Source organism: Dendrobates tinctorius, unplaced genomic scaffold, assembly GCF_039654945.1.
Source record: "Dendrobates tinctorius isolate UK_male_01 unplaced genomic scaffold, ASM3965494v1 ptg000174l, whole genome shotgun sequence".
NCBI classification, from domain to species: Eukaryota; Metazoa; Chordata; class Amphibia; order Anura; family Dendrobatidae; genus Dendrobates; species Dendrobates tinctorius.
Window position 1 is genome coordinate 857,878 of NW_027361841.1, and position 144,179 is coordinate 1,002,056.

At 43.8% G+C, this 144,179-nt stretch overlaps 1 protein-coding gene across 1 annotated transcript; it reads right to left on the reverse strand.

The window, feature by feature from the left end:
- Positions 1-6,402: 6,402 nt before the first annotated feature.
- CCDC3 (coiled-coil domain containing 3) lies at positions 6,403-120,129 on the reverse strand. The gene is made up of 3 exons (XM_073551256.1): positions 119,616-120,129; positions 111,694-111,859; positions 6,403-7,486 (listed from the first exon to the last, which is right to left on the reverse strand). Exons 1-3 carry the CDS (start codon positions 119,993-119,995, stop codon positions 7,211-7,213), a joined length of 822 nt encoding a protein of 273 aa, XP_073407357.1. The 5' UTR covers positions 119,996-120,129; the 3' UTR covers positions 6,403-7,210.
- Between the last annotated feature and the right edge of the window lie 24,050 nt (positions 120,130-144,179).

The following is a 144,179-nucleotide window of genomic DNA, read 5'->3' on the forward strand; positions in this document are numbered from 1 at the left end:
GTGAGTCAGGAGCAGAGAGGACTGAGGGCGGCGCTGGCCCTGATGCAGAGCGGCTTACTGGGCTGGGGGCGGGGCCTCTGGGGGTGGAGACTGTGAAATGATATTCACTGCTTCGCAGTGAATATTCATTTCTCTTTAGCAGCGGGGACAGGGGCTCCTGCCTCCTGACACCCGCTGCTACTCCGCTGGCAGGGGCCCCCATAGCAGCTGCATGGTGTGCGACACACCACTGGCTGGGGGCCCCTGGAGCAGCGGGGGCCCTAGGCAACTGCTGGCCCTGTATGCCTGCAGGTGCCAGGGCCCACCAGATGCCAGGGCCCACCGGAGAATCCTCCGGTTCCCCGGTGGGCCAGTCCGACGCTGGGTGTGGACACAGTTGCCAGATGCAATCTTTACTCTCTCCAAGATCAGCTCTGTAAAATTCCCTTTGAGCCACTAAAGCCTGATGACGTAAAACATCTATCTCTCAAGGTCTGTTTCCAGATAGCCATCGGCTAAAGTGGGTTATTGTAATACATGCCTTGGCTTTTGCTGACACCTATCTGAGGCCCTAAAGTATGTTCTAAGGTGAACAAGATGAGTATTTATTCCTGTGGTGCTCTTTTTTCAATATAAATTAGCTCTTTTTTGAATATAAATTAGCAGATTGACTTACTAGCATTTTACTCACATTATTCTTCTGATAACAAGATGAGATTTCACAGCAGAGCCTTAAAGATCAATACTGATCACATCATGGAAGTCGGATTAACTTTTCCATCTTTTGAAAAAATGAGGGTCAAAATTCAAAATGTGTCAAAGTTTCTTTATCCAGAGTGATAACTTAAAACTATACTCAATTGCTTTGAGCAAGCGGGTCTACAGGTACTACAGGCCATTAGAACTCATTCAACCAGAGTCATGTCTGTTTCATGGGCAGGGCAGAGCAGAATTGCATACCAGATGAGAAAATCTGCAAAATAGCTTCTAGAGGCTCCTCTCACATTTTGTGAAGCATATCAGAGGTTCTGGAAATCAGCCTTTAGAACAATGACCCACTATAAATGGTTACATACATACTGAATTCCATTTGTGAACTGCTGATGAAGGACGACAAGGAATGTGTAACTTCTTACTGAACTTCTTTTTCCTTTAGTCCAAAGGAGCAGCACCACTATCCCTACCGATAACTGGTTACCGATAATTTGGTTAGGAAGTCACTATCCATATAGCTTCTAATGGCAAAAAACAGTTAATCAAGGAGGCACTTGGTCCACAGTTCTTCTTATAGACGTGGCATCATCAGCAGACTTTGTCATGTTTTTCTGCTTAGTTCACATTAGGCTGCTCAGTAGTATGGCTATATAGGCTGACAATTCATTTGACTAATTGTTATCACCTGTTCTATCATTGCAAGAAGAATCACCCATTCATGATCCTGCTGTAAGACAACAAGGATAGAGAATTTACGGTAAGAAATTACAGAGTTGTCCTACAGTGGCTGCAGTGTAAACTCTGTAAGAGAGATTTTTCATTTGGAAATAATATTTTAAAGTTGATATAGCATTAGCTACTAACTATTATATGAAGCTGTGGTATTTCTATGTTTACACAAAACATTATTTAATTTACAGCACATTACCTTGATTTGTATTTTTTCATTTATTGTACACTCGCTCTGCCAAAGTAGACAAAAGGGCAATGTGTGGATCAACACCCCATATAATGTGCTAGCTAACGTTAATGACCATTCATTTAAAGCAATACTATTAAATGGTTGTTCCCAACTTGTCTTCAGTAGCGCACTGCTCGCTTACCATCCAGGTTACTGTTTGCTGGGCTGTGGCATACAGTTGTGGCCAAAAGTATTTTCTTCCTGAAAATTATTGCAAACACAAATTCTTTGTTATTATTATCTTCATTTAATTTGTCTTAAATGAAAAAACACAAAAAGAATTGTCCTAAAGCCAAATTGGATATAATTCCACACCAAACATAAAAAAGAAGGTGGACAAAAGTATTGGCACTGTTTGAAAAATCATGTGATGCTTCTCTAATTTGTGTAATTAACAGCACCTGTAACTTACCTGTGGCACCTAACAGGTGTTGGCAATAACTAAATCACACTTGCAGCCAGTTGACATGGATTAAAGTTGACTCAACCTCTGTCCTGTGTCCTTGTGTGTACCACATTGAGCATGGAGAAAAGAAAGAAGACCAAAGAACTGTCTGAGGACTTGAGAAACCAAATTGTGAGGAAGCATGAGCAATCTCAAGGCTACAAGTCCATCTCCAAAGACCTGAATGTTCCTGTGTCTACCGTGCACAGTGTCATCTAGAAGTTTAAAGTCCATGGCACTGTGGCTAACCTCCCTAAGAAAAATTGACAAGAGATTTCAACGCAAGATTGTGCGGCTGTTGGATAAAGAACCTCGACTAACATCCAAACAAGTTCAAGCTGCCCTGCAGTCCGAGGGTACAACAGTGTCAACCCGTACTATCCGTCGGCGTCTGAATGAAAAGAGACTGTATGGTAGGAGACCCAGGAAGACCCCACTTCTTACCCCGAGACATAAAAAAGCCAGGCTGGAGTTTGCCAAATCTTACCTGAAAAAGCCTAAAACGTTTTGGAAGAATGTTCTCTGGTCAGATAAGTCAAAAGTAGAGCTTTTTGGGCAAAGGCATCAACATAGAGCTTACAGGAGAAAAAAAGAGGCATTCAAAGAAAAGAACACGGTCCCTACAGTCAAACATGGCGGAGGTTCCCTGATGTTTTGGGGTTGCTTTGCTGCCTCTGGCACTGGACTGCTTGACCGTGTGCATGGCATTATGAAGTCTGAAGACTACCAACAAATTTTGCAGCATAATGTAGGGCCCAGTGTGAGAAAGCTGGGTCTCCCTCAGAGGTCATGGGTCTTCCAGCAGGACAATGACCCAAAACACACTTCAAAAAGCACTAGAAAATGGTTTGAGAGAAAGCACTGGAGACTTCTAAGGTGGCCAGCAATGAGTCCAGACTTGAATCCCATAGAACACCTGTGGAGAGATCTAAAAATGGCAGTTCGGAGAAGGCACCCTTCAAATATCAGGGACCTGGAGCAGTTTGCCAAAGAAGAATGGTCTAAAATTCCAGCAGAGCATTGTAAGAAACTCATTGATGGTTACCGGAAGCGGTTGGTCGCAGTTATTTTGGCTAAAGGTTGTGCAACCAAGTATTAGACTGAGGGTTCCAATACTTTTGTCTGGCCCATTTTTGGAGTTTTGTGTGAAATGATCAAGGTTTTGCTTTTTGCTTCATTCTCTTTTGTGTTTTTTCATTTAAGACAAATTAAATGAAGATAATAATACCAAAGAATTTGTGATTGCAATCATTTTCAGGAAGAAACTGAGTATTATCTGACAAAATTGCAGGGGTGTCAATACTTTTGGCCACAACTGTACTTCTGAATGATCAACAGTTCAATCCAGTGTTATTTTTAATCTGATGGGCCAAGTAGTGCGCTCTCCAGTACTGCAAGCAGAGGCAGCTTTACCTCTTGTCACGCTGGCGCCTTGGCTGGTTGGCACGAGCAAGGGGGTTGTGGCCCCACTGTGCCACAAACCAGACTACCCTGGAAGGGGTGTGACTAAGACAGCTACCTTGGTCTTCGCTGGAGCCTCTGATGGTGAGGTAAGGCTTGTGCAGCAGGCTGCCAAGTGCCACTCCAGGGTGGTGTCTGGCTGTGGCTGCTGATCCCACTGGGGGACAGGATACTTAGACAGGTGCGACTGATAAGCAGGCAGGTGAGCACAGCAGGCACGGCTTGTACCCAGGCAGGCATGGCTGAGACACAGGGCAGGCAGACATGGCTGAGACACAGGACAGGCAGGCACGGCTGAGACACAGGGCAGGCAGGCACAGCTGAGACACACCGGGCAGGTAGGCACGGCTCAGACACACCGGGCAGGCAGGCATGGCTGAGACACAGGGCAGGCAGGAGTGGTGTATGAAGGAACAGGTAGAGACCTGTTCACACAGGAGGTGGAGAACCGCAAGGCTGTAGAGAGGAGCTGTGGTTAACAGCAAGAGTCTCTGCAGCAGCAGAACCGCAAGGGTGCAGAGTACAGGGAGAGCCGCAAGAGTGCGGAGTACAGGCAGAGCAGCAAGAGTGTGGGGCACAAGCAGAGCCGCAAGAGTGCGGAGCAGGCAGAGCTGCAAGAGGGTTGAGCACAAGCCGGCAGCACCGCAAGAGTGCGGAGTGCAGGCAGTGCCACAAGAGTGCGGAGTACAGACAGAGCCGCAAGAGTACAGAGCACAGCCAGAGGTAGGACTAAATTCAGACAAGGTAATGGTATGAGACAAGGTACAGGGACAAAGACACAGGGAGCCAGATATACTGCCTCCTAGTCGGCAGAGAGGATACCTGCAAGGCAAGGCAAGGTAGCACAGGGATCAGGATATTCTGCCTCCTGGAGGGGGACAGAGAGGTACAAGGCAAGGTAAGAAACTACAGAACAGGGAGCAGGATATTCTGCCTCCTGGAGGGTGGGTGGAGGTACTAGGCAAGGTACAGAGACTAGGAATAAAGCCTCCAGAGAAGGCAAAACATAGGACAGGACCTGGCTTGCTCAGCAGCAAGACACTAACTGAGTTAAAGCTTTGCTCAGGCAGCTACCACCTGGTGGAGCTGCCCTAAATACTAGAGGCCTCTTGGTAATTAGCCAGGGACACATTAGACAGGTGCACCCTGATTCCATAAGAACCAGAGAGTTCTGGCACCGCCCCCCTATACACACAGCCAGGAAGAATGCAGAGAGCAGGAAGGAAGCAAGAGGCACACATGGAGCCAGCAGCAGACAGAACACACAGCAAGGCCTGGAGCAGTGAGTAAGTTGGTGTGTGGGGGATGGGAGGCCATGCAGTGATGCCGGCAGGGTTGTTACACCTCTGCAGTATGGATATAGAAGCTGGCCAGATCCAGCCAGCTTTAGAGCAGTGCTTACAAGTTCTATGCCAAAGAGTTTGTATATCCTGTGGAATTTGTCTAGGAGACTGGCCACTGATGATATACTGCAGAGATGGCTGACATCTTAAGCAACTACCAGTAAACAATAATAGTCTTGAGAATTTAGAGAATTTTTAATAAGCATATTGCTAATTTGCTTGTTTTTGCAAGAACTTTGCAAATGTATCAATTTATGAAGCTGACTTGTCATTTCATCTTATATTTTGCATTGGAAACTCAGCAAATGATTACACTGTCATATAGTAGCTGTAAAACAAATTGCTTTCCTATAGTTTATAGTTTGTGATGAAGGACAGTGCAGTCTAGCTGTGCTCTGGAACATGCCTAAAATAGAGCTTCTAATGTGACAGAAAATATCACAGACCCTCATTCATTGCAGTGCAGAGTTCCAACCTGTAAGCGTCCATGTGCGGGTGTGCTGCAGGATGTGACTGTGTATGGATGAGGAGAAATATACTGCAAGAGTGGGCTGAAAGGACCAATGAACTGCAAGATGTGGCTCTGTAAAGATGAAGATATACTGCAGGATGGGGCTGTATACAGGGGCTGAAAGAAGAGAAATACTGCAGGAGAGGCTGAAAAGAATGATGTACTGCAGCATGGGTCTCAGTATAGATGGGCTGAGAGGATAAACTGCAGGATGAGGCACTGTATAGGATTGTGATTCAATGAGTTGCATTTTCTGCTTGTTGCTGAGAGACCAGTGATGTGAAACTCCAAATGCCGCTCTATTGATGCATATAGAAAAGGATTATCTTATGCCATATGCATCAATAGAGCATTTGCAGTATCACAGCACTGATAAGTCAGCAATCGGCAACAAATACAGCTTTGCACTACTGATGAAGAGGACGGTAGGGGAGTTGACCTCTGCTAGAACCAAACATTGGATGTAAAATCACACAGGTATCTATACTGATGTAGATGGCAGAAGATAAAGTCGACCAGGAAGGGTACTGCACAGTAGCAGAGGGTGTACAGAGGCATGAAGTGAATTCTACACTTAGATTAGAAAGATGATCTCTCAGAGAGAGGCTAGCCAGGTGAACGCATGAGAGGGGTCTGCAACACTGTGGGGAAGCAAGTGCTGCTAAGAAATGTCGTTTTAGCAGGTGAGAATAGGACCTCCCAATCTGATATGTGCACAGGCAGATAGAAATGGAAAAATAAGTAAAGTTACGAGAAAGAATCAATGTCTTGGACTTAGTCTGAATATTAACAATAAGTTTGCGTTTACTGTGCGTTTTAAAAAAATAATGTGATTCTGGGAATAACCCTTTTACAAAAATAAGATACTGTAATCTATTATTTCCCATCTAAGTATAATTCCAGCTGTTGCAAATGTCACTGAAATAATAAAGCTTTTTGATAGGTGCAAGGCAGTAACTGTACTTTTGAAATGAAATTTAGTGGGTAATATATTTTCTACAATATCATAAAATATGTTTATTGGTACACAATACACAAATGACCATTTTTTCTAACATGTAATGACTTTAAATGACTGTGAAGCACTAGAAACATGTTCTGCAGGTTAACAATATACAAAAGTAACTGTTTAAGCATGATAGACTGGAGCTGCCCAGCAACTCTCACAAAGGCTGATGTTTATTATAAAATCAGGGCATTCTTTACAATCTAGAAGCTACATTATATTAATGTACTTTACATAAAAATGGCAGGGGGCATAGGAGGGGTGATCAATGTTCACATTCAAGCAGATCTGTGTACTACTTGTCACTCAGTACAACTCAACTGAAAATATGGACACATGTTTCTATATCTCCATATATTGAACAAAACACTCAGAGACGCCATAGCAGTGATTGGTGGGAGTCCAAACAATGTGGTCCACAACGAGCTAATACATAACATTCTATCATGCGGACAGTTAAAAAAGGTTTTCAGCTAGAAAGCCCATTCAAGTGCTGACATCACTGATCAATTACTGACATCAGGTATCCGTATTCTGCCTTATTCTTCATGAGGCATATCAGGAGCTTGTACTGTTGTTGCTCTCTAATCCATCAGAGCACTATTCATACATAATCCCCTAGGTGTCCAGTAATCAGGAATATGGGAATGCAGCCAAATGCCTGGAAATAATCTAATGTAAATTATGCCCAAAAAGGTTACAGAATGTTCCAGGCACAAATTCTATTTACAAGATAAATCTGGCCTAAGGTTCAAGTCCTAAAAATATTTTGTAGCCTCCATAATGGGGTTCATACTTTCAGATACATTGAGTGGGAATTCTTTTGCTTCAACGAATTTACATGCGTATTTTGTCCTGTAATTGTTGATAGTTGTGCGTTCAGTTTTCGATTCATCATTTCCATATTCTTGCTATTCTTTTTTGCCTGCCGTAAAGACTTCTTGACTTTTTTCACGCGATCTTTTAACTGTTTGTTGCGAGCCTCAAGTGATGCTACTTTCTGCTGAAGTTTCTTCACCCTGTCCTCTTCTTCAAACAATGCACTCTGAATAGATGAGCACATAAGCTATGGACAAAAAAAAAAAAGATGGACAATTATTATATAACTGGTCAATGCGTTGAAGGCATTATGCCCATTAGGACACATTCAGTATTTGATCAGTATTTTACCTCAGTATTTGTAAGCCAAAACCAGGAGTGGGTGATAAATGCAGAAGTGGTGACATGTTTCTATTATACTTTTCCTCTGATTGTCCCACTCCTGGTTTTGGCTTACTGTACATATATAGATATAAAATACTGACCAAATTCTGAACGTGTGACCATGGCCTTATGGAAACACTCAGAGTGTCGCTATACGGCTCTACAATACGAGAGTGTATCAACAACATATATCCACTTCTATAACAAATTTTTCAATGGGAAACATTTGTATGAATTTATAAAGACAGAAAATATCACAACAATCTCTGTACGAATTACAAAAACATGAAAGTCCAGTAGGCCCCATATATTCCCATTAATCCCATATGACTCAATGGGAGTAGAGAGTAGTAATACGTTCATGAGCTCTACGCATCAAAACAAAATGATCAAAAGATCTACAAGTCAAGAGAAAAAAGTAAAATGTTAATTTGTGCTTGTGCAACAGAAGCTAAATATTCCACAGTCGCACTAAATACCTGAGCAATAATCGAAAGTTATGTTTGCTATTTCAGGAAGAATTCCCTGTCTGCCATTTATGGTGGCTTTTTCTAGCAGCAGCACGCAACAATGTAAACTTAATGGTTACCCAGGAGGGGGTATAATGACTTAAAGATTTAAAGACCAAGATATTTTTAAATTACGGTAAGCACAAATTTCTTACGGAAGACTAAATTAAGCCTCTTTATTAAGGGTTCAATGAACTCCCCATCTAAGGAATGACCGTAAAATGTATGTCTCTTCCACTGATTTTTGACCAAATATGGGTCTCAGTTCATCCTGTTGGCAGAGAATAGCAGCCACAAAAATTAGAAGGCAAAAATGTAAAAAAAAAAAAAAGCTAACAGTATTAAATGTTAGCAATAAACATGTTCTGCAATGAGAAAAATAATTATACCCTTTGAACAGATTCTTTTTATTCTTTTGGATATTAGCATATCTGTGCTGTTATTGTTATAGTGATGGAATCCAGTAGGATTACCCAGATCTTTCTAAGAATCTCAAGAGCAGCTTTAGTATGGTTCTGTAAAAATCATTTCACAGGGTTATAAGACAACTATTTTAAGATATTTGAAGGGTATTTTAAACAATGTACTAAATTAAAATAAGATTTTACTGAAAAGTATCTGTTTCATCGCCAAAATGGCTTCTGAATATTCATAAGGGTGTTCTTCCTCTTTTAGGATAAATGCATGATGACTTTACCCTTTACCCTTCCATGAAACTGTATAAAGCATGCAAACTTTTTTGTACATTTTAAAAGGGGGAAACCTTGTAGACTCATTTCCACCTATTTAAAATGTTTAGAAATATCATTTTAATGAGAACACCATACCATGTAATAAGTGAATGTGGACCAACAACGTGGGCCTCAGTAATTACTCTTTTGAATTACAGCACTGGCATTCTGAGATTGAAATCAAGGGGAATATCTGCATGGAGTTTGTATGTTCTTAACACATTTGCATGTATTTCCCCTGCTGAAAGTCCTGTAAGACCTTTTTAAGACTATAAGACCTTTTCCAAAATTGCAAAAGCAAAGAAATGATCCGAAGCATAAGTTGGTATTCGCCTAACATGTAAGAGCATATTCAACCATGGACATTTCACACACAAAACCCAAGGAAAAAAACTAAATGAGCACATAAACCTTACCTTGGGTCAGCTAGCCTCAATATTAATAGGGGCAGAGCATGACAGGGTCTGACTGTTCAACCACCTGTCCATGTCGTGGTGGAATGACTTTTAAACTTTTTTATCTACAGTATATAGCTTCCCATGCACAGGTGGCAGAACAGTCGGGACCTCTGTCCTGCTCTACCCTTATTCACATTGAGGTCAGCTGACACAAGGTAAGGATTTAATACTACAGACAGGACCATCCCAACTGGATAAACCTTGTCATGGGGGGATGAATTTTATGCGTGATCAAAATAGTGTTCACCAAGTACCCTATGTTATTTACATGTGCTATTACTATTTAGATATTTACTTACTATAGGACATGAATCCCCAACCTGGGACTTGGGAACCACATGTGGCTCGTTGATCGATGATGTGAGACTTTGTGGCTGGCTGCCAGCTTGGTGCATTAGCATCAGGTGACTTTTATGAGTGGCCCCACACAGAAGAGCAGATCTGGATGTGCATACACTGGCAGGGGTGATAGCGTGAGAGAAATAAATATTGTAAGCTGGAGAAAGGATAATATTGATAGTCAAACTAGGTACTTGAAGCTGGGAACAATAGTAAGGTTAGTTTGTGTCTGATACGGTAATATCAAATGGGCTTAAATTGGGAAACCTTGGATGAAACTATATTGTCTATAGGCTAGGGGGCACAAGATCTCAGTTTGCTTTCTGTGGGGGAACTTTGGCTATCATTAGTGTTGAGCATTCCGATACCGCAAGTATCGGGTATCGGCCGATACTTGCTGTATCGGAATTCCGATACCGACTTCCGATATTTTTTCAATATCGGAAGTCGGCATCGGAATCGGAAGTTCAAAGTTGATTGACAGCCGAAATGACGTCATCATGATGCGCGGTGTGTGCGCATCATGATGCGCCGTCATTTCGGGCCTTCCGGGGGTCTCTGCCGGCCTGCCGGGGGGCTGTGTGGACTGCCCGGGGTCTGTACCGGCCTGCCGGGGGGCTGTGCCGGCCTGCCGGTGGTCTGTGCACCCTGTGGGGGTCTGTATGTGTTAAATGTTAAAAAAAAAAAAAATACTACATACATACTACATACATACTACATGCATGCTACATACATACTACATGCTACATACATACTACATATATACTACATGCATGCTACATACATACTACATGCTACATACATACTACATATATACTACATGCATGCTACATACATACTGCATGCTACATACATACTACATACATACCACATATATACTACATACATACTACATGCATGTTACATACATACTACATACATACTACATACATAATACATGCATGCTACATACATAACACATATATACTACATGCATGCTACATACATACTACATGCTACATACATACCACATACATACTACATACATACTACATACATACTACATGCATGCTACATTCCCACACAGCAATGGCATAAAGTGAGACTAGGGACTTTTTTTTTTTTTAAGTGGCGGAGGAATACAGTGCGGAAGGATACCTACCTTCCGTCATTGGATTCCTGCAGCCCGTAGAGAACGGCAGCATCAGCTGATGCTGCAGTTCTCTACCCAAGATCGTCGTGGGACACACTCGTGGACTGCTTCGGATCGTGGGTGAGTATTTTTGTGGTTTGTTATGTTAATATTTATTCCGTAGACGACAATGGCTTCGGGGAACAATGTGACAAGTATTGGTAAGTATGTTACTCTATGTTATATGTACTGTATGTCTATGTATGTATTGTATGAATGTATTGTATGTAGTATGTATGTAGTATATATGTGGTATGTATGTAGCATGTAGTATGTATGTAGTATGTATGTAGCATGCATGTAGCATGCAGTATGTATGTAGCATGCATGTAGTATATATGTAGTATGTATGTGGTATGTATGTAGCATGTAGTATGTATGTAGCATGCATGTAGTATATATGTAGTATGTATGTAGCATGTAGTATGTATGTAGCATGCATGTAGTATATATGTAGTATGTATGTGGTATGTATGTAGCATGTAGTATGTATGCAGCATGCATGTAGTATGTATGTAGTATGTATGTAGCATGCATGTAGTATATATGTAGTATGTATGTAGCATGTAGTATGTATGTAGCATGCATGTAGTATATATGTAGTATGTATGTAGCATGTAGTATGTATGTAGCATGCATGTAGTATGTATGTAGTATGTATGTAGTATGTATGTGGTATGTATGTAGCATGTAGCATGCATGTAGTATGTATGTAGTATATATGTGGTATGTATGTAGCATGTAGTATGTATGTAGCATGCAGTATGTATGTAGCATGCATGTAGTATATATATAGTATGTATGTAGCATATATGTAGTATGTATGTAGCATGTAGTATGTATGTAGCATGCAGTATGTATGTAGCATGCATGTAGTATATATGTAGCATATATGTAGTATGTATGTAGCATGTAGTATATATGTAGTATGCATATTGCATGCATGTAGTATATATGTAGTATGTATGTTGCATGTAGTATATATGTAGTATGCATGTTGCATGCATGTAGTATATATGTAGTATGTATGTTGCATGTAGTATATATGTAGTATGAATGTAGCATGTATGTAGTATGTAGTATGAATGTAGCATGTATGTAGCATGTAATTTTTTTTTTTTATTTTTTTTTTTACATTCAACACATTAGCCGGATGATGGGACTACTACTGTCCCATCATTGGCTAATGTGTCAATCACTGTCATGGTAGCAGGCATCGCCCGATGGGACTTGTAGTCCCATCGGACGATGCCTGCACAGACCCCCGAAGCCTGCACAGACCACCGGCAGGCCGGCACAGCCCCCCGGCAGGCCGGCACAGCCCACCGGAGCCTGCACAGACCACCGGCAGGCCGGCACAGCCCACCGGAGCCTGCAGAGACCACCGGCAGGCCGGCACAGCCCCCCGGCAGGCCGGCACAGCCCCCCGGAGCCTGCACAGCCCCCCCGGCAGGCCGGCACAGCCCCCCGGCAGGCCGGCACAGACCACCGGAGCCTGCACAGACCCCCTGGCAGGCCGGCACAGCCCCCCGAAAGGCCCGTACAGACCCCAGAGAGGCTGTACAAGGCAAAAACAGGGTTTTTCTTATTCCGATACCGGAAGTCCCATAGACTTGAATGGGACTTCCGGTATCGGAATCGGCGATACCGATACTTTTTTTTAAGATCGGCCGATCCATTCCGATCCGATACTTTGAAGTATCGGACGGTATCGCTCAACTCTAGCTATCATCCCTCTGGATATGATGGATTCTGCGTGTCACTACTCTGGTAGTGAGGAGGCATTGGATGTGGCTTGTGACCATCTCTCAGAGTTGAATGTGGTTCTCCAAGTAAAAAGGGTTAGGGACTGCTGCTATAGCGTCTTTGCTCATTTTGTTTTTTTCTTTTGCAAAATTGGTTCCAGTATATGTTTGAGAAGGGGACAATATCTGCTATGAGCAACGGCATTTTTTTTACAACATTGAATATTATGTGCTTGCTATATAAGCAACTGGAAGCAAATGTATTATAAAAAAAATGCTATCACTAAGGCCTGTTTCACACTTGCTTTTTTTTGCAGCGCGTTTTTCCCGCAAAAAAACGCATTGAAAAACGCATACAAAAGCATACAACTGCTGCGGTTTTTTCAAGCATTTTTATGAGCATGCATGAAAAAAACGCAGCGTTTTTAAGCGTTTGTATGCGTTTTTAGTGCGTTTTTACCGCGTTTGCGTTTTTTTCCAACATTAGGTGGCCACTCACACTAACCCAAACCATGACTTTACTAACCCTGACCCTAACCCTAACCCTGACCCTAACCCTAACCCTTAACCAAACCATACTTAACCCTAACCCTGACCCTAACCCTGACCCTAACCCTTAACCAAACCATACTTAACCCTAACCCTGACCCTAACCCTAACCCTAACCCTGACCCTAACCCTAACCCTAACCCTTAACCAAACCATACTTAACCCTAACCCTGACCCTAACCCTAACCCTAACCCTGACCCTAACCCTAACCCTGACCCTAACCCTAACCCTTAACCAAACCATACTTAACCCTAACCCTGACCCTAACCCTAACCCTGACCCTAACCCTAACCCTAACCCTTAACCAAACCATACTTAACCCTAACCCTGACCCTAACCCTAACCCTAACCCTGACCCTAACCCTAACCCTAACCCTTAACCAAACCATACTTAACCCTAACCCTGACCCTAACCCTGACCCTAACCCTAACCCTGACCCCAACCCTAACCCTAACCCTGACCCTAACCCTTAACCAAACCATACTTAACCCTAACCCTAACCCTGACCCTAACCCTAACCCTGACCCTTAACCAAACCATACTTAACCCTAACCCTGACCCTAACCCTGACCCTAACCCTAACCCTGACCCTAACCCTTAACCAAACCATACTTAACCCTAACCCTAACCCTAACCCTGACCCTAACCCTAACCCTGACCCTAACCCTTAACCAAACCATACTTAACCCTAACCCTGACCCTAACCCTGACCCTAACCCTAACCCTAACCCTGACCCTAACCCTTAACCAAACCATACTTAACCCTAACCCTGACCCTAACCCTAACCCTAACCCTGACCCTAACCCTAACCCTAAACCCCCTTAACTAACCCTAACTTTACCCAAACCCCTAAATTCCATTGTCTAAACTAATGGTAAAAAAAAAAACGCATGTGCAAAAAAACGCATACATAAGCATGCCAATGCGCACATATGCTCACCATAGACTTATAATGGGTGTCTTGCTGTAAAAAAACGCATTGCGCGCGCATGCGTTTTTTTGAGGCAAATCGGACGCACAAAAAATGCAACAAGTTGCATTTTGTGCGTCCGAGCGCATACCGCAAAAAAACGCATGCGCGGTAAAACGCGTACAAACGCATGTGTATGCGCACATAAGCGCATCCCATGCAAAGTATAGGGAAAAAAAACGCATGCGCTATTTAGCGCTAAATTACCGCGAAAAAAAACGCAAATGTGAAACCAGCCTTACAAACATTCCCAGACTATCCTTAGTTTAAATGAAAAAAATGATTGGTCTCGGTAGATAGGAAGTGTGATGAACCCACACCTTGCCACCCCGCACGACGTCACTATTATGTCAGCCGTATCACGTAATGCGGTCTCCCCATTTTTACCAACGCGACATTTTGCACCACCTGGGGCCACGAGAGGTCAGCTTGGTGCAATTTTACACAGAAACCCCCTGTCCACACAGGCCCAGGGAGGTATGGGGAGTGAGAATGTGGCCCACGGAGTCACTGACGTGGCACCACATTCGCTCACAACCCTGACAGGCTGAGAGGCCCCTTTCTCTAGCACCAGTAAAACAGAGAGCTGCCAGCCCAGCAGGGCTGCCACCAGTTCCTTATCAGACTTGTTCACTGTGTGCACGGCCCATGTGTTTGTACCTTATTAGATATAAGCCCGGTCCTTTAACAAGATTATTTTGGGCCAGAAATCAGCCCAGGTAGCATGGAAAGTTAAACTGAGAAACGGACATGTTGATTTGTGGATCAAGATAAAGAGCAGCCCAATGTTAACTTATATATTTAATTGCCTTACAATAGACAATACACTAAATACATAATGGTTGTACATATACAATGGCCAGATATACAAATTCAACAGTGGTAGGACAAAAGATATAAGCAGATTGATCATGTTCAACCATGTGGGCGCTGGGCCACAGTGGGCATGGGCTACTAGCTGGCTTCTAGGTTCTTCAAAGCACGCTACTCAATGTGACCCCCTTTCGAAATGGACGGCATGTATAACAGAGTGAGAGACCACATGGCCTTACACTAGCCTTTATCCCCTTTGTATCATTCCCCTCCTACCCTCTGGGCTGAACCCAAATTCCCTCCCCTTGACTCTAGCAGCTAATAACTCCAACACCTAAGATGAGTCATAACTCTTTAAGGAACAGTCCTAGGGAGTTGGTTTTGGCGCCGGGCCCCTGCTACACACGAGACCAAACACATCTTTGCTATCTAGTTCCTACTGGCCATTCTATGTACCTCCCCTACCTGGGATGTTAGAATGGATAGAAACCTTGGGAGGCCTTCAGTCTGTTCCAGAGATCTTGAAAATGTACACAATGTACGACTAGGAAGTACAGCATCTCCATAATGTTTCAGCATGACTCTATATTGCAAGCAAGCTTTTGTCCTGCTCTGAGCTGGCTGGTATAAGGGCTGAGATCTGTCACTCACTGCCTTTGGAGGCTTGACATCCCCCCTGCTGAGCTAGGTGCCAGCTTTCTCCTTGAGGCTTTAAGAATTTTGGACTTCCTGCTGAGTCCCTGCTACACAAAGAAAAGAGGATTTTATTATCCCAGGCCAAATATGATACAAATGATGGACATGAAATTGCATCTCCAATATTCTTCACAGGAAGTAATAGAGAACCTGTCATCTGATGCTGCTCAGACTATGAGTAGCATGAATCAGAGTCTGGACTGCATTAATGAAGTCATAATTGTATTACTCTAAAAATGGGTAGGAAGTATTAAAAGGGAACGTGTCATGTGATTCATTTTGCTCGAACAGTGGTGTTACGGTACGGATGTAGCACTGCTGGAATCCAGTGTCCCGAGCTGCATGAGCAAGGAACAGCAAGCAATAATAGAAGTCCTTGGAGATAGCAAAGGAGTTGTAGGAAACGATACGGAGATAAGTGAGAACAGTCTGGGTAAGACAGTTCAGGAGCTGGAGACTGGTTCTAGACGAACAGCTAGTCACAATACTCAAGCAATGAGTGACAGATCCAATAAGAAGGCCCAAACAGGAAACAAGATGGATTCCAAAGGTTCAGCAACTGTCATCTTAGTAAAGGGCAATTGCAGAACACAACAGCAGCCTCCAGTGGTAAGGATGGGAATTGCAGCACAGTTATCAAGGTGAAAAATAGCAGACACTAATAATAATAATAATAATAATAATAATAAATTTTATTTTTATAGCGCCAACATATTCCGCAGCACTTTACATTTCAGAGGGGATTTGTACAGACAATAGACATTACAGCATAACAATAATCACATACAGTAGATTATAACACTATATTATAACACTAATGGTTCAAACAGCAGGACAACAGGAATCTGTACACATTGGTAGCATGAATTAGAGTTTGGCTTTGTTATTGCAGCCATGTATGCATTACTGTAAAATGCTGTGGCGTTTTAAAGAAAATATATTTTTATATCAGCCAGGGATTATGCATCTAGGATTACTAGTTTGAGGCAAATTACATCACCTTTGGGTCGTGATAATCCAGACTGGGGTCTCAAAGTTCTGGGTGTCAATAACAGGGGGGAATTTACCAATCTGGCATTTTATTCGCCATTTTATTTGAATCAAAACACCAAATTTATTAGGAGGTAAACACTGCTTAAAGAGGTTGTCCGGCCTTAGAGCACACGTCTGCAGACACTCCAGTTCCTATACTGTGAGGATTCTTTGGTGACGGGAGCAGTTGGTCATGCTATATGCATAATTCTGGCCATATATCGACTAGATGTAACTGGCCTCGCTCAGTACACTTGCATTGATTAAAGCCATGCACATGTAATCAGACTGTAAGGATTCACAAAACTGCAATTACATAGTGACTGCAGATCTGTACCCTAAGGCCAGACAACTCATTTAATAAATTTGGCTCATCATATAAACGAACACACACAGTAATATAAAAATAACGCCACGAGCTATGACAAAATTACAATAAAGTCACATAGTTGTGTTTTGCAATACACCTATCAACTATTTCACATATTAAAGGTAATACTTAAAGTGACTGTCAGCACAGAATGACTGTTCAACCAGGTTGGATTTTTAAAGGTATGGTTTACTTCTTGTTGCCTAGTTACCGACCACTGCTGCAGTCTATCAGAGATGGCCGGTTTCCTGGGCAAGGAGCTTATGCTTGCAAATGCTTTGCTTTAGAATTTGCAAAACCTGCTCCAGCTTTACTGCTTGCATCACAAGAAAGCATACAGTTTGGCCAGCAGTACAACCATGCTGTTAGTCTTAACTGTCAATCTTTGTGCACTGACCCATGACAAGGCAGGGGAGTGATGTGCTCCTGAATTAATCATTTCAGTTCAGTAAGATGCTGCCGCTGACTTCAGTTACAGTCCAATGTAAAATCTAATAAATAAACAGATCAGAATATGAAAATATATTATAGTCTATATACAATATGAAAAGACCAAAACTATACTGTGAAAAACTGTTCAATTGAAAAAAAAATGAATATTCACAATTAAATTACAACTTTTAAAATCATGAATGAGCACACATTCCACTTCCACTCAACTTTCTAAGAGATTAACTAGAATCATATTTTTTTTTGTTAATAAATCAAAAGTACATATGCACACATGGGCGTCAAATTCTTCACAATGGAGCACAGGGTTCATGAATTTTGCGCAAAATCAGTGGTCTTTATATTTGTCTTAAACTGGGTTTTTGTAACTTTTTGTAAAGTATAAATCTTTTAAAATGTTGCATGTTAGTCTCCTACTGTGATAAAATAAAGAACCTCAATTCAGGCAGGGACTGTAGTAAGACGCTCCCCTCCACCTCCCCCAAAAAATAGGCGACATTAGGAAAAAGTCACATTTAATGTGTCAAAAACATCTGGATATGCAAAGTTGTCAAGGAAAAATAAATAGAGTTTAAAAAGAAAGGCAACTTAAAAACGCTAAAGCCAACAATAAAGAGCAAATTACAGAAAACTGGAGAAATGGCAATGATGAGTCAGTGCCATGACGTTATGCAATATACTGTATTTTATTAGTCAGACTCCCACAATCAACGATATTATCCTTTTTGAAGTCATCAGCAAGTTACTTTTGAATTACTTTGTGTAAGGAGGTGAAGGACATATAGCTAAATGTACAGTGCAGCTTAAATAAACGATCACTGCTATATAGTGACCAGAGAGTATAAAAACGGGGACAAGCAGGAACTAGAAAATGTGTGTGTGTGTGTTGCAGGTAGGAAACAGAAGCAAGAGGCACAAGGTCATGTGACAAGCTGGGTCGCAGTTAGAACATCTAAAATGCCCTGAGGCCAGGACAGATGATGTGATATCGCCTAGATCTGTGCCAGGTCAGACGTGCATTCATAGCTGTACTGGCTTACAGCCACATTCAAGTGTTATAGCAGAGTAGCAACTCACTCGGGATAATAGGTAAAGCTAAAAAAACTGCAACTGTCCATTCCAGTTACTGTGCAGACTAGAGATCTTGACCTCACAGTCCCTAGTGGTTCCTGCGTGAGCTGAGATAGCCCTAACCACATACTAGAAGAAGGCAGCTCAGACCTATACTGCCCGAATGGCTGACAAGCACTACACGTTCCTCCTAAAGAACCAGAGGGCTGAGCAAAGTGTGAAGTACCTACAAAAGGGAAAGTGTGCTGAAAAAGGAAAGAGATCACAGAGTTAGTAAAATAAGCAACGAAATACAAAATAAAGTATAAAGTATGTACTGTTAGATAATATTCAGCCTACTTCCTGATAAGAAACAGAAGATAGGTGCAGAGTACAGAACATAAATAGCAAAATAAATAAACCCTAGCCTGGAATTTCATTGACTGCCTTTAGGCCTCTTTTACACTTACCATGTATTTGCCGCCCGTTTTTTTTGTGTGGCCCCAATAGATTTCTATGGGGCCGCAAAAACAGGCTGCACTAATTCCACTTTTTTAATAGTATTGGAAATCTGAAAAACGTCGATCTGCAAGTTTTTTGCGGTCCGTTATTGTGGCAGACCATGAAAATTGCGGGGATACGGCCCACAAAAAAGGCCCCGCAATAACAGGACGCAAAAAACCCGGTAAGTGTAAAAGAAGCCTTAAACTACAGCAGAATGACTGAACTTCCAAAAGAGACTAATACCATCAGGAGAATGCCAGCAGGCGGAAAGATATAAATAAAAAGCTGCACTCAAAAGGTGATAGGGCAGACAAATGAAAACACTTGTGTAATGCTAAACAGACTGCTGCCAGAATAACAGAACCTAAAAACCTGGAAAGGACCCGGGTTGCACACTCTAGGAGATGGAGGCAGCCAGAGCGACACGTTGGTGAATTGACTCATCAGTGTACTACGCCAATAGACTTGCAACCTAATGGAGAAATAGAGCTGACTTTGGCTGAGGCCTGTTGCAGTAACTACCACAACAGACTTAGTGTTTAGGTAACGCAGGGAACAACTATCACACTGACTTTGACATACTGTGGACTAAGATACTAGTAAAAATATTGTTTGGCATATTAGTTAGTTAACTTTGTGAGTCAAAACTGTTGTGAAACAAAGATACTGTTTACATACCTAGAATAATTACTCCCAGTACTGTGAACTAGTTTAACACTTCTTGTAAAATCACTAAACCTTTAGTCATGTTATTAATGTTTACCTAAAGTTTTTGTAATAAATGAATAAATAATCCATTGGTTCACGTTACCACCAAGTCATCATCTTATGTTCCGTTGCATCCGCATACCTGTTTACAGCTGCTACATAAACTGAGAAAATTGTATTGGTGAACCTTCTCTTATTTTCCTAAAATTTTTATACTGCAAATAGATGGCTAATGCCTGGATACTAACATGTCTTTTCAATTATCTAGAAAGGCAGAATGACCTCCAGTCTGTTTTACTGCTGAAGTCTTCAAGTGGTTTAGTGGCTTCTGCCAGAAACTGCATGCAGAGGAAGGTCAAGAGGAAGCTTCTGGTGAGGTTTAGTTATTCTATCAAGGGGTAGCGAAGGCTCGCCTAAATGTCATACTGTTAAGAAACTCTCATGTGCACTGTTCCAAAAACAACAAAAGCGCAATGCAATACTTCAAATTGCATACAACACTAATCACATTAAAAATTCAATGGAAAAATAGCTATAAATACACGATTTATAAAATATTTATTTCTGCCATGTTAGGCTCCTTAAGCCAACACATAAACAATTTTATTAGTTCTTTGTGCAAGCTAAAAAACTAAAATATAATGGCTGTATGACTATATGCAGTTTATTGATGTTCAATTATACTATAGGCTGCATGTAAACTGTGGAAAGAGAAGTGAAATACTAAGCCAGTAGTTTAGTGGTCTGCAGGGTCGCCAACAGTCCATAAATTCCAAGACGGTCCGTAAAAAATAGGGCCTGATTTTGCCCTAACCATAAAAAAAGTTACAGAGCTGTCCACAAAAAAATAAAAAGTCAAGTTGGCAACCCTGGTGGTCTGGAAGGAAGTAAACCATGTGCAAATATTAGACGCAGAAGACGAGTATTTATTGCTACTAGTACCAAGGTAAGCTGGAGAGATTTATCAGGGAGCCAGATATACTGCAATATAGGAATGATCTAACTTCATGTGTTAATCAGAAAAGTGGACCGTTGGCACTAACATGGTATTTTCAGTCACACAGATAATCTTTTAATGTAACTTTACGTTTTGACATTGTGGGTTTTTTCCACTTTCCTGGGTGTGGTACGGTTCACTGTCTGGATAGGCAACCTACCGGCAAAACATTAAAAGTCTAAATATTTTAAAGAAACTAAAAAAAAAAAAAATCATAAAAGCACATGTTTTCTATGTCATACAGTTAAGTCTTATGCATGAAGAACCCACAATTGTTTCCCCCAGTGTAAAATGGTGGTTACAATCGTTATAACAAACTGCATAAATCAACAGAACAAGTGAATACACAAAATCAATAACATATCTGACAACCCAGAAGGAGGCAGCGCTTCCTGGGAACGTTTGGCTCAGCCTGATTTCCTGTAAGTCAGTGATAAAAGTAAGGGTTTGTGCATACCAAGTTTTATAGGCGCCGGTGTAGCTTTTGCTATAGGAAGACGCTTCAGATCTCACACTTTCTTTTAAAGCAATGTCAAGTGACTTTTTCTTTGCTAACTGTATATCAAGTAGTGAGCAGCTTCCAAACAGAAGCATCTAGAAAAAAACTGCACATATGCACAGCAAGTCATTCTTTTTAACGTTTATCGAGTGCTTTTTCAGGCGGGCTCCAGCTGGAAACCGCCTGAAAAAGATGTTGTTTGCACATACCCTAAACTGGTCATGTTTCTATATGTATGTATGAATGTTATATGCATCTGACACTGCGAAAAGGAAGGAGAAGCAATGGGGGAGGTATAAGATTGTCTCAAAGACGACAGAATAGCCTGGAGAGAAAACATGCCTTTAGATAAACTATTCGGGAGGAGGAAAATGTCAAAATATTTGCCGCACTTCATCGAATACACTAGAATATATAGACATCAAGGAGGGATTACAATTGTTTTTCACTTGTAACTGAATTCTGTCACCTAATTGTAAGCATGAACCTACTGCCATGTTGGACTTCAAAGCTTAATGAAATATTAAAATAGTATAGCCTACACGTGGTGAAACTAAAATCCAGATTCTAAACGCCATGCTTCTCTTATCTGCCTCCTGTTTGCAAGAATTCATCAGATGTTTGCAGCATCCAGTCACCTCCCCACAACTGAGGAATGAGAAGGGAGCATTTCTACAAGAAATCAGTGCAGAATTTCTGACACGTTGTACAAGCTGAAACACCAATAAGAATGTGCGCTCTACCAGTCCCCACATTCCTATCTGCCCACAAAATGCCACTGAATTGCACTTTAACCCTAAGATAAGCTGCATAAGACATCTATGGATTCAGGGTACTGTACTAGGAAAATAAAGCTATGTAGATATGTACAAAAAACTATATGGTGCATTACTTTCATTGAAACCTACTACATTGTGCCGGGACATTGCTCTGAAGACTATGATGGTGTTAGAAAAAAATATAGTATTAATGAATAAATCACATGTGCAAGTACATGAAATATTTGCCTCTAAATATTGGTATGTAAATGTACTTAAGTAACTATTGTGGGATAAAACCTAAAAAAACATGATGGCATTGTGACACCCACAACAATGAAATATGCAGACAGACAGCTGAGAGGAGTGTGCCTCATTGACAAGCAGGCATTTTTACAGGCCAGCTGCATGTCTCTTCTAGCCTGGCTGCTCCTTGCCGTCATGTATCCATCAATTTCACAGACATTGTTCAAACTGAAGAAGGAAGTGTTCCTCAAAGAAAGTAGTGTACTAACAACCTGGGATACACTTTATTACATTTAAAGGACCCTATCCTGGTTCCAAACTGAAACATGGGTAGGTTTAAATAGACTGCCAGCATATAAAAAAATGTCTGAACAGCAAGGACTGTCTTAAAATAAAAAATAACTTATACCCACTATCGAATTTCCCACCACTCGAGTACCACCATCACATGGGGTTCCATGGGCATTTCATTAATCCTGTATGATTATGTGGAGGCCAGAATTAGCATGTGTGTTTAGCAATCTATTCTATTATTTCTAAACACTTTGTATGGAGCTCCGTTCATACTCCACCCACACACACAAATGATACACCATTTAAAAGGTAAACTTGCCCCCTTCAACAAGAAAATCGCCAAAAAAACCACACATCCACGATTTGATCACAAAATACAGTTTACGCATTCATTTTCATAAACCAGCAGTAAGGAAAAATGACCTGCAGGTGGCACCACACTACCCCAAAGCACACTACCACAAAGCTGCTACAGACATCACAAACAAATCCAAACATTTGCCTTGGGGGCTTTCCAGCTTGCCCAGCCTTTTTCAGCCAAATTGAAGGATTGCACACTTCACTGTAGGTGAGGCACATATGCAAACACATTTGTAAACATACACTGCCTATTGAATTGCACACTTGCTCCATTCACACTCCACCCACACAAACAAATGATAAACCATTTGAAAGGTCAAATGACCTGCAGCATGCAATCCCAAAGCACATTACCAGAGAACTGCTTACAGACATATCAAACAAATCCAAACATTTGCCTTGGGGTCTCTCCAGCTTGCCCAAGTGCTTGCCCAGCCTATTTCAGGCACATTGGAGGATTGCACACTTCACTGCAGGTGAGTCACATATGCAAACACATTTGTAAACATGCACTGCTTTTTTGGTGATTACTTCACCCCACACACACGGTGAGTCACATATGCAAACACATTTGTAAACATGCACTGCTTTTACGCTGATTCCTTCGCCCCACACACAAATGATACACCATTTGAAAGGTAAACTTGCCCTCTTCAGCAAGAAAAGAGCCAAGCAAACCACATATTCACGATTTTATCACCAAAAGTTTAAACATTCATTTTCATAAACCTGCAGAAGGACACAATGACCTGCAGGTGGCACCTCAACCGGAAGACATTTTTTGGCATCTACTTACTGTATCAAACCAATTTATTGTATTACCAATCTACATATATAAATACCTGTCTGTGTTCATCATCTCATGAAATACATTTACATTTGACCAGCTTGCTCTTTCTGAAATTGCCTGTGCCCCCGACGACCAATGTGCGAAAATTTCGCACGGGACAACTACTTTTTTTAATTTTAGGATATTCTCAGCTTTTTGTATATTTTTGCTATATCCCAGACATGCCCAAGAGATTGGACTACATTAACAGGATTTCTCTAACTTTTCTCTCAGTGATAATGTATTTTACTTTTTTACCATTGTAAGTTTTATGCACATCTTCATAATAACTGAAAGTATTGATTTAGCTTTAGCAACCACTTATGATGGACTATTGTTAGTTTTACTAATAGACATAAAAGGAATCTGCCACCAGGTTTTTGCCACCTAATCTGTAAGGTTGGGGTCACACTGCGTTAAGGCAGTCCGTTTAACGGATTGCGTTACACCGCGGCATAACGCGGTGTAACGCAAGCTGTTAACACTGCCATTAACCTCCATTATCGGGCACATCGCCAACGCATGCCATAATCTTCATGCGCTAGCGATGTGCCATCATTCAGTGATGGACCATCGGACGCGGTCTGCAGCGTCCGAGGGGCCGTCACCGCTAGCGCAGATGAAGCATCTGCGCTAGCGGTATAGCATAACCCGATCGCGTTATGCTATAGCGTTAACACGGCCCGTCAACGCTATGCGTTGAACGGGCTGCTTTAACACAGTATGAACCTAGCCTTACTAAGTCATGGCCCACCTAGTTTTATTAACAGCTCTTCAGAGTGTCCATCCTGCTGCGGAGATCTCACACTGATCAGTAGAATCTGTAGCTGTCAGGCTGGGTGGACAGTGACTGAATACACTTGCCCAGTAAATGATACATCGCTCAAATCAGTGTCTCTTATCCTATATCATACTGCTCTAAGATGTTGTAGTAAAAACCTGGTAACAGACTCCCTTTAAACCAAATCTGTTATCAGATTTCAGAATACAAACTGCATACATAATTTTAGTGATCTCTTAGATTAAAGTAAATTTATCACATCTATGTTACAATGGCTGGATAATACTGACAATAAGATGATAATTTTCAAGCTTCAGAAGGAAATTGCTCACAAGTCCAAGTGTACTGAGTCTTTGCCCATCCTGCCTAAAGGCCCTGTCACACTAAGCGATATCGCTAGCAATATCGCTATAACGTCACTGGTTTTGTGACGGTATAGCGATAATGCTAGCGATATCACTATGTGTGATACTTACCTCCGACCGCTCCCACGCTGGCTATCGCTGATTGCGAGAGAACGGCCTGGGCCTTTTCTCGTCGGCCACTTCCTGCTGGGCTTCCTGTGGCGCCGACGAGCGACGCGTGGACGCGGGCGGGAGGACGTCAGGATCGCCTCGTCTGACAGGTAAGTAGCGACCCCCAACCCTTGCTATGTCGCTGGTGAGATCTGCCTGTGTGGCAGCTCACTAGCGACCACTTAGCGATGCACCAGCGATCCTGACCGCGTCATATCGCTGGTCGGGATCGTTGGTGCATTGCTAAGTGTGACAGTACCTTAACTGACAGCTGCAGCTTATTCTAAGCAGTGCAAGATCTCAGTAGCTGGAGGGAAACCGACGAGCAGTCAACAAAGCTAGGTGGGTAGAAACTGAGTTACTTTCATAAGAGATTACACAGTCCAATCATGTGGTATCAACACAATGTTTAAAATCATGCACAAATAGAGAGATGTTCTAGCAGGATTCAGAACAAAATCTAGAACGGAAGTGAATTGTGAGGCTAAGTGCACACGTAACGGAACTCTCGCGGAAATTACCGCGAGAATTCCGGAATTCCAGTCCGCGGGAAAATCGCATTTTAAATTCCCGCGATTTTCCCGCGGAAAAACTAGCATTTTGCAAGCGTAATTAGCTTGCAGAATGCTAGCGTTTTCCAAGCGATCTGGAGCATCGCTTGGAGAACTGATTGACAGGTTGGTCACACTTGTCAAACACAGTGTTTGACAGTGTGACCAACTTTTTACTACTGAGGCCGCCTATGCAGCATCAGTAGTAAAAGATAGGATGTAAAAAAAAAATAAAAAATGGTGTTATTCTTACCCTCCGACGTCCCGCGCATCCGTTCCCAGTAATCCTTTGCGAAAATGCTCGCGATGACGTCAGTTCTCGCGGGATCGCGACGTCTCGCGGTAATTCGCGATGACGTCGCGCGAATGACCGCGAGACTTCGCGATCCCGCGAGAACGGACGTCATCGCGAGCATTTTCGCAAAGGACTACTGGGAACGAGAGCATGAAGAGAAGCGGGAAGGCTGCGCGGGACGTCGGAGGGTGAGAATAACAATATTTTTTATTTTAAATTCTTTTTTTTTACAGGAATATGGTACCCAAAGCCCGGAGGACAGTCTCCTCTCCTCCGGACCGTGGGTACCATCCGCAAATGTTCTGCTTACTTTCCGCATGGTGTGCACAGCCACATGCGGGAAATAAGCGGAACAATGCATTCCTATGGGTGCGGGATCGCCGCGATTCCGCAAATTAATGAGCATGCTGCGGTTTTTACCGTGAAGCGATTCCGCCGCGGTAAAAACCGCAGCATTAGCACAGCATTGCGGAATCCCATAGGAATGCATGGGATGCTTATTTTTCGCGTTTTCGCGGCAAAATCGCGCGGTTAAAACCGCCGCGGAAACGCGAAAAAAACGCTACGTGTGAACTCAGCCTTAGCGTCACACAAGATTAAAAGTATCTCCTGAGATACTCACACCTTATAGTCTCTTTAGGATATATATAATGCTGCAGTAAACTAAAAATATATTTAGTTCTATTAGTGAGGTCAGTGGAGAATGGCCAGTAAGGAGACAACTTAATGACCTGCATTAAAATATTGGTATGTAGAAGACAATCCCTAACATACTGTACATACAACCTTGCAGTGCCTCGAGCATCAGTAAACCAACCAAACCATTGCAGAGCATGCCTGGTCTTATAAATATGGATTTCCACTGCACCACTGCTGCGAATTTAAGCTGCTCAAAGGGCAAAGAGTGAAGGATGGTCATGGTGCAAGAAAAAGTGATCAAGCTATGGAATATGGTTAACAACTATAAATCTTCCAGACTGCTCATAATTCATAAAAAATACTCGAGCAAATATGACAGGAAATAAATATGTGCACAAACGACTGTATGGATAGGTAGGAACATATAAAGATACAGTTCAGACACAATATACCGGTAAGTCTCAAATATTTTACAAAGGATATTTTACTATGCATTCAATAAACAATGTACACTACTATTTATATGGATGACTGACTAAAAAAAAAAGACAATTATATAGAAATACAGAGCCAAATGGGTTCAACAAAAAGGTCTTGTGAAAAGTTTAGGAATTGCAAACATCTTTCTACAAAGCATCCTCATTTCAATGGTTCAAAAGTAATTGGACAAATTCACTTTACTATAAATATAGTGTTCATTTTTAATACTTTGTAAAGAATCCTTTGCGGACAATGACTGTCTGAAGTCTGGAAGCCATGGACATCATCAAACTCTGGGTTTGCCTCTTTTGTGATGCTTTCCATTCCTTTACTCCAGATGACTTCAGTTGTTGCTTGTTTGTGAGTATTTCTGCCAATGTTTTGTCTTAGGTATGTGAACTGCATGCTCGACGAGGTTGAGATTGGATGATTGCCATTGCAGTATATTCCACTTCTTTGCCTCAAAGAAAACTCCTGGTTTGCTTTCGCAGTATGTTTTGGGTCATGATCTATCTGTACTGTGAAGCGTTGTCCAATCAACCTTGCTGCATGTATTTAAATTTAATTAGAAAGTATATCTCTGTACACTTCAGAATTCATCCAGCTGCTTCTGTCTTCAGTCACATCATCAATAAACACTAGTAAAACAGAGCCGTTGGAAGCCATGGTTAACCATGCCGTGACACTATGTCCACCATGTTTTACAGATGATGTGGTATGCTTAGGATCATGATTTGTTCCAGGCCTTCGCCATACTTTCTTCTTCCCATCATTCTGGTACAGGTTGATCTTTGTTTTACCTGTCCAAAGAATGCTTTTACAGAACTAGGCTTGCTTCTTTAGATGTTTTTTGGCAAAGTCTAATCTAGCCTTTCTATTTTCAAAGCTGATTCATAGTTTGCAACTTGTGATGAACCCTCTGTATTTGCTGTCATGAAGTTTTCTCTTTATGGTAGACTTGTATACTGAAACATCTACTTTCTGGAGAATGTTATTCACTTGGATGGATGTTTTGAAGGGGTTTTTCTTCACCATGGAAAGTATTATGTGTTCATGCACCACTGTTGTCTTCCGTGGATGTCCAGGCCTTTTTGAGTTCCCTAGCTCACCAGTGCGCTATTTTTTTCAGAATGTATCAAACTGTTGATTTGGCCCCTCCTAACATTTCTGCTATCTCTTTGATAAATTTCTTATTTTATTTCAGCTTAATGTTGGTGTATTTCTCTTCCATTGAGAGATCCTTTGACCACATGTTGTGGGTTCACAGCAAGAGTTTCCAAATGCAAATGCCACATCTGCAATCACCTGCAGACCTTTTACCTGTTTAATTGGGTGAATGCAAGCTGACCTAGCTTGATGGGCACCGTGGACGGACAATGGCTCGGCAGGATCACCCCCAGAACTACGGGGTTCGGGACCAGGATAGGAGCTGGTGCCATGCAACATACAGAGACTGCAAGGAAAGTGCAGGAAATATTGTCTTGTTTGCACCGTGTTCAGCAAAGTTTTGCCGTTGGAGCAGAACTGTGGCTTGTGGTGTTTCCCGAGACATCATCCCCTGCAACCGAAATGACTGTGTGCTGAAGGTAACTGATTGTACCACAGGACTGGGACTTCACCTGTCTTTTCATGTGCAAGGTGCCAGGGTGCTCACTGACTGCGGCTTAGTAGACCCACCCACGACTACCACCTCGTGCCACCTTGTTACAATAGATACCCTTTGCCAGTCGCAAATGCCCTTTGTATCATCTATTAAATGCCTTGCCAGATGAAGGTACCTCTGTGCTCCTGAAGCATACAAATATAATATTTCTGGTTAGCCAATAAAAATATCGCACTTGGAATACTTATGTCTTCTATCTCATAAGGTATTTACATAGATTTGTGGGCTAACACCATGAGAGAACATAAAACATAAAGCAAAAAAATAATACAGCTCATAAAAGTACAATGCCAACCAAAAGATTTGCTTTTTTTTTTTTTTTTTAAAGTGTGATTACTGGCTGCTGTGATGCCATTTTCCTGTTGATGAATTGAAAGTGCATGAAGATGTCGTCATGCAAGACCTTAATTTTAATCAAAATGCTTTGGAATATAGGTATGGTTCATTTAATGAAAGAAAACTGACTGCCAAAAGTATTGCATATACTATTTACTGATCACAACATAGAGTAATTCATTGCTTACATTACATTGCCATAATTTAGTATTTTATTGTATAACTTCTTGCTTTAACCCCTTAACGATCAGAGGTATTTTTGTTTTAGTGTTTTTGGTTTTTGCTCCCCTTCTTCCCAAAGCCACAACTTTTTAAATTTTTTGTCAAAATGGCCATTTGAGGGCTTGTTTTTTGCGGGACGAGTTGTACATTTGAACGACACCATTAGTTTTAACATATCTTATACTGGAAAATGAGAAAAAAAATTCCAAGTGCGGTGAAATTGCAAGAAAAGTGCAATTCCACAGTTGTTTTTTTTTTTTTTTGCATGTTCACTAAATGCTAAAATTGACCTGCCATTATCATTCTCCAGGTCATTACGAGTTCATAGACACCAAACATGTCTAGGTTCTTTTTTATTTAAGTGGTGAAAAAAAATTCACACTTTGGTAAAAAAACAAAAAACACACGCCATTTTCTGAGCCCTGTAGCGTCTCCATTTTTTGTGATCTTGGGTTGGGTGAGGTCTTATTTTTTGTGCACTGAGCTGATGTTTTTATTGCTACCATTTTGGTGTAGATACGATCTTATGATCGCTCGTTATCGCATTTTATTGCAATGTAGCGGTGACAATAAAAAAACGTAATTCTGACATTTAAAAATTTTTTCTCGTTACGCCGTTTAATGATTGGGTTAATTCTTTTTTCATATTGATAGATCGGGCGATTCTGAACGCTGCAATACCAAATATGTGTATATTTGATTTTTTTGTTTTATTTTGAATGTGGTGAAAGGGGGGTGATTTGAACTTTTATTTTTTTATTTTTAAAAACTTTTTGTAACTTTTTGCAGCTTCAATAATCTCCATAGGAGACTAGAAGCTGCACTAGTTTGATCAGCTCTGCTACATACAAGCAATGATCAGATCGTTTGTATGCAGCAAAAATGCCCACTTGCTATGAGCGTCGACCATCGAGCGGAGTTCATAGCAATCCGGCTATGACAACCATAGAGGTCTGCTGGAGATCTCTGGTTGTCATGCCAATCGATCGGTGAACCGCAATCACGTGATGGGGTCACCAATGGGCGGGATTTCTGGCGTGCTTCCTGTAAGTGCGAGTTAAATGCCACTGTCAGAGATTGAAAGCGGCATTTAACTAGTTAACAGCCGCGAGTGGATCGCAATTCCACCCATGGCTGTTAGAGGCACATGTCAATTTTTCAAAACAGCTGACATGTGCAGGAAAAGATGTGGGCTCCGCGCCTGAGCCCACATCAAAGGGAGGGATTCCAACACGTACTATTACGCCCAAAATCGGAAAGGGGTTAATTACTGCACTACACTGACGGTGCATTGAAGCCACTAGAGTATTCAAGACATCCTGTGGGATCTTGCTCCCTTCCATTTGCAAATCTGCAAACAATTCATCTTTATTGCTGCGGGTATGGGACCCAGCTTGTCGCCCTAACTCATCCCAAAGGTTCTCTATAGAGTTTAAATCAGGTGATTGGCTTAGTCATTGCAACAGGTGAACATTTTTCTTCGCTAATTTTTGACAAAATTGGACATGTGCTTAGGATCATTGTCTTGCTGGAATTACCAGCCCCTGCCTACTTTGGTTTTTCCATATGTGTTAGGCGTCAGATTTCCGGCGCTGCACAGCGGGAATCCCAAGCCTTGCCTCCGACGGTCTCCCATTCCTCCGCAGCCGCAGAGGAGCTTGCTAAGCAAACTCGTCGGTCCCGGCGCTCTGTCCAGACCAGCTCCGTGGGTTTGCTTGCTGCTGCCACCCCTGGTTCAGCTTTGGCAATGCATGCTGCTCAGCAGCAAGATCCTCCAGGGACTAAGTCCTCATGTCGGGCCACTGAGCAAGCCTGTGGAGTGATCTCCCATTGGAGATCAAAGGTTATGTGCTCAGGTCCTGCTCGTGTTCGGATTGGCCCATCCGAGAAGCAAGGAGGATCACGGACGCCTGCGGCTATAAAAGGTTCGCATGGCCGCTCGGCCATGCGCTAAGATAGACTCAAATAGTTTGGTGTGTATGATGATGGATGCATGTATCTGGTGTCTGACTCATTATGAAACCCCTACCCTTTGATACGTCTGTTGTTAGGGTTTAGAGACTGAGTCAGCGCCTGCTAGTGGCTAGCCTGTAGGCCACAGTGCATACCGGCCGTCTGCACACTTGCACACGCCATTTATTTGATCCCTGTTGGCATCGCAGTCGCGGTGCCGGGCACTAGCGGTCTAGAGGGACTTCAGTCCTGCAGTCTAAGGGCTGAGTTCTGTGACGTTACGCTAGCGCTTACTCTGCCGAGCTCTGTGAGCGAAAACAGGCTACGGCATCTATTATTTGCAGTAGTGCGGCTCTAAGTCATAAGAGTTCGCCTCGGTACACCTTGGGTGAGGTTAACCCTGTGTGTGCCGTTATTTCACCGCCATATCGCATCCGCCATTACCGAGCAGCAGTTAACACCTCTGCACGGTGGACCCCGGGCTGCGAACGCACCTAAACACCATCTTATTATTTGGTGTGTTCCGCCAGCCCGTAACATTATCTTAGCGCCAGGGTCTGGCCGATAATGGCAGATGAACAACGACTGCATAGGTACATCCAGCAGCTGGAGGGTAGGTTGGCAGCGCTAGAGCGTTCCATCTCAGCTGCGGATGTTACCTCGGTCGCCGTTCAGGCAGCTACAGAGGCTGTCGCTCGTGTCTCTACGGCCAGTCCTGCCCCGACCTTGTCCCGCCTCCCGCTGCCCGAGAAGTTCTCAGGGGATAGTGCTTCGTGTAGGGGTTTCGTGAGTCAGTGCTCCATTCACCTAGAGCTGCTGGCTACACGATTTCCCTCTGAGCGGGCCAAGGTGGGATTTATCATCTCCCTCCTGTCGGGCAGGGCCTTGGAATGGGCCACTCCACTGTGGGAGCGTGGGGATCCCCTGGTACAGAGTGCCACCCACTTCTTGGTCGCTCTGAAACAGGTGTTCCTGGGACCTCAGGTCACACATGATACGGCACTCCAGTTACTGGCGCTAACCCAGGGTTCGTCTTTGGTCAGCCAGTATGCCATCCTCTTCAGAACTCTGGCCTCTGAGCTGGAGTGGCCAGATAAGGTGCTCATACCCATATTCTGGAGAGGCCTGGCTGATCATGTCAAGGACGCCCTGGCCACCAGGGAGGTGCCCACCACCCTAGAGGAGCTCATTACAGTCTCCACCCGGATTGACGTTCGCTTCACTGAGCGAGGGTTGGAGCGCTCCAGGTTCCGCCAACGCTATAAGTTGACTCCAAATTTTGACAGACCGCTGGAACCCCTCGGCCCACCGCCTGAGCCTCCAGAGGCCATGGAGGTGTCCCGCACAGGGTCCAGGGCCCGGTCCGTGCAGGTACCCCCAGTCTGCTTCCGTTGTCGGCAGACTGGGCACCACGCTAACCAGTGCCCACAGCGGCCGGGAAACGCCCCCGTCTAGTGGTTATCGGAGGGGGCCTACTAGACACAGCTAATTTCTCCTCCAAGCTCCTGTTTAAAGGGGCGTTAGAGTTTGAGTCTTCCACTCTGATGGTGGAGGTTTGCGTGGACTCTGGGGCGGAGGGCAACTTTATGTCATCTGCCTTCGCTCAACAACACGCAGTCCCTCTGGTCTTGCTACCTCAGCCAGTCACCATTAGGGTGGTGAATGGGGCGACACTCCCGTCCCTAATCACCCACCAAACGGCTCCACTGAGACTCTCACTGTCTCCGTCTCATCAGGAGATGCTGTCTCTCCTTGTGATGCCAGAAGGTATCGACCAGGTCCTCCTAGGGGTTCCCTGGTTACGGGCCCACTCTCCCCACATAGACTGGTCCTCGGGGAAAATCCTCGCTTGGAGTAAGTCCTGCGAGGGTAGGTGTCTGAGGGACTGCATTCAGGTCGCTACTTCTGAGGTTCCTGCAGATCTCTCCTCGCTTCCCAAGCCATATCGGCAGTATGCAGACGTTTTCTCCAAGAAGGTGGCGGAGATCCTTCCGCCGCACCGCCCTTACGACTGTCCTATTGACCTCTTGCCCGGCGCTGAGCCTCCCCGGGGTCGAGTATACCCCCTATCTCTCCCAGAGACAGAGGCCATGTCGCAGTATATCAGGGAGAATCTGGCAAGGGGATTTATTAGGAAGTCGGTGTCCCCGGCGGGAGCGGGATTCTTCTTTGTCCAAAAGAAGAATGGGGAATTACGTCCGTGCATCGATTACAGGGGACGTAACGCCATAACCGTTAAGAACAAGTATCCTCTGCCCCTGATATCGGAACTATTTGATAGGCTACGGGGAGCGAGAGTGTTTACTAAGCTTGATCTGCGGGGAGCCTATAACCTGATTCGCATCCGTGATGGGGACGAATGGAAGACGGCATTTAACACCAGAGATGGGCACTATGAATATCTGGTGATGCCCTTCGGGCTATGTAACGCCCCAGCCGTCTTCCAAGATTTTGTGAACGATATCTTCCGGGATATGCTTGCCACCTCGGTAGTAGTCTATCTGGATGATATTCTTATTTTTTCTCCAGATATTGACTCCCACCGGAGAGATGTTCGCAAAGTTTTCGATCTCCTGCGGGCCAACTCCCTCTATGCCAAATTGGAGAAATGTGTGTTTGAGCAGGAGTCCTTGCCTTTCCTGGGTTACATCATCTCAGCCCAGGGTTTGGCCATGGATCCTGCCAAGCTACAGGCGGTGATGGATTGGCAGGAACCCCATTCTCTCAAAGCGGTGCAGCGCTTTATGGGGTTCATAAATTACTATCGCCAATTCATTCCCCATTTCTCAACTTTGGTTGCACCCGTGGTAGCCCTCACCAAGAAGGGTGTGAACCCCAAACTGTGGTCGGAGACTGTCTCCAAGGCTTTCGCCTCCATTAAGTCCCATTCTGCTAGCGCTCCCATTCTACATCGCCCTGATGTAGATAAGCCATTCATTCTAGAAGTGGATGCCTCCTCCGTCGGTGCTGGGGCGGTCCTTTTCCAGAAGGACTCGCAAGGTCGGAAGCACCCATGCTTCTTCTTCTCCAAGACCTTCACACCGGCGGAGAGGAATTATTCCATCGGGGACAGGGAGTTGCTAGCAATGAAGCTGGCCTTCTCAGAATGGAGACATCTCCTGGAGGGGGCTCGCCATCCTTTCCAGGTGTTCACCGATCACAAAAATTTGGTCTATTTGCAGACGGCTCAGCGGCTGAATTCTCGTCAGGCCAGATGGTCCTTGTTCTTCTCCCGGTTCCATTTCACACTACATTTTCTCTCTGGGGAGAAGAACGTCCGAGCCGATGCTCTTTCTCGCTCTGTGGTGTCATCAGAGGAGGAGGAGGAGCCTCGACTGATAGTCCCATCGGAGAGCCTGAGGACCGTGGCTCCGGTTGCTCTTGAGTCTGTACCTCCGGGCAAGACTTTTGTCGCTGTCCATCTGCGACCGGAGGTCCTCTCATGGGCTCATTCGTCCAGAGTGGGAGGTCATTTCGGGATCAAACGGACCACTGAACTACTGGCGAGGACGTACTGGTGGCCGCATATGGCCCGTGACATCAAGGACTATATTCAGGCGTGCGTCTCTTGCGCCCAGAATCGGCCCTCTCGGCAGCGGCCCGCTGGCTTACTCTATCCTCTGCCGGTTTCGGACAGGCCCTGGGAGATGGTTGGTATGGACTTTGTGGTGGGTCTGCCCAAGTCCAGTGGCAGCACCGTCATCTGGGTGATCACCGATCATTTCTCCAAGATGGTGCACCTAGTACCACTCTCTCGGCTACCGCCGGCACGAGGCCTAGCAGCATTGTTCATTAAACATGTTTTCCGCCTACACGGCATGCCGGATAAGATTGTCAGCGACCGGTGTCCCCAGTTTGCTTCCCGGTTCTGTAGAGAGCTCTGTTCTCTGCTCAGCACTGAGCTAAATCTCTCTTCGGCCTATCATCCCGAGACGAATGGGTTGGTGGAGAGAGCCAACCAGACCCTGGTGACATATCTGCGACATTTTGTCTCGGCTAGGCAGGATGATTGGGCATCCTTACTGCCGTGGGCGGAGTTCGCCTTGAACAACGCGGTAGCCGATTCCACCGGTCAGACCCCATTTCTCTTAAATTACAGTCAGCATCCGCGCGTCCCCGTGCCCATGCCCGTGTCATCCACCGACTCTAGGGTGGCAGACTGGGCGGTGGAAGCACGTGACATTTGGGACCGCACGCAGGATGCTATCCGGGCCTCCAAGGAGAGAATGAGGTCCTCCGCTGATACCCGCCGGTGCCCTGCTCTGACCTTTGCCCCTGGCGACTTAGTGTGGCTCTCTGCCCGTAACATCAGGCTGCGGGTGGAATCCGCTAAGTTCGCACCACGTTACATCGGTCCTTTCAAGGTCCTCGAGCAGATTAATCCTGTGGTCTACCGTCTAGCCCTTCCACCACACTTGGCTATCTCGGACACGTTTCATGTGTCTCTCCTCAAGCCAGTTCACATGTCCCGGTTTTCTGAGCCAGCTGCCAGAACATCAGATCTGTCGTCTGACGAGTTTGAGGTCAATGCCATCGTGGGATGCAAGGTGATGCGGGGCAAAAAGTTTTACTTGGTGGATTGGAAGGGTCATGGTCCAGAGGCCCAGACCTGGGAGCCGGTGGAGAATATCCACGCTCCTCTTCTCATTGCAGAGTTTGAGCGGAGTGATGCTCAGAGAGGAGGGGGCCCTAGGAGGGGGGGGTGATGTGAGGCGTCGGATTTCCAGCGCTGCACAGCGGGAATCCCGAGCCTTGCCTCCGACGGTCTCCCATTCCTCCCCAGCCGCAGAGGAGCTTGCTCAGCAAACTCGTCGGTCCCGGCGCTCTGTCCAGACCAGCTCCGTGGGTTTGCTTGCTGCTGCCACCCCTGGTTCAGCTTTGGCAATGCATGCTGCTCAGCAGCAAGATCCTCCAAGGTCTAAGTCCTCATGTCAGGCCACTGAGCATGCCTGTGGAGTGATCTCCCATTGGAGATCAAAGGTTATGTGCTCAGGTCCTGCTCGTGTTCGGATTGGCCCATCCGAGAAGCAAGGAGGATCACGGACGCCTGCGGCTATAAAAGGTTCGCATGGCCGCTCGGCCATGCGCTAAGATAGACTCAAATAGTTTGGTGTGTATGATGATGGATGCATGTATCTGGTGTCTGACTCATTATGAAACCCCTACCCTTTGATACGTCTGTTGTTAGGGTTTAGAGACTGAGTCAGCGCCTGCTAGTGGCTAGCCTGTAGGCCACAGTGCATACCGGCCGTCTGCACACTTGCACACGCCATTTATTTGATCCCTGTTGGTATCGCAGTCGCGGTGCCGGGCGCTAGCGGTCTAGAGGGACTTCAGTCCTGCTGTCTAAGGGCTGAGTTCTGTGACGTTACGCTAGCGCTTACTCTGCCGAGCTCTGTGAGCGAAAACAGGCTACGGCATCTATTATTTGCGGTAGTGCGGCACTAAGTCATAAGAGTTCGCCTCGGTACACCTTGGGTGAGGTTAACCCCGTGTGTGCCGTTATTTCACCGCCATATCGCGTCCGCCATTACCGAGCAGCAGTTAACACCTCTGCACGGTGGACCCGGGCTGCGAACGCACCTAAACACCATCTTATTATTTGGTGTGTTCCGCCAGCCCGTAACAATATGGCAGTATTACATTCTCCAGTATATCCTTGTTCATGGTAGCATTCATATATCCATCAATAACTATGCATAGGACCAGTGGCAGATGCATAAAAACAGTCCCAAACCATGACATAGCCACCATCATGTTTCACTTTAGGTGTTTGGTACCTTACATTGTTACGTTTTCCAATTGGGCATTATACATAGTGCTTGCCATCACTTCCAAACAGATTGAACCTGGATTCATCCGACCACAACACATTAGAGCAATCTGTCTCTTTCCATTGGCTGTGTTCTTTGGCAAACTCAAGTCGGACATTCCGGCTCTTTGCAGAGATGAAAGGCTTCTTGACTGGAACTCATGTGTTCAACCCTACTGCTGTTAGCCGTCACCCCACAATTTGGTGACTCACTTTGACCCCATATTCTTCATTCATTTCATGCAAAATCTCTACAGTACAGCAATTTTATGGACATCACATACTGACTTTTTCTTAATAATGTGATCAACTTTGGAGGAAGTTTTTTTTTTGCAGTCGTCCATTTCTAGGTTTGTCAGCTGTTCCATAACCTGCTTTTTCTTTCTTTATTATACCTGACACTTGACTCTGAGAACATTTGAATCCCATAGCTACTCATTTTTGGCTTTTGTCTGACTTTACTCTCAGCATAATAAGCTTCCTGACATCTGGTTACAAATTTGGCTTCGTCTTTGTCATGTTTTAACCGAAAAACACACAAGCAAAAAAAAAAAATTAGGCAAAATTCAACTACCTATGACAAAATATGCAAAATATTTGGCCCAGCAATTGTTGAAAACTAACACATAAAGGGATAAAGCAATATCAGACACAATTTCCATCCTTATCACTGCTGACAACCATTTGCTTCCTGTTTACTAAAATCACCAGGAAAATGGCATCACAACAACCAGAGGGAAGTAATCACACTTTGTTCTCCCTGTGTTTGCATGGGTTTCTGCTGGATACTCCGATGTCATCTTACACTCCAACACTTAGGGAATTTAGATTGTGAGTACCAATGGGGACAGTGCTGATAATGTATGTAAAGCGCTGCGGACTATGATAGAGCAATGTAAGAAAAGAATAATAAATAGATCAAGAGACCGGCAACCAAGCCAAGGATTGCAACCCTAACACAAAACGAATAATAATTTTGTGAATGCAACTTCACTGAAGGATAGGGACTGCATGTATCTAGAAATTAGAATGTAATTAATTGTGTAAGAATGGAGTAAGATACCTGGTATACAAAAATATCACCAATTAGCGGCAAGATAGTGAAAACATTACCATTAAATGAAGCTCATTTTATAGAATCATAGAATCGTAGAGTTGGAAGGGACCTCCTGGGCCATCTGGTCCAACCCCCTGCTCAAAGCAGGATTCGCTAAATCATCCCAGTCAGATGTCTGTCCAGCCTCTGTTTGAAGACTTCCATTGAAGGAGAACTCACCACTTCTCGTGGCAGCCTGTTCCACTCATTGATCACTCTAACTGTCAAAAAGTTTTTTCTAATATCTAATCTGTGTCTCCTCTTATTCAGTTTCATCCCATTGCTTCTAGTCTTTCCTTGTGCAAATGAGAATAAAGTTGATCCTTCTACAATGTGACAGCCCTTTAGATATTTGTAGACAGCTATTAAGTCTCCTCTCAGTCTTCTCTTTTGCAAACTAAACATTCCCAAATCCTGCAACCTTTCCTCATAAGACAGGGTTTGCAGACCGGTCACCATTCTGGTCGCTCTTCTCTGAACTTGCTCCAGTTTGTTGATGTCTTTTTTAAAATGTGGTGCCCAAAACTGGACACAATATTCCAGATGAGGTCTGACCAAAGAGGAGTAGAGGGCAATAATGACTTCACGTGATCTAGACTGTATGCTTCTGTTAATACATCCTAGAATTGCATTTGCCTTTTTTGCTGCTGCATCACACTGTTGACTCATATTCAGTCTGTGATCTATTAGTATACCCAAGTCTTTTTCACATGTGCTGTCACTTAGCCCTATTCCTCCCATTCTATATATGCTTTTTTCATTTTTTATTGCCAAGATGTAGTACTTTGCATTTCTCCGTTAAAAACCATTCTGTTAGTTGCTGCCCACTTCTCCAGTTTATTTAAATCTTTTTGAATCCTCTCTCTCTCTTCTCTAGTATTAGCTATCCCTCCTAGCTTTGTGTCATCAGCAAATTTAATCAGTTTACCCTCAATTCCTTCATCTAAATCGTTGATAAAGATGTTGAACAATACAGGGCCCAGGACAGAGCCCTGTGGTACCCCACTTGAGACATTCTTCCAACTGGATGTGCAGCCAATTACGACCACTCTTTGGGTCCTATCACTAAGCCAGTTATGAATCCACCTAACAGTTGCCTTGTCCATTCCATACTTAGTCATTTTTTCAATAAGGATTGTATGAGAGACTTTGTCAAATGCTTTGCTGAAGTCAAGATATACTATATCTACAGCATTTCCTTGATCCACCCAATCAGTGATACCGTCATAGAGGGAAATTAAGTTAGTCTGACATGACTTATTAGTTACAAACCCATGCTGACTCTGTTTAATCACTTCATTCTTATCCAGGTATTGACATACATGTTAATAATTTGTTCAAAGATCTTTCCTGGTATAGAAGTCAGACTCACTGGCCTATAGTTGCCTGGGTCCACCTTCTTCCCCTTTTTGAAGATAGGAACAACATTTGCTCTTCTCCAGTCTTCTGGCACTTCTCCTGTTCTCCAAGAATTTTCAAAGATTATGGAGAGGGGTTCAAAAATTTCTTCTGCTATCTCCTTCAGTACTCTGGGGTGTAATTCATCTGGACCTGGAGACTTGAATTCATTTAGGTTAGCTAAGTGTTTCCTCACTATCTTTCTGTTTATAGATATCCTGGATTCTTCTATTCCCTTAATAGGACAGTGAATAACAGTTGATGTTACATTTCCTTTCTGAGAGAAAACAGATGCAAAATAGGAATTTAAAAGTTCAGCCTTCTCAACATCCTGTCTTACCATTTCATCATTTTCATCCTGTAAAAATCCTATAGCATCTTTGACTTTTCTTTTACTTTTGACATATCACCAAAATCCTTTATTATTGCTTTTGACATCTCTTGCAAGCCTCAATTCATTTTCAGCTTTCGCTAATCTGATTTGTGCCCTGCAGGTTCTGCAGACAGCATTATATTCTTCTTTAGATATGCCTCCCTCTTTCCATTTTATAAACATTTTTTTCTTCCTTTTTAGCATGTGCTTAAGTTCTGTGTTCATCCATCCTGGTTTCCTTAAATGCTTCCTATTCTTCCCTCTTTTCGGAATTGTTAACAACTGTGCTTTGAGAATTTCATTTTTCAAGATTTCCCATCCTTCCTGGACATTTTTGTCTTTAAGGATATCAAGCCATTGGATCCCTCCAATTCTCTTTCTGAATCCCTTAAAATCTGCCTTTCTGAAATCTAACCTTGACGTCTGAGTCTTCACAGGTCTTCCGCCTCTAGTTATCCAAAATTCTAAAATAGCATGGTCGCTACCTCCTAGAGTCCCAGCCACTTTTACCTCCTCAACCATTTCCTCCCTGTTTATAAGGATTGGATCCAAGGTAGCAGTTCCCCTTGTTTTCTCCCTTACCTTTTGGAAGATAAAGTTGTCAGCAAGAGAGGATAAGAATTTCCTTGACCTGTTAGTTTTGCCTGAGAGAGATTCCCAACAAATGTCTGGATAGTTGAAATCTCCCATGACAACTATGTCATATTTTTTGGAGAACTTGGCCATTTGATGCATAAAGAGTTCATCCATATCTTCAGCTTGCACAGGCGGCCTGTAGTAAATCCCTACAATGGTGTCCTTTCCATTGTTCTGTCCTTGTATTCTTACCCAAACAGTTTCCACAGAACTCCCAGTCTCTGAAGCTTCAATCTCTGTGCAGATATATGCGTTTCTATCATACAATGCGACACCCCCTCCTCGTTTATCAAGTCTGTTTCTTGCAAATAAGTTGTATCCTTCTAGTCTTGTATTCCAATCATGTGTATCATCCCACCAAGTTTCAGTGATTCCAATGACATCATATTTCTTTTCCTGTGTTAGTAGTTCCAATTCTCCTTGTTTGTTGCCCATGCTTTGTGCATTAGTATAGAAACATTTTAGTTTGTGATTGGTTTCTCTTTCTCCAATATTTTTATTAATTAGATTCTTTCATCTTTGTTCTTCCTTTCCACTTCTAATAGCAGAGTTCTCAATAGCATTTGTCAGGTGTATGGCTTTTTCTGGTCTTTTGCTTCCCTTCCCATGTTGTTCTAGTTTAAAGCTCTCCTTACAAGTGTAGCAAGGCGACTTCCAAATACATGCTTTCCAGTCTTCGTAAGGTGCACCCCATCTCTAGCAAGTAGTCCATCGTATAAGTAGTTCACTCCGTGATCCAGAAATCCAAATCGTTGCTGACCGCACCATCGACGTAGCCAGTTGTTCACCTGCAGAATCTTATTCCACCTCCTTGTTCCATGGCCATCCACTGGGAGGATGGAAGAGAAGACCACCTGCGCTCCCAGTTCTTTCACTTTCTTGCCTAAGTCTTCAAAGTCTCTGTAATTAGAGATGAGCGGACCAATGCTAGAATTTCCTAAACTTTGCAGTTTCATGTAAATTAGAACTTTGGGATTCAATTTGCTGTGTTCAAAAAAAGGAAGTTGTCTGGAACCATTTCTGGAAGTTGTCTGGAACCATTTCCCACACTGCTGAAGCAGTGCGGATTAATGTCTTTATGCATGGCCGCACAAGCCTCCCTGCAATGCTTTGCAGCTATGACATCTATCAGAATATCATACTGTGTACAGTGGTCAGTAATTCGGTCATCACTGATTAGCGGTTCCCAGCACAGTTTGTACGGCAGTTATTTTCCATCTCCAGAGTCACTAGGTAAGTCTCTCTCTCCTGTAGAGTGCAAGCTTTTATGGTTATCAGGGTCCTCTCTTTTCTGTAGATAGTAGTGTCTTATAGTCATCAGCTTCCTCTCTCTCTCCGTCTCTTATAGAGTGTAAGTTCTAATGGTCAGCTGGGATCTCATTCTCCTGTAAAGTGTAACCTCTTATGATCAGCGGGGTCTCTCTCTTCTATAGGGTGTAAGCTTTTATGGTTAGCAGGGTCCTCTCTTTTCTGTAGATAGTAGTCTCTTATAGTCATCAGCTTCCTCTCTCTCTCTCTCTGTCTCCTATAGAGTGTAAGTTCTAATGGTCAGCTGGGATCTCATTCTCCTGTAAAGTGTAACCTCTTATGATCAGCGGGGTCTCTCTCTTCTATAGGGTGTAAGCTCTTAAGGTAGGCAGAGTTCTCTTTTGCGCTCTCCTACAGAGTGTAAGTTCTAATGGTCGGCAATGTTATCACTCTTTCTCCTTTCCCTCTTGTGTATTTCCCAAGCAATTTCAAGCTTTCAAGCATTAAATTTTGTACAAATGTTTTCATTGTAAATTGAATCTTAGGGGAAAATTTGGCAAAGTCAAGCTTCAAAAGACCTGCTATTCTCTAGTTATAATAGACAGTTGCACAAGCTTTCCTAATAACCAAGTTTGTAAAAGTACTTCAGCATCTACATATTATACAAGAATATTCATAATAAGGTTTGCTAAAATATGGCTTTTTGTTAAATACTGAATAGCTGGCATAGCTCTTGTGTAGTCCTTGGGCCACAATCTCAAAAAAAAAATGTTGTTTTTAATGCATTTTTTCAGAGGAATTTTACATAAAAAAAAACAGCATATATGAATACAGCCTTAAAATCAGCTAAAGCCAGCAATGACTATAGATCATTGCTTGAGCCACTGACGTTCAAGTAATTATACCTTCTTGTGAAGAGCTAGGATGCATCAGTTCTGAATGTGAGTAATTATTTAAACATTCTAGACAACAGGACTTGCCATCTGTAGAGCATCTTTTTTTAGCCCTTCTTTTAATCTCTTTGGAAACATTCCAGCGTGTGACAGAATACTATGATCATTAAAGCTTTAGTAGATTTGTGCTGTCAGCAATTCATTTCCTCTTATAAGCTTTCAAATGAAAAGGCTGATGCTACTAATCAACACAATTAATTAGCAATGGATATATTGTATTTACTGTTCCATAAATCTGCGCCTGTCGGTTGGCTTATCTTGGTCATGGACCATAACAGTTTCCAAATGTTACAAAGCATTATTGCAATTATATTTCAAATGTCAAAGAAAAGTCTTTAGAACTGTACTACAGAAAGGTTTTATATTTAATAAATAAAAGTGAAAACGTAATCGCAAGACATATTTTACTTTTCAAATGTGCATTCTCTTAGGGTAAATTCACATCAGGCTTTTCATCTTGTTTTGCTCAAATGGCAATTTAGACACAAATCTGTGTGCTATAGACCATGTGACTATACCTATAGTATTGTCTTATGTTATCCAGCAAATCACTGAATTTACAACATATATATGATAAAATACAAATGAACACTCTGTAGTCATCGCTCCTGATGTTCTCTTTCACCACTTCATATATTATACAAGATCCCAACAGCACAACTCTATTTTCCTTTGGCTTATCAGCCCACTAGGCAGGCAACTGTAGGCCTACGACAGTCAGCAACTGGACTCTCAACCTCTCTAAGTCCTTCACTGCTTTTAATTATTTTGATATTCTTGATTTTTATTTCAAAACTCGAATTTGTGACTTTACATCTCTACCACTGCATGTTTGTTATCAGGGCTGCCACTAGGAATTTCGTGGGCACTATACTGGCAAAATGTTCAGGGCCCCCTTGAGACTCAGCTCAGGCTCCACCCCTCGACCTGTCCACAGTCCCACTGCTCTCTCTTGGAAAAACTCCACTTCTCACCAATCACACATTAACAGTTTCCATCTCCAGATCACACATATAGCCAGCAGCTCTTGTTTTGGCCAAAATATTTTTTAAATCTGCCACCACGACAAGGTAGACTCTTTGGGCCGGGTCCTACTCTGCTCTAACCTATTAAACATTTGTTAAAATATCCAATGCAATTTAGGTATATTTTTATTTATTTTTCAATTTTTAAAATGATCAATAATATCACATCCAAAGGGACAAATACCATCGCACCATGTCCAGACCACATATTACCACCACACAGTGACCTAAAATACTACATACAAGGAACAAATACCACCGCATCATATCCAGACCACATATTACCACCACATGGTGACCAATAATGCCACATACTAGGAACAAATACAGCCACACCATGACCAGACCACATATTACCACCACATGGTGACTGAATACTACAATACTGATCATTAATCAAAAAACAAAATACTAATATCACCATAACTGCCATTATACACAGGAGATCTGTACTTAGTATGCAGTGTCTGTGTACAGGTATTGCCATTTCAGTGTGTGGTTCCACTATTACTCCCCAGCAACATGCCCGCTGTCTTGGGGTCATACTTGACTCCGAGCTTTCCTTCGTCCCCCACATTCAATTACTGGCTCGCTCTTGTCATCTGCACCTCAAAAACATCTCTAGAATTCGACCTTTTCTTACTTTTGACTCTGCAAAAACTCTTACTGTTTCTCTTATTCATTCTCGTCTCGACTATTGTAACTATTGTAACTCTCTTCTAATCGGTCTCCCTCTTACCAAACTCTCGCCTCTCCAATCTGTCTTGAATGCTGCAGCCAGGATCATATTCCTCACCAATCGTTACACCAATGCCTCTACCTTGTGCCAGTCATTACACTGGCTACCCATCCACTCCAGAATTCAGTATAAACTTATTACCCTCACCCACAAAGCCCTCCATGGCTCAGCACCACCCTACATCTCCTCCCTTGTTTCAGTATACCACCCTACCCGCGCCCTCCGCTCTGCTGATGACCTGAGGTTAGCATCCTCAATAATCAGATCCTCCCACTCCCGTCTCCAAGACTTTACACGTGCTGTGCCAATTCTTTGGAATGCACTTCCCAGGTCAATAAGATTAGTCCCCAATCCCCACAATTTTAAGCGTGCCCTGAAAACGCATTTATTCAGACTGGCCTATCGCGTCAACACATTACCCTAATCTACCCATGTGTGGCACAGCCAAAAGTTTTACCATAACCAGGATCCCCGCATCATGTTCCCACATGCTTTATGCATCCATTAGCCCTCTGTGTCTGTACTGTTACACACTTAACATTATGGCTGGTCCATACAATCAGGGCAACTGTTACCAACCACCTTTCGTGTCTACCTCTTTCCTCATAGACTGTAAGCTTGCGAGCAGGGCCCTCATTCCTCTTGGTGTCTGTTATGATCTATGTGATTATTGTTATGCTGGAAGGAAAAATACAGGGCGCATCCACTGTGTAAAATCCGTATCAAAAAACACATTAACAGAGAAAAAAGGAAGGTGCTCACCTATTGTGGTTGTGAAGAAGTCACAACACCCATAAACGCATGAGAAGCAGCAGCAAGTCTGCACATGGTCCTAGGACAAATTTGCAAAAAGCGGCGTGAAAGTGCAATGAGGACTGCGCTTGCTTCTGGTGGAGTACAAAGTTCTTTATTTAGCCAACGCGTTTCCTGAGCCTACTGGCTCACTTCAGCAGGGCCCTCATTCCTCTTGGTGTCTGTTATGATCTATGTGATTATTGTTATGCTGTAATGTCTATTGTCTGTACAAATCCCCTCCGAAATGTAAAGTGCTGCGGAATATGTCCGGCACTATAGAAATAAAATGTATTATTATTATTATTATTACAGGTAATACAGTGATTACCGATGACATTATACACAGGAGCTCAATATTTAAAGTCAGTGCACAGGTAATACAGTGATCACCAATGACATTATACACAGGAGCTCTGTATATAGTGTCAGTGTATAGGTAATACAGTGATCACTGGTGACATTGTACACATGAACTCTGTATATAGTGCATAGTGTCATTGCACAGGTAACACACTGACTCACCAGTGACATCTCTAGGTGAAGTCCTTCAGCTTTGCTTTTCATCTTTCATCCAGCACAGACCACCATCACTTCTTCCAACCTCTGCAGTAAATATCAGTTATCTAGAGCTCCGTTTGTAGAACACATTACTTATTTTTTCCCAACTTCTACACTACACCGGATGAAGAAAAAAGGTGACATAGTATCGCTCTGCACAGTAACAGGACCACCCCCCGTTTAAAACAGTATTCTCCAAAAAATAAAATAAATACATCATTTCAGTAATAATATCCCTTTTTATTAGCCCCTATGGTAATATTAACCCTCATCCTGGCCCAGTGTATCTCATTTCTTGCTTCAGCCATATATTTTCCCATCCTACCTTCGTGAGTATCCATCCTGCCCCCATATGATCTCCCGTTCCTGCCCCATCTGTCTCATGATCCTGCTCCATCTGTCCCATGATCCTGCCGCCCCATCTGTCTCCATTGTATCCATGCTGCTCCATGATCCTGCACTATGTTGCTCCCATCCTGCCCCCTGTGTCTCCCATCCTGCCCCCTGTGTCTCCCATCCTGCAGATGAGACAGTGCCCGATGCGGGCCCCCTCTGCCCATCAGGCCCCATATGCCAGTCAGGGCAGTAATGCCCTGATGGCGGCCCTGTTTGTAATGCTTGGTTATTTTTAAACTATTTATTAAAATAAACTCAAAACAGATATTTTAAAAGAAAAATCTGAGTATTGTATTCATTCATTTTTCAGCATTACTTTACAACCATCATATGTGACATACAAGTCTATACAAATTTTTTAGTGACCAGATGAGAAAATCATCTGACCATGCATAATACAGAGCAAAATTAATTTTCAGTATGTCTGAATACAAAAATTAATATGCAAGTAATTAACTATTACAATTTTTTGTTCTAACAAAAGAAACAACCTTTTGCCTACAGCTTTTCTATGTAAAAATATGAACTGTAATTAAGTTGTTATCTAGAACTGTGATATTGGTAACCTATTGTTATTCAGATCGGTGGAGGTTCCTACATACCTGGGACCCCTTTTGAACAGCTTTTATCAGTTTCACCAGTGGCCAGATATAAACAGTGTGCAAAGTGGAACAATACAACTAGAAAAGGGAAAGTGAGCTCCTATTAAAGTGACTAAGATCTGAGATGCAGTACTCAGGAACTACCAATAAATGGTATAATGCGTCATGCTTTTACAGTTAGGTCCATATATATTTGGACAGAGACAACATTTTTCTAATTTTGGTTCTAGACATTAGCACAATGAATTTTAAACAAAACAATTCAGATGCAGTTGAAGTTCAGACTTTCAGCTTTCATTTGAGGGTATCCACATTAAAATTGGATGAAGGGTTTAGGAGTTTCAGCTCCTTAACATGTGCCATCCTGTTTTTAAAGGGACCAAAAGTAATTGGACAATTGACTCCAAGGCTATTTCATGGACAGGTGTGGGCAATCCCTTCGTTATGTCATTCTCAATTAAGCAGATAAAAGGTCTGGCGTTGATTTGAGGTGTGGTGCTTGCATTTGGAAGGTTTTGCTGTGAAGGAAACAAGGTCAAAGGAGTTTTCCATGCAGGTGAAACAAGCCATCCTTAAGCTGCAAAAACAGAAAAAACTCATCCAAGAAATTGCTACAACATTAGGAGTGGCAAAATCTACAGTTTGGTACATCCTGAGAAAGAAAGAAAGCACTGATGAACTCATCAATGCAAAAAGACCTGAGCGACCACGGAAGACAACAGTGGTGGATGATCGCAGAATAATCTCCATGGTGAAGAGAAACCCCTTCACAACAGCCAACCAAGTGAACAACACTCTCCAGGAGGTAGGCGTATCAATATCCAAATCTACCATAAAGAGAAGACTGCATGAAAATAAATACAGAGGGTTCACTGCATGGTGCAAGCCACTCATAAGCATCAAGAATCAAACGGCTAGACTGGACTTTGCTAAAAAACATCTAAAACAGCCAGCACAGTTCTGGAAGAACATTCTTTGGACAGATGAAACCAAGATCAACCTCTACCACAATGATGGAAAGAGAAAAGTAAGGCGAAGGCGTGGTACAGCTCATGATCCAAAGCATACCACATCATCTGTAAAACACAGCGGAGGCAGTGTGATGGCTTGGGCATGCATGGCTGCCAGTGGCACTTGGTCACTAGCGTTTATTGATGATGTGACACAGGACAGAAGCAGCCGAATGAATTCTGAGGTATGCAGAGCCCTACTGTGTGCTATGATCCAGCCAAATGCAGCCAAACTGATTGGTCGTCGTGTCATACTACAGATGGACAATGACCCAAAACATAAAGCCAAAGCAACCCAGAAGTTTATTAAAGCAAAGAAGTGGAATATTCTTGAATGGCCAAGTCAGTCACCTGATCTCAACCCAATTGAGCATGCATTTCACTTGTTAAAGACTAAACTTCAGACAGAAAGGCCCACAAACAAACAGCAACTGAAAACCACCGCAGTGAAGGCCTGGCAGAGCATCTAAAAGGAGGAAACACAGCGTCTGGTGATGTCCATGAGTTCAAGACTTCAGGCAGTCATTGCCAACAAAGGGTTTTCAACCAAGTACTAGAAATGAACATTTTATTTACAATTATTTTATCTGTCCAATTACTTTTGGTCCCTTTAAAAACAGGGTGGCACATGTTAAGGAGCTGAAACTCCTAAACCCTTCATCCAATTTTAATGTGGATACCCTCAAATGAAAGCTGAAAGTCTGAACTTCAACTGCATCTGAATTGTTTTGTTTAAAATTCATTGTGGTAATGTCTAGAACTAAAATTAGAAAAATGTTGTCTCTGTCCAAATATATATGGACCTAACTGTAAGTAATGGACAGCCAGTTTAACTTTGGAAAGTATATAAATTGATGTATGCTCAGTTTTTCTCTATAATTCCGTAAGAGTTTCATGCAGTGGCAGACCTCATTCTCATTTGTTGCTTCAAATACTGTAAACCTGTTCCAAATGCAGTCAAACTTAAGACAAAATATATGAGGCACTAGATAAATTGGTATCCAGCCCTTTAAAGGGAATCTGTCAGCAAGTTTTTGCTATGTAATATGAGGGCAACATAAGGTAGGAACTGAAACACTGATTTCATTGATGTGTCACTTATTAAGCACCATAAAAAGAGAAAAAGGTGACACTCACTGTCCCCTTAATAGTTCTTTATTTCATATCCTTAAAACATGGAGGCGGGTGAATAATGTGAACATTTGGTGGACGACCACCGTTTTGTGCTTCCTGCGCTTCAACGGGTCCTATGTTCACCATGTGATCACAGTGATGGGGGAAACTGGATGTTTGGGTCCGGTGGGTTCGGCCGATCATTTTTAAAAAATTTAATTCGGGTACCAGATCGGTACCCAAACTTGAACCCGGACCCCATTCAGGTGAATGGGGGCCAAAACATCTGTAGTTTCCCATTCTGTCATCTGCGTGACAGCGTGGAAAGCACAGGCTCTGATCAGCAGTAAGATCATTTACCGCTGGTCAGAGTGCTGTGGTTCCCACGCTGTCAGATAGCAGCATGTGAGCCAGCAGCTGTGATTTGCAGTAAAAAGGTTACCACTGGTCACAGGCATCGGCTGATGAGAGTACTACTACATTTTTTTTCTTCTGGCTGTGTATTTTTTACAATATGACTATGGGGTTAGTAACAGGGGCATCACGCAGCTGTTACCCCTCTTGCCCGGGCAAAGAGCCAGAATTGGCTGATCTAATAGACCTATTCTGAGGTGGCTGTGAGCTGCTATTTTTAGGCTGGGGAGGGCCAATATCCATGGTCCTTTCCCAGTTTAAAAATACCAGCTCCAATAGTCTGCTTTAGCTTGGCTGGTTGTCAAAAATGGGGGATCCCATGACGTTTTTTAAAATTATTTACATTATTAAAAAAAATATGGTGTGGGGACCCCTCTATTTTTGATAAGCAGCCAATATGAAGCTGACAGCTAGGTGCTGTAGCTTGCAGCTGTCAACTTTACCTGCACTGGGTATCAAAAATAGAAAGGAACCCACGCCATTTTTTTCATTATTAATTTTTATATTGCCGGCTGATGAATACTCTCATCAGGCTTGCCTGCTCTTGCTTGCAGGTGTAGGATGATGACAGTAGTACTCTCATCAGGCGAAACCTGTGACCAGAAGTAACCTTTTTACTGTTGGTCACACCTGCAGGCTCATTTGCTGTCATATTGACAGCGTAGGAACCGCAGTGCTCTGACCGGCAGTAACAAACTTACCGTCGATCAGAGTCACCGGTGTTTCTCATGCTGTTACAAAGATGAAAGCATGGGAAATATCTGATGTTCGGGCTGGTGATCACAAACAGTAACATAGACTTCCTGGAGAAATCCATGTTCGGGGTCCAAGCACAGACACTAGGCGTTCGGTATGGACCCGAACTTTACTGTTCGGGTTTACCCATCACCATTTATAGACAATGTACATACAGAGTCTGGTGTGGACGGTATTGGCTTTCTGAGCTCTGCTTCCCAACTGTTGCTTCAAGTGAACCAAGTGCTACATAGTTGAAATCAGAGTCTCTTTTCCTACATTAAACAGCTCTCAGATGAGGTGGCAAAAATCTGGTGACAAATTGCCATTAGCACTAACTTGTGGATAGTTGATAAATGATGACTGTAATGGAAAACATAAAAACAAAAGTTCTATCAAAGGCTAGGTTCACATTAGCATTTGAGTCCGCAGCGTATCATTCGCATGTAAAAATGCATGCAAAATGCAAGTTTAACCAGGGTTTTTTCCGCATCATCTTACGCATGACGGAAAAAAAACGCTGCTTGTGCATGCATTTTTGCATGTGTTTGCACTGTTTCTGAGCATGCGTTCGATATTTCCAATGCTTTTACAGTAGATTTTTCTTGACACCAGACACCCAATGGGCGTGCCTCATGGAATTTCTATATATAGACACACTGCACAGATGAAATCCTCGTCTTTTGCTGCTGTATCCAGCTTCAAGATGAATCTTAGCGTGGAGAGCTTCCTTGTTCATCTTAATTTGTCTTTGAAATTAGCCTTTCTCTTTGCTTTTGCTTGTGAAGAAGGAAGAAGAGAAAGAAGGAGAAGATGTTGTCGTCGCTATTGGCAACACCCCATCGTTGAAGTCCGAGAGAGCCGTGGAGCCTACCACTCCTTGTACAGTGAGCTGTGTGAAAACCCAGAGAAGTTTTTCGAGTTGGAAAAGAGCTTCAATGACTTGCTGCTACGTGTCAGAGGATCCATCACCAGGCAGGACACACAGCTACGTCGAGCAATTCCTGCTGAGGAATGTCTGTTGGTGACCCTGAGGTATGTAATTTTAAAAAACCAACACATGTCATTATTATTGTTATAAAAGCCATGTACTTAATTTTTTTTCCATTTTCTGTTTGGCAGATTCCTGGCTACTGGAGAGATCTTATCATCTCTACATTTTCAATTCTGGATTGGAGTGTCCACACTTTCTGGGATTGTTGGAGACACCTGCCATGCTTTATGTGAAGTTCTGCATGAATTCCTCCCCCAACCCACAACTGAACTCTGGCTGGAAAATGCTGCAAAATTCCAGGACATTTGTAATTTTCCAAACTGCTTGGGGGCTGTGGACGGCAAACACATTCGGATTATGAAACCTGATGGAAGTGGATCCAAGTATTTCAATTACAAAAAATACTTTTCCATTGTTCTCATGGCAATTGCAGATGCTGATTGTCGATTTGTGGACGTTGGCTCATTTAGACAAGGAAATGACTCACAGACTTTCAAAAACTCTGACATGGGCCAACGTTTGTATGGTAATGATTTCAATTTTCCATAGCCACGACCTCTTCCGAACACTGAAGGACCGCCAATGCCGTTTGTTGTTGTTGGAGAGGAGGCGTTTCAAATGTGCGCCAACCTCATAAAACCATACTCAAGTCAGGACTTAAATCACACCAAAAGGATTTACATCTACCGACTGACAAGGGTACGAAGACTTGTGGAATGTACCTTTGGATTGCTGTTATCTAAATGGTGCATTTTGGGAACAGCCATCAATCTAAAAATTGAGACAATTGTTGAGGTTGTGAAACACCAAGGTTACTTACCGGTAGCCGTTTTTTCCGGAACCCATGACAGCACACCTGAGAGAGGAGATCCGCCCAGTCAGGACAGGAACCCAACTGAAAATAAAAGGGCGGTATCTCTCCCTCGCTTCAGTTGGTTTACAGAGCATGAGAGGCCCCTCTGGTTAGTACACATGGCAAAACTATCACCACATTATATTAACTAAAAAACACCCAAACTATAGTGCACACCAAAGGACTGATAAGGGGGTAATATACCGGTGCTGTCATGGGTTCCGGAAAAACCGGCTACCGGTAAGTAACCTTGGTGTTTTCCCTTCCCCCATGACAGGACAACTGAGAGACTTCTGGAGTATGAAACACCTTAGGGAGGGACCGCCGCTTGCAGCACCCTTCTACCAAAGGTTAGGTCAGCAGAAGAGGATAGATCTAGCCAGTAGTGTTTGTAAAAAGCTGATGGTGAGGACAAGGTAGCGGCCTTACATATTTACATATTTGATCAATCAATACCTCAGCCTTTTCTGCCCAGGAGGTAGCCACAGCTCTGGTGGAGTGAGCCTTGATGCCTTCAGGAACCAGAGCGTCACTCGCAGAGTAGGATAAACTATTGGCCTTCCTGATCCATCTAGCAATGGTACTGTTAGCTACCCTGTAACCTTTTCTGCTACCCTGGAAGGCTACAAATAGGGATTGATCTTTCCTTCTCACGTCTAGAGTATGGAACTTTTCCTCCCCTGGATTCCTAGGGTTACTACAAAATGATGGCAAAGTGATCTCCTGGCTCCTATGGGACTTAAGAACTACCTTGGGAAGATAGGCTGGATCTGGTCTTAGAACTACTCTGTCCTCAAAAACTTGAGTGTATGGAGAGCATATGGAAAGGGCCTGTCGCTCACCCTACGGGCTGATGTTAGGGCCACTAATAACACTGTTTTAAATGTGAGAAACTTTGATGATAACCCCCGTAATGGCTCAAAAGGGTCCCTGGTTAATGCCTCCAAGACTAGATTCAGGTCCCAGGGAGGAATCTTTGGAACAATGACCGGCCTCGACCTGCTAAAAGATTTTATAAAACGGGAAACCCATCTATTGGATGCTAAGTTGCAATTATATATGGCCCCCAAGGCTGAGACCTGAACCTTGAAGGTACTAGTTGCTAATCCAAGTTGCAACCCAGCCTGCAGAAACTCTAGGATAGGTCCCACCAGAGCTACCTCCCCCAAAGGTTAAACTAGGAATTTCAGGAACTTTTTCCATGTTCTACCATAAATTCTCGATGTGATCGGTTTCCTACTTTTCAGCAGGGTGGAGACTAGCCCTGGTGAGAATCCCTGGTGACTCAGTAGCGCCTTCCCAAATTCCAGGCTGCCAGATGGAAGCCCTTCACCTGAGAGTGGCACACTGGTCCCTGAGTAAGTAGGTCCGGAATCTACGGCAAGATCCATGGATCTGTAATGGACATCCACCTTAGCAGGGAGAACCACGGTCTCCTCGGCCAAAACGGAGAGATGAGAATTACTCTTGCCTGATCCTCTCTTATTTTCCCCACTAACATCAGAATCATTGCTATCGGGGGGAACACATAGGCTAGGGTGAACCTCCAGGGTATCTGTAGGGCATCCACAGCAAATGGATTTTCTCCTGGATCTAGAGAGCAGAACTTCCTGACCTTCCTGTTGTGTAAGGTGTAAAACAGGTCTATCTCCGGTTTGCCCCAAGCCTGCACTATGAGCTGGAACACATGAGGGTTTAGAGACCATTCCCCCTGTCTCAGTTTTCTGCCACTAAGGAAGTCTGCTTGGACATTTTCCACGCCTCGTATATGTAGTGCCGTGAGAGACAACAGATGCTGTTCTGCTAATTGAAACAGGAGGCTTGAAACTTTCATGAGGCCACGGGATCTTTCCCCCCTGGTGGTTGATATAAGCTACCACTGCTATATTGTCCGACATGACCCGGGTATGGCGACACTGAAGTAAAGGGAGAAAATGTTTCAAGGCCTTTTCTACAGCCCAAAGTTCTTTTATAATCTTACCCTTATCTCTTTCTAGAGAAGACCAGGTTCCTTGTATTAAGTGGGTTCTTAGGTGTGCTCCCCAACCTGAGGCACTCGCATCGGTTATGATAACATCCTTGACTGGTCTCAACCATTGGACCCCCGATGTCAAATAATCCCTTACAGTCCACCAGGTTAGGGAATCTCTTATGGGCAAGGAAAGATGTACTTTTCCTTCTAAACATCATTTCAATGATCTCTGTGTTGACAGGACTTCCCACTGTAACTGTCTTAGGTGAAATTGTGCCCAACCTACAGCCATATCATGTATACACATGATGTTTATGAGCCTAGCAGGGATATCGCCCTCCTCAGTGTCATTACAGGCTGCTATATTGCTGTCAGAGCCAAGTTCCTTATCTTGACCACTTTGCTTTCTGGCAGGAGGCAGAGCTGGCATTCGGAATCCAGCATCAACCCTAGGGAGGATTGTACTTTCTGTGGCTCTAACTTAGACTTGAGGGTGTTCACCACACATTCTAACTCTGTTAGGGTTAACAATACTTCCTTCACCTGATGAGTACAGTGAGTTTCTGACCTCCCCACTACAAGGAAGTCTTCCAGGTATGGGGTGATCACTATGTCCCGGGATGGAAGGTATGACATTACTTCTGCCATCACTTTGGTGAAAAACTCTCAGCGCTGTAAATAGACCGAATGGAAGGGCTGTGTATTGATAATGCCTGACCTGTCCTTGGATACAGAGAGCTACTCTCTGGTACTTCTGATAATCCCGCTGGATCGGGATATGATAGTAGGCATCTTTTAAATCTATTACTGCCATGAAGCAGTGCTGGAACAACATTTTTATGGCCGTGTTTATCGACTCCATCTTGAAGGAGCAATTCTCTACCCACTGGTTGAGCCTCCTCAGGTTGACAATGGTTCTCCAAGAACCATCCGGCTTTTGTATCAAAAAGAGTGGGAAATAAAACCCCCTTCCTCTTGAGTCGGGACTTCTTGTAGCACCTGTTTCTGCACTAGACTCAAAACCTCCTTCTCTAGGGCTAGTTGTTCTTCCTGGGTCTTTCTGCGAGGTGTTAACACAAAGGTCTGCCGAGGTGGAAGGAAGAATTTTATCCTTAAGCCGTCTTTGATGACATCCAGTACCCAACCACTGGGGGTATTTACCCAGGTAGGGAGGAAGAGAGCGAGCCTTCCCCCTTACTCTGAATTTTAATCCTCTTGCTGCCGCCTCCCAGGTGTGTCTTAAGAATCCATCTGCTTTTTTATCAAGTGGGTCTCTTAGTACTTCAGAATCTTCTAAAGGCGGGGTTAATTTTTTTGAGGAGCTAGCCACAGAACCATTGATTTTAGTGATTTTTTCCCAGGTCTCTGAGTCTTTTTCCTCAAAGGGGTATCTCTTTTTAGATGAGGAAGGTAGGTACCGGACCTTTCTGTTTTTTTCCACTCTTTCTCTATTAGCGCTTTTACTTTTGTATTTACAGTGAAGTTGCGCTTTCTTTTTTCCTCCAGTCCTCCGAACATAATATCCTCTAATAATCTCGGTGTTTCCTCCTCTTTTAGGCCCATTGTGGATCTGACCGCTTTAACCAGTCTCTCCACATCCTCGGCTGGGAAGCATGGTCGGCCTCCTACATCACTGTCCGAGGAGGAGTCCGAGGAGTGGGGAGAGGGGGAGGGGGATGGAGATCTTTCATTACCATCCCCTCCCAGAGAGGCTTTTAAATCCGTAAGTATCTTACGGATTTTCTTGCCCCCTTTTTTAAGGGCTGTCTTTAAGGAACCTTTTACTTCCTCCCTTATTATGTCCCTAAGGGTGGTGGTGAAGTCAGGGTGTCTTCCCATATTGTTTTACTAATACAGTCAGTGCAGAGTTTCTTCTGCCCCTCCTTGTTCTTTGTTTTGGCACTAGCTTTCCTTGACCCCTGGTGATCAAGCAGAAAATATGGACCCCATTACCATAAGAGTGACATTCTCGTAGATCACTCACCACCAATTTCAATCAAGGGTACCGGATTCAGAGGCTGATCAGAGGCAGGTACAATGTCCCTTCTGGATGCTCTGTGGTCATCTCTCCTCAAGAAGGATCCACTGCGCTCTCCTCCGGTGCCCAAAAAGTGCCTCTCCCCCCTGCCATACTGGTGGGACGCGTACAGCCGGCTGGCATTTTTTTCCCCATGGGCACCGCCATATTGGACCCGGCGCAGCCTACTGACGTCACGCAGACACGCCTATCCCCAGCAAGCATGCCCTGTGTGCAACATCAGCCGTGTGCTACCCGGGAGTATGCTTCCCCTCCTGGAGCTACAGACCGCCAGCAGAGGAGGGAGGGCGGTGCGGCAGCCATTAAAGAGCCCCAGGACCCTCGATCGTGCTGCACCCACGCCCGTACGGGATGTATTCACTTGTAAAACTAAGTATGTAGTTTATATTGTGTATTGTCCATGTTTCTTTTACTATATTGGGAAGATAATAAGACCTTTATTTATATGTTTCCGTTAACATTTTCGTTATATTTCAACAGGAAAAGGATCTTTCAAGTTAATAAAACACATACAGGAGGAACATAATTCGAATTCACAATGTTTGCGCTTTGCTGGCTTGGAAGTTGTGAAGTTTCCACCGGGTGGTGGTGATCACAGTAAATTTCTATTAAGACGTGAAGCGAAATGGATCATTAAGGCTAATGCGCAAGGACCATTGTGATTGAATGAAAGATTGGATTATTCTGTCTTCCTGTGATATATAATTTTTTTTTTTTTTTAGAATAAAAATATTTTTTCCGGATAAATATGCATCTTTGTTGCATCCAGCATTTAGTTTGAAGTATGTAATTATGTCTGTCTAATTTAACAAAGGAAATATTTTTGTTTTTATATTGGATATGTAAATTTCTCTTATATGGTAATTTTCTAAGACGTGCCTTATAAAAGGAAACCTGGGGGGGTGTTGGGCTGTGAAGGTAGGCTATGAGTGGTTGGGGAAGTTGTTACAGGGGAAGTGGCAGTCAATTGGAGGATTGGGTCAGAAACATTGGCAGAGAACACTTTGGGAGAAGAGGACACATTAGGAGTGGAAGTGAAAACAACTTCCTGGACATGTTAAGTCTGAAGTACGCATGTGTTTCGAACGCATGCGTACGCATGCTCTTGCGTACCAATGCGTTCCCATAGACAGTAATTCGATTTTTTGACGCACTCATCCGCATGCGCATACTTGACAGATTTTTGACGCCTCAAAAAATGCAACGTGTTGCGTTCGCCGCACCCTGCCACACACCGCAAAATGACGCATGCGTACATATCCGCATGCAAACGCATGTCCCTGCGTACACCATGTTAAAGGTATGTAATCATAACGCATGTGGATCTATGCGGCTCAAACTCTGCGCACAAATACGCAAATGTGAAACCAGCCTTAAAGTCGTATATGTCTTTGTGTTAATTCAGACACTGTACAGATATACAACTTGTATTTGCTTGTAGACTGTATTACAGCCACAATCCTTAGGCTATGTTCACAATGTTGCATTTTTGATGAGGTTTTTTTATGCCAAGTTTAAGCCGCCTTTAAGCTGCTTACAAAAAGCAGGTTTTGCTGTATTTTTTGCTTAGTTTTTGCTGCGCTTTTTTACTGAAGTTTTGTCAGGGTACATTTGTCTCATGTGCATGCTGCTGATAAAGTCTAGTGCGTAAAAAAAAATCTGATTCAACTTCATCAGCTTTTGGCACCAAAAATGCAGCAAAACCTGATATCTGCATTTTTTGCTTAGTTTTTGCAGCATTTTTGCACTACCCATTGCTTTCAATGGGTGTAAAACACTGAAAAAATGCTGAAAAGTGGAATTTTGCAAAAAACAAGTTCTTATGACAAAACAGTCAGGAAAAAAAACAAGGTGTGTGCATGAGATTTCTGAAATCTCACTGTCTCTGCTGGTACTGTGAAACATAGATGAAAATTTGAATAAAAAAATACAATGTGTGAATATAGCCTTAGCCTGACCATGGGTCTAAAAAATGTTGGAAGTAAAAAACGTCAACCGCAAGACAAAGAGTATGTGCGCATGTTGCAGATTTGCTTTTGTAAAATTCTGCACGGATTCTGCCTCTCTTGGCAGAAAAGTTAAGTTAATTTAATTCACCACACACTCAAACAGACTTTATGCAAATAGGTATTCATTTTATTACATGTGGGAGCCAAACAGGAATATAGCACACAGTGGAAGCGATATAAATAAAAGACGTTTCGGCTCAGCCCGAGCCTTTATCATATTATCGCTTATTCCAATATTGGAGGTTTGTATAGGGTGCAGAAGGAGAGGAGAATCTCTCAAGAAGAAATACCAAGATAAATGGCTGATGTGTGCTGAGAGAAGGAAGCGCTCCCGTGCCTGTCACAGGTGTTGTCCTCTGACAGGCACGGGAGCGCTTCCTTCTCTCAGCACACATCAGCCATTTATCTTGGTATTTCTTCTTGAGAGATTCTCCTCTCCTTCTGCACCCTATACAAACCTCCAATATTGGAATAAGCGATAATATGATAAAGGCTCGGGCTGAGCCGAAACGTCTTTTATTTATATCGCTTCCACTGTGTGCTATATTCCTGTTTGGCTCCCACATGTAATAAAATGAATACCTATTTGCATAAAGTCTGTTTGAGTGTGCGGTGAATTAAATTAACTTGCGATTAGGACCTACTGGTCCGTTGCACCTGCACCTCGTCTATATTTGACTAGAGTGCACGCTAACTACCCAGTTTTCTCTTGGCAGAAAACACAGTTGAAATTCCCCACGGTTTTTCTGCATTTTTTATGTGGATTTGATGCAGATTTTCATGTGGATTTGTATGCGTTTTTACAAGTTAAATAAACATAATTTATTTAACAAAAAAAAGAATTGTGATGTCATTTCCTTGTCCAACCTCTTCTTTTTCATTCTCCATTGAAGATAATAATATCATTACATACCATGATCAAATCTAATGTTTACACACACAAAACAAATATAAGTGAATATAATACATATATATACACAGTACAGACCAAAAGTTTGGACACACCTCATTCAAAGAGTTTTCTTTATTTTCATGACTATGAAAATTGTAGATTCACTCTGAAGGCATCAAAACTATGAATTAACACATGTGGAATTATATAATTAACAAAAAAGTGTGAAAGAACTGAAAATATGTCTTATATTCTAGGTTCTTCAAAGTAGCCACCTTTTGCTTTGATTACTGCTTTGCACACTCTTGGCGAGCTTCAAGAGGTAGTCACCGGAAATGGTCTTCCAATAGTCTTGAAGGAATTCCCAGAGATGCTTAGCACTTGTTAGCCCTTTTGCCTTCACTCTGCGGTCCAGCTCACCCCAAACCATCTTGATTGGGTTCAGGTCTGGTCACTGTGGAGGCCAGGTCATCTGGCGTAGCAACCCATCACTCTCCTTCTTGGTCAAATAGCCCTTACACAGCCTGGAGGTGTGTTTGGTGTCATTGTCCTGTTGAAAAATGAATGATGGTCCAATTAAATGCAAACCGGATGGAATAGCATGCCGCTGCAAGATGCTGTTGTAGCCAAGCTGGTTCAGTATGCCTTCAATTTTGAATAAATCCCCAACAGTGTCACCAGCAAAGCACCCCCACACCATCACACCTCCTCCTCCATGCTTCACGGTGGGAACCAGGCATGTAGAGTCCATCCGTTCTCCTTTTATGCGTCGCACAAAGACACGGTGGTTGGAACCAAAGATCTCAAATTTTGACTCATCAGACGAAAGCAGATTTCCACTGGTCTAATTTCCATTCCTTGTGTTCTTTAGCCCAAACAAGTCTCTTCTGCTTGTTGCCTATCCTTAGCAGTGGTTTCCTAGCAGCTATTTTACCATGAAGGCCTGCTGCACAAAGTTTCCTCTTAACAGTTGTTGTAGAGATGTGTCTTCTGCTAGAACTCTGTGTGGCATTGACCTGGTCTCTAATCTGAGCTGCTGTTAACCTGCGATTTCTGAGGCTGGTGACACGGATGAACTTATCCTCCGCAGCAGAGGTGACTCTTGGTCTCCCTTTCCAGGAGCGGTCCTCATGTGAGCCAGTTTCTTTGTAGCACTTGATGGTTTTTGCCACTGCACTTGGGGACACTTTCAAAGTTTTCCCAATTTTTCTGACTGACTGACCTTCATTTCTTAAAGTAATGATGGCCACTCGTTTTTCTTTACTTAGCTGCTTTTTTCTTGCCATAATACAAATTCTAACAGTCTATTCAGTAGGACTATAAGCTGTGGAAACACAAGACTTCTGCACAACACCACTGATTGTCCCAACCCCATTTATAAAGCAAGAAATCCAACTTATTAAACCTGACAGGGCACACCTGTGAAGTGAAAACCATTTCCGGTGACTACCTCTTGAAGCTCATCAAGAGAATGCCAAGAGTGTGTAAAGCAATAATCAAAGCAAAAGGTGGCTACATTGAAGAACCTAGAATATAAGACATATAGTATTTTCAGTTGTTTCACACTTTTTTGTTAATTATATAATTCCACATGTGTTAATTCATAGTTTTGATGCCTTCAGAGTGAATCTACAATTTTCATAGTCATGAAAATAAAGAAAACTCTTTGAATGAGATATGTCAAAACTTTGTCAGCCAGACACCCTCATTAATAAAATGGTACATAAAGAATTAAATAAGATGCACAAACAAAATTTGCATTAAACGCAATATCTGTTTAATGTTTGGCTCCGCGTAATTTTCATAACCAGCAGAGGAAAAGCCAACGGCTGATGTTGATATTCTGGAAAGGAGCCAATAGCCATAAAAGTTCTCAAGCTATTAATATCAGCTCATAGATGTTTGCTTAGACTTTACTGGCTAGTTTACAGGGGAAACCCAGACAAAAATTGACATGGGGTCCCCCTATAGAATCGAACCAGCAAAGGCTAGGCAGATAGCTGCAGGCTCATATTAATGTCCTGGGAAGGGGTCATGTATATTGGCATGTCCCAGGTTAAAAACATCAGCTCTCAGCCACCCCAGAAGCGGAACATCTTATTGATGCGCCAATTCTGGCACTTAGGCTGGGGTCACACTGGCGAGGAATACGGCCGAGTGAGAGGTGCTAAAAGCACGCATTACACACGGACAAATGATTCCCTATGGGGTCCCTCGCACCAGCCGTATATTTCTAATCCGTATTCTATGGTCCGTGGCAATCGCAGCATGCTGCGATTGTCAGCGTACTACGCCCGTAGTACGCCAATGCAAGTCTATGGGTGCGCAAAAAATACGGATTACACACGGACCACACATGTGACTTGCGAGAAATACGCACCCGGTGTCTTTTAGCAAAGCCGGCAATTCAGTGCGCTATGCAGTAAACTCACACTGACAGGTTTAATAAAGAAACGAAAGAATAGATATAGACACATAGAATACATATATATATATATGTATGCATTCTATGTGTCTATATCTATTCTTTGGTTTCTGTTAGAAACCCTGTCATAGGACTCCATTATATGTCCATTTTGCAAGCCTGCGAGAAAATCTTGCCATACGGATGCCATACGGATTACATACGGATGCTGACATGCGCAAAATACGTGACCACACATTGATTAAGGATGACATACGGAGCACAGTTTAGGGGCCATTCATCCGTATTACGCATGTAAAATACTGACCATATTTTGCGTCGGTTAGTGTGACCCCGGCCTCAGCCTCACTCTTCCCACTTGCCCTGTAGCGATGGCAAGTGGGGTAATATTTGTGGGGTTGATGTCACCTTTGTATTGCCCGGTGACATCAAGCCCACGGATTAGTAATGGAGAAGCGTCTATAAGACACCTATCCATTACTAATCTTATAGTTAAATTGTAAATAAAGACACAGCCAGAATAAAGTCCTTTAAAGGAAACCTGTCACCCCCCCAGGGCGTTTTTAAGTAAAAGAGCCCCCTTCAGCAGCACTAAGGCCTCATACTCACTGGAGATAAAATCGGACGATTGCAATCTGATTTTAAATCGGATTGCACTCTGACCAATGTTAGTGAATAGGTGACATCTCACTTGCAATTTTTTTCTCATCCAAATTCGGTCTTCGGTCTGAGAAAAAAATTGCAGCATGCTGCGATTTGCAGCGATTTTTCGCCAATACAAGTCAATGGGTGCGATTAAAAAAACGGACCAAAAACGGACCATCCGTTTTAAACAGATACATTACTATTCTGTGGTATAGAACACTGTAAATGGTCCTGTAAATGACTGTAGAAAAAGAGTTGGTTGGAAAAAAAAAAGGATGTAAAACGGAAGGAAAACGGATGGAAAGATTAAAAATCGCATGACACTCGCATAACACTCCACCCTTTTTTACAGTCCAGAAATCGGACCGTTTTTTTAATCGCCAATGGGTATGAGGCCTAAGGCTGCATTCTGTGAAGGTGGCTCCTCTGTTTCTGACCCCTAGTAGCGCAGAAATATTGACTTTATAAATCATTGTAAATACATCACTGTAAATACACACCTGTACTTTGTATCTCCCCCACCTCATTGTAGATTGTAAGCTCTCACGAGCAGGGGCGTCTTATTTTGCTTTAATTATTGTATTGTTAAAATTATTACTTATGACTTGTGTTTTGAAACTGTTAAACTGTAAAGCGCTGCGGAATATGATGGCGCTATATAAATAAAGATTATTATTATTATTAGGTGTTTGGTAAGTATGAATGTGTTTTTTTTGTTTTACAATTGAACACAGTTGCCGGATGATGGGACTACTGTCCCATCATCGGCTCATGCTGTCACTGTTATATGTGACAACAGACATAGCTGGATGGGAGATAGGCCGGGGTCACACTAACCGACGCAAAATACGGTCAGTATTTTACATGCGTAATACAGATGAATGGCCCCTAAACAGTGCTCCGTATGTCATCCGTAATCAAGGTGTGGTCGCGTATTTTGCGCATGTCAGCATCCGTATGAAATCCGTATGGCATCCGTATGGCGAGATTTTCTCGCAGGCTTGCAAAATGGACATATAAAGGAGCCCTATGACAGGGTTTCTAAACAGAAACCAAAGAATAGATATAGACACATAGAATGCATACATATATATATATACATATATGTATTCTATGTGTCTATATCTATTCTTTCGTTTCTTTATTAAACCTGTCAGTGTGAGTTTACTGTATAGCGCACTGAATTGCCGGCATTGCTAAAAGACACCAGGTGCGTATTTCTCGCAAGTCACATGTGTGGTCCGTGTGTAATCCGTATTTTTTGCGCACCCATAGACTTGCATTGGCGTACTACGGCCGTAGTACGCTGACAATCGCAGCATGCTGCGATTAGCACGGACCGTAGAATACAGATGAGAAATAAACGGCTGGTGCGAGTGACCCCATAGAGAATCATTTGTCCGTGCCTCTCACTCGGCCGTATTCCTCGCCAGTGTGACCCCGGCCTAAGGCCAATCAGACAATACCTGGCTACACACACACAGACACCCGCAGACAGACACGCACACATTCTCCTCCCACACACACATTCTCCTCCCACACACTCTTCCTCCTTCATTTCTGCAGTGTTTTTGGCACGTACATCTTCAGCAAATCCGCAGACCTTTTTACACCTGCAGTTTTGCTGCAGATTTGACTGACTCAATGTAAGTCAGTGGGTGCAGAAATGCTGCAGATCCGCAAAAAGAATTGCCATGCTGCGGAAAATAAAACATTGCGAATTGGTGAGGAATTTTCCGCAGCATGTGCACAACAATTCTGGATTCCCATTGATTAACATTGCTTGAGCTACCCTTTGTGGATTTGTTGCAATTTCGCACAAAAAAAAAGGCTGCGGATCCGCAAAAAAGTCTGCAACGTGGGCACATAGCCAAATAAAGTCAAGTAACTTAAACCCCCCTCAAATGATTAATCTGGCCCACAGTGTCATTATACTTGTATTCTTGGTATTTGTATCAACATGTTAGTTGAATAAGTCAGCCAGTATGAAACGTCAGACAAAAAGAAAGGTCATGAGATCCGATCAGAAATGAAAAGCTAAAGGTGTATGAACACAGACAACCTTACTTATCTGTGCTATGGAAATGTCGTCATCATTAAACAACTCGTCTCAAAACCAGACCTGAGAGAAGTCACAGATATCATTACCAGCAGCCAAACAAGTAGAGCTAACAGTAATCTCACTTCACTCCTAATTAACTAGATGGTCATGCTTAAGTCATATCTCGATTGTGCCATCACTTTTGGACAGCTTTGAATTTGCAGCCAAACATCAATTTGTAATAGTGTAGGATTTCTGGAAACTACATAAATAAGTTTTCATGTTCAAGGGAATGTCTGGATCACATTAATACATGCTTTTTATTTTAAAAAAAAAGTGCTATTTATGTGAGATAAGTAAAAAGTGATTATTCCTTCTTCAGAAACTGCACCTCTCCTTTCCATGGGCTATGCTTGCTATTAAATCTCAGCCCCTTTCCTTAATCAGACTATATTAACCCCTTAGGCTAGTTTCACACTTGCTTTTTTTTGCAGCGCGTTTTTCCCGCAAAAAAACGCATACAAAAGCATACAACTGCTGCGTTTTTTTCAAGCATTTTTATGAGCATGCATGAAAAAAACGCAGCGTTTTTATGCGTTTGTATGCGTTTTTAGTGCGTTTTTACCGCGTTGGCGTTTTTTTCCAACATTAGGTGGCCCCTCACACTAACCCAAACCATGACTTTACTAACCCTAACCCTGACCCTAACCCTAACCCTAACCCTGACCCTAACCCTAACCCTAACCCTTAAACAAATCATACTTAACCCTAACCCAAACCCTAAACCCTAACTAACCCTAACCCTAACCCTAACCCTGACCCTAACCCTAACCCTGACCCTAACCCTAACCCTAACCCTAACCCTGACCCTAACCCTAACCCTAACCCTTAACAAAACCATACTTAACCCTAACCCTAACCCTAACCCTAACCCTGACCCTAACCCTAACCCTGACCCTAACCCTTAACCAAACCATACTTAACCCTAATCCTGACCCTAACCCTGACCCTAACCCTTAACAAAACCATACTTAACCCTAACCCTGACCCTAACCCTAACCCTAACCCTGACCCTAACCCTAACCCTAACCCTGACCCTAACCCTTAACCAAACCATACTTAACCCTAATCCTGACCCTAACCCTGACCCTAACACTTAACAAAACCATACTTAACCCTAACCCTGACCCTAACCCTAACCCTAACCCTGACCCTAACCCTAACCCTAACCCTAACCCTGACCCTTAACCAAACCATACTTAACCCTAATCCTGACCCTAACCCTGACCCTAACCCTTAACCAAACCATACTTAACCCTAACCCTGACCCAAACCCCAACCCTAACCCTGACCCTGACCCTAACCCTAACCCTAAACCCCCTTAACTAACCCTAACTCTAACCCAAACCCCTAAATTCCATGGTTAAAAAAAAAAACGCATATGCAAAAAAACGCATACATGAGCATGCCAGTGCGCACATATGCGCATCCATAGGCTATAATGGCCATTTTTAGCGCAAAACGTGCGCATATGTGCGCATGCGCTTTTTTGCAGGGCCAAAAAATGCAACATGCTGCGTCTGGAAAATACAAACGCACACCCCAAAAAAACGCAGCGCATGAAAATCGCATACATGCGCTTACAAGCGCGCAGGTATGCGCACCCATGTTAAATATAGGGGAAAAAACGCATGCGCACATATGCGTTTTTTTCCAGCGCTAAAAAACGCAAATGTGAAACCAGCCTAAGTGACAGAGCCAATTTTAACCTTAATGATCAGGCCTTTTTTTCTTTAAAATCTGACCAGTGTCACTTTATGCGGTAATAACTGGAATGATTCTGAGACTATTTGTTCTTTATGTTAGTGGTAAAAAAAAAATTGGAATTGTGGTGAAAACTTTAAAAAATTTTGAATTTTTCAAACTTTATATCTTTAAACCAGTTAGTCGTGCTGAACAAAATAATTAATAAATAACATTGCCTACTACTACACATCCGCATCATTTTTCAAACGTCATTTTATTTTGTTAGGATGTTAGAAGGGTCAAAAGTTTAGCAGCAATTTCTCTTTTTTTAAATTTACAAAACTTGTTTCTTTAGGGACTTATTCAGATTTAAATGGACATTGTGGGGCCTATGTATTGGAAATTCCCCAAAAGTGTTACCATTTTAAAAACTGCACCCCTCAAATACTTAAAAACTGCTGTCATGAAATTTTTTAACCGTTCAGGTGCTACACCGGAATTAATACGAAGTCAAATGAAAAAAAGATTGTAATTTTTACTCTAAAATGTTGCGTTGCCACAATTCTTTCTCTTTCACAAAGAATAGCACGACAAAATGGACCCCATAATTTGTTACCCGGTTTCTTCTGTGCGACGATACCCCATACCCGACATGCAATCAGAAAGCTTTGCTCAGACAAACGACAGGACTTGGAAGGGAGGGAGCACCATTTAAATTTTAGAATAAAATTTTGGCTGAAATAGATTGTATGTATCATGTCTGATTTGTAGAGCCCCAAAGGTGACTAAGCAGGAGAAACCCACACAACTACACCCCTCAAGGATTTTATCTAGAGTAAGGGTCCCGTCACATTTAGCGATGCACCAGCGATCCCGACCATGATATGACGCGGTCAGGATCGCTGGTGCATCGCTAAATGGTCGCTAGTGAGCTGCCAAACAGGCAGATCTCACCAGCGATGCAGCGGCGGTCGGCGGTCGTTACTTATTTGGTACTTGGAATGTAAATTTGTCTGGAATATATTGCAGACACCATGTCTTATTTACAGAGCCCCTGAAGTAACAAAACAGCAGAAACCCCCACAAGTGCCCTCATTATGGAAATTAGACCCATCAAGGAATTCATCTAGGGGTGTGTTGAACTTGTTGAACATTTAGGTGCTTCATAGAACTTTCTATAAGGGCAGTTTCACACATCCAGATAATTCCGGTACCGGAAAACCCGGTACCGGAGCTATCCGTGTCCGTGTGCATACGTATGCCATCCGTATGACATCCGTGTGCTATCCGTATGTCCGTGTGTACCATCCGTGTGCTGTCCGTGTGCTGTCCGTATGCTGTCCGTATGTCTGTGTCCGTGTTTTTGAAAAATTATTTTCAATGTTAACCCTTTGACTGTTAAAAACGCACACGGATCGCGCACGGCAGCATCCGTGTGCGGTACGTGTTTACATGGACCCATTGACTTGTATGGGTCCGTGTGATCCGTGCTGTTGCACAAAAACGGACATGTCAGCGTGTTTTGCACACGGACACACAGTCTGTGAAAGCACGCTGACATCTGCATAGACACATTCATTCGAATGTGTCTACGTGTGTCAGTGTCTCCGGTACGTGAGAAAACTGTCAATACACGTACCGGACACACTGACGTGTGAAACTGCCCTAATGTGGATGTGAGAACAAAAATGTTTTTTTTTTTCAACCAAAATGTTGTTTTAACCCCCATATTTGTAATTTTCATAATGGATAATAGGAAAAAAACTGACCCCTTAATTTGTTAGACAATTTCTTCCAAACGCGACGACACCCCGCATGTGGACAAAAACTGCTGTTTGGACACATGGCAGGGCTCGGAAGGGAAAAAGTGCCATTTGATTTTTGGAGTGTAAATTTGCCTGGAATAGAATGTGAATTGCATGTTATATTTGCAGAGCCCCTGACAGCAAAAAAAAAAAAAAAAAAAGAAAAGTGACCCCATTTTGGAAACATTTGGAATTCCTAAAGGAATTCATCTAGGGTTATTACTGTGAATTTTTAACCTACAGATGATTCACAAAAAAATTTATAAAATTTATATGTAAAAAGAAAATTTTTTTTTCCACTAAAATACTTATTTTAGCACCAAATTTATAATTTCTACAAGGGATAATTGACATAACTATAGTTTGCTCTGCAATTTTTACTGATCTTGACAGTACCCTATATGTGGTTGTATATTACTGTATGAGCATATGGCAGGGATCGGATGGGAAGGAGCGAGACTTGGCTTTTAGAACACAGAGTCTGTTTGAATAGATTGTGGGCTTCGTTATCTGAACGCATGATGTGCCAAAACAGCAACAATCCTCACATGTGAAACCATATTGGAATCTTCACTGTTTAAGGAATTTATATAGGGGTGTAGTAAGTATTTTGAACCCACAGTGCCTCACAGAATTTTATAACATTGGAATGTGGAAATATAATATTTTGTGGGAAAAATGTGATTTTTTTTTTTATTTGTCACTTACACAAGGGTTAATAACTGAAACTGGACACCACAATTTCTTGCAAAATTTCTGGTAAAAGTGGTAATGACCCATATGTCATCAGAAACTACTGCTTGGCCACACACCAGGACTGTGAAGGATCAGGATTTGGCTTTTGGAGCACTAAAATCAGTATCTAAGCTACAGGGGTGTTAGAGGGAGCAGCATCCCCATGCCCGCAGTCTGATGGGCCCACCCGAAGTTACGCTACTGTACCTATATCAGCTCTGTCGCAGAGCAGAGAAACTAATTCCCTGCACTGCTGCTCGGCTGCTTTGAGGCTCTTGAGCAGAGAGAGAAGAGGGAGCTGCTGGTAGATCCTGCCCCCCCGCCCGTCATTGCAACTTCAACTGTATCGACTGGATGCCGATACAGTTGAAAGCAATGATGAGACAGGGAGCAACAGGCTCCCTCTCCCATCATTTCCCTCTGCGTCTGCCATCAATGACGCAAATTACAGGGGGCACTGTCACTACATGATGTCCACTGTGATGACATGAGCAGGCGCTCAGAGCATCGGAGAAATTTGGAGGAGAGGTGAGTATTGTAATTTTTTAGGGGGAGTCCATTATACTGTATGGAGGCCTAAGGGGAGTGCATGATACTATATAGACGCTTATGGGAAGTGCCTTATTGTATATGGTGGCCTATGGGGAGTGTATTATACTGTGTGGAGGCCTAAGGGGAGTGCTTTTACATTTTAGAAGCCTATTGGGAGTTTATTATACTATATGGAATCCAATGGGAAATGCATTATACTACATGGAGGCTTATGGGGAATGCATTATACCATATGGCGGCATATAGGGAGTGCATTATACTATATGGAGGCCTATGGGGAGTGAATTATACTGTATAAAGGCCTATGGGGAGTGCACTATACTGTATAGAGGCCTATGGGGAGTGCATTATACTATATCGAGGACTATGAGATGTATTATACTATATGGAGGCCCATGGGGAGTGCATTATATAATATAGAGGCCTATGACGAGTGCAGTATACATTATTCTGTATGGAGGCATAGAGGGAGTGCATTATACTGTATTGAGACCTATGGGGAGTGCATTATACTATATAGAGGCCTATGGGGAATGCATTATACCATATGGCGGCATATAGGGAGTGCATTATACTATATGGAGGCCTATGGGGAGTGCACTATACTGTATAGAGGCCTATGGGGAGTGCATTATACTATATTGAGGACCATGAGATGTATTATACTATATGGAGGCCTATGGGGAGTGCATTATATAATATAGAGGCCTATGACGAGTGCAGTATACATTATTCTGTATGGAGGCATAGAGGGAGTGCGTTATACTGTATGGAGGCCTATGGGGAGTGCATTATACTATATAGAGGCCTATGGGGAATGCATTCTACCATATGGCGGCATATAGGGAGTGCATTATACTATATGGAGGCCTATGGGGAGTGAATTATACTGTATGGAAGTCTATGGGGAGTGCATTATACTATATGAAGGCCTATGGGGAGTGCATTACACTATATAAAGGCATATAGGGAGTGCATTATACTATATGGAGGCCTATGGGGAGTGAAATATACTGTATGGAGGTCTATGGGGAGTGCATTATGCTATATGAAGGCCTATGGGGAGTGCATTATATAATATAGAGGCCTATGAGGAGAGCAGCATACTACATGGAGGACTATGGGGTACAAATACAGTGACTCAGCAGTTCAAAACAACATATATACTGGCCATAATAGTGATTATGTCAAACAGTGCATATATATTGGAAACCAACCTGGCTAAAGTGTGGGCAGAAAGACCCCAACGCGCGTTTCGCTTTTTTGCGCCACTCCCATCTCCTATATAAAGTGGGCCCTGGCTAGCTCTCATTGTCAGAGAGAGCTTGTACTGCATGGCTGGAGATTGTTGTTGGTTATTATTGGAGAAGGTGTTTGGCGGATTTATCTGTGACTGTTGCCAGGTTTTGCGTGTGTAATAATTCTCTTTTTTCTCCTACTTTGGCTTAACCCCATACTCCACTCCACAATGCATTCCTCCGTTATATGTGTGAGAATATTTGTATGTTTGGTATTTGTCATTACCCCTGTTTGTATTACCTTGCTAGTCCGTTTGGTGTACTATGGTATACTATTACTCCCCTCTTCCCTGGGTGGGGGAAGGGTACAGACTGAGGGCAGATTCAGGAGCTAAGGCAAGGAATGTGGCCCCGGCATTTGCACCATCGGAAGCAATCCGGTAAGCAGGGCGAGCTAGGGCACTCCTAGCTAGCGTTAGGGACAGGGAAGGAGCCCCTGGTCCCAGGACACCAGATAAGAAAGTTGTGACACTTGTTCTGATTTTTGGGAGTAAACAAATAGACAAGAATAGTTCTCAATTTTACTTTTCTGCAGTTCATCATGCGGTATAAGTGTTAAGATGGCTTTATTATTCAGATTGGTGCGATTACAGCGACACTAGATATCATGTGTTGCTAATACCACACAGTAATAATGCTTTTTTTTTTAGAAAAAGTAGTTTATTTGTCGCCATATTCTGAGAACTGTTACCTTTTTCATTTTTGATGGACAGAGCTGTTTGTTGGCTTATTTTTAAGCTACAACTTGGAGATTTTTTGGTACACTTTTGGGTATATAATTTTTTTATCACTTTTTATTCATATGTTTTAGACACAAAATGAACAAAAATCAGCAATTCAATTATTGTTTTTCTCTTTAAGCAGTTCTCTCTGCGATAAAACTGATAAGAACGATTTGTTCATCGGGGCGGTATGATTGCAGCAATACCAGATTTATATGTTTTTATGCTTTGCTACTTTTACACACTAAGAAAAATATTTTACAAAAATGGATTTGTTTTTGCATCGTCATAAGTGCTTTTTTTCTGTGATGGTTTGGAGTTTTCTTTGATTTTTTTTTACATATGTTCTTTTGTTAGCTTTTTATTCAATTTTCTATATGTCAGCATGTTGAAAAAGTGATAGTTTGGGCATTTTTTATGGTGCTCACCGCACAGAATTAATAACGTGCCAGTTTTATAGATTCGGTAGTCCGCATACAATGATTAAAAATGTGTACGTTTTTTAGTTTATTTTTGTTTTATCACCAAGGCTCCATTTTTACTGGCAAATCGTCTGTTTGTGATTTTTATTATCACATATTTTATGTAATTTCTTTCTTTTTTCACTAAGTCCCACTGTGGGAGATGTATAATTTTTACTGTAATCGTAAATTCCATATTGTGCCCCCCCTTCCCCACCCTGCATCACCACCCACCCCGCTCCCCCAAACAAAATGATGAAGTTTAAATAGGGCCCAGGTACATAGGTGTAGTCACAGAAGAGAATACTTTCCAGCTTTTAAACCCAGGGAAAAGGACATGTATTGTGGCTTGTAGTGTTATCATTCATTACAATACACCTTTGATAGCCGCCATACAGTCCCACACACTGTATGAAACCTCCCAGTGGATACCCTACACAATTTTCCCCCACAATACCACTCACATCCACAGCATGATGACGCCACAGCAAGCCCACGTAGTATAATATCCATATGAAGAGAAAAGGTAAGGATGGCCCTCACCGTTCTTAAAATCCAAAAATTTTTATTGCGACATTAAAATCTTTGGCAGGGGAGAAATGTGAAGGATGAACGGACGACAGCCGTTGCGCGCTACCGCGCTTCCACGGGTCCTAATGGCAAAAGGAAGAGGAGAGGCACCTATACCTGTGTGGGTCAAGGAAAATACACTTGCATAAATCCTTTGTATCCTAATTCTGTATTGGACGCAGCATTGAGAAAAGCTGAGACATATCCTGTTGAAAGCCTCCCTTCTGGTAGAGATAGTTCTAAAAGGAAAGAAAAAAAGATGTGTCTTTTGTTTCAAATTTGGTCCTATGGATGGCTATATTAGGTCAGTAATTAGAAAAAACTGGCATATTTTGGAAAAAGACACTGACTTATCTGATGTGGTCAGCAGAGGTGCTCTTTTTGCCTGCCTTCGTAGTACTAATCTCAGAGATCTCTTAGGGCCCCGTTACATGCAACGATATTGTGAACAATATCGTTGTAACGTCACCACTTTGGTGACGTTGCAGCGATGTCGAAACGACATCGTTGCGTGTGACACATAGCAACGATCAACTATCAACGATCAGTTGGCTGATCGTTAATCGTTGCCTAATGGTCTGGGCCATAAATCTATCGTTGGTCTCCCGCTGGGCAGCACACATCGCTGCATGTGACAGCGAGAGACCAATGATCAGCGAGCTCCCAGCGTCATACAGCAGATGCTGGGTGCTGGTATCCAGGGTAAACAGCGGGTAACTAAGCGCTGCGCGGCGCTTAGTTACCCGCTGTTTACCCTGGATACCATCGTGCTCGCTGGTCCTGATCGCTGGTGAGTCTGCCTGTGTGACAGCTCACCAGCGATCAGCTAACTATGTCCAAGCGATCCCATCCACGTCGGATCGTTAGTGGGATTGCTGGGACATTGAAGCGTGTAACGGGGCCTTTAGTTCACACCGGCGTGAGAAGTGAGCATGATAATTGGTTAAAAACAAGAATCCCCAAGGGTAATTTTAAATGCGGTCAGGTCACTGTACATTTTGTCCCTTTCGGGTAACAGGTAATTTGGTCAGAGATGGTCCCATTTGTCATCAGGTTTGCGATTTCATTTCCTGCAGAAACATTTACCGTATGTGGTCTATGTAATATTTTGCCCTTGTGGCCTCTTTTACATTGGTAAGACTATTCGCCCCCTATTCATCAGGTTTAGGGAACATTATAATTCCATTGAGTTGGGTAAAGGGGGTTCCATGTCTTATTAATCATGTAAGGGAATGTCATGAGAGTAATACAAAATTACTTTGTTTTGTAGGATTAGAAATAGTTAATTTACCGCAACAGGGAGGTGATTTACACAGACTTCTCCTTAGGAGAGGGGCCAGGTGGATTCTGTGCACTTATGCAATGGGTCCCACAGGTCTGAATGATAGGATTGACATGTCGGTATTCTTGTAAACGTTTTGATGCCTTGTATGATTTTAATACACATGTTCATTTTTTTTTAAAGTGTGATAATTATTGTATGGTTTGTTCACTCTGTTAAGTAGATGATTTTTGCTTTATTTTAATTATGATGATGCCAGGTGGGGGGTGGTAAACTTGACCCACAGAAGTATAGGTGCTTTTCATTTTCCCTTCCCCATTAGGACCCATGGAAGCTCGGTAGCGCGAAACGTCCAGCGTCCATTCATTCTTCACATTTCTCCCCTGCCGAAGATTTTAATGTGGCAATAAAAATTTTTGGATTTTAAGAACGGTGAGTGCCATCCTTTCTTTTTCTCTTCATATGGATATTTCATGTTGTTTTTCTTGGAATGAGCACCTGTTCTTTTCCAGGAATAGAAGCAATACATGTGTGTGTGACCCTATGGTTCTGAGCAGGTATATTGTAAGCGCAGCAGTGCGGATTTACTTTGTTCTTCTGCATTTGACCCACATAGTATAATGACTGCACAGTGAACACCCCACAGTGTGATTAATCTAGAGTTAAATTATGAAGCCCCACAGTACATCCATCCCAAACAGCATGATGTCCCCACACTGAACCCCTTTGGTATAATGCTCACACAAAGACCCACCACACAGTATTATGGTCCCACAGTCCCCCGATATAAACAGTATGAGGGCTCTCATAGTCCCCCACAGGGTATGGCACTACAGCCTCCCTTGCAGTAAGATGATAGCACAACTCCCCACTCAGAATTACTGTATGTCCCCACAACTCTCTACACAGTATGATGAACTGACAACCCCCCACGCTAAATGAAGGTCTCCACAGTCTGCCAAACATTATGATGATTCAATTCTATGTTGGTGTTTAGAGCCCCAAACAGCATGATGTCCCCACACTGAACCCCCTCGGTATAACGCTCACACAAAGACCCACCACACAGTATTATGGTCCCACAGTCCCCCGATATAAACAGTATGAGGGCTCTCATAGTCCCCCACAGGGTATGCCACTACAGCCTCCCTTGCAGTAAGATGATAGCACAACTCCCCACTCAGAATTACTGTATGTCCCCACAACTCTCTACCCAGTATGATGAACTGACAACCCCCCATGCAAAACGAAGGTCTCCACAGACTGCCAAACATTATGATGATTCAAGTCTATGTTGGTGTTTAGAGCCCCAAACAGTATGATGATTCCCACAGCCTAACCACAGACAGTATAATGTTATCATGCCCACCCCCCTCCACACACACACAGTATGATGGCCCCACAGATCCCATACAGTATGATGTCCTTGCAGCCATGGCACAAACTGTATGATGTCACTTCAACCCCCATATGCACACACTATGATGTCCAGTTGCCCAGCCGCTCCAATCACACACACAGTATGATGTTCCCAAAGTCCCACCAATAAACAGTGTGATGCCCCACCAGTACATTCCCCCACACACAGCAGTAAGCCTGCACAATATATTTCTCCACATACTATGATGTCCCCCAGAGTATATTCCCCCGCACACAGTAGGATACTCAAACAGCATTCCCCACACAGAATGATGTCACCATGGGACCCACAGAACCGGATGATCCTCCAATAGGATGGTACCCACAGCTCCCCAAACAGTGGACTTAATCTCTGTACAGCAGGCGCGATGTACTGACGTCATTGCAGCTTCTGCGCTAAGATGCACAGGCAGTATTGTGGTACAGGTCTATCACTGTGTTCAACGCTATCTGCATCCGAAGGAGAACAGGGGAAACGTTTCCCCCAGTTCATGGTCCCAATAGTAGCCATGTGGTCTGCTCAGTAAGTCACGATCTAATTACAGGTCACAACAGTTTTCTCTCTGACAGCAGTATCCAAAGGGTTAGACATATGAGCCATAAAGCCTAATGTAAGTGACAACATCAGAGAGAAAATACTGCCTAATAAACTTGAAATAATTAGTCTTACAACAAGTAACAATGTCTTATTTTTTGGAGAATTAACAGGTGATTAGTTCTAAGGTAACAGCTATAAAATTGTGAATAATTGTGGTTTCTAATCCATACCTGCAGTGTTGCAAGGCGGCAAATAACCACAGTGGACAAGCCTAGAAGTAGTGTTGGCTCTATAATCCAACACACTTCTTGCTATTCAGAGACATCTAAATAGTTTACCTTTTAAGTAACTAAAATGAATGGTGTGGGAAATACCCCAGTTGTCAGAAACCTGTGTGTTTAGTCTCCCTCTGCAGCCATCAGTAGACATATAATTACCATGGCATTAATGATGGCAACTGTACAGGATCCTGGAGGCAGTAAAAGCACAGCTGTGAATAGCTAGGAATGCCGTCAAGCAGACCGTGCAGTAGGGAACCACAATGTGTTCATTGCAGGTTAAAAGAGTACATGGAAGGAGGTACACAATAATTAAACAAAAGTCATAAATGTGCTACATTTCCAGCAGTATTGTGGAAATGGTGTTCAGGAAGAATCAACATTCATCCATTATACCCTACAAGACACTTTATTCATTTATGACATCCAGCAAATAACCTAGCACAAAGCATAAAAAGATAGTTCTCTTAATTCTCTTGTTATAATGTCTCAGAAAAGTCTGCACCTAGTAAGGGAATAAATGACAGCATAGTAGAGTGGAGCGAATATTTTAAAATTTGGTTCTGATTACGATTGCGCCGAATATTGTTTTTGCAATATTCGCTGAACGTCATTGGAGTCAATGGGAGTAGAAATGACTAATATGTTCGGAATCGATCAGCAAACATAAATTTGGCACAAATATGGAAAATTCAGATTTGGCGACCGATTCCGAACATATTTATTCAGCTCTACAGCTTAGATGGTTTCACAGTCACGGTCACAGCATCCTTACTGCATCTTACTATAATGCTGTAAAATCTTTCAATGTGTTCTCAGTTACATAAATGAACCTGTATATATGTTTTTTTTAAACTCTAAATACTTTTTTTTGCTTTATTCTAAAATTCCCTATTGTAATCCCTAAATAGCTCATTCCTATACCTGTTTTCTTACTTTACTTTCTGTGATGTTCCATTCAAGTCCCAGGATTCATTGGGGATTCTCAAAAGGAACGTCATCAGGAGGATGGTCCTGCAGTCACTTCCTCACAGATTAGATCACCCCCTCTGAAACAGTATCTCATCAGGGGGCGGCAGTGATAAAAGTCGTGGGAATCACTGCAGCGCCCCCACCCCACCCATGACAATCTGTTTCAGGTTAGTGATAGAAACTTGTATGTCGAGTTATGCTGTGATTTCCATAATTACATGATTTTACCTCTTGAACATGGCAGACCCAAACGCCTCGAGTTTCCATAGCAATCCATTGCCACACCATGATTGTGTTGTGCTGCAGGTCGACAAAGGAAGCTCTCTCCCTCTGTGAAAAATCTTATATGCCGCGGTTGATTTTGTCTGTGGCATCTGAATGGTTAAACTACTGGGATTTGAGCTAAATGTAGTCAGGTTGCAGAAGGAGTACAGCTGTTCAATGCCTAGGGCGAATATGTATGACTTGATGAAGGAACTTGCTCTCTACCAAGATGTTCATATATGTGCCGTGACAGGAAGGAGTTAGACCCCTTCTTCAGTAGTAAAATAAGGGTGTATCCTCCAAGCCCCATTTATGTTTCTCTGCTTGGGATTCCATGCACATACTGTACATTGGTGCCTGAAAGTATAGAAACCCTTCACAATTTTTCATATTTCTGCATAAATTTGACCTAAAACTACTCTGAAATGTAGATAAAGAGGACCAAGCAAAAACAAAGGAGTTAAAAATATTAGACTTATTGTTTTAAATTAGGAAAATGATCCAATATCACATGTTTGTGAACAGCAAAAGTATGTGATCCATTATGGTTAACTGATTTTTGAAGGTGAATTCAGAGTCTGGTGTTTTCAGTCAATGGGATGACAATCAGGTATGAGTGAGTAAGCGAATCTTCATGCCCATACATGTCTTGCAACTGTCTCAGCTAGGCTGGGCTTGGCTCTTTTCCCCGGAGTGTCGCCCTTTGTTGTGCTCTATAATGGATTTTACAAATTACCCACCATATCTCAGGGAAGTCATCTCCCTAGGCCCCCTAATGGGACTCTTTCGGCACAGAATGATTGTTCAAACCAAGAACAGGCGCTTGGTGCATTGCGGTGGGGCCAATGAGTTATTGTCATGATCCATGCTGGATCAGGACTAATAAAAAGCACAGGTAACCTTTTTTTTCTTAAGCTGTGCTTAAGTTTGGTTTTTGCCCCCCGGTGGCCATTAGGATTATTAGCACTGTGGTGTCTTTTTGTTCTAAATTTGCCCCCGGTGGTGGTGAGCGTCATTGCACTCTGGTTTCTTTAGTTAGTGCACATGATTATAATGCAGGTGTGATTGCTCTGGCTCTGCTATAAAAGAGTCACAGGTGTTGCAATCAGTGTTGGTGATAGTGTTCATTTCAACCATCCTTGGTAGAGGAAGGAGCTGGATAGCGTTCCTTGCAGCAATGTCTTAGCCCTGGTTTGGAAGGAGTCAGAGGGGATTTCCTTATCGCTCTGACAGAGCTTGGTGGCAGCTATTCAGGAGGAGAGCTGCATTCTGGTGGTGGACTCTGTTGCCAGGAGCAAGTGCAACAGAGTAAAGCTAAGTGATGTTTCCCTGTTTGTGCTTTTCCTTAGTGTTTATTAGTACAGTGGTGGGGCCAGTGCCTGCACCACCCAGCTCCCTAGCAAGGGATAGCTGTAGGGTGTGCTAGGGCGACAGGTTCCTGATCGGCGCCCGATGCGGAACCGGCATAGGGAACGTTAGGAGCGTTAGGGACACTGACTCAGGGGAGTGCAGGAGGTCTCCACGTCCCCTTTTCCTATCGCAGGGCCCACCGTTGTAACTGTTTCCACTTGTCTTGTTGTTGTAGTACCGGCCGGCTGGCCGTGTCACACAAGACAGTATCACGTGCTGCGTCTTGTAGTTTCAGTTACCGGCCTGCGGGTCACGTCACACAGGACGGGTCATCGTGACAGTTATATACATCTTTCCACATGCTTGGTTTTCATCTATCTCTACCCTTCTCTGGCTCTATGAAGCCAGAGATGTCAATTAAAGAAGCGTTGTGGATATTGAGGGAAAACAAGCAAGTGGGAAGATTAATTTAAATGATTGTCCCTGCTGTGAAGCAACAAGCAACTGAACTTTGTTTTACAGTCATTCTGTGCTGACAGAGTCCCTTTAAGGACCAGTTAGAGACACACACATCATGATATTAAGACTTTAGAGTTCAGTTGATGCTTGGAGAACTCCACCATCTGTTCACACTGTATAGTCTTCTTGTAAAACTCCTGTATTCCTTCAGACCTGCTGGTTAAGCTTCTAGTAGTCACCTTCTGGATTAGCCCATTGGTTGCAGAAAGCATAACAAATTGTTACTGGACTCTGGTTATATTGTGCAATCATCTTTGCAAACCTCCTGTGGGTCTTTTGCCTTCCACTGTGTGCTGCTTCAGAAAAATAATTTCCCTCTTCATCTGTCCTCCTGATTCTGTGGTTTCCAGTGTGTCCATCACTATCCACTATCACTATCCATCCACTTGCCCTCCAGTCTGCTGCACCTAAGCCCTGGCTCCCTGTGTCCACCCTTATTTTTGGCTTTGAGGATCCAGCTCACCAGATAAGCTTTCAGCATAGGATGACTGCTCAAATTCCCACCAAACGGTGCTTCATGGCGAAGCGCATAATTTAAAAACACCTTCCCATGTGCTTGATTTCCATCCATCTCCACCCTTTCCTGTCTCTATGAAGCCAGAGCTGTCATTCAAAGATGAGGATGGTGGATATCGAGGAAAATCAAGCAGGTGGGAACGTGTAGCCACGGTCAGAAGAAGGGTGACTCTCATGCAAAATGGCTGTTAGCCATAATAGTCTTTACATTCTCTGTTTTATGGAAACCGCAATAAAGCGATATTTTAAGAGTGGTGAGTGCCCCAATCTTCTTATACTGTATTTTCATCTGTCTATGAATCTTAAGGGAACATGGGTCATGCAGGAAGACAATGACCCAAAGCATACAAGAGAACGGTTAGTGAAGAATACAGTTAAAGACTCTGATTCACCATTGCCTTTGCACCTATTTTTATTTAGTTGTGTGTGTGCTTTATGTCTTTTTTTGCACTCAATTCATTATTCTATTTGTCCCTTTTTTGAAGTGTATAACATTATATTTGTTTTCCGCTTTGTGGGTGGAGGTTAGCAATTCCAGATGTTTTCTCCTAATTTAATTGCAACTTTTTAAAAGTCCCAACATTAGGTGCAATTTCATCGTTGCATGTGAATATACCCTTACACAGTAGTCATTTCAATTGCTTAGTGGTTTGTCCTCCACCTTGGGTGGCAGGTAGAGGGGCTGGCATCTCTCTTTGCTCAATACATAAATACTTTTATTTAACTCAATTTATCATTTAACTCACTCTTTTCTTGAAGGCTGGTTTTACTCAGGATTTGAGCTCCCAACCTGTAGCACAGGAAGGATCAGCAATAGCAATGAGCCATAGACTGCACTGTTGTAACGCTAGTCACTTCAGAGTGGTCAAGAAGTCCAAGGTTAGAAGTCAGGAGGGTACATCATAAACAGAAGGAAGAGACAAAAGCGTAGTCAGGTAACGTTCCAAGGTCAGAGTACCGGGAGGATAACAGATCAGAGCTGAAGGGGTTAAACGGGCGGATAGTCAGAACAAAGTCCAAGGTCTGGCAACAGATCAAGCATATATATACGTCTGGTAGTGGTCTGGCAGAAGCTGCTCAGTTAAGTAGACATGGCATTTACCTGGGATAGTGAACACCTGGAGACTGCCAATGACTCAGTCAAATATTGGATAGTCGAGCTGTCCATAAACGCACTGACAGCTCAGCACACCCCTCAACCAGACTGGATGGCTATGCTGTCAAAGTACTGACAGCTTCAGCATGCCCCTGTACCTGATTGGACGTCTGAGCTGTCAGTAATTGCATCCCAGACACCCTGAGGCTTGACAAGTCTATTTTACCATGAACAAATACCAAATCTTAATTTTCTTTATGACTTGACACTGTGTGACTCTCTTTTATTCATGTTAGAAACTGATCAATAGATTAACATTAGGGTGTTATAATTTTCCAAGTCAAAGAGGTGTGTCTCTGCACACTAACACTATTCGCATAGATTGGACAAAACAGCAGTGTTCATGTTCATGGACACACACCAAAGTGTTAACACCTAGTTGTCAATTTCTAAAAGTAATTAGAGAGGAAATTGATTTATAAGAAAAGATGATCAAGGATTGTTATGTTATGTTATGGGAAATACATTTTTTTGCTAAAGCAATCATGTCATGAGAGGTGACAGGTTCTCTTTAAATCCATTGCTTGTGTATTCTGCAAAATAACATTTCTGCAACCCAAAAGCAATGATATTACACAGAATTAAAACACAGCACTGTTGCTTTGCAGCGCTGGGGTCCTGGGTTCAAATCTCACCAAAGACAAGTTTTCTCAAATATTTGCACAGGTTTCTTTCAGGTACTCCGCTTTCCTCCCACACGCCTAAGACCTACTGATAGGGTATTTAGATTGTGAGCTCCAATGGGGATAGTGATGATAATATCCCCATTGGAGCTAACAATTTGGATTGTATTGGGGCTACATAAGCAAAAACAATAAATAAATTGCATTGCTCCACTGCAACAGATTCACAGCTATCCTGTAATTGCACATGGCTTCTTCCATGTCCTCGTTACTCTAGTGGAAGATACTTTGGCAGATTAAATACTATATTGTTTTCTATTACAGATCACATGTCCACAAATGTCATCAACAGATGTGAACTTTCCTAGACTAAGAATAAAAAGCTATTTTTTCTGGCAATCAAGGGTCATCAGAAATGGTTCCCACAGAAGTCAACTAGAAGTTTAAGCTTTTCAAAGACTGCTATCCAACTAGATGACTCCCTAAGGTAATGTTTCCATAGAGGTTTAAGGTCATGTTTACACAGAGTGGATCTGTTTGAAAATCAAAATCTGCTTCAAATATTCTTTGATTCTTCTTATTGGTTTCAATAGGAAAACCACACTGCTGTTCAAATGGTAAAGTTTTTTGTAAGTTTTTTCCCATGTGATTATGAAAACCTCATAAAAGTCCCTTCTTTGATGTGGATTCCTTATGAAAACTACTAGAAACTTGATAATGAAAACCTCACTAACATGAAAACCTGTCGTAGACTTTTCTTGAAAACCATGTCTTATTTGTTTGTCTCCCCCATCACACACAGCGAGATCGCTGCTGAGTCACAAGTTTTGTGACGCAACAGCGATCTCACCAGCAATATCTCTGTGTGTGGCAGGTATCAGCGACTGCCCCCCCCCCCGCCCGCCGGGTGTCGCTGATTGTTCTGGAAAGCCCTGGACATTTTTTTAATCGTTGGTCTCCCGCTGGCCAGCACGCATCGCTGCGTGTGGCAGGCGGTAGACCAGCGATCTGGAGCTGATATCCAAGGTAAACCGCGGGTTTCTAAGCGCCGCACAGCGCTTAGAAACCTGCTGTGTACCTTAGATACCAGCTCGCTGGTGCAGGGAGCTGCACGGCGCTTAGAAACCCGCTGTTTACCTTGGTTACCTGCTCCCTGCACCAGCGCACTGGTATCTAAGGTACACAGCGGGTTTCAAAGCGACGCCCTCGCTTGTTACCCGCGTCGTCGCTGGTCCTCATCGCTCCTGAGATCTGCCTGTTTGGCAGCTCACCAGCGAACATATAGCGACACACCAGCGATCCTGAAAAGGTCATATCGTTGTCGATCGCTGGTGTGTCGCTATGTGTGACAGGGGCCTTAGAAACATTAGACATTAAGAAGCAATACTTACCTTATTCTATCTACTGTACAACATATTTACGATCCATTACTTAGCCTTCATTCATATGACCGTGAATCACGTATGTGTAACCATTAAAGCCTATGGGGCTGTTCACATGTTGTTTTTTTGTGGAGCAAGTCATCCTCCAAAAATAATGACATGTCCATTATTGATCAGGGTCAAAAGTCCAAACTAGCCCTGGATTTGTGAAAATCACGGACAGCACTCGGATGGTTTCAGTGTGCAATCCATGCATTGTCCGTGATTAATGTTTTAGATCTGACCATTTGGTTTTTTTTTTTCTCTGAGTTCTAATTAATCGTCTCCTGTGTCTGACCAGTCTCCCTACTGCTCCTCCCTCCTTCTGATCACACCTGGCTTGTTTGATGTGCAATTGACTTCTTATAAATTCAGACTCTAAGGTCTGTCTAACCTCGGTCTGTCTTTCCAAGGATGTCGTCTAAGGAGAATATCTGAAATAATGCCTGAAATGAGCCTGAAGTGACCAGAAGGTACGACTAAACGCTGCATTTAAATGTACTAAATTTCTTTAGCCTTCAAAATTACTCTTACCATGATGACATACGCTGTAACTGTTTTGGCTCCTTTAATCCTCACTCTCTTTCGCTAACCACAAACCCCAGCACCCGCTAACCAAATTGTAATCTCTCCTTCCCTCTTGCCTCCCCACCTGACCTCCTCAGCTGACCTGCTCCTCAACCTCAGAGCTCTCCTAATAAAATACAAAACAAGCCACCCACCCTCCTTCTTCCACATGCGCTCCCTCTCTCTGCTTCTCCTCACTGCTGGCAACATATCTCCCAACCCTGGACCCCCACAGCTCATACCTCCCATTGCTGCCCCCTTCTATCATTCCCAAACCAACACAAACACCAGAAATCTTTCCCACCTCAAATCCGTGCCCCTGACAACCACCACCCTGCTCCCACTCTCTGGATCACTCTGTAATGTCCGCTCCATCTGCAATAAACTCCACGTGATTCATGACCTCTTTACCTCTCGTAACTTTTCCTTCCTTGGCCTCACCGAAACATAGCTGACACCCTCCGACACCACCTCCGCTGCTGCGCTATGTTACAGTGGCCTCCACTTTACCCACACTCCTCGCCCTGGCAACAGACATGGCGGAGGAGTGGGCCTTCTCCTTTCTTTCAACTGCACATTCAGCTCAATCCCACCTCTTCCCTCCCTTGTCCTCCCCTCTTTTGAAGTCCACTCCATCCGCATCTATTCTCCCTTCAACCTCCAAGTGGCCATCATATACCGACCTCCAGGCCCGACCACTTCCTTTATTGACCAATTCTCTACCTGGCTCCTTCACTTTCTCTCTGCTGACATTCCCACCATCATCATGGGTGACTTCAACATCCCCATTGACACCCACCAGTCGGCAGCCTCTAAACTCCCGTCCCTTACTTCATCTTTTGGACTTACTCAGTGGTCCTCCTCAGCCACCCACACAGACGGACATACATTAGACCTGGTCTTCACCCGCATCTGCTCTTTCTAACTTCACCACCTCCCCTCTATCTGACCACCATCTACTCACTTTCTCATCCCTGTCCTCCTCACCTGTCACCCACGTCCAGCAGCATGCGCACCCCCGCAGAAACCTCACACATCTAGACACTCGCACACTCTCTGACTCTATTCTACCACTGTCCTCCATAGCTTCACTCCACGACACTGACACTAGTTTCTACAATGCCACTCTTGCATCAGCCATCGACTCAGTCGCCCCTGTCATGCATAACAGAGTGCGACGAACCAATAGACAACCCTGGCACAATAACACCACTAAAAAGCTTCAAAATATGAAAAGATAGTAGTAAACATGACACATGTGGATAGCAAATAATTATAGCACTATTAAGGCAGATTGCCATCTATCCATTCATCATGTGTATTGTAAACGGACAATTGCAGGACAAACTGCAGAGAAGCAAGCTAAAGAAACATTAGAAGCAGTCCAAAAAGTCCCATAAAAATATTCTCTTTATTAAATACAAAATAGTAAAAGACTAATAGGATGGGGGCACAAGCATTGTACACTATAAGTGATCATACACTAAAGGGCATATGTATAATTGACCACAAGAGCTTTGGTATAGGTGAATCTTACAAAATTTTTACAAAATTTTAAAGTACCAGTATGCATATAATGTATAATAAACCACAAAAGATTTGATTTGAGGGCCGGACCTCTTCCACTATTTTCTACAATTCAGGTAATGTTGAGCTTGGTATATGGCGCTGTATGTATTTCTGATATCGCTCTGGCGCTGCAGTGAGCATGTGCCTGGGTTATTGCAGACGCTGTACTATGCCATATGCATTTGCATGGTGTAATATTGATCATATGCCTCAGCCATTATAGTATTTATGTGTAACTATCTATGCGCCTTCAAGGTATGCGAAGATTTTGCTGATTAATTGTTGCAGTATTATATATGGGCAGTAGCTCTTTAATTAATTATTATTTACCATTACTAGCAGCATACTCATACATATATATACTCCCATATCTCGTGTGTGTATATTTATATATTGGCATTTTAAAGATTTATGTAAATCAAATCTTTTGTGGTTTATTATACATTATATGCATACTGGTTCTTTAAAATTTTGTAAAAATTTTGTAAGATTCACCTATACCAAAGCTCTTGTGGTCAATTATACATTTACATGCTGTTGTGGAGGGTCCGGCCTATATGCCCTTTAGTGTATGATCACTTGTAGTGTACAATGCTTGTGCCCCCATCCTATTAGTCTTTTACTATTTTGTATTTAATAAAGAGAATATTTTTATGGGACTTTTTGGACTGCTTCAAATGTTTCTTTAGCTCACTAAAAAGCTTCGGCAAGCATCCAGAATTGCAGAACGGCACAGGAAGAAAACACATTTGCAAGACGACTTCATTGCATTCAAACAAGCATCACTTGCATTCAAATCAGCTCTCACCTCTGCTAAACAGGCCTTCTTTACATCCCTTGTATCTTCCTTATCCCACAACCCCAAACAGTTGTTCAATATTTTTAACTCCCTCCTCCGCCCACCACTGCCACCTCTGACTTCCCTAATCTCTGCCGAGGACTTTGCCGCACACTTCAAAAACAAGATAGACCAAACACGGCAAGTCTTTATTGCCCAACCACCTCAACCCCTTTGCATACCAGACCAATGCCCAAACCCCATAACCTCTCTCTCCAACATCACTGAAGAGGAGCTTAATCGCCTCTTCTCCAAATCGCACCTCACAACCTGTGCACTTGACCCCATCCCATCCCACCTCCTCCCCAACCTCACCACCACACTTATCCCGTCCCTAACCCACCTCTTCAACTTATCACTAACTTCTGGTACCTTCCCTTCTGCTTTCAAACATGCCACAATCACACCTATCCTGAAAAAGCCAACCCTCGATCCAACAGCCACGTCCAGCTATCGCCCAATATCGCTGCTCCCATTCGCTTCTAAACTCCTGGAGCAGCAAGTCCACACTGAACTTTTCTCCTACCTCTCATCTAACTTGCTCTTTGACAATCTACAATCTGGCTTCCGCCCCCATCATTCCATTGAGACAGCCCTGACCAAAATTACAAACAACCTACATACAGCCAAAGCTAACGGACAATACTCTATACTCCTGCTTCTAGACCTGTCCTCTGCTTTCAACACAGTTGACCACTGCCTCCTACTACAGATCCTCTCCTCCTTTGGTATCAAAGACCTCGCCCTATCCTGGATCTCCTCATACCTTTCCAACCGCACATTCAGCGTCTCCCACTCCCACACTAACTCCTCATCCCACCCTCTCTCTGTTGGAGTCCCCCAAGGCTCTGTTCTAGGACCCCTACTCTTCACAATCTACACACTTGGTCTGGGGCAACTCATAAAGTCCCACAGATTCTAGTACCACCTTTATGCCGATGATACTCAGATCTACCTCTCTGGCCCAGACATCACCTCTCTGCTCTCCAGAATCCCAGAGTGTCTATCAGCCATATCCTCCTTCTTCTCCTCTCGCTTCCTCAAACTCAATGTGGACAAATCTTAACTGATCATCTTTCCCCCATCTCACAGATCTTCCTTATCCGACCTTTCTATAACAATTGACAACATCACGCTTTCCCCCGTACCGGAGGTCGCTGCCTCTGAGTAACCCTTGACTCTGCCCTGTCCTTCAAACCGCACATCCAAGCTCTCTCCACCTACTGTCGCCTCCAGCTCAAAAATATTTCCAGAATCCGTTCCTTCCTCAACCCTCAATCTACTAAAATGCTTGTGCATGCCCTCATCATCTCCAGCCTCGACTATTGCAACATCCTTTTCTGTGGCCTCCCTGCTAACACCCTTGCACCTCTCCAGTCCATTCTCTACTCTGCAGCCCGACTAATTCATCTCTCTCCTCGCTACTCCTCCACTTCTCCCCTCTGCAAATCTCTTCACTGGCTCCCATTCCCTCAGAGTATCCAGTTCAAATTACTAATACTGACCTACAAGGCCATCTACAACCTGTCTCCTCCATACATCTCTGAACTAATCTCCAGATACCTTCCCTCAAGGAATCTTCGGTCCTCCCAAGACCACCTCCTCTCCTCCACACTTATTCGCTCCTCACCCAACCGCCTCAAAGACTTCTCCCAAATAGCCCCCATCCTCTGGAATTCCCTGCCCCAACACGTCCGGCTATCAACCACACTCGGATCCTTCAGACGGAACCTGAAAACCCACCTCTTCAGGAAAGCCTACAGCCTGCAGTGATCCCCGCTGCCTCCTCACCACTACTGGAGCTACTGCCACAACATCATTGGAACTGCTGTAACCCCCCAACCTACTGTCTCCTTCCCCACCATCCTGTAGCATGTAAGCCCGAAAGGGCAGGGTCCTCTCTCCCCTCTATATCAGTCTGTGATTGTTAGTTTGCTTGATTGCTGTAAGTGATATCTGTAATCTGTATGTAACCCCTTCTCATGTACAGCACCATGGAACCAATGGTGCTATATAAATAAATAATAATAATAAAAATGTTGTAGTGCATAGAAGCTTTGTAGTTTATTATTTTATCCGTGAAAAGCAAAGATAAAATACTGATGATAAAATCTGACATACGTACTAACCAAACATAGATGAAAATCAAAACCAAACTACTGGTGAACAATGGTCCGTGTTTTACGTATGATAAAAATAAAGGCTGTCTGAATGAGGCCTTATACACTGGCATATTATTTAAAGACAAGATCAGAGCATGCTGTAGATTTTGAAATCTGCCTCATCCCCATCATTGTGCAAATTCTCACTGCAGATTTCACCCTATTTAATGCTACCAGGGGAAATCAGCACCAAAATTAGCACGTTGTACATAAACCGGTGAGAAACACAAAAAGCAATAAAATGGGAGGATTGAGAGATTAGCGAAGGCTTCTTTTACACTTGCCGTGTTTTTGCGGCCCATTTTTGCGTCCCCTATAGACTTCTATGGGGCCGCAAAAAATCGTAGGAGTGCCATATGGTGTATGGCAGTGAGGGCCGTATTTACGGCCGAGAAAAAGTATCAAGCTTGCTTGATATTTTTCACGGTTTAAGGACACGGCCCCCATTGAAAATCAATGGGGCCGCAAAAACAACGGAAGCTTGACCACTGTGTTAATATTGCGGTACACCGTGAAAACCGTATTTGCGGAACACCATATTTTTACTAGGACACTCCCATGTACTTCCTGTTTATCACTATGAAGTATATCATGCCATGCCTGCAGAGAGACAAGATGGATCTGGAGAGAATCATCGTTCTCGTTCAGGTATGTAGGGGTGCTGAAAAGCCCCATGACCCCCCCTTCGTTATAGAGAAGTGTAGGGGAGGCTGAAGTTATGGGGGACTGTGGGTACTGTTGCTTTTTGCTGTGATGGGGGCCATACAGAGATGGGAGTGGGGTGTTAAAAGATAGAGGGGTTGCATAGAGTGCAAATGAAGGGTTGACAAAGTGTGCAAAAGAGGGGTTGCAGAGTGCAAAAGAAGGGTTGCATAGAGTGCAAATGAAGGGTTCGCTGAGTGTGCAAATGAAGGGTTGGCTGAGTGTGCAAAAGAGGGGTTGCAGAGTGCAAATGAAGGGTTGGCTGAGTGAGCAAATGAAGGGTTGGCTGAGTGTGCAAATGAAGGGTTGGCTGAGTGTGCAAAAGAGAGGTTGCAGAGTGCAAAAGAAGGGTTGCATAGAGTGCAAATGAAGGGTTGGCTGAGTGAGCAAATGAAGGGTTGGCTGAGTGTGCAAAAGAGGGGTTGCAGAGTGCAAAAGAGGGGTGGCAGATTAGTCATGTTATTTAAGTGCTGTTTTCTTTCTCAAAATATGCTATTGCTGATCACCCCCCCTTTTTTGCTTCAGGATCATCCCTGCATTTGGGATTCCAGGCGTGAGAGCTTTCACGACCAGGACATGAAAGAGCGGGCCTGGGAGGATGTGGCCCAATCCCTCATCCCTAACCGCTGGCAGCGTGCAGATGTCAAGGAGCAAGACTTTATATGTAAGTACTCAGCACATGACATGATATACTTGTTGTTTACAATTTAAACAGTGCAAAATTGAGTTGTTTTTTCTTCCACTACAGTGAAATCTATTAAGACCAAGTGGGGATCTGCCAGGGACCAATTAATAAGAGAATTAAAGGCCAAAGCTGAGAGGGAGAGGTCTATAGAGGCTGGTGGTAAAGAAAAGAAGCCCTACAGATTTACTAAACAGCTTCAATTTCTGCTTCCTGTCCTTGGCATGCGTGAGATAGTACACATACTGTACATATATATGTATCCTTCATGTTGGTGTTTGTTGTCTAGCTACTTAAATAGTCTGTTCTCATTTTCACAACTGAAGAAAGTCTACCTGCAGAGTCCACACAACCACAGCAGCAGCAGTCTAGCAGCAGTGGTGCAAGCAGTGGTGTAACTACCATGGCTGCAGCAGTCGCCACAGCGACCGGGCCCGGGGAGAGTCAGGGACCCGGCAGGCAACCGTCCCAATTCTCACGGGACAGTCCCTTTTTTGACCCCCCTGCCCAGGAGTCTATTTTGCCCACAATGCACTGAGCCGCCATGCCTCCCATGCACCCCATCCTTGCCCTCCCCGAGCCCAACCGCAGCCCCTTACAGCCTAGCCTGCAATGACATTGCTACTAGGCTGTTCTCTAATGTGTGCACAGGACCTGTGATGAGGTCACAGGAGGGGAGGAGTCAGGGGTCACATGATCAGGGGCCTCCGTGTCTGCAGGTCTCTGCTTTGCTGGTTGTCATGGTGCACTGCTGGATGAGGGTAAGTTTCTCTGTGGGGTCAGGAGGGGTTTACAGGGTTGATGTAGCAGAGCTGTGTGTACGAGGTGTACGGAGCGGAGCCATGTGTGTGTGAGGTGTACGGAGTGGAGCCGTGTGTGTGTGAGGTATACGGAGCGGAGCCGCGTGTGTACGAGGTATACGGAGCGGAGCCACGTGTGTACGAGGTATACGGAGCGAAGCCGTGTGTCTACGAGTTGTATGGAGTGGAGGCGTTTGTGTATGAGGTGAGCGGAGCCGCGTGTGTACGAGGTGTACGGAGCGGAGCCGTGTGTGTACAAGGTGTAAGGAGCAGAGCCGCGTGTGTATGAGGTGTACGGGGTGGAGATGTGCATATATTTTGGCATGGGGGGGCCCACTTGATAGTTTGCATCGGGGTCCATAACTTTGTAGTTACACCACTGGGTGCAAGTACTTCTTTTGAGTCAAGCGAACCAAGCATGATTGCAGAAGAGAGTTCTGAATGTCCTTCAGAAAGGGTGGTCAGTGTGGACATTTCGTCTCAGCCAAGCACAAATGAAGGTAGCAGTGGGAAGAGAAGAGCTGCTGCTGCTGCTGTTGCTATTGCTTCTGCCCTTGAAATGATGCCTCCATCTGAGACATCCCAAGAGATCCTTGACTTTTTAAGGAAAAAAAAAAACAGGAGGCGCAGAGGAAGAGCTATTAAGGAGCTTCAGCCCATATTTTTGCAATATGCTTAAACAAATAAAGCCCAAATGCTGCTACAAAACTAATCTGGTACCATTTTTACAACAGTCACACACCTCTCTCCTGCTCTGTTCCATTCATTCTCTCAAGGCCAGGATACATTACAGCTCACTGGTAGATCAAGGAGCAGCACTGAACTTATACTGGAGAAACAGAAAAATGTGCCTGACTGTAACCAACACCCAATTGAAAAACTGAACCCCAGCAGATGATATGGCTCCCCAAACCATCAGTGATTGTGGAAACTTACCACTAGACCTCAAGCAGCTTGGATTGTGTGCGCCTCCACTCTTCCTCCAGACTCTGGGACCTTGATTTCCAAATGAAATGCAAAATTTAGTTTAATCTGAAAACAGCACCTTGGACCACTGAGAACAGTCCAGTTGTTTTTCTCCTTGGCCCAGGTAAGATGCTTCTAGCGTTGTCTATTCGTCATGAGTGGCTTGACACAAGGAATGCTACACTTGTAGCCCATGTCCTGGATACGTCTGTGTGTGGTGGCTCTTGAAGCAAAGACTCCAAAAGCAGTCCACTCCTTGTGAATCTCCCCCAAATTTTTGAATTGCCTATTCTTATCCTTTCAAGGCTGGGGTAATCACGGTTGCTTGTGCGCCTTTTTCTACCTCACTTTTTCCTTCCACTCAACTTTCCATTAATATGCTTGGATACAGCACTCTAAGAACAGCCAGCTTCTTTAGCAATGACCTTTTGTGGCTTACCCTCCTTCTGGAGTGTGTCAGTGACTGCCTTCTGGACACCTGTCAAGTCAGCAGTCTTCCCCATGATTGTGGAGCCTACTGAAACAGACTAAGGGACCTTTTTAAACACTTAAGCCCCCGTTACACACTGCGATATTGCTAGCAATATCGCTGTAAAGTCACTGATTTTGTGACGTTGCAGCAATATTGCTAGCGATATCGCTGCATGTGATACTTACCTCCGACCGGCTCCCCCGCTGATTATCGCTGGTCGCGCGAGAAGCTGCTGGACCATTCCTCGTCGGTCACTTCCTGCGGCGCTTCCTGTGGCGCCGACGAGCGACGCGTGGAGCCGGGCGGGAGGACGCAGGATCGCCGCGTCTGACAGGTAAGTAGCGACCCCCGTCCCCTGCGATGTCACTGCTGAGATCTGCCTGTGTGGCAGCTCACTAGCGACCACCTAGCGATGCACCAGCGATCCTGACCGCGTCATATCGCTGGTCGGGATTGCTGGTGCATCGCTAGGTGTAACGGTACCCTTAGGAAGCTTTTGCAGATGTTTTTTGTTAACTATTCTAATTTACTGAGATAATGACTTTTGGGTTTCATTGGCTGTAAGCCATAATCATCAACGTTAACAGAAATAAACACTTGAAATAGATCAGTCTGTTTGTAATGACTCTATATGATATATGAGTTTCACTTTTTATATTGAAGAACTGAAATAAATTAACTTTTTGATGATATTCTAATTTTGTGAGAAGCACCTGTATGTCTCTGTTTTTTAGCATTGATGGCACCATTAGCCCTGATCAAATTCCAACTCCACATTTGCTGAAATGTAACCAAAAACCTGCAGGGAATATCCACGATGCTACACTGCTGCCCGCAGACCCTGATTATTGTACTACTCTCCAACCTTTTAGCGAACAAATAACTTTCCATCACAGACAAATATTTCACATTTTGACCAACCCGCTGCCATTTTTTTGCTTCCTAGTTCCTATGTTTTTGTGGAGTTGAGTCGCTTGGCCTTGTTTCTATGCTGAAGATATGGCCTTTTGTTTGCAGTTCTTTCATAAAGAACACTTTAAGCCAGACTTACAGTGGGTATCGAAAGTATTTAGACCCCTTTAAATTTTTCACTTTGTTTCATTGCAGCCATTTGCTAAATTCAAAAAAGTTCATCTTTTCCTCATTAATGTACACTTTGCACCCCATCTTGACTGAAAAAAACAGAAATGTAGAAATTTATGGAAACTTATTAAAAAAAGAAAAACTAAAATATCACATGGTCATCATAAGTATTCAGACCCTTTGCTCAGACACTCATATTTAAGTCACATGCTGTCCATTTCCTTGGGATCCTCCTTGAGATGGTTCTACTGCTTCATTGGAGTCCAGCTGTGTTAAAATAAACTGATAGGACTTGATTTGTAAAGGCACACACTTGTCTATATAAGACCTCACAGCTCACAGTGCGTGTTGGACCTAATGATTATCATGAGGTCAAGGGAACTGGCCAAGGAGCTCAGAGACAGAATTGTGGCAAGGCACACATCTGGCCAAGGTTACAAAAGAATTTCTGCAGTACTCAAGGTTCCTACGAGCACAGGGGCCTCCATAATACTTAAATAGAAGAAGTTTGGGACCACCAGAAGTCTTCCTAGACCTGGCCATCCAGCAAACTGAGCAATCGTGTGAGAAGAGCCTTGGTGAGAGAGGTAAAGAAGAACCCCGAGATCACCGTGGCTGAGCTCCACAGATGCAGTTGGAAGATGGGAGAAAGATCCACAAAGTCAACTATCACTGCAGCCCTCCACCAGTCGGAAGTTTATGGCAGAGTGGACCGATGGAAGCCTCTCCTCAGTGCAAGACATATGAAAGCCTGCATACAGTTTGCTAAAAAACACATGAAGGACTCCCAGACGGAGAAATAAGATTCTCTGGTCTGATGAGACTAAGATAGAATTATCACCAAAAAGTTCTAACTAAGCGACTATGAGAAATAAGATTCCCTGGTCTGATGAGACGAATATAGAACTTTTTGGTGATAATTCTAAGCAGTACATGTGGAGAAAACCAGGCACTGCTCATCACCTGCCCAATACAATCCCAACAGTGAAACATGGTAGTGGCAGCATCATGCTATAGGGGTGTTTTTCAGCTGCAGGGACAGGATGACTGGTTGCCATTGAAGGAAACATGAATGCGGCCAATTACAGAGATATCCTGGATGAAAACCTCTTCCAGAGTGCTCTGGACCTCAGACCTGGCCGAAGGTTCACCTTCCAACAAGACAATGACCCTAAGCACACAGCTAAAATAGCAAAGGAGTGGCTTGAGAACAATTCTGTGACCATTCTTGACTGGTCCAGCCAGAGCCCTGACCTAAACCCAATTGAGCATCTCTGGAGAGACCTGAAAACGGCTGTCCACCAACGTTCACCATCCAACCTGACAGAACTGGAGTGGATCTGCCAGGTAGAATGGCAGAGGATTCCCAAATCCAGTTGTGAAAAACTTGTTCCATCATTCCCAAGAAGACTCATGGCTGTACTAGCTTAAAAGGGTGCTTCTACTCAATATTGAGCAAAGGGTCTGAATACTTATGACCATGTGATATTTCAGTTTTTCGTTTTTAAAAAATTTGCAAAAATGTCTACATTTCTGGGGGGGGGGGGGGTTCAGCCAAGATGGGGTGCAGAGTGTACATTAATGAGAAAAATGAACTTTTTTGAATTTACCAAATGGCTGCAATAAAACAAAGAGTGAAAAATTTAAAGGGGTCCGTATACTCTCCGTACCCACTGTATTTGAATAGCAGATGGGTTCAAGTAGGTTCCACTAGTTACTGCCAGATCTGAGCTGATGGCAAATCTAAACATCTTATTTTTTTTAAAAAATTTGTTTATACACACATGAATACTGTAACAACCCTGCTGGCATCACTGCATGGCCTCCCATCCCCGCACACCAACTTACTCACTGCTCCAGATCATGCGGTGATTTCTGTCTGCTGCCAGCTCCATGCGCTATGCCTCTTGTTTTCCTGCTTTCTCTCTTCATGTTCCCTGATTGTGTGTATAGGGGGGCGGCGCCTGAACTCTCTGCTTCTTATGCAGTCAGGGTGCACCGGTCTAAGCTGTCCCCGACCAATCACCTGGAGCCCTTTACTATATAGGGTCACTACACCCACTAACCCTTGCCTGTGCAATGTCTAAAACTCAGTTAGTGTTTTGCTGCTGAAGAAGCCAGGCCCTGTTTCGTGTATCTCCTTCTCTGGAGGAATATTCCTAGCCTTGCTTTGTATTCTTTGTCTGCCCTCCAGGAGGCTGCACATCCTGGTCTCTGTGTCTTGGTCCTAGCTTTGTGTTTACTGGTCCTTCCGCCTGCCAGGAGGCAGAATATCCTGGTCCTTGAGTCTTTGTCCCTCTACCTTGTCTTGTACTGTCTCCTTGTCTGTGGCTTCCTTCCCTGCTGTGTCTTTCCTTGTGTCCTCCCTGTCTGTGCTCTGCACCTTTGCAAGCTCTGTCTGAGCCTCTGCACCCTTGCAGCTCTGTCTGTGCCTTGCAGCTCTGTCTGTGCCTCTGCACCCTTGCAGCTCTGTCTGTGCCTCTGCACCCTTGCAGCTCTGTCTGTGCCTCTGCACCCTTGCAGCTCTATCTGTGCCTCTGCACCCTTGCAGCTCTGTCTGTGCCTCTGCACCCTTGCAGCTCTGTCTGTGCCTTTGCAGCTCTGACTGCGCCTTTGCAGCTCTGACTGCTCTGCACCCTTGCAGCTCAGCTTACTCTGCTGCTGCAGAACCTCTTGCTGCAGCTTCTTTCCACAGACCTTGTGGTTCAGCTTGCTCTGCTGCTGCAGAACCTCTTGCTGTAGCTTCTCTCCACAGACCTGTGGTTCAGCTTGCTCTGCCACTGCAGAACCTCTTGCTGCAGCTTCTCCCCGCAGACCTTGTGGTTCCGCCTACTCAGCACTCCTGTGGCTCCACCTACTCCGCACTCCTGCCTGTATCCATACCTACACCTCCTGTGTGAACAGGTCCAAAACCTGTTCCTTCATATTCCACTCCTTCCTGTCTATACCGATACCTGCACCTGCTGTGTGAACAGGCCCCTACCTGTTTCTTCTCATACCACGCCAGCCTGCTTGGTGTCTCCAAGCCGTGCCTGTCTGTCCTGTGTCTCCAAGCTGTGCCCGCCTGTCCTGTGTCTCCAAGCCGTGCCTGCCTGTCCTGTGTCTCCAAGCCGTGCCCGCCTGTCCTGTGTCTCCAAGCCGTGCCCGCCTGTCCTGTGTCTCCAAGCCGTGCCCGCATGTCCTGTGACTCCAAGCCGTGCCCGCCTGTCCTGTGTCTACAAGCCGTGCCCGCCTGCCCTGTGTCTCCAAACCGTGCCCGCCTGCCCTGTGTCTCCAAGCCATGCCCACCTGCCCTGTGTTTCCAAGCCATGCCCACCTGCCCTGTGTCTCCAAGCCATGCCCGCTTGCCCTGAGTCTCAGCCTACCTGTCACTTGCACCTGACCAGGTGTCCTGTCCCCGAGTGGGATCAGCAGCTACAGCCAGACGCCACCCTGTAGTGACACCCGGCAGCTACCTGCCGCACAAGCCTGACCTCACCATCAGAGGCTCCAATGAAGACCGAGGTAGCTGTCGTAGTCACGCCCCTTCCAGGGTAGTCTGGTCTGTGGCACAGTGGGGCCACAACCCCCTGGCTCGTGCCCATCAGCCAAGACGCGAGCGTGACAAATACAGCCAAAGTAATACATGTGCACTTGTCCAAGCAACTGTAAAGGAACAGAAACCTTACATGTTAGATCCTTAATACATCTATTGAATTCATAAGTCCATGTATTGCTGTAAGGATAATAAACCAAATCAACAAGTGAGCAAACATTTTGTTTTAATATCCATTTGGTGTGATATATATATCTCAAAATGATACTACATAACTAATTAACCTGCAACTACTACTAACACACTGCCAAGCACATTTATGTAGTAATAATAGCCATACGATGCCATAGGATAATCTGAAATATTTTAATCATAGTATTTACGGTGGTACTGAACCTCTACGCACTAGGATGGTGAGATGAGAGGAGTTCCATCTATCCCAAATTTTATCAAATTTCCCTGGACAGCCCCGGTTCTGAAATATTGTTCGTTCAAACGGTATAACTGAATTTACCAATTCAATCCATGCTCTGAGAGAAGGATGCACGCCACCCATCCACCGTAGCGCCAACATCTTTCTTGCCAGAAAGAGTGTCTCCCGCAAGAAGATTCTAACATAGTGTCCCCACATCTCCCCGTCCAGCACCCCAAATAAACAGACCAATAGGTTAAGGGGAACCGGGATTTGTACTAATGAAGTCAGCAGTGATGTTACCTCACTCCAGTAGAAGAGGATAATAGGGCAACTCCACATCATATGAGCAAAATCTGCCTCTGCTGAGTGGCATCTCAAACATTTCGAAGATTGGAGTCAACCCATTCTGAAGAGTCGTGATGGGGTTAAATATAACTGGTGTATCATACATAACTGGTCACGTGCATGTGCCGTTTGTGGCGCCAGATAATGTGACGCCCTTAATTATAAGTATGCACAGCTGCTTTTACCCTATTTAATATTCCCCATTTCTCCTCCACTTTACTCCTGGATGAAGCAGAAGCGAAATGCGCACTGGAGTAGGTGGAGGGGGTTGTGGTGTGCTCCATTTGGTCAGTATATGTTTACACCTTCATCTTCCTAGGCTTCAATTGTGCATTACAAATGTTCAAATTTGATTTGGCATGTGTAATATCAACTCAATCATTATTCTTATGTATATTTATATCATTTTCTTTTTGTATATGTACCTTGCACTGTGCAATATTTATCTCTTCATATGATTATGCATATTTGTTTCCTGCACAGTGCACCTTTTTCGCCACATTCATACTAATGATATGTGATTTTTACCACGATTACCGTATATACTCGAGTATAAGCCGACCCGAGTATAAGCCGACCCCCCTAATTTTGCCACAAAAAACTGGGAAAACTTATTGACTCGTGTATAAGCCGAGGGTGCACAGTGAGTGGCCCCAGTTATCTGCACAGTGAGTGGCCCCAGTTATCTGCACAGTGAGTGGCCCCAGTTATCTGCACAGTGAGTGGCCCCAGTTATGATGCACAGTGAGTGGCCCCAGTTATCTGCACAGTGAGTGGCCCCAGTTATGATGCACAGTGAGTGGCCCCAGTTATGATGCACAGTGAGTGGCCCCAGTTATCTGCACAGTGAGTGACCCCAGTTATCTGCACAGTGAGTGGCCCCAGTTATGCACAGTGAGTGGCCCCAGCTTTGCTGCACAGTGAGTGGCCCCAGTTATGCACAGTGAGTGGCCCCAGCTTTGCTGCACAGTGAGTGGCCCCGGTTATCTGCACAGTGAGTGGCCCCAGCTTTGCTGCACAGTGAGTGGCCCCAGCTTTGCTGCACAGTGAGTGGCCCCAGTTATCTGCACAGTGAGTGGCCGCAGCTTTGCTGCACAGTGAGTGGCCCCAGTTATCTGCACAGTGAGTGGCCCCAGCTTTGCTGCACAGTGAGTGGCCCCAGCTTTTCTGCACAGTGAGTGGCCCCAGCTTTTCTGCACAGTGAGTGGCCCCAGCTTTTCTGCACAGTGAGTGGCCCCAGCTTTTCTGCACAGTGTGTTGCTGCTGCCGCTGCCTCCCTTACAAAAAAAACCAAAAACCTGTATGCTCACCTCAGTCGCTGCCCCCTGCTCATCAGCGTTGCGCTCTGCAGTGACTGTGCAGGCAGAGAGCGCGATAGCGCCTTCTGACCTGAATGTCACTGCAGAGGACGCAAGACAGCAGAGCGCAGGGACAGGTGAATATGCCCCCCCAACCCCCCCGTTCATACTCACCGGGTCCTGGCGCTTGTCTCTGCAGCTCCCCTGCTTGTTGTTCCATGTTGTCGGCGCTGCTCTCTTCCTGGTTCAGCGGGTAGCATTTGACAGCTGAAGCAGGAAGAGAGCAGCGCCGACAACATGGAACAAGCAGGGGAGCTGCAGAGAAGGGCGAGTATGATCTGACACCCCCGCTCCCCCTCCCCTGCCAATCCCCCCCGGTATATGACTCGTGTATAAGCCGAGAGGGGGACTTTCAGGCCAAAAAAAGGGCTGAAAATCTCGGCTTATACACGAGTATATACGGTAATTCTGTCACCCTACATATGTGTTTTTCACTGAGCAACGTTTATCTCTACTTAATATTTATTAACTATAAATATTTACTGCGCACTTTTTTGATTCTATGTATTATTATACGATATTTTTGATTGAGATATAATATAGTCAATAATATTATGGACAACCTTTTAACATCTTAAATAGAGGTGGCACAGTGCATTGTCATATATTTTCTTCATTTTTTATTGACATTGGGCATGAAAATGTAATTTTCTATGTATAGTGCCAAAATGCTATTTATTATTTAGCCAACGGATTGTCATTTTTGAAATTTCCTGACACACACATATCTGGTGCACATCCATAACCCACCCCAATTTTTAATCATTCCCACCCCTTTTTCCAGTTCCCCATTTTGTCATTTGAGTGTCCTCTGTTTTTTAAATTGAATAATACAGTAATATATTTTACAATAATATCTTTTTTTTTTTTTTTAATATAGTTTCTAGGTTTATATTCTGGAATATTTGTAGGCTTTAAATTTTTTATTTTAATTTGTTATTTCCTTTTTGCGATGTAAAGTTTGCGAAAACTGTAAAGTAAAGCTAATATAAAGTAAAGTTTGCGATGTGTTTTAAAATCTTTGCCTGTGAGAAATGTTGCTGATGCAGTATAACTACCTTGTATCTTATTGTTGCACAGTCTTTCCGTGGTGTATGACCTGTAACATAATAATATTCATCTTTATTTTTATATAGCGCTAATATATTCCACAGTGCTTCAGAGTTTGCACTCATAATTTAAATTCCCAATCAGTATGTCTTTGGATCCAGGACGGGGTTTCGCTTTGGCCCGTCCTGGTCAGACTGGGGGTTAATTGCCTGATAACTTGTTGCTTGTTTGGTTGTGATCCGGTTCTGTCCCAGTTACAAGTTCTGCCTGCCCCTATTGTACCACACCGCTCTCTCTTGTATGACTCTCTGCTTGTGACTCGACTGCTCTCTGCTCGTCCCTTTGATACCACACCGCCCTCTTGTGTATGACCTTTGGCTTTGTCTGACCTCCCGTTTGTTTACCCCTTCTGTACCTCGTTTGCCCGTACTGTGTATGACCTCCGTTTGGCCCGACTCTGAGTTTTCTACCTTCTCTGAAAGCAGGATGCTAAGCCCCACCCCCTTGCAGTCACATGACCGTAGGTCCTGTGCCGGCTTGCTAAACTTCAGCGTTCAGGTCCTGTGCATCTGTACTTTCTGGCTGTTCTTGTCCCCGGGGGTCCCTAGAGTGCTGTTCTTGTCCCCGGGGGTCCCTGCTCAGCGGAGGCTGTACGCCGGCGCTGTCAGGATCCTGATACAAACTCCTTGCAGATGTTGTCCTTGGTGGGATTCAAACCCAGGACTCCAGTGCTGCAAGGCTGCAGTGCTATCCACTGAGCCAACGTGCTGCCCATGACATTTAACTTGTCTTCCACTACTTCAGTTTTGTAGCAGAATTTGTGTTCTAAATTTTAGGCTGTAGTTAAGTTTTATTTTTAAAAGTTACTATCATTTCAGAAAACTGTTAGCGTCTCAAAGAGACATGCTAGAGATTTAGATCTTTGTGGAAAGCCTCAACAATCACTAGAATGAAGGAAAGGAAGTACTCAGCCAAGTGCAGCTCCCTTTTGGCACTAAAGAATGGCTTAGAGGAGAGCCGTACTTGGCTAAACACATGTGTTTCTGCAGATGATGCAGGTCTCAGCACCTAACCCCACACAGATCAAAGCTTTTGACATGTCTCTATGACATATCAAATGGTTTTTTTTTTAAATGGAAATTATATTTTAACAAGTGATCAGAAAGTGACACAATCTATACATGTGGCACCCCTGAGGGTTCAGTCGCCACAGAGGTACTCCACCTCAGCTAGAAGTGTGGTACTCCGCTTTCAGGTAAGGAGGGGGCACTACCCAGACACTTACATCCAACACTGTACCTCTCAGGGCCTGGGAGGAGCTAAGTAGAGGGTGTGGGTGGAGGAAGTAGTAAGGGAGGAGTCAGAGAGAGTTGTCATGGAAACAGGAGTCAGCTAGAGGGAGGTAGGCAGTTAGTCCTGAGGACTGAAGGAGAGAGGAGCATGTCCCTAGACTAGCACAGCATGAGAGAAAAGAGGAGAGAAAGAAGTAGTCCTAGGGGACAGGATCCGGGGCTGCTGGCTTGGGACAGTGTGTGTGAAGGCGCAGGGCAGGAGAGAAGGGAGCCAGCGCAGTGAGATGGCCAGAGAACGAACATCTGAAGGGGATTCTGACACGGTGTACCCATAATTACTTGAGAGCTGGCTGGACCACCAACTCGGAGGACACAGCACCCTGGCTGGGGAATGTAACTGGAGAACTGTGAGTAAAAGTGTGGAAACTGCACCCCGCTGTGTCCTCGGATTTATTTACTGCATCACCTGCCTTGCACCACAAACACCATCATCTTCTCAAACACCTATAACTGCCCTGGGGCCTAGCTCTACCTGTGGAGAGTTGTAACAACTCTGCTGCATCACCAATAGCCCCAGTGGTCTCTTTTGCAGCGTCAGCTATCACCTTCATTGCCGAACACCACAGGTGGCATCACAAATATATTTCCCCATAAACTACAACCCCATCTTTTATTTACATTGCACGCCCAGGGTCACGGACTGGGTCACTGCTGCCGTGACATATTCCCCGAAGGACTGATCGGCCCGGTACTGAGTAACCCCGGCCCTAGGGGGCGCTGCATACATAACACTGGTCAACACAAAAAAAAAAATCAACAGCAAAGGTAATATGTCTGTTTTATGGAGTTTGATGTGTTGATTCCAAAAATATTCTTAGTCTTGCTCTATCACACAAAGTTTCTGAGATAGAAGTATTTTTCTTATTACGGTTTTTCTGCATTTTGAATGTATGTGGTTTTTCCTATGTTATTCCCATTTCTTTGCTTGTCTTACTTAATTGTGAATTTTCTTACAGGGACAACATCAGTAAAGGTTTTAGTGAGTTTTATGGGAAGGAGTATTGACAGTGCAGTCAACCAATGACTGCTTCTCGGAAAGTCACATGTTATGGGGAGGAGCTAACTGTTATGAGGCAGTAAGATTTGAGTCAGTCAGAAAAGGATGGTGATGGAAGCAGGACTGGTATGTGAGACTCTGACAGGAGACAGGCCTCTACAGGGATCTGAGCCCTGTCACAGGGAGATAGAATGGATAAATAGGGGAATAAAAGCGAAAATTACCAGTGTGAGACATGTAACTAACACAAAACAGAAGAACTGAAATTTGTCTTCTTGCAAACACATTTTATCAGCTCTCTGAGCTCTACTGTAGAACAACACTATTGCAACCCTGTCGGCCAGTGAGATGTAAGCTGAAGCTGAGAGGAACCTGCTGATGTGTCAGGTATAATCACACACAGCTCTGCAGTGAGATCAGGAGGTTGGCCATTATACATCACATTGGTAATCTCCCCCTTCATGAAAAACAAGTTCTGGGGAAGAGTTATCTTTCAGGCAGCGTCCTCCCCAGAGCCTGGAAGAGGTCGCTTATATAAAGTGATAAACGAGGATTTCTCAATACCTACCCATCATCTTATATGGGACACACAGGCAGGACTTTTTCTGCAGTCTATAACCTGTATGCCCATATTAATAGTTTAGATAGGACAAATGACGGGACAGATTCCCTGTAATTCTGGACAGCCCCTATATTGTGTTGATTCCATCTGTCAAACTCCTATGCATATGTCATAGCAACGATATAGAGTGGCATTGCCTGGAAACAATGGCGTAGAGAGCAGCTGCAGAGTGGCTTTCACATTGGCGGACTCGAGTGACCATGTATGACATCGTCATATGAACATATGAATGGGTGTTATAAAATACTACATTTCCCCTGTATCGGACAAGGCAACTGATGTTTGGCTGCCTGAGGCTTTCTGAGCAATAAATTCTATGTGCAGGGGTTTAGTTGCTGAGCCCCTTTGCAATCATCTGACCTCCATAGACGCTTATTTTACATGAAGGGGTTACCCAATGTAACTAATACAAATATACTGTAATCTTATCATTAGCATTCCAGGTTTAATTACAACTATATGTACATAAGTCAATGTTTAAAATGTTTTCTTCTGTTATTCATCCATATTATGTTCTGAAATTGCAAGCAAAACCTTATTCCTAATCAGTAAATTATTTTTATTGAAGTGTTTAGATCCTTGCGTACAGTATATATTACGATTCTATATGAAGAGACAAAGTAAGAAATGAGTGGTCACAAGGAAGGAGGATGTTGACAGGGAAACTAAAAAGAAGCTAAATACTTCATGTAAACACACAGTAACCAGCACTCCCACAGGCCAACCTCAAACAAATGCATTTTACTGCATAATATTTCACGTTTAATGACAGATCAGACTAGAGGGCAAAGAAAAAAAATATTCAGCAAATGATTCAGGAAGTAGCCTGACAATCGAGGTTAGCAAGGTTCAAGAACAGGCTTCATCTGATAGAATTCCTTAAATGAAAACCAATAAAACTAAAGTGTTGCTAACATGAGATACTTCCAATCTACATTCATGACGAAGTGGTTCTTAGGGTCACAGAGACTAAATTCCTTGGTGTTATCATCTCTCATGATCTTAAATGGGGGAAAAACATGGATGCTGTTATAAGAAAAGCACAACAGAGGATGTTCTTCCTGCGTCAGCTGAAAAGATATGGTTTGTCTAAGAATCTGCTGATCTTATTCTTTAATGCTGTCATCAGATCTGTGATTTGTTCCTCTCTGATAGTCTGGTATGGGGGAGCCACTGCGCATGACAAACTCCGCTTACAAAGGACTTTCAGAACAGCAGAGAGAATTATAGGTTCCCCCCTGCCTAAAATCCAGGATCTTTATAAGAGTATTCGATCCCACGCATTGAAAATTTCATCCGATCCCTCTCACCCGGGACACTCCTCATTCCAACTACTCCCTTCAGGACGTCGCTTCAGAGTCCCCAAATGCAGCACCAACCGCCATATGAACAGCTTCTATCCACTCTCTGTTCAACAATTAAATCGTCTTGTGTAGACTATATACTGTATCTGTCTTGTTAGATGTTACTTGTTGTATCTGTTGTTATATATTATGTTGCCTCTTTGCCGCAAAGAAGTCCTTGTATATATGTAATATTTACTTGGCGATAATAAATTTGATTGATTGAACTTTAGCTAATATTTGGTGAAATAATGTTATTTTCCTAAAACATATAACTATAGCCAGTAACAAAGGTTGAGCATTTAGTTCCAGACATGGAAGGGCACATATTTGTCAACGGTAAGTTTTCTTAGACTAAGTTCTCACATGAGTGTTTGATAACACAAATCCAATGCGATTTTTAAACCTGCAAGATGTACATTTGTAGTAGCACATGCACTAAAAAAACTTGTCTGGTATTCACATTTATGTCACTTGACATATGGTTAAGTTTTAATACTAGCATTTAGGACCATTCGGAATAGGGTCACCTTGACGTGGTGGGAAGTCGTTTACATTTTTATTTTAATTAAAATTAAGTTACCTAAGAATCCTATGTTATTTTTATGCACCATTGCTATTTATGTATTTACTGCAGGGTATTTGCTCATTTTGCTTTTTATCTTAGATTTTGTCAGAAAGGCAATATAAACACATGAAACCCCCACGTGAGTTTTTCATTAAAGTTTGATCACAGCTAAGTAACAAAGTGATTTTTATTTCTAACATAATATACTAAAAAAAGCAAAATGCACATTGAAAATCATGAACACAACACACTAAAAAACACAATGAAAAAAATGTAAGTAACCTATTTTAGCTAGTTGGTGCAGAACTACTGCAGAAAGTCTGCAAAAAGCGCACCAAATACTCATTGTGGGAACTTATCCTTAGAGTTCTAGTTCAAAATCACATTACTTGACACTGACTGTCTGTGTCTCGGGAACTCTATTTAAGTTCCAGACCATAAATTTCCTCAGGGAAACTAGCTACATTCCTTTGTACATCACATACCAATCAGTTAATTATTGGTTATTATGCTACTGACTCAAAGAATTTTCAGCTCAGAAATGTCTGTATTTTGCTTTTTCCTAAGTCTGATTCGGTTAAAGTGGTTGTCCGGTCCAAATCAACAAGTCTGCAAGTACACTTTACAGGAGAATGAGATCCCAGCTGACCATTAGCACTTACACTCTATAGGAGACAGAGAGAGAGAGAGGAAGCTGATGACTGTAAGAGACTACTATCTACAGAAAAGAGAGGACCCTGCTAACCATAAAAGCTTACACCCTATAGAAGAGAGAGACCCCGCTGATCATAAGAGGTTACACTTTACAGGAGAATGAGATCCCAACTGACCATTAGAACTTACACTCTATAGGAGACAGAGAGAGAAAGGAAGCTGATGACTATAAGACACTACTATCTACAGAAAAGAGAGGACCCTGCTAACCATAAAAGCTTGCACTCTACAGGAGAGAGAGACTTACCTAGTGACTCTGGAGATGGAAAATAACTGCCGTACAAACTGTGCTGGGAACCGCTAATCAGTGATGACCGAATTACTGACCACTGTACACAGTATGATATTCTGATAGATGTCATAGCTGCAAAGCATTGCAGGGAGGCTTGTGCGGCCTTGCATAAAGACATTAATCCGCACTGCTTCAGCAGTGTGGGAAATGGTTCCAGACAACTTCCAGAAATGGTTTCAGACAACTTCCTTTTTTTGAACACCGAAAATTGAATCCCAAAGTTCTAATTTACATGAAACTGCAAAGTTTAGGAAATTCTAGCATTGGTCCGCTCATCTCTAATTATAAAATGAGCTTCATTTAATGGTAATGTTTTCTCTATCTTTCCGCTAATTGGTGATATTTTTGTATACCAGGTATCTTACTCCACTCTTACACAATTAATTACATTCTAATTTCTAGATACATGTAGTCCCTATCCTTCAGTGAAGTTGCATTCACAAAATTATTATTCGTTCTGTGTTAGGGTTGCAATCCTTGGCTTGGTTGCCGGTCTCTTGATCTATTTATTATTCTTTGCTTACATTGCTCTATCATAGTCCGCAGCGCTTTACATACATTATCATCACTGTCCCCATTGGTGCTCACAATCTAAATTCCCTAAGTGTTGGAGTGTAAGATGATATCGGAGTACCCAGCAGAAACCCATGCAAACACAGGGAGAACAAAGTGTGATTACTTCCATCTGGTTGTTGTGATGACATTTTCCTGGTGATTTTAGTAAACAGGAAGCAAATGGTTGTCAGCAGCGATAAGGATGGAAATTGTGTCTGATATTGCTTTATCCCTTTATGTGTTAGTTTTCAACAATTGCTGGGCCAAATATTTTGCATATTTTGTCATGGGTAGTTGAATTTTGCCTAATTTTTTTTTTTTTGCGTGTGTGTTTTTCGGTTAAAACATGACAAAGACGAAGCCAAATTTATCACCAGATGTCAGGAAGCTTATTATGCTGAGAGTTAAGTCAGACAAAAGCCAAAAATGGGTAGCTATGGGATTCAAATATTCTCAGAGTCAAGTGTCAGGTATAATAAAGAAAGAAAAAGCAGGTTATGGAACAGCTGACAAACCTAGAAATGGACGACTGCAAAAAAAAAACTTCCTCCAAAGTTGATCACATTATTAAGAAAAAGTCAGTATGTGATGTCCATAAAATTGCTGTACTGTAGAGATGTTGCATGAAATGAATGAAGAATATGGGGTCAAAGTGAGTCACAGTGTCTGAAAGGTCTAGTTGTGTTCCTGGAGGCGGAAAGTCCAGCATGAGGGCATTTGGGGTGTGGGAGTCCATTCCATTGTTGAGAACCGAAGAATCTTTTGCAAACAGCAAATCTGGGAATTTTTAGGCCATGTGCACACGATGCAGATTTGCAGCGGTTCCGCAGCGGATTTTACCGCGCAGAAACGTTGCATATCCGCATTGTGATGTACAGTACCTTTAAAATGAATGAAAAAAAAAACCGCTGTGCAGACGCTGCGGATTTTTCCGCGCGGTTTTCCTGCGGTACAAAATCCGCAGCATGTTACTTCTTTTGTGCGGTTTTCTATCTCCCCTGTCACCAAATCCGCAGGGGGAAGACTGCAATGGAAAACCGCACAAAAACCGCATGAAAACCGCGTGAAAAATGGAAGAAATCCGCAGGAAAAATGCAGGTCATTTGACCTGCGGTTTTCTTCCATTCTGCACGGAAAAATCCGCAGGGCTCAAAACTCCGTCTGCACTCAGCCTTAGATGACCTGTTAAAGAACCATTGCTTCTTTTTCTAATCAGCAAAACTATTGCTGCTGCCAAAAAAGGGATACTTTTTGGGAGGCTTGGTAAACCGTGATAACTTCATTTAACAAGCATCAAACCTTTTGCTACTTGCCAAGCAATTTTAATTTTCGACCACCTCTTGTCAAAGAGACACAGCTTCTTATATGAGCACCACCTGAGTATAAATACCAGGAAGGTAGGCATCTACCCCCCAAAAAATGATAATTTTTGGACCATTTTCACATTTTAAAAAGTTTAAAACTCTGTGTGTAATGTGTTGTTTAACCCCTTTCTGACATCAGACGTACTATCCCTTCCATGGCACCCGGGCCCCTATGCCCATGGACGGGATAGTACATCTAGCGCGATCAGCGGCGCCCACGTGGTGAGCGCCGCTGATCGCGGCCGGGAGTCAGCTGATTATCACAGCTGACACCCGCCACTATGTGTCAGGGGCGGTCACGGACCGCCCCCGACACGTTAACCCCTTGCACACCACGATCAAACATGAGCGCTGCTGCAGGGGGCTCTTTCCCTGCAGGCATCCGAATCCAAGATGGCGACGGGGGCCTTCGGGGGCCTGCAGGGAGCTGGCTTCCTCAGTGCCTGCAAAGCGCAGGCATGAGGAAGTCTGCAGTAGTGCCTGTGACAGATCGCTGATCTGTCACAGTGATCTGTGATGTGACAGATCAGCGATCTGTCACAGGACAGTGATGTCCCATCTGGGACTATGTAATAAAGTTTAAAAAAAATAAAAAAAGTGTTAAAATAATTAAAAAAAAAAAAAAAAAAAAAAAAAAAAAATCGCCAAATAAAAAATATTCCCCCAATAAATCCATTTTTTGGAAATAAAAAACAAAACAAAACAATAAAAGTACACATATTAGGTATCACCGCGTCCGTAACGACCTGCCCTATAAAACTGTCCCATTAGTTAACCCCTTTAGCGAACCCCTTAAAAAATAAAAATAAAAAACGAAGCAAAAAATAATGATTTATTATCATACCGCCAAACAATTAGTGTAATAACGCACGATCAAAAAGACGCATATAAATAACCATGGTACTGCTGAAAACGTCATCTTGTCCCGCAAAAAATGAGCCGCCATACAGCATCATCAGCGAAAAAATAAAAAAAGTTATAGCTCGCAGAATAAAGCGATGCAAAAATAATTATTTTTTATATAAAATAGTTTTCATTGCATAAAAGCACCAAAACATAAAAAATGACCTAAATGAGGTATTGCTGTAACCATACTGACCCGAAGAATAAAACCACTTTATCACGGAACGGTGTAAACGCACCCTCCCAAAAGAAATTCATGAAACGCTGGTTTTTGTTCATTCTGCGTCCCAAAAATCGGAAGAAAAAGCGATCAAAAAATGTCACATGCCCGAACATGATACCAATAAAAACGTCAACTCGTCCCGCAAAAAATAAGACCTCACATAACTCGGTGGGTCAAAATCTGAAAAATAATAGCTCTCAAAATGTGGTGATGCAAAAACTATTTTTACAATAAAAAGCGTCTTTTAGCGTGAGACAGCTGCCAAACATAAAAACCGCCATAAATAGTAAATCAAACCCCCCGTTATCTCCCCCTTAGTTAGGGAAAAATAATAAAATAAAAAAAATGTATGTATTTCCATTTTCCCATTAGGGTTAGGGTTAGGGTTAGGTCCAGGGTTAGGGTTAGGGCTAGGGTTAGGGTTAGGGCTAGGGTTAGGACTGAGATTAGGGTTAGGGGTGTGTTGGGGTTCGGGTTGGAGTTAGAATTGGGGGTTTCCACTGTTTGGGCACATCAGGGGCTCTACAAATGCAACATGGCGTCTGATCTCAATTCCAGCCAATTCTGAGTTGAAAAAGTCAAATGGTGCTCCTTCCCTTCCAAGCTCTGCCATGCGCCCAAACAGTGTTTTACCCCCACAAGTAGGGTATCAGCCTACTCAGGACAAATTGCAAAATAATTTTTGGGGTCCAATTTCTCCAGTTACCCTTAGGAAAATAAAAAATTGGGGGCAAAAATATCATTTTTGTGGAAAAAAATGATTTTTTTATTTTCACGTCCGAGCGTTATAAACTTCTGTGAAGCACTTGGGGGTTCAAAGTGCTCACCACACATCTAGATAAGTTCCGTGGGGGACCTAATGTCCAAAATGGGGTCATTTGTGGGGAGTTTCAATAGTTTAGGTACATCAGGGGCTCTCCAAACGCACATGACACCCGCAGACCATTCCATCAAAGTCTGCATTCCAAAACGTCACTACTTCCCTTCCGACCCCCGACGTGTGTCCATGCAGTAGTTTTCTCCCACATATGGATTGTCAGCGTACTCAGGACAAATTGGACAACAACTTTTGGGGTTCAATTTCTCCTGTTACCCTTGGGAAAATAAAAAAAATTGGGGACTAATTGATCATGTTTGTGGAAAAAATACAATTTTTTTATTTTCATGCCCTGGCATTATAAACTTCTGTGAAGCCCTTGGGGGTTCAAAGTGCTCACCTCACATCTAGATAAGTTCCTTAGGGGGTCTAGTTTACAAAATAGTGTCATTTGTGGGGGGTTTCCACTGTTTTGGTACATCAGGGGTTTTCCAATCGCGACATGGTGTCCGATCTCAATTCCAGCCAGAAACGTCAAATGGCGCTGCTTCCCTTCCGAGCTCTGCCATGCGCCTAAATAGTGGTTTACCCCCACATGTGGGGTATCAGCGTACTCAGGACAAATTGCACAATAACTTTTAGGGTCCTGTTACCCTTGAAAAATAAGAATTGAGGGTGAAAAGATAATTTTTGTGGAAAAAATATGATTGTTTTAATTGTACGGCTGTATGTTATAAACTTCTGTGAAGCCCTTGGGGGTTCAAAATTCTCACCACACATCTAGATAAGTTCCTTAGGGGGTCTAGTTTCCAAAATGGTGTCATTTGTGGGGGGTTTCCACTGTTTTGGTACATCAGGAGTTTTCCAAACGCGACATGGTGTCCGATCTCAATTCCAGCCAAAAACGTCAAATGGCGCTGCTTCCCTTCCGAGCTCTGCCATGCGCCCAAATAGTGGTTTACCTCCACATGTGGGGTGTCAGCGTACTCAGGATAAATTGCACAATAACTTTTAGGGTCCTGTTACCCTTGGGAAAATAAAAATTGGGGGTGAAAAGATCATTTTTGTGGAAAAAATATAATTTTTTAATTGTACCGCTGTACGTTATAAACTTCTGTGAAGCCCTTGTGGGTTCAAAGTTCTCACCACATATCTAGATAAGTTCCTTGGGGGGTCTAGTTTCCAAAATGGGGTCACTTGTAGGGGGTTTCCACTGTTTAGGTACATCAGGGACTCTCCAAACGTGACATGGCGTCCGATCTGAATTCCAGCCAATTTTGCATTGAAAAAGTCAAACGGCGCTCCTTCCATTCTGAGCTCTGCCATGCGCCGAAACAGTGGTTCCCCCCCACATATCAGGTATCAGCGTACTCAGGACAAATTTCACAATAATTTTTGCAGTCCAATTTCTCCTGTTACCCTTGGTATAATAAAAAAAATTGAACCTGAAGTATTTTTTTTGTGAAAAAAAGTTAGATGTTCATTTTTTTTTAAATATTAAAAAAATTCCTGTGACGCACCTAAAGGGTTAATAAACTTCTTGAATGTGGTTTTGAGCACCTTAAGGCCTCTTTCACACATCAGTTTTTTGCCTTCAGGCGCGATCCGGCTTTTTTTTGTAAAACCGGATCCGGCAAAATGCAATGCCGGATCCAGTTTTTCCCCATTGACTTGCATTAGCGCCGGATCGTGCCGGATGGCATTGCGTTTCATCCGTTTTTTGCCGGATCCGGCAACTTGTCTCATTCCGGCGTCTGGAAAAAACGGCTACTGTAACGTTTTTTGTCTCCGGCGTTTTTTGTCTTTTTGCTACAATGAAAGTCTATGGGCGCCGGAATGCGCCGGATCCAGAAAAAGACGGATCCAGCCACCGGATCCGGTTTTTTTAAGTCTGCGCATGCTCAGATCCAATTGGCCAGCCCCCAGGAACAGATATAACCTGCTAGACGGATCCAGCAAAAAAACGGATCTGTTTCTACAGTTCTCCAAAATTTATGCCGGATCCGTTTTTTCTAAAAATAGCCGGATCCTGCCTGACGGCAAAAAACTGATGTGTGAAAGTAGCCTAAGGGGTGCAGTTTTTAGAATGGTGTAACTTTTGGGTATTTTCTATCATATAGACCCCTCAAAGTGGCTTCATATGTGATGTGGTCCGTAAAAATATAATGGTGTTGCAAAAATGAGAAATCGCTGGTCAATTTTTAACCCTTCTAACTTCCTAACAAAAAAAAATTTTGGTTCCAAAATTGTGCTGATGTAAAGTAAACATGTGGGAAATGTTAGTTATCAAGTTTTTTGTGTGCCGCATCTCTGTGATTTAAGGGCATAAAAATTCAAAGTTGGAAAATTGCGAAATTTTCAAATCTTTCACCAAATTTCCATTTTTCTCACAAATAAACGCAAGTTATTTGAATGAAATGTTACCACTATCATGAAGTACAATATGCCACGAGAAAACAATGTCAGAATCACCGGGATCCATGGAAGCGTTCCAGAGTTATGACCTCATAAAGGGACAGTGGTCAGAATTGTAAAAATTGGCCTGGTCATGAATGTGCAAACCACCCTTGGGGGTGAAGGGGTTAAAAAAACTTTTAGTACCAATTATTATCATCTGTTTATCCATGACCAGATATGTTGAGGTCACTAAGACATTAATATGGCTGTACTTGTGTTAAGGAGCTCGAAAGGGTTTCAATACACTCCTAGGAGACCTCAAAGTGTTGCAAACGCCTTTGAAGAGAAATTAGAGGTTTGGTGGTATTGTGATTCACAGAGAATTGATTCGCAGCTAATTATGTTTTGGGAAAAATTTGCCAATGATGCCAAATTCACATTTGTAGAGATTAGCTCATCCCTAATAGTTTGTCCATTTTGTATCTCCATGTATTTCTATTTTTTGGAGTCACGCTTTTCTCATGTATTTCATGTCAATCTTTAAGAAAATTGCTGAATGGTTTGGGGGCAACTGTGTTTTATATAATATAGTTATGATACTAGAGAAGAAAAATGAAAGCACAATTCAACAATAGTTAGATTCTCTCCTGGATCTCAGGTCCCCATGAACTAGTTATACCAAAACCAGAGAGCAGACCAGAATCGTTTGTATAATCACAAGGATATTGGAAAAGGCAATTAAAAAAATTAAAAAAAATCTATTAGCAAGGTGCAAGGCTATGTAATTAGATTCTGAAGGCCTAATCACAGATCATTAAACACGAGGCTATAACTATTGGAAATATCATATCAAATAAACCTTACCCTACTGTCTTCTTGGCTTTCCAGTTCATATATTACTTGCTGTCCTTGAGAACAGTTGGAGTACTGGAAGAGGCTAGAGAAGAGTCTCCAGTTGTCTTGAGTATCTGCAAATATTGCATCCTGAAAATTTACTCCATGTGGGAGCAAATTGTAATTTTCATCCATTCTATAAGACAAAAAATAGATGTTTTTATTTATGAGATTTTATCATCCTACAAATAAATTACAAAATTATAATCAAACTCACAAAACAGAGGAGTGAAGTGGAAATCGCCATATTTTTTAGTATAACTAGTCTCTAGGAAAACTTTTGAGGTAATGGACTAGAGAAATACTGACTTATCTCACAAAATTAATACTTTAATGTGATGTAGGCATCACTCTGACATATTAAAGCTGTCAAAAAAAGGCAAAAAATTGTTTTGAATCTAATGTTGTAAAGAACAATTTTTCATTAAACTCCCACAACCCTTACTGTAACAGCCAGTGACAGAAAATATGCAAAAAATCCAATTAACTATAGGCATTCAAAGCAATACATGGACATGTCATAAAGAGAACACAATTGTGCTTAATGTTACATTAATGTTACACTATATTGTGCAAGCAATGCTGCTGGAGTGCCAAAATGTGGCCGTGTACAAAAAAAAAATTTGAATTAGAAAAGAAAAGGGAAAGTCAGCTCACCCGTTTTCCAAATCACAGACTATGCAAGGTCCAATGCACGGCGTACTTGGAGTACAACGAGGAAAATACAGACATGAGATAATCCAGCATCCAGATCCTTGTAATAATAAAAAACAACCTTCCTCATTGTAGCATAGTAATAAAAAACCTTGATATACATGACATCAAAAAATTAAAAACTGCAAATGCGTTTCGGAACATCCTTAGTCACTGAAATGATTAAGTTGTTCTGAAAACGCGTTTGCAGTTTTTATCTTTTTTGTCTCATGTACATCAAGGGTTTTTCTTTTTACTATGCTGCAAAAAGATAGATTTTTTTTTACTATGGCAAGGATCTGGATGCTGAATTATCTCATGGTTACAAAGATAAATAATCCAAAAGGCACCATAAATATAGAACTAGAACTCATCAGTTACTTTCATTGACTCAACTATTTCTGGGTATCGAGGCAACTGTAGAGGTCTGATGATCCTTTTCTGTAACATTTCACTTTTTTACCTTCTATTTCTTTGGTTTCTATAGCAAACGATTTGCAATTATCTTTGATGATATCACATGCATAATGCAGAGTGTTCCTGTCAGTGTTATAACTTGGAGCTTATGGGCCCCAATGCAAAATCCCCAATAGGGCTCCCAAAAATCATTATTGGTCATCTCATAAGAACTAAATGGTCCTTTTGGGCCACCATAGGATCTAGGGCCGAGGTACAAATGAACTCCTGCAACCATTATAGTTAACCTATGGTTCCTGCTATGTCAAAACAATAGGAATTAGACACAAATTGTAAGTAGAACACAACCTACCACATTTTAGGGGCCTGATTATAGTATAGACAGTATAACGCATGCACACCGCTATATTTATTTTGCTCACCTATATGGCGCCATTAATTCCACAGCACTTTACATAATCATAGCTGTCCCCATTGGGGCTCACAATCTAGATTCCTTGTAGATTCCCTATCAGTATGTCTTTGGAGTGTGAGAGGAAACCGGAAATAACCCACGCAAACACGGGGAGAACATACAAATTGGTGTGATTTGAACCCAGGACCCCAGCGCTGTAAGTATGTAGTGTTAACCATTGAGCCAAAGTGCTGCCCTTATACTGTATATGCAGCGCAAGAGGAATACAGTATTGTGCTAGGTAGGAACAGTGAAGCTGATTTTTTCACAGTTATGAAATTCGTTAGCACTGTAGCTTGCTGGCATTAAAATTCTGTGGAGGAGGGAGAAGGAAGCAGACACAGTCTACCGTAAGTTCTCTTGAAATGACTGTTTCAGTTCTCCAAAGAACTTTATGGGCACCAACTGTTATCTCCTATCTTAATAATGGAAACATCTGTTTTCACTGATGCACTGATGACATATTTTACTTGTGGACTGAGAATTTTGAGAAAGAATGATCAGTCCAAGAGGAGAGAGAAGCAAATTTTTCTAATAAGATATATTAAAATGATGGATACTCTAAGGTATCTCCCTTCACAGTGAAACTTCCAAAACAAATTTGCATGAATGAAATAAAGCAGTTAACAACGTGGAACAGAACACTCACATACAGTTTTGATGCAGAGTGCAACTCGCTCCTTTGTATTCCCTGTAAGTTTGGAATCCACTTCTGACTTTAGATCGAGAATACTCCATCAAAAACAAGAATAAAGGTATGTGCACATGCATCGCTGCTGTTAGGGGCAGGCAAACTAGGTATTTGCGTAGGGCCCCCACTCCACCTGGGGCCCTCAGCCAGTGGCATGCTGGCAATAGCGGCACACCACGCGGCAGCTATGGGGTCCATGAGTCAGGGGGGACCAATGGCAGCGCTGGCTCCGCCCCCTCGCATCACACATTCAACTATATCGGCATCATAGAGTTACAGAGATACAATTGAAATCAATGATGGAGGAGAGAGCATCAGGTGACTCTCCCTCTCCCATAATTTCCCCTCTGCTTCTGATGCTGGCAGGCACGATGCTGTTGAGAAGACACGCTGCAGTTACTGGAGCAGCAAGGGAACGAGAAGAGGTATTTTGTTTATTTTTAAATCAGTGAGTACATGTTGGTCATAATAGGAATATAGAGTGTGCATTATACTCTATGAGGTTGCATTATACTATATGCAGCTGCTTTATACTATATGGGGCTGCATTATACTCTATGTGGCTACATTATACTATAGGAAGCTGCATTATAGTCTATGGATGCTGCATTATACTCTATCAAGGACTATTAGGAGTGCATTATACTGTATGGAGGACTATGGGGAATGCATTATACTATATGAAGGACTATGGGATGCATTATACTATGGGGAGTGCATTGTACTATATGGAGGACTATGAGGAATGCATTATACTATATAGAGGGCTAGGGGATGCATTATAATATATGGAGGACTATGGGGAGTGCATTATATTATATGGAGGACTATGGCGTGTGCGTTATACTATATGGAGGACTATTCTATATGGAGGACTATGGGGCACATTATACTACATGGAGGACTATGGGGTGTGCATTATACTATGTGGAGGACTATGGGGTGCATTCTACAAAACAAGCAAATGCTGACTATTAATCGAGTGATTGGATTGTTTATGCCAGAACAGAAATCATTGTTCTCAGCAGCACATCGCCAGTGTAAACTGCAGATATGCTACTGATAACATTATACTGTAAGGGGACAGATTGATCTACTAGTGATTGTTCTGTGCCTATCATTCTTCCTCACCAGGTGTTAAGAGGCCAGGAAACAATAATAGAATGACTTAAATATTGTTGATCACGCTCGTTTAATGGTCTGAACTCAGGGCATGTAAACGGAAATGATTCTGTATAATAGTGCAATATGTTAGCATTTGGGGCCCCACTTTAAACTTTTGACCAGGGCCCCACTTTGTCAAAAACCTGCCCTGTACACATGACCGAAGTGAAAGCCACAGAAAAAAATAAACACAATGTACAGCAAAGTAAAAACTACATTGCTGTGCACATATTCAGTCTCTTGCTACTTCTTTTAACCATTTCAGGGTCAGGAACAGTGAATCAGTTAAAAGAAGTGGCATGTTCATACGTTGGGTGACTTCCGCTAGTTACAGTGGGTAAGGAAACTGTTCAGACCTCTTTATATGTTTCACTCCTTGTTTTATTGTAGCCAGTTGGTAAATTCAAAAAAGTTCATTTTTTTCTCATTAATGTACACTCTGCACTCCATCTTGACTGAAAAAAACAAATGTAGAAATTTTTGCAAATTTAGTAAAAAAGAAAAACTGAAATATCACATGGTCATAAGTATTCAGACCCTTTGCTCAGTATTGAGTAGAAGCACCCTTTCGAGCTAGTACAGCCATGTCTTCTTGGCAATGATGCACCAAGTTTTTCACACCTGGATTTGGGGATCCTCTGCGATTCTTCCTTGCAGATCCTCTCCAGTTCCATCAGATTCCATATTCAGGTCTCTCCAGAGATGCTCAATTGGGTTTAGGTCAGGGCTCTGGCTGGGCCAGTCAAGAATGGTCACAGAGTTGTTCTAAAGCCACTCCTTTGTTATTTTAGCTGTGTGCTTAGGGTCATTGTCTTGTTGGAAGGTGAACCTTCAGCCAAGCCTGAGGTATAGAGCACTCTGGAAGAGTTTTTCATCCAGGATATCACTGTACTTGGCCGCATTCATGCTTCCTTCAATTGCAACCAGTCGTCTTGTCCCTGCAGCTGACAAACACCCCCATAGCATGATGTTGCCACCACCATGTTTCTGTCAGGAACACCGCACTGCACCTGCTCACTGAACCAGTACGCATGCCTTGAGTACAAAACTGTGCACAAAGATACCTGTGGAATGGGGCAGCAATGGTGACGATGCAAGCTCCAGGCTCGCAGGACCTGAAGCATGTGACTGCTGAGGGCGTGGTCTAAACTCCAGAGAGCTAGGAGCTGAGGAAAACTCCTAGAAAGGTAACTACAGGACAATGCTACCAAGGGGCATAGACAGAGACAGAAACCAGATCAAGCCAGGGTCAAAGCACAAGATAGCACGACAGTACCAAAGGGTTAGGCAGAATGGATAGTCAGGACGTAGCGATAGATCAGAAAACCAGAACGGGCAATAGACGGTACAATAGGGACAAACTGTAACGGAGTAACGATAGCCAAGCCCAGGAGGTCAGAACCGGAAAAGACAATAATACCAAAACGAGACACGGAGTACAGAGTGAGGGGACAGACCAGGTTATACAGGGAAGCAAACAAGAAAAGCAGTGCACTCGCACACCAGGGGGGTCAGACACACAATCAGAACAACAGTATAGCTGACAGAGAACCCTGGTAAAGAGTGAGTATAAATACCCCTCCCAGATCCAGAAAGAGGCCACGTACACTAAACCCTGTGAGTGCAGGGCAAGAACACTGTCCAAACCATGACAGTTTCACTGTGGGGATCGTATTGGGCAGGTGATGAGCAGTGCCTGGTTTTCTCCACATATACTGCTTAGAATTATCACCAAAAAGTTCTATATTCGTCTCATCAGACCAGGGAATCTTATTTCTCATAGTCTGGGAGTCCTTCATGTGTTTTTAGCAAACTCTATGCAGCCTTTCATATGTCTTGCACTGAGGAGAGGCTTCTGTTGGGCCACTCTGCCATAAAGGTCCAACTAGTGGAAGGCTCCAGTGATAGTTGACTTTGTGGAACTTTCTCCCATCTCCTTACTGCATCGGTGGAGCTCAGCCACAGTGATCTTGAGGTTCTTCTTTACCTCTCTCACCAAGGTTCTTCTCACATGATTGCTCAGTTTGGCTGGACGGCCAGGTCTAGGAAGACTTCTGGTGGTCCCAAACTTCTTCCATTTAAGGATTATAGAGGCCTCTGTGCTCTTAGGAACCTTGAATACTGCAGAAATTCTTTTGTAACCTTGGCCAGATCTGTGCCTTGCAACAATTCTGTCTCTGAGCTCCTTGGCCAGTTCCTTTGACCTCATGATTCTCATTTGCTCTGACATGCACTGTGAGCTGTGAGGTCTTACATAGACAGGTGTCTGCCTTTACAAATCAAGTCCTATCAGTTTAATTAAATGCAACGGGACTCCAATGAAGGAGTAGAACCATCTTAAGGAGGATCACAAGGAAATGGACAGCATGTGACTTAAATATTAATGTCTGAGCAAAGGGTCTGAATACTTATGACCATGTGAGATTTCAGTTTTCCTTTTGTAATAAATTTGCAAAAATTTCTACATTTCTGTTTTTTTTTCAGTCAAGATAGAGTGCAGAGTGTACATTAATGAGGAAAAAATGAACTTTTTTGAATTTACCAAATGGCTGCAATGAAACAAAGAGTAAAAAATTTAAAGGGGTCTGAATACTTTTCGCACCAACTGTATAATGTAAATTATAAAAGGAAAGACACTTGTGGCAGAGCTACCACAAAAGCAACAGAAAAAGGCTTCAGGAAAAAGAACATCTTAAGCTAGTTTCACATTTGCGGATGGAGGAGCTGCGGACTTCCTCTGTAGCTCCGCCCCCTGCCACGCCTCCTCCGGTCAGCCCCACCTATGGCCGCATACTTCTGCATGCGGGCTGCGTACCTTTAGCATTGGGTACGCAGGTCGTGTGGATGTATGCGGATGCCACTGCATGAGTCGTTTTGACGATGCGGCGAACAAAACAAATTCCAACATGCTGCGTTCGGCGCAGGTCGCCGCACCATCAAAACTACGCATGCGGAGGCATCTGCATACAGTGGCACGGCCTGTGTACCCAATTCTAAAGATAGGTACGCAGGCCGCATGCAGAAGTATGTGGCCATAGGCGGAGCTGACCGATGGAGGCACAGCAGTGGGCGGAGTTTCACCGAAGAAGTCTGCAGCTCCTCCGTCCGCAAATGTGAAACTAGCCTAAGCGCTTGTTCAAACATTGCATTTTTTGCAGCTTTATGTGTGTTTCTGCCAGTTAAAAAACGCAGTGTTTTATAGAACCAGCAAAGCGAATGACATTTCTGAAATGTATTTTTCTCTTGCAGATTTGAACCTTCAAAGCGTTTCTACAACTTTGCATCATGTCAGTTCTTTCTGCATTTTTTCCACGTTTTTCATCCAAACGAATGGGAATAAAAGCATGTAGAAACGCATCAATAAATATAAGCAAAAGTGCGTCGAAAAACACAACAATGACACACGTATTTTAGGCAGTATTTTTCCTGCCAATCTCTGGTTTTTGCAGCTGAACAATACAATACAGAAGCAAAAAAGAGCTAAAAACACCAATGATATGCCCAACAGAAAGTTCTCTTTATAATGATAAAAAAGTACATGAAGTGCAGACATTCCATGAAGACGGTATAATAGGCAAACTTTTTACAGCCAACAAAATGACTGCTAGTAGCTAATAGTTTTCCATCAGCCCAAATCTCACTAATTTTAGTCTTCACTGTACAATCTGACAATTGTGTCCATCAGCTACTAACGGAGGAGACATTGATCTTTCTGAAACCAGCACAGTGACCAGCAGCAACCAACAAAATGTGTACTGTACTGGTTATATAAAGTACATCACATTAAAACACATTAAAACTCATTGTATCGTTTATCTTTTAATCAATGGCTTTATTCCACTGCTGGTTTATTGCACTGTTAATAAAATCCTTTGGTTTGACATAAAATGATTTTTCACATATTATCTGACATTAAGCAAATGTAACGGTTCCAATAATTTGTATTGTGCTTTTCTCACAATCGACTCAAAGCAATTATGTGTAAATGAGGAATGACGAGATGCTATAACTGGGAAGTTATATGATCTGCTAATCTGACTCATTAACCATTATTAACACCTTTATGTGCACTAATTGTTAGTACGATCTTAATATTTTCCCTATCAGAATATTTCTGTATCTCATTCTGTAACATGTTCCAGTAATGAACTAGTGGGATGACCCAGACATTGGTTTCCCACCAAGTAGTCATCCACCACAGCTCTCCTACAGTAGACAATCACAGATACTACACTGCTCAAAAAAATAAAGGGACCACTAGACACTCTTACTGAGCAGACACATGGATGATAGTGACCTTCCTATCATTTCTACCTGTTGTTTATTCCATTGGCACAACGTCAGGAGAAATTGAATCACAATCAGTGTTGATTTCACAGAAGTGTGACTGACTTGGAGTGACATTTTGTTGTTTAAGTGTTCCCTTTAATTTTTTGAGCAGTGTATGTGATCCCTCCATGTCAGTACACTCACCTGAGGAAGAAGAAGAAGGAGTGCCCCTCCACCACAGTATATGAGTGACAGTCAAAGTATCCCAGACCAGTGATGTTCAGCCTGGATCCTGCAGGAACCTCCAGCATGCTGCCCCAAGCCTGGTCACACAGAAGCTCTATCTCTGCGGAGTAGAAGAAGGTGCTGTCTCCTGCCTCATACTGCCAGGGCAAGTAGTTGTATATGGTGCTGAAGATGCTGCTGTGGGTCTCCTCATGGACTGCCAGCACCTTGGCATAGAGGATGATTTGTGCCAGCTCTGCTCTGCACCCCTCACTCAGGTGTCTCCACTCAGAGGACAGCTGACAGCCCAGAGCACTGCTCCATACAACCAGGGCAGTGACCACCAAGCGAAGCATCATGAGTGATTCAAGTAGACTGCAGTCTGAGAATGGCCTCAAGTTTACAGACAGCTGTCATCTCCCATTGTGCTGGGCTCTGCTCATCCATCCAGTGGGTATAGCACTGTGCAGACCCCTACAGCTCAGACACATGCAGTAATGGGACTGGCTCCCACGCCCCCTGTCTTGTAATGCAGGCAGGACACACTCCAGGAGGAGGAACTCAGCTTTAGGATTTCCAACATTTCCAGTTTACATGTGGCCGAGTCCTGATCATTATTTGTCATGTTCCTAAAAATATGCTCAGGACTTTGAAACATCTCTGCCAGTTAACCATTTTTTTGTTCTTTTTGTCTATATGGCAGAAAAAGCACAAAATGATGAAAGTAAAGGTCCTATGAATTTGTACGGGAAACAACTTGCTGTAAAAATGCTTCAGGCTTTCAAAGATACGAAGAGTTTAAAATAATTAATGTATATTTTTCTGGAGTATTCCACTAGGAATACATTACAATCTAAGTACATGAAAAGCATAGGCTAGAAAGGCTGAAAAGACACCCAGAAGACACTCAAGTGTCCTTTTGAGCGTTTTGTCAGCGCTTTTCTTCATTGTTTAAATAGTTTAAGACACCTAAAGGTTACTGAAAAAAGATGCTAAAAAAAAAAAACACTGGCAGAAAAAAAAACCATTGAAAATGCATTCAGGAAAAAACATTAAAAACAGTAGCTACTGTGTTACAAAACTACAGAAAAGGGGAATTATACCAGAATTGTCTTCTGCTGCAAAAAAAACAAACACTCTGGACCCGCCAGAAAAGGATTGCAGTGTGACCATACCCTCAGGCTCCGCAACTCCCTGCCACAGGAAATACGCATGCGGAATTCCCGCGAAAAAATAGCGTTTTGCAAGTGTAATTAGCTTGCCGAATGCTATCGTTTTCCAAGTGATCTGTAGTTTCGCTTGGAAAACTGATTGACAGGTTGGTCACACTTGTCAAACATAGTGTTTGACTAGTGTGACCAACTTTTTACTATTGAGGCTGCCTATGCAGCATCAGTAGTACAAAGATCTAATGTTAAAAATAATTTTAAAAAAATAAAAAAATTGTGATATTCTCACCTTCCGGCGGCCACAGGGCCGGTTTTAGGCAAACTGGGGCCCTAGGCACAGTTTAAAATGGGGCCCCAAATGCTAACATATTGCACATCACACAGAAGCATTTTGATTGTATTTACATGCGCTGAGTTCAGGCCGCTAAATGAGTGTGATCGACAAAATTGAAGAAGTCGTTCAACACTTGTTTCCCGGCCTCTTTCCACCGTCTGAGAAAGAATGATGGGAACAGAACGATCGCTAATGGATCACTAAGGGTGTGTGCACACGTTACGGTTTTTGCTACTGATCCGCAGCAGATTTGGTCCTGCGGATCCGCAGCAGTTTCCATGCGGTTTACAGTACCATGTAAACCTATGGAAAACCAAATCCGACGTGCACATGCTGCGGAAAATTCCGCTCAGATTTGCTGCGGTTTATTTTCTGCAGCATGTTACTTCTTTTTTTGCGGAACCGCAGCTGAGATGTACGTTCCGGGACAAAAAAATCAATCAATTTCTCTCTCATCCGCACTGCCAAACCGCACTAGAACCTGCATCAAATCCGCTGTACACATGATAGGAATCCGCAGGAAAAATGCATGTGTTTTACCCTGCAGTTTCTGCCAAGAGATACGGATTCTCTGCAGAAAAAGCCGCAGACTAATCCGCAACGTGTGCACACACCCTAACAAATCACCATACAGTATCATGTTATCAGCAGCACATCTACAGTTTACACCCCATAGTCTTCCATATAATATAATCTGCCCCATAGTCCTCCATATAGTATAATACACTCCTCAGTCCTCCATATAGTATAATACACTCCTCATAGCCCTCCATATATTAAAATACACTGCTCAGTCCTCCATGTAGTATAATACACTCCTCATAGTTCTCCATATAGTATAATGCACCGACATAGTCACCCATGTAGTACAATTCACTTCCCATAGCATAATGCACCCCATAGTTCTTCATATAATGTATTCCCCATAGTCCTCGATACAGTATAATGCAGCCAACATATAGTATAATGCAGCCACCCAATAGAGCATAATACAGCCACCCCACAGAGTATAATGCAGCCCCGCCATACAATATAATGTAACCCCCATAGAAAATAATGCAGCCCCCCTCTTATAGTATAATGCGGCCACTCCAGAGTATAATGCAGCCACTCCACAGAATATAATGTAACCCCCATAGAATATAATGCAGCCCCACCCCCCATATAGTATAATGCAGCCCCTCAATAGAATATATGGCAACCCCCTCATAGGATATAATGCAGCCCCTTATATAGTATAATGTAGCCCTCCCCATATAGTATAATGCAGCCCCCATCGAATATAATAAATATAATACTGCCCCCATAGAATATAATGTAGCCCCAAATAGAATATAATACAGCCCACCTCCCCATAGAATATAATGTAGCCCCCCATATTATATAATACAGCCTCCCCCTATAGAACATCATGTAAAATGTACCCCCCATGGTATATAACACAGCCACATAGTATATAGCCCAGCACCACAAGGTATATAGCCCAGCACCACATGGTATACAGCCCAGCACAGCATGGTAAAATACAGCCCACCATGGTATAATACAGCCCACCATGGTATACAGGCTGTATGCCATGCAGGGCTGTATACCATGGTGGGCTGTATAATACAGCCCAGCATGGTATAATACAGCCCACCATGGTATAATACAGCCCAGCATGGTATAATAAAGCCCAGCATGGTATATAGCCCCTCAGAATGGTATACAGCCCAGCATTATATATAGCCCCCAAGAATGGAATAATACAGCCCAGTATGGTATAATACAGCCAAGCATGGTATATAGCCCCCCCAGAATGTTGTAATACAGCCCAGCATGGTATATAGCCCCCCCAGAAAGGTGTAATACAGCCCAGCATGGCATAATACAGCCCAGCATGGTATATAGCCCCCCAGAATGGTATAATACAGCCCAGCACGGCATAATACAGCCCAGCATGGTATAGAGCCCCCCAAAATGGTATAATACAGCCCAGCACGGTATAATACAGCCCAGCATGGTATATAGCCCCCCAGAATGGTATAATCCAGCCCAGCATGGTATAATACAGCCCAGCATGGTATATAGCCCCCCAGAATGGTATAATACAGCCCAACACGGTATAATACAGCCCAGCATGGTATATAGCCCCCGCAGAATGGTATAATACAGCCCAGCATGGTATATAGCCCCCAAAAATGGTATAATACAGCCCAGCATGGTATTTAGCCCCCCCAGAATGGTATAATCCAGCCCAGCATGGTATAATACAGCCCAGCATGGTATATAGCCTCCCAGAATGGTATAATGCAGCCCAGCACAGTATCATACAGCCCAGCATGGTATATAGTCCCCCCAGAATGGTATAATACAGCCCAGCAAGGTATAATACAGCCCAGCATGGTATATAGCTTCCCAGAATGGTATAATACAGCCCAGCACGGTATATTACAGCCCAGCATGGTATATAGCCCCCCCAGAATGGTATAATACAGCCCAGCAAGGTATAATACAGCCCAATATGGTATATAGCCCCCCCAGAATGGTAAAATACAGCCCAGCAAGGTATAATACAGCCCAATATGGTATATAGCCCCCCAGAATGGTATAATACAGCCCAGCATGGTATATAGCCCCCCCAGAATGGTGTAATACAGCCCAGCATGGTGTGATACAGCCGAGCATGGTATAATACAGCCCAGAATGGTATATAGCCCCCCAGAATGGTATAATACAGCCCAACATGGTATATAGCCCCCCAGAATGGTATAATACAGCCCAGCATGGTATATAGCCCCCCAGAATGGTATAACACAGCCCAGCAAGGAATAATACAGCCCAACATGGTATATAGCCCCCCAGAATGGTATAATACAGCCCAGAATGGTATATAGCCCCCCAGAATGGTGTAATACAGCTCAGCATGGTATATAGCCCCCGCAGAATGGTATAATACAGCCCAGCATGGTATATAGCCCCCAAAAATGGTATAATACAGTCCAGCACGGTATAATACAGCCCAGCATGGTATTTAGCCCCCCCAGAATGGTATAATACAGCCCAGCATGGTATATTACAGCCCAGCATGGTATATAGCCCCCCCAGAATGGTATAATACAGCCCAGCAAGGTATAATACAGCCCAACATGGTATATAGCCCCCCAGAATGGTATAATACAGCCCAGCATGGTATATAGCCCCCCAGAATGGAGTAATACAGCCCAGCATGGTATAATACGGCCCAGCATGGTGTGATACAGCCGAGCATGGTATAATACAGCCCAGAATGGTATATAGAACCCCAGAATGGTGTAATACAGCCCAGCAAGGTATAATATAGTCCAACATGGTATATAGCCCCCCAGAATGGTATAATACAGCCCAGCATGGTATATAGCCCCCCCAGAATGGTATAATACAGCCCAGCAAGGTATAATACAGCCCAACATGGTATATAGCCCCCCAGAATGGTATAATACAGCCCAGAATGGTATATAGCCCCCCAGAATGGTGTAATACAGCCCAGCATGGTATATAACCCCCCAGAATGGTGTAATACAGCCCAGCATGGTATATAGCCACCCCAGCATGGTATGATACAGCTCAGCATGGTATATAGCCCCCCAAATTGTTATAATTCAGCCCAGCACGGTATAATACAGCCCAGAATGGTATATAGCCCCCCAGAAAGGTATAATACAGCCCAGCACGGTATAATACAGCCCAGCATGGTATATAGCCCCCCCAGAATGGTATAATACAGCCCAGTATGGTATAATACAGCCCAACATGGTATATAGCCCCCCAGTTTGGTATAATACAGCCCAGCATGGTATATAGCACCCCAGAATGGTGTAATACAGCCCAGCATGGTATAATACGGCCCAGCATGGTGTGATACAGCCGAGCATGGTATAATACAGCCCAGAATGGTATATAGCCCCCCAGAATGGTGTAATACAGCCCAGCAAGGTATAATACAGCCCAACATGGTATATAGCCCCCCAGAATGGTATAATACAGCCCAGCATGGTATATAGCCCCCCCAGAATGGTATAATACAGCCCAACATGGTATATAGCCCCCCAGAATGGTATAATACAGCCCAGAATGGTATATAGCCCCCCAGAATGGTGTAATACAGCCCAGCATGGTATATAGCCCCCCAGAATGGTGTAATACAGCCCAGCATGGTATATAGCCCCCCCAGAATGATATAATACAGCCCAGCAAGGTATAATACAGCCCAACATGGTATATAGACCCCAGAATGGTATAATACAGCCCAGAATGGTATATAGCCCCCCAGAATGGTATAATACAGCCCATCATGGTATATAGCCCCCCAGAATGGTATAATACAGCCCAGCATGGTATATAGCCCCCCCAGAATGGTATAATACAGCCCAACATGGTATATAGCCCCCCAGAATGGTATAATACAGCCCAGAATGGTATATAGCCCCCAGAATGGTGTAATACAGCCCAGCATGGTATATAGCCCCCCAGAATGGTGTAATACAGCCCAGCATGGTATATAGCCACCCCAGCATGGTATGATACAGCCCAGCATGGTATATAGCCCCCCCAGAATGGTGTAATACAGCCCAGCATGGTATATAGCCCTCTATAATGGTGCAATACAGCCCAGCATGGTATATAGCCCCCCAGAATGGTGTAATACAGCCCAGCATGGTATATAGCCCCCCATAAAGGTGTAATACAGCCCAGCATAGTATAAAACTGCCCAGCATGGTATATAACCCCCCCAGAATGTTGTAATACAGCCCAGCATGGTATATAGCCCCCCCAGAATGGTGTAATACAGCCCAGCATGGTATAATACAGCCCATCATGGTATAATACAGCCCAGCATGGTATATAGCCCCCCAAAATGTTATAATTCAGCCCAGCATGGTATAATACAGCCCAGAATGGTATATAGCCCCCCAGAATGGTATAATACAGCACAGTATGGTATAATACAGCCCAGCATGGTATATAGCCCCCGAGAATGGTATAATACAGCCCAGCACGGTATAATACAGCCCAGCATGGTATATAGCCCCCCAGAATGGTATAATACAGCCCAGCATGGTATATAGCCCCCCAGAATGGTATAATACAGCCCAACATGGTATATAGCCCCCCAGAATGGTATAATACAGCCCAGAATGGTATATAGCCCCCAGAATGGTGTAATACAGCCCAGCATGGTATATAGCCCCCCAGAATGGTGTAATACAGCCCAGCATGGTATATAGCCACCCCAGCATGGTATGATACAGCCCAGCATGGTATATAGCCCCCCAGAATGGTGTAATACAGCCCAGCATGGTATATAGCCCTCTATAATGGTGCAATACAGCCCAGCATGGTATATAGCCCCCCAGAATGGTGTAATACAGCCCAGCATGGTATATAGCCCCCCATAAAGGTGTAATACAGCCCAGCATAGTATAAAACTGCCCAGCATGGTATATAACCCCCCCAGAATGTTGTAATACAGCCCAGCATGGTATATAGCCCCCCCAGAATGGTGTAATACAGCCCAGCATGGTATAATACAGCCCATCATGGTATAATACAGCCCAGCATGGTATATAGCCCCCCAAAATGTTATAATTCAGCCCAGCATGGTATAATACAGCCCAGAATGGTATATAGCCCCCCAGAATGGTATAATACAGCACAGTATGGTATAATACAGCCCAGCATGGTATATAGCCCCCGAGAATGGTATAATACAGCCCAGCACGGTATAATACAGCCCAGCATGGTATATAGCCCCCCAGAATGGTATAATACAGCCCAGCATGGTATATAGCCCCCCAGAATGGTATAATACAGCCCAACATGGTATATAGCCCCCCAGAATGGTATAATACAGCCCAGAATGGTATATAGCCCCCAGAATGGTGTAATACAGCCCAGCATGGTATATAGCCCCCCAGAATGGTGTAATACAGCCCAGCATGGTATATAGCCACCCCAGCATGGTATGATACAGCCCAGCATGGTATATAGCCCCCCAGAATGGTGTAATACAGCCCAGCATGGTATATAGCCCCCTATAATGGTGCAATACAGCCCAGCATGGTATATAGCCCCCAGAATGGTGTAATACAGCCCAGCATGGTATATAGCCCCCCATAAAGGTGTAATACAGCCCAGCATAGTATAAAACTGCCCAGCATGGTATATAACCCCCCCAGAATGTTGTAATACAGCCCAGCATGGTATATAGCCCCCCCAGAATGGTATAATACAGCCCAGCATGGTATAATACAGCCCATCATGGTATAATACAGCCCAGCATGGTATATAGCCCCCCAAAATGTTATAATTCAGCCCAGCATGGTATAATACAGCCCAGAATGGTATATAGCCCCCCAGAATGGTATAATACAGCACAGAATGGTATAATACAGCCCAGCATGGTATATAGCCACCGAGAATGGTATAATACAGCCCAGCACGGTATAATACAGCCCAGCATGGTATATAGCCCCCCAGAATGGTATAATACAGCCCAGCATGGTATATAGCCCCCCAGAATGGTGTAATACAGCCCAGCATGGTGTGATACAGCCGAGCATGGTATAATACAGCCCAGAATGGTATATAGCCCCCCAGAATGGTGTAATACAGCCCAGCAAGGTATAATACAGCCCAACATGGTATATAGCCCCCCAGAATGGTATAATACAGCCCAGCATGGTATATAGCCCCCCCAGAATGGTATAATACAGCCCAGCAAGGTATAATACAGCCCAACATGGTATATAGCCCCCCAGAATGGTATAATACAGCCCAGAATGGTATATAGCCCCCCAGAATAGTGTAATACAGCAAAGCATGGTATATAGCCCCCCATAATGGTGTAATACAGCCCAGCATGGTATATAGCCCCCAGAATGGTGTAATACAGCCCAGCATGGTATATAGCCCCCCATAATGGTGTAATACAGCCCAGCATAGTATAAAACTGCCCAGCATGGTATAACCCCCCCAGAATGTTGTAATACAGCCCAGCATGGTATATAGCCCCCCTGAAAGGTATAATACAGCCCAGCACGGTATAATACAGCCCAGCATGGTATACAGCCCCCCAGAATGGTATAATACAGCCCAGTATGGTATAATACAGCCCAGCACGGTATAATACAGCCCAGCATAGTATATAGCCCCCCCAGAATGGTATAATACAGCCCAGCAAGGTATAATACAGCCCAACATGGTATATAGCCCCCCAGAATGGTGTAATACAGCCCAGCATGGTATAATATGGCCCAGCATGGTATGATACAGCCGAGCATGGTATAATACAGCCCAGAATGGTATATAGCCCCCCAGAATGGTATAATACAGCCCAGCAAGGTATAATACAGCCCAACATGGTATATAGCCCCCCAGAATGGTATAATATAGCCCAGAATGGTATATAGCCCCCCAGAATGGTGTAATACAGCCCAGCATGGTATATAGCCCCCCAAAATGGTGTAATACAGCCCAGCATGGTATATAGCCCCCCCACAATGGTATAATACAGCCCAGCATGGTATATAGCCCCCCATAATGGTGTAATACAGCCCAGCATGGTATATAGCCCCCAGAATGGTGTAATACAGCCCAGCATGGTATATAGCCCCCCATAATGGTGTAATACAGCCCAGCATAGTATAAAACTGCCCCGCATGGTATATAACCCCCCAAAATGTTGTAATACAGCCCAGCATGGTATATAGCCCCCCCAGAATGGTGTAATACAGCCCAGCATGGTATAATACAGCCCATCATGGTATAATACAGCCCAGCATGGTATATAGCCCCCCAAAATTTTATAATTCAGCCCAGCATGGTATAATACAGCCCAGAATGGTATATAGCCCCCCAGAAAGGTATAATACAGCCCAGCACGGTATAATACAGCCCAGCATGGTATATAGCCCCCCAGAATGGTATAATACAGCCCAGTATGGTATAATACAGCCCAGCACGGTATATAGCCCCCGAGAATGGTATAATACAGCCCAGCACGGTATAATACAGCCCAGCATGGTATATAGCCCCCGCAGAATGGTATAATACAGCCCAGCATGGTATGTAGCCCACCAAAATGGTATAATACAGCCCAGCACGGTATAATACAGCCCAGCATGGTATATAGCCCCCCAGAATGGTATAATCCAGCCCAGCATGGTATAATACAGCCCAGCAAGGTATAATACAGCCCAACATAGTATATAGCCCCCCAGAATGGTGTAATACAGCCCAGCATGGTATAATATGGCCCAGCATGGTATGATACAGCCGAGCATGGTATATAGCCCCCCAGAATGGTGTAATACAGCCCAGCAAGGTATAATACAGCCCAACATGGTATATAGCCCCCCAGAATGGTATAATACAGCCCAGCATGGTATATAGCCCCCCCAGAATGGTATAATACAGCCCAGCAAGGTATAATACAGCCCAACATGGTATATAGCCCCCCAGAATGGTATAATATAGCCCAGAATGGTATATAGCCCCCCAGAATGGTGTAATACAGCCCAGCATGGTATATAGCCCCCCAGAATGGTGTAATACAGCCCAGCATGGTATATAGCCCCCCAGAATGGTATAATACAGCCCAGCATGGTATATAGCCCCCATAATGGTGTAATACAGCCCAGCATGGTATATAGCCCCCAGAATGGTGTAATACAGCCCAGCATGGTATATAGCCCCCCAAAATGTTATAATTCAGCCCAGCATGGTATAATACAGCCCAGCATGGTATATAGCCCCACAGAAAGGTATAATACAGCCCAGCACGGTATAATACAGCCCAGCATGGTATATAGCCCCCCAGAATGGTATAATACAGCCCAGTATGGTATAATACAGCCCAGCATGGTATATAGCCCCCGAGAATGGTATAATACAGCCCAGCACGGTATAATACAGCCCAGCATGGTATATAGCCCCCGCAGAATGGTATAATACAGCCCAGCATGGTATGTAGCCCCCCAAAATGGTATAATACAGCCCAGCACGGTATAATACAGCCCAGCATGGTATATAGCCCCCCAGAATGGTATAATCCAGCCCAGCATGGTATAATACAGCCCAGCATGGTATAATCCAGCCCAGCACGGTATAATACAGCCCAGCATAGTATATAGCCCCCCCAGAATGGTATAATACAGCCCAGCAAGGTATAATACAGCCCAACATGGTATATAGCCCCCCAGAATGGTGCAATACAGCCCAGCATGGTATAATATGGCCCAGCATGGTATGATACAGCCGAGCATGGTATAATACAGCCCAGAATGGTATATAGCCCCCCAGCATGGTATAATACAGTCCGGCATGGTATACAGCCCCCCCAGAATGGTGTAATACAGCCCAGCATGGTATATAGCCACCCCAGCATGGTATGATACAGCCCAGCATGGTATATAGCCCCCCCAGAATGGTGTAATACAGCCCAGCATGGTATATAGCCACCCCAGCATGGTATAATACAGTCCAGCATGGTATATAGCCCCCCCAGTGGTATAATACATTCCAGCATGGTATATAGCCCCTCCAGCATGGTATATAGCCCCCCCAGAATGGTGGAATACAGTCCAGCATGGTATATAGCCACCCCAGCATGGTATAATACAGTCCAGCATGGTATATAGCTCCCCCAGCATGGTATAATACAGCCCAGCATGGTATATAGCCACCCCAGCATGGTATGATACAGCCCAGCATGGTATATAGCCACCCCAGCATGGTATGATACAGTTCAGCATGGTATATAGCCCCCCAGCATGGTATAATATAGGCCAGCATGGTATATAGCCCCCCAGCATGGTATAAAACAGTCCAGCATGGTATATAGCCACCCCAGCATGGAATAATACAGTCCAGCATGGTATATAGCCCCCCCAGCATGGTATAATACAGCCCAGCATGGTATATAGCCACCCCATCATTGTATGATACAGCTCAGCATGGTATACAGCCCCCCAGAATGGTGTAATACAGCCCAGCATGGTATATAGCCTCCCCAGCATGGTATAATACAAGCCAGCATGGTATATAGCCCCCCCAGCATGGTATATAGCCCCCCTTGAATGGTATAATACAGCCCAGCATGGTATATAGTCCCACCAGAGTGGCCCCACAGTCCAGTACTCACACTGATTTAAAAAAAAAAAAAAAACACTCCTCACCTCTCCTCGTGCCTGCGCTGCTGGCTGCTCCTGTCTCCTCCTGCTCTGTCTGGCACACAGTGACGTCATCGCGCCCCCGCTGTGTCAGAGGCAGAGCAGGGAATGATGGGAGAGGGAGCGTCAGCTGACGCTCTCTCCTCCATCACTGCCTCCTTCAATGTGGCGGTGGCGGGAGTCGGCGCTGGGGGCAGGTAGGCCCCCTGCCTCACAGGGGCCCCATAGCGGCTGTGTGATGTGCCACTGGCTGGGGGCCCCTGGAGGAGCGGGGACCCTAGGCAGCTGCCTGGTCTGCCTGCCCCTAACGCCGGCCCTGCCTCCTTCAATGCGGCAGCGGTGCTGGGGGCAGGCGGGCCCCCCTGCCTCACAGGGGTCCCATAGCGGCTGTGTGATGTGCCGCTGGCTGGGAGCCCCTGGAGGAGCGGGGGCCCTAGGCAGCTGCCTGGTCTGCCTGCCTCCAACGCCGGCCCTGGGTGGCCACAATGCTCCCGGCAAGTCCTGCTCCCAGCTATGTCTTGCGACAATGACCCCATGTGACGTAGCATCACGTGAGACCGCTACGTCATCACAGGTCATTGTCGCAAGGCAACACTGGGAACGGGACTTGCCGGGAGCATTGCTGAGACCTGGTGACGCTGCGAGGGACGCCGGAAGGTGAGAATATCACAATTTTTTATTTTAATTCTTTTTTTAACAGGGATATGGTACCCAGAAGCCTGGAGGAGAATCTCCTCTCCTCCAGACCGTGGGTACCATCCGCACATTTTCCGCTTACTTTTCGCATGGTGGGCATAATACCCACATGTGGAGAGTAAGAGGATCAGTGCATTCCTATTTGTGCGGAATTCCCGCGATTCCGCACAAAGAATGAGCATGCTGTGCGGAATGCCATTGAATTCAATGGGTTGCTTTTTGCATGTGTTTTCACAGCTAAAAAACGCGGCACAAATGCTTAAAATCCGCTGGAATTGCGCACGTGTGCACATAGCCTCAGGGTCTTTGTTATGACATTGGATCAATCTCATCCACACGCTGCATAAAATCTCTGCTGTGCAATTTTACCAGCACTGCAGACTTGAAATAAGAATCATGGATGCCAGTGGTAATTTTACCCTTGTTAAAAGCCCTGCTCACTGGCAGCATTTTTGTAACATTCTGTTGTGGGGAGGCCTGTAGCGGAAATGCTCATCTGAACATACTAAAGCCTTATTCTGATGCCCATGGATTTCAGTCCGATATCGGACCGTAATGCACGGACTCTCCAAGGATTTTCCAACCCGAGCGTGGCAGCCTTGTAGAGATATATGACGTCACTCTCAGATTGGGAGAGCCATGGCAAGTCCATGCAAGAACGGTCTGTGCTTGAACTAATTGGCACAGATGTCTGAATGAGCCCTTACAAGTCTGCTCCCAAAATAAATTTATGTTTTACTTGGTGATATATAGAGATGAGTTACATTTTTGCCCAATTTGCATTCCATTAATTTGCCTGATTTATGACGCATAAGGCCACATTAACAAATGATTTATTTGCCAATGCATCCTAATTATTTAATAGCCCCTGTCAACAGTTAGCTAGCAACTTGTAAAAAAATGTAAATTTGCAAGAATAAAATTTCTTTGTAAAACCATTTTCCAAAAGCCATAATGTTTTCAATTTTTAGGATATGGAGCTGTGTTAGGACTTTTTTTTTTTTTTTTACACACAGAGCTGATGTTTTTATTGATATCATTTTTGGGTAGATACAATGTTTTGATCAACTCTTATTAAATATTTTAGTGCAGTTTTGATTTTATTTTAGGTGTTATGCTGTTAACAGATCGGATTAATTTTATATTTTGATAGATCAGACTTTATCAAATACAGCAATATCATATACTGTCCTAACATTTTATATCACCAGCTTACCCACACCTTCTTTGACATCACCTGTCCACACTGCCAAAAGTACCAAATCCTGGTGTAAAAACAACAGTATCCCTATGCTTGATTGGCCAGCAAACTCGCCTGACCTTAACCCAATAGAGAATCTATGGGGTATTGTCAAGAGGAAGATGAGAGACACCAGACCCAACAATGCAGACGAGCTGAAGGCTGCTATCAAAGCAACCTGGGCTTCCATAACACCTCAGCAGTGCCACAGGCTGATCGCCTCCATACCACACCGCATTGATGCAGTAATTGATGCAAAAGGAGCCCTGACCAAGCATTGAGTGCATTTACTGAACATACAATTCAGTAGGCCAACATTTCGGATTTTAAAATAATTTTTTTTAAGATGGTGTTATAAAGTATTCTAGTTTACTGAGATAATGACTTTTGGGTTTTCATTGGCTGTAAGCCATAATCATCAACAGTAACATAAATAAACACTCGAAATAGATCACTTTGTTTGTAATGAATCTATATAATATATGAGTTTCACTTTCTAACCTTTTCCAGACTGATAGAACTCAATTACTTTGTTTATGTTTACTTGTGTTTTCATTGTCTAATATTTAAATTTGTTTAGAGATCTGAAACATTTAAAAAACAAACATGCAAAAGAATAGGAAACCAGGGAGGGGCAGCAGTATAGTGCAGCCCCCAATACACATAGTATAATGCATACACACACACAGAATAATACACATACATTAATGCCAAAGGCCCAGCATATAGTATCCGTGACCAGGACTGTTACAGAGGGATTTAAAGCAGAAGTACTGGCAGCACAGTATAAGTGGGCCTTCAGTTGCAAGTGAAGACTAAGCAGTATGGGCACATCACTTAACATGTGGCAGCTTATCTCGTGGGCTGATGCCCTCAAAGCCATGGTGAAATGGCTGAGGGAACACCCGACTGGAGTGTGGCTGGGCACTAAAGATGCTGTGGGACTGTTCGGCCCGGAAGCGGACCTAATGACAGAGAGAGAAGGAAAGGGACAAAAGAGTTGTATGTTGTGAACCCTGATGATGATGATGCTGGAAAGAATATGAATATGCTGTGCTTAAGTCTCAGTAAAGTTGTTTCATTTAAAGTTGAACTGGACTGTGACTCCGTTATTTCTAAAGTGGATCAAGAAGTCGTCCAGAAACACACAGAGGACCCTGATGGAGCTGTGAAAGGGGCTGCAGGTATGCTGAGTGATGGGCAGCGTGATTATGTGATTGGAGGCCAGGGCACACTGTTGCAGATGTTAGTGGCCACGACTACAGAGGCTACACAGAGATCATGGATAAGGAGAAAGATCACATGACAGCAGGTTTATTATTCCTCTAGTGATAATCTCCAGCCAATAAATCAGTAATTTTATAAGAATTGCAGCAAGCAGCCCAGTAAGTAACATATCGCTGGAATCAGAGTCTCTGCCTCTGCATTATGCTGCTCTCAGATTAGGTGGCAAAAACCTGGTGGCAGATTCTGTTCAATGGCAGTAAAATGAGTTTAGATGTTTCTGGAGGCACAAAAAAACAAACAAAAATGCCTGTTTAGTGTGTGAAGCGGGTTTTATAGAGAAATGTCTCAGTTATCAAAATTAGAAATGGTCTGCTGCTAACTACTTTAATCTTCTGTCCAGTCAAATGAAAGAAAGATTACACCATCATGTGCTGCCAGAGGATGATCAGGTAATCAGTGATACTGCTCAGTTGTTCTTTAGAACTATACAGTAGAATGGATTCATTATACAGCGCTTATTCATATCTGTGGTTTGCCGGATACTGCTGGGTATAACAGCCGTCCGGAGGTGAGAGAAAGACTTCTCTGTAACCACACTGACCAAGAGGATCACAGAGAAAGGACACCCCTATATTCCTTTGTATTCTTCAAGAGATTATATCAAAATGTTTTGTTTTGACTTTTTATGTCTGTTTTTCTTAGCAGGAGAATCCCATAATTCAGACGACAAATTCTCTCCCATTGGCAGCAGACTTGTCTCTCATCTCTCGTCTCACCATCAGTGAAATTACCCTCTAATGCTGTGTTACCACAATGAGTATTTGGTGAGTTTTTGACGCTGCAGATTTCCTGCAGAATTTCATTTTTCAACTTTCCAGATTAGTTTACTTGTGTTTCTTCATTGTGTTTTTGAGTTGTTTTTTTACATGGTTTTGTTTCAGTTTTGCTCTTGTTTCTTTTAGTATATCATGTTTTAATTAAAATTATTTTGTTTTCTAAACTTGCTTTTTGCTGTGAGCTTTGATAGTGATTTATTGATTTTGCTATGTGTGCGTGTGGATTATATTCATTTTTACTGCTGAAATGTGATAAAAACCCATATGCATTTTTTATATGCGGATATTCGGCATCTCATTAAAGTGTATGGGGAAACCGTGCAAAGAAAACATATAATTCGCAAGATTTCAAAAATTCAACACACCACAATTTTTGTAGTATTAAAAAAAGTAAACCTATCCAAGAGCGGTAAAGGATCCAGCTTCCAGAATATAATTTTTTTTAAATTTAATCCATTAAAAAAGTGAAAAAATATACTAACTTTGCAAAAGGTTGAAGTGAACACTTTCTGTAAGAACCAACGTGTTTTAAACTTTACAACGTTCTTAGTCCTGATTCAAAATGCGTCGGTTTTTATGAAGGGTATTCAGAAGGTAAAATCTCTGTTCCCCTGTACTTTTTACACTCTCCCTACTCCAGGGCTCTGGTGGTACTCATGGTATCCGTTATTGTCTGCAGCGCTGACTTCACATCAGCAGCGCTGCAGCCGACTAGTGAGGTCAGCAGCTTGATATCAACTCGAGCAGAGTCATGGAGCGAAGTTACTGGCTGCAGCGCTGTCATCGATGTAATGATGAAATGTCGATGTAATGATGACGTCAGTAAGGATTTAGGGCACTTATACATGGAGATATTTTGCATCAGTATCTGTTATCAGACTCCAGGAATGGATCCAAAACACAGACGAGGTGAAAGTGATACAGCTATTATTTTTCTCCCGTGTTTGCTCCTCTGTCTGTTTTTTAGCTTCCAAATACTGATGTAAAATACTGCCCCAAATACTCACTGTGTGAATGAGGTGAGGAAGCTGCTTGCAATCCTGCTGTAATATAAGTCCTTATTCCAATGATGAGTGCACACCTGCTTGTCTTCTCTGCTCCATGATATTCAGCAGAGCAGGAACAACACCTGGGGCAAAACTGTGGACGGCAGATGTTCGGCCCAAATACACAGTGACATGTGATGGACCCCGACTCCCAAACAAGATGAATCAGACAGATGCACACAAAATAAATACATAAAGCATTGTAATTAGGTGTCAAACGTTCTCAATTTTATCTAAATTCACATGTCACCAAAAATGGCACAACCCTCGACTCATGAAGAGTCACCCTCAAGCACTCGGGAGAGGAATAAACCCCTGTGGTGGAAACCTCTAGGGAACCATAGCTGGAGGATCGCCCTTCCCTTGGGCTTAGAGAGTTAGGGTCCTGTTACACTAAACGACGCACCAGCGATCCTGACAACGATACGACCTGGTCAGGATGCCTGGTGAGTCGCTACATGATCGCTGGTGATCTGTCAAACAGGAAGACTCACCAGCGATCAGGACCAGCGAGGACGCAGGTATCCAGGGTAAATAGCGGGTAACTAAGCACACGCGCTGTTGTGAATTCGCTTTCTGGCCTACCCCTGGTTACTAGTGAAGGTAGTGGAGCTGGTTATATTGACAGAGGGGTCGCGAGTTCTCTTTCCGGGCTCCCTCTGGTGGTTACTGGAGGTAATGGAGCTGATCTAATTAACAGAGGCCTGCCACCTGATAATGAGGAGGATGACTGGAGATCTGGAGTTTCTGACTGGATTTAAGACAGCCGACTCCCTCTATCCCTGCTGGTGATTTTTTCCTGCCTTCTGAGGTCTTAGTTTCCAGCTCAGTCCCTGCATGCTCAGCTAAGTGTTCTTTTGCTATTGTTCACATTTGATCTGGTTTTGTCTATTTCAGTTTTGTGTGGTCAGCCAGCTCCGGCTGGGGCTGTGCTGAATTTCCATCCTTATGTTACTGCTTGTTCCAGTTTGTTTTTGTCCCTTATTAGATTGGTATATTCTGAAAGCAGAGCAAAAAGAGGCCAGAGTGCTGATATAGTGGGTGAAGTCTAGTGACTTCAGTATTTTTCTATTAGACGTGTTGGGCATTTTTTGCAGGGTTTTTTGCGTGATTGCAGACAGTCTTTCCTTTCCTGTCCTGTCTAGTTAGTGTGGGCCCCATCGTTTGCTCAGTCTATTTTCCTACCTGCGTTTGTGTTTTCATCTTGTCTCACCAACAATATATGTGTGAGACTTGGAGAGCTCCGGGGGTGAACCCTCAGGACCGCGATGACGAACCTCCCTCGGGCGAGCTGGCCAGGTGTACCACCCCCTATACAGGGAGCGTTAGTCTCCCTTGGGGCTGCCCCTATCACCGCGGAAGCTGATACCTGGGAACAGCCGGAAGGAGAAGCAGGTAGGAGACGTAAAGGCGACCGGGTGGAGGAAGGTGACGACCACAGGGGAGACTGCTGTAGCCGCGGGAACGGAGGAGGACAGCAAGGGAGAAGACAGGAGCGGATTCTGGGTGAGACGCTGGAACAGGCAGACGAAGACAGGAACGGACTGGACCTGGAAGGGAACACAGGGAGGTCACAAGGAGGGAACCAGCAGAGGACCGGAAAAGGTGCAAAGCGCAGAGACAGGATGAACGCAGGAGAGCGTGGACCCAATATCAAACGTGAATCACAAATGATAGTCAGGCAGGGAGCTTAGGGTGAGGCTGCCTGATATAGGGCACGCTGAAGAACTTCCGGGTCAGGGTGCAGCGATGTCATGGGCAAGGGATAGGGCGTCTAGTCTAGGGGGCATGCCTGGATGAGCGCCTGCGTACCTGGGAGGAAGCAGCAACCGGCCGCAGAACAGGAAGAGCGGCAGGCGATGGACAGGTGCCAGCAGTGGGGGCGGGCCGAGTGGACCGGTGGCGCCGGAGAGTCCAGGGCGGCGTGGAAGCATGGGAGGCAGCGATGCTGAGAGGCGGGGAGCCGTGGCAGAGACGGACCAGGCGGCGGTGACAGGAGCAATGCCCGGGGGAGCTGCGGCGGCCGCAGCAGCTGCAGGATGGGCGGAGGTGAGCGTGACAGTACCCCCCTCCTTACACCCCCTCTTCTTAAGACCGGAAAGGAATCTGGCCAAGATACGAGGAGCTTGAATGTTTTCCCGGGGCTCCCAAGATCTCTCCTCGGGACCGAAACCCTTCCAATCGATTAAGAAAAGGGTCCTACCTCTGGATCTTTTCATAGCGAGGATGTCTTTAACTTCAAAGACATCCTGTGCGGACACAGGCGGGGACGAGCAGCCAGTGGAAGGATGAAAGCGGTTAAGTATAACAGGCTTTAAGAGAGAAGCATGGAAAGAATTGGGAATCCTTAGCGAAGCGGGAAGTTTTACCTTGTAGGCCACATCATTGATATGAGCTAAGACCTCAAACGGACCTATATACCGAGGACCCAGTTTATACGAAGGTTGCTTCAGACGGACACATTTTGAAGACAGCCATACTTTATCACCGGGTTGGTACAGTGGAGAATCCAGGCGTTTTTTATCGGCATGTCTCTTGGTCCTGCCTTGAGCACGATCAAGCGCGGTTTTGGTCTCCTGCCAGACCCTGGAGAACTCCTCGGTCAGAAGATCGGCCGCCGGCACACTCGAGGCAGGAGGTACCGGCAGAGGCACACCGAGATGTTGTCCGTAGACAATAAAGAAGGGTGAGTTGGAGGAGGATTCACTGGTATGGTTGTTATAGGTGAATTCGGCCCATGGGAGCAGGCTGGACCAGTCGTTCTGGTGGGCGTTGGAAAAATGCCGGAGATAAGTCACAAGGATTTGATTTGTACGTTCTGCCTGGCCGTTGGTCTGGGGATGGTAGGAAGAGGAGAAGTCCAACGTTACTTCCATCATATTGCACAGGGCCCTCCAAAACCGCGAGGTGAACTGAACCCCTCTGTCGGAAACGATATGCTTGGGGAAGCCGTGAATCCGGAAAACATGCGTGACGAAGATCCTCGCCAACTCAGGCGCCGAGGGTAAACCAGGCAGAGAAATAAAATGGGCCATTTTGGAAAATCGATCCACCATGATCAAGATGACGGTGTGGCCCGAAGACTGAGGCAGATCAGTAATAAAGTCCATTGCGACATGCGGGTGTAAGAGTCCAGAAGGTAGGTGCCGAGGGACTTTGTTTCTAGCACACGACGGGCAGGAGGCGATAAAACTTCGGACATCTTGAAGGAGAGATGGCCACCAATAGAAGCGAGAGATGAGAAGGAGCGTCTTCTTGAGGCCCACGTGACCGGCTAGCTTGGAGGCATGACCCCAGCGTAACACTCGCTTCCTCTCACTTTCTAGCATGAAGGTCTTACCCGGCGGCAATGAAGTCAAGTGAATGGGTGCGACCATGATAACTTTACTGGGATCCACAATGTGTGATGGCTCGTCCTCATTATCGGAGACTAGAAAAGGACCTGGATAACGCATCTGCTTGGAGATTCTTGTCCCCGGGACGGAAATGGAGCTCAAAATCGAACCGGGCAAAGAATAGCGACCACCTGGCTTGCCGGGGATTAAGTCTTTGTGCTGACTGGATGTATGCCAGGTTCTTGTGGTCAGTGTAGATTTTAAAAGGATGTACAGCTCCTTCCAAAAGATACCGCCACTAATCCAAGGCCAATTTGATGGCAAGCAGTTCTCTGTCACCAATGGCGTAGTTTCTCTCTGCAGTGGAGAACATCTTAGAGAAGAAACTGCAGGTGAGCAGCCAACCGGAGGAAGATCTCTGGGAAAGAACCGCCCCAGTTCCGATGGAAGATGCAACTACCTCGAGGATATAGGGTTTGTTGACTTCAGGACGATGGAGTACGGGCGCTGTAGCGAAAGCTTGTCTCAAGGTTTGAAAGGCATTCTCGGCTTCAGGGGACCAGAGGTGAGGGTTGGCTCCCTTACAGGTCAAGGCGGAGATAGGAGCGGTCAAGGAAGAAAAGTGTGGAATAAACTGCCGGCAGTAATTAGCAAAACCAAGGAATCATTGGACCGCCTTGATTCCCTGGGGACGCGGCCATTTGAGCACAGCGGACACTTTTCCAGGGTCCATACGTAGACCTGAGTCAGAAATGATATAACCCAAGAATAGCAGGGAGGACTGCTCGAAGGCGCACTTCTCGAGTTTGGCATAGAGACGATGCTCTCTCAAACGTAGTAATACTTGGCGGACGTCTTTTCTGTGGGTAGCCAGGTCCAAGAAAAACACAAGGATGTCGTCCAAATACACCACCACACAGGAGTAAAGAAGGTCTCGAAACACGTTGTTGACGAACTCCTGGAACACTGCACAGGCCAAAGGGCATGACCAAATATTCATAGTGGCCGTCTCGGGTATTGAAAGCGGTTTTTCATTCGTCTCCGGATCGAATGTGGATCAGATTATAAGCCCCTCGGAGATCCAATTTCGTGAAAACCTGTGCTCCCCGTAGACGGTCGAATAGCTCTGGAATGAGAGGCAGCGGATATTTGTTCTTGATGGTAATATCATTGAGGCCTCAGTAATCAATGCAGGGATGAAGGGATCCATCCTTCTTCTTGACGAAAAAGAACCCTGCTCCTGCAGGCGAAGACGACTTGCGAATAAAACCCCTGGCCAAGTTTTCTTGGATGTATTCGGTCATGGCCAGAGTCTCGGAGGGAGATAGAGGATAGATCCGACCATGGGCTGGAGTAGAACCGGGGACCAAGTCGATTGGGCAATCATAGGGCCGATGCAGGGGCAGGACCTCCGCCTCCTTCTTGTTAAAAACGTCAGAGAAAGCCCAATAGGCCGAAGGTAAATCTGTAGAGACAGAAGTGGGAGGCGTGAAGTTCTTCGGTTGAATGGAAGACAGACATTTGTCTTGACACGACTGCCCCCAACACAGGATATCCCCAGAGCGCCAGTCCAGGGTAGGCTTGTGCGTTCTTAACCAGGTTAGGCCCAAGAGGATGGTATGAGATAGCGAGGGCAGCACATAAAAGACTATCTTCTCCCGGTGTAGGGCTCCAATCTGAAGTTCCACTTCTTCGGTGACCAGAGTAATGGACATCCTGAAGGGTCGACCATCGACCGAAGCAATCTGCTGAGAAGTCTCCAGGGATCGGACCGGGATCCGAAGTCTCTTAACCGCCTCAAACTGAATAAAGTTGCCAGCTGTGCCCGAATCAATATAAGCCCATTCAGAGGAACGTTTGGAGCCTATGTGCAAAAGAACAGAGAGAATGAGGGGTAGAGAGGAATCACAATTACCTAGGGAGGCCTCTCTTACCTGCCCTAGGCGGAGGCATTTCCCGGGCGTATAGGACAGGAGCGGAGGAAGTGGGACGCACTCCCACAATAGAAGCAGAGCCTCTGTTTGACCCTCTCTCTCCGACGCTCCTCCACCGGTTTGAGACGATCCACTTGCATGGGTTCTGGTGCAGGAGCCGCAGGAGACGATACAGAGCGGGAGCGAGCGGCTGGGAAAACGCGGGGTCTTCTCTCTCTAGCTGCCTCTCGGGATCGCTCCTGAAAGTGTAGGTCGATGCGAGTGGCCAAAGAGATCAGATCCTCCAGGGAAGCTGGCGTATCTCGTCCCACCAACTCGTCCTTAATTTGACCAGAGAGGCCCCGCCAAAAGGCTCCCACCAAGGCCTCGTTGTTCCACCCCAACTCTGAGGACAGGGTGCGAAACTGAATGGCGTACTGACCTACTGAGAGCGTGCCCTGGTGGAGATTAAACAGCACCTCGGTAGTAGAGACCAAGCGACCATTTTCATCGAACACTTCCGAAAGGTGTCCAAAAAAACGGGGAGTTGGGAAACTATGAATCATAGAATCGTAGAGTTGGAAGGGACCTCCTGGGCCATCTGGTCCAACCCCCTGCTCAAAGCAGGATTCGCTAAATCATCCCAGTCAGATGTCTGTCCAGCCTCTGTTTGAAGACTTCCATTGAAGGAGAACTCACCACTTCTCATGGCAGCCTGTTCCACTCATTGATCACTCTAACTGTCAAAAAGTTTTTTCTAATATCTAATCTGTGTCTCCTCCCATTCAGTTTCATCCCATTGCTTCTAGTCTTTCCTTGTGCAAATGAGAATAAAGTTGATCCTTCTACAATGTGACAGCCCTTTAGATATTTGTAGACAGCTATCAAGTCTCCTCTCAGTCTTCTCTTTTGCAAACTAAACATTCCCATATCCTGCAACCTTTCCTCATAAGACAGGGTTTGCAGACCGGTCACCATTCTGGTCGCTCTTTTCTGAACTTGCTCCAGTTTGTTGATGTCTTTTTTAAAATGTGGTACCCAAAACTGGACACAATGTTCCAGATGAGGTCTGACCAAAGAGGAGTAGAGGGAAATAATGACTTCACGTGATCTAGACTGTATGCTTCTGTTAATACATCCTAGAATTGCATTTGCCTTTTTTGCTGCTGCATCACACTGTTGACTCATATTCAGTCTGTGATCTATTAGTATACCCAAGTCTTTTTCACATGTGCTGTCACTTAGCCCTATTCCTCCCATTCTATATATGCTTTTTTCAGAGGGTAAACCCTCTCTGGGATCGTCCTGCTCCCAGAGAGGGTTTACCCACGCTAGAGCCTCACCCTCCAAGTGGGACACAACAAAAGCCACCTTGGCCCGGTCAGTAGGGTACTGCAGGGGGGACAGCTCGAAGTGTAGCTGACATTGATTAAGGAACACTCTGCATAATTTGGGATCGCCGTTATACCGTGGAGGTTTTGCCAAACAGGGTGGTGGGTGGGGGGTTGCTGCCTGGGCTGGAGCAGAGGCCACGGACTGGAGAGCCAGGAGATGGTTATCCACTGAGGCCATATAATTTAAAATATGGGCCTGAGTGTCGCGCTGCTGTGCGAGCTCCTGCTGGAGACCCGCCATCTGGGGAGCGCTAGTGGGGTCCGAGGCCTGTAAGGACGACAGACGGGATTCCATAGATTTGAGGAAGGATATTATCCTCATCTGGTTCTCCCGTAGGAACAGGAGTTCCTTCTGAGTCGGGGTCGAGGTACCAGCGGGGTCCATGGCCTCACTATACTGTGAGACTTGGAGAGCTCCGGGGGTGAACCCTCAGGACCGTGACGATGAACCTCCCTCGGGCGAGCAGGCCAGGTGTACCACCCCCTATACAGGGAGCGTTAGGGGCAGACCCAACGAGACTATCGCCGCGGAAGCTGATACCTGGGAACAGCCGGAAGGAGAAGCAGGCAGGAGATGTACAGGCGACCCGGTGGAGGAAGGCGATGACCACAGGGGAGACTGCTGTAGCCGCGGGAACGGAGGAGGACAGCAAGGGAGAAGACAGGAGAGGATACTGGGTGAGACGCTGGAACAGGCAGACGAAGACAGGAACGGACTGGACCTGGAAAGGAACACAGGGAGGTCACAAGGAGGGAACCAGCGGAGGACCGGAAAAGGTGCAAAGCGCAGAGACAGGAGGAATGCAGGAGAGCGTGGACCCGATATCAAACGTGAACCACAAATGATAGTCAGGCAGGGAGCTTAGGGTGAGGCTGCCTGATATAGGGCACGCTGCAGAACTTCTGGGTCAGGGTGCAGCGATGTCATGGGCAAGGGATAGGGCGTCTAGTCTAGGGGGCGTGCCTGGATGAGCGCCTCCGTACCTGGGAGGAAGCAGCAACCGGCCGCAGAACAGGAAAAGCGGCAGGTGATGGACAGGTGCCAGCAGTGGGGGCGGGCCGAGTGGACCGGAGGCGCCGGAGAGTCCAGGGCAGCGTGGAAGCATGGGAGGCGGCGGGAGCCGCTGATGCTGAGCGGCGGGGAGCCGTGGCAGAGACCGACC

What these genes read in the sequence shown, in the direction of transcription:
- CCDC3 (XM_073551256.1), bottom strand. Translation starts at nt 119,995, where the DNA reads ATGATGCTTCGCTTGGTGGTCACTGCCCTGGTTGTATGGAGCAGTGCT. An exon ending in TCCTTCTTCTTCTTCCTCAG is followed by an intron (nt 111,860 to 119,615) that starts GTGAGTGTACTG and finishes TTTGTCTTATAG; the next exon opens with AATGGATGAAAATTACAATT. An exon ending in AAAGCCAAGAAGACAGTAGG is followed by an intron (nt 7,487 to 111,693) that starts GTAAGGTTTATT and finishes TTTTGTCCATAG; the next exon opens with CTTATGTGCTCATCTATTCA.